Below are 144,179 nucleotides of genomic sequence, written 5' to 3'. Positions count from 1 at the left end.
CACTCCAAATGTGAATAGTTATGCTAACCACTAATCACACAAATATAGGTTCAAATCTGGGCCATTTCTTGAAGTACATTTTGGCTTTGGCTTTCATGGTTTGAAAGCAAACCTTCAATAAAAATACAACAGCAAATCAAACCCTCCAGTCTCCTCTAACCTGGGTCTCTGTTTCGGGGCAGGTGTTTTAGTTTAAAATCCTCAGACAGAAACAATGGCAATAATGTTTTACACAGACAAAAGGATCTTGCTCTCAGAATGGTATTTCCTCATCGAAGCTGCTGGAAACAATTTGGGAAGTGGGACTGTATGCCAACTCCTTCTCTCTCTCTCTCTCTCTCTCTCTCTCTCTCTCTCTCTCTCTCTCTCTCTCTCTCTCTCTCTCTCTCTCTCTCTCTCTCTCTCTCTCTCTCTCTCTCTCTCTCTCTCTCTCTCTCTCTCTCTCTCTCTCTCTCTCTCTCTCTCTCTCTCTTTCTCTTTCTCTTTCTCTTTCTCTTTCTCTTTCTCTTTCTCTTTCTCTTTCTCTTTCTCTTTCTCTTTCTCTCGCCCACACTCTCACTCTCACTCGTTCTCGCTCACTCTCTCTCTCACTCGCTCTCTCTCTCGTTCTCTCTCTTTCAATTCAAATCAAAGGGGGTTTATTGGCATGGGAAACATATGTTTACATTGGCAAAGCAAGTGAAATAGATAATAATAAATAAACAATCAAAAATGAACAGTAAACGTTACACTAAAAAATGTTTCAAAGGAATAAAGACATTTCAAATGTCATATTATGGCTATGTACAGTGTTATATCGCTGTGCAAATAGTTAAAGTACAAAAGGAAAAATAAATAAACATAAAAATGGGTTGTATTTACAATGGTGTTTGTTCTTCACTGGTTGCCCTTTTCCTGTGCCAACAGGTCACAAATATTGCTGCTGTGATGGCACACTGCGGTATTTCAACCCAATAAATATGGGAGATTATAAAAATTGGATTTGATTTCAAATTCTTTGTGGTTCTATGTAATCTGAGGGAAATATGTGTCTCTAATATGGTCATACATTTGGCAGGAGGTTAGGAAGTGCAGCTCAGTTTCCACCTCATTTTGTGGGCAGTGTGTACATAGCCTGTCTTCTCTTGAGAGCCAGGTCTGCCTACGGTGGCCTCTCTCAATAGCAAGGCCATGCTCACTGAGTCTGTACAAAGTCAAAGCTTTCCTTAATTTTGTAATTCACAGTGGTCAGGTATTTACTGTGTACTCTCTGGTTAGGGCCAAATAGCATTCCAGTTAGCGCTGTTTTTTGGTAAATTCTTTCCAATGTGTGAAGTAATTATCTTTTTGTTTTCTCATGATTTGGTTGGGTCTAATTGTGTTGCTGTTGCTGTACTGGGGCTCTATGGAGTCTGTTTGTGTTTGTGAACAGAGCCCCAGGACCAGCTCTAGGACTTTTGTCTAGGTTAATCTCTCTGTAGGTGATGGCTTTGTTATGGAAGGTTTGGGAATCGCTTCCTTTTAGGTGGTTGTAGAATTTAAAGGCTCTTTTCTGAATTTGGATAATTAGCGGTTATCGGACTAATTCTGCTCTGCATGCATTATTTGGTGTTATTTGGTGTTATAACCGCAATCGATAAAAGACAGTACTGTGCAGCCGTCTTCATCGACCTGGCTAAGGCTTTCGACTCTGTCAATCACCGCATTCTTATTGGCAGACTAAATAGCCTTGGTTTCTCAAATGACTGCCTCGCCTGTTTCACCAACTACTTCTCAGATAGAGTTCAATGTGTCAAATCGGAGGGCCTGTTGTCTGGACCTCTGGCAGTCTCTATGGGGGTGCCACAGGGTTCAATTCTCGAGCCGACTCTATTCTCTGTGTATATCAATGATGTCGCTCTTGATGCTGGTGACTCTTAGATCCACCTCTACGCAGGCGACACCATTTTGTATACATCTGGCCCTTCATTGGACACTGTGTTAACAAACCTCCAAACGAGATTCAATGCCATACAACACTCCTTCCGTAGCATCCAACTGCTCTTAAACATTAGTAAAACTAAATGCATGCTCTTCAATCGAACGCTGCTTGCACCCACCCGCCCGACTAGAATCACTGCTCTCGGCGGTTCTGACTTAGAATATGTGGACAACTACAAATATCTAGATGTCTGGTTAGACCGTAAACTCTCCTTCCAGAGTCACATTAAGAATCTCCAATCCAAAGTTAAATCAAGAATCGGCTTCCTATTTCGCAACAAAGCATTCTTCACTCATGCTGCCAAACATGAGTGACTGACTATCCTACCGATCCTTGACTTCGGCAATGTCATTTACAAAATAGCCTCCAACACTCTACTCAGCAAATTGGATGTAGTCTATGTGCCATCCGTTTTGTCACCAAAGCCCCATATACTACCCACCATTGTGACCTGTACGCTCTCGTTGGCTGGCCCTCACTACATATTCGTCGCCAAACCCACTGGCTTCAGGTCATCTATAAATCACTGCTAGGCAAATCCCCGCCTTATCTTAGCTCATTGGTCACCATAGTTTGATCCCCGGGACCACCCATACATAAACATGTATGCACACATGACTGTAAGTCGCTTTGGATAAAAGCGTCTGCTAAATGGCATATTATTATTATTATTATTATTATTATAGCAACACCCCCCCGTAGTATGCGCTCCAGCAGGTATATCTCACTGGTCATCCCCAAAGCCAACACCTCCTTTGGCCGCCATTACTTCCAGATCTCTGCTGCCAATGACTGGAACGAACTGCAAAAATCTCTGAAGCTGGAGACTCTTATCTCCCTCACTAACTTTAAGCATCAGTTTTCAGAGCAGCTTACCGATCACTGCACCTGTACACAGCCCATCTGTAATTAGCCCACCCGACTACCTCATCCCCATATTGTTATTTATTTAGCTAATTTGCACCCCAGTATCTCTATTTGCACATCATCTTCTGCACATCTATCACTCCAGTGTTAATAATAAATTGTAATTATTTTGCACTATGGCCTATTTATTGCCTTACCTCCATAACTTACTACATTTGCACACACTGTATATAGATTTTCTATTGTGTTATTGACTGTACGTTTTGTTTATCCCATATGTAACTCTGTGTTGTTGTTGTTTTTATCGCACTGCTTTGCCTTATCTTGGCCAGGTCGCAGTTGTAAATGAGCACTTGTTCTCAACTGGCTTACCTGGTTAAATAAAGGTTAAATAAAATAAATCTAAATCTAAAATCTAATCAAATCTGATTGGTAAACATACTTAGCAGATGTTATTGTGGGTGTACAGTAGCTCCAACAGGGCAGTAATATCTAACAATTCACAACAATACACACAAATGTAAAAGTAAAAAGAATGGAATTAAGAAATATATACGAGAAATGTCTGAGTCCGGAGAGTATATATATATATATGCATTCGGAAAGTATTCAGACCCCTTGACTTTTTCTACATTTTGTTACATTACAACCTTATTCTAAAATCCTCATCAATCTACACACAATACCCCATAATGACAAAGTGAAAACATGTTTTTAGAAATGTGTGCAAATTTATTAAAAATAAAGTATTTTCAGACCCGTTGCTATGAGACTCGAAATTGAGCTCAGGTGAATCCTGTTTCCATTGATCATCCTTGAGATCTTTCTACAACTTGATTGGAGTCCACCTGTGGTAAATTCAATTGATTGGACATGATTTGGAAAGGCATACACCTGTATTTGTTTTTTGTATTTATTATGGATCCCCATTATACTCTTCCTGGGGTCCAGCAAGGCCCCTACTCCAGCACTACCACATATCTACAGTACCAAATCCATGTGTACGTGTGTGTATAGTACGTATGTAATCGTGTGTGTGTATGCATGTGTCTGTGCCTATGTTTGTGTTTTTTTCCCCTAATTTTACTACTTGCATCAGTTACTTGATGTGGAATAGAGTTCCATGTAGTCATGGCTATATGTAATACTGTGCGCCTCCCATAGTCTGTTCTGGACTTGGGAACTGTGAAGAGACCTCTGGTGGCATGTCTTGTGGGATATGTCTATATAAGGTCCCACGGTTGACAGTGCATGTCAGAGCAAAAACCAAGCCATGAGGTTGAAGGAATTATCCGTAGAGCTCTGAGACAGGATTGTGTCGAGAAACAGATCTGGGGAAGGGTACCCAAAAATGTCTGCAGCATTGAAGGCATCCCCAAGAACACAGTGGCCTCCATCATTATTAAATGGAAGAAGTTTGGAACCACCAAGACTCTTCCTAGAGCTGGCCGCCCGGCCAAACTGAGCAATCGGGGGGAAGGGCCTTGGTCAGGGAGGTGACCAAGAACCTGATGGTCACTCTGACAGAGCTCTAGAGTTCCTCTGTGGAGATGGGAGAACCTTCAAGAAGGACAACCATCTCTGCCGCACTCCACCAATCAGGCCTTTATGGTAGAGTGGCCAGACGGAAGCCACTCCTCAGTAAAAGGCACATGACAGCCCGCTTGGAGTTTGCTAAAAGGCACCTAAAGGACTCTCAGACCATGAGAAACAAGATTCTCTGGTCTGATGAAACCAAGATTGAACTCTTTGGCCTGAATGCCAAGCGTCACGTCTGGAGGAAACCTGGCACCATCTCTACGGTGAAGCATGGTGGTGGCAGCATCATGCTGTGAGGATGTTTTTCAGCGGCAGGGACTGGGAGACTAGTCAGGATCTAAGGAAATTACAGAGAGATCCTTGATGAAAACCTGCTCCAGAGCGCTTAGGACCTCAGACTGGGGCGAAGGTTCACCTTTCAATAGGACAATGACCCTAAGCACAGAGCTAAGACAATGCAGGAGTGGCTTCAGTATAAGTCTCTGAATGTCCTTGAGTGGCCCAGCCAGATCCCAGACTTGAACCTGATCAATGTAGGAACTCCTTCAAGACTGTTGGAAAAGCATTCCAGGTGAAGCTGGTTGAGGGAATGCCAAGAGTGTGCAAAGCTGTCATCAAGGCAAAGGGTGGCTATTTGAAGGAATAAAATATGTTTTGATTTGTTTGGTTACAAATATATTTTGATTTGTTTGGTTACAGAGGGTGGTGCGGCAGACCGCACCACCCTCTGGAGAGCCCTACGTTTGTGGGCAGTGCAGTTGCCGTACCAGGCAGTGATACAGCCCGACAAGAGGCTGTCAATGGTGCATCTCTAAAAGTTTGTCGGTCTTAGGGGCCAAGCCACATTTCTTCAGCCTCCCGAGGTTGAAGAGGCGCTGTTGCGCCTTCTTCACCACACTGTTTGTGTGGGTGGACCATTTCAGATTGTAAGTGATGTGTACGCCAAGGAACTTGAAGCTTTTTACCTTCTCCACTGTGGCCCCGTCGATGTAGATGGGGGTGTGCTCCCTCTGCTGTCTCCTGAAGTCCACGATCAGCTCCTTAGTTTTGTTGACTTTGAGGGAGAGGTTATTTTCCTGGCACCACTCCGCCAGGGCATTCACCTCCTCCCTGTAAGCTGTCTCGTCATTGTTGGTAATCAGGCCTACTACCCTTGTGTTGTTTGCAAACTTGATGATTGAGTTGGAAGCGTGCATGGCCACACAGTCATTGGTGAACAGGGAGTACAGGTGTTGAGGATCAGCGTAGTGGAGGCGTTGTTTTCTACCTTCACCACTTGGGGGTGGCCCGTCAAGAAGTCCGGGACCCAGTTGCACAGGGCGGGGATCAGACCGAGGGCCCCGAGCTTTGTGATGAGCTTGGAGGCTCCTATGGTTTTGAAGACTGAGCTGTAGTAAATTAACTGCATTCTTACATAGGTTTTCCTCTTGTCCAGATGGGATAGGGCAGTGTGCAGTGTGATGGCGATTGCATCGTCTGTGGATCTATTGGGGTGGTGTGCAAATTGAAGTGGGTCTAGGTTGTCAGGTAAGATGGAGGTGATATGATCCTTAACTAGCCTCTCAAAGCACTTCACGATGACAGAAGGGAGTGCTACGGGGCGATAGTCATTTAGTTCAGTTACCTTTGCTTTCTTGGGAACAGGAACAATGGTGGCCATCTTGAAGCAAGTGGGGACAGCAGACTGGGATAAGGAGAGATTGAATATGTCCTTAAACACTCCAGCCAGCTGGTCTGCGAATGCTCTGAGGACGCGGCTAGGGATGTCGTCTGGGCTGGCAGCCTTGCGAGGATTAACACGCTTAAATGTCTTACTCACGATGGCCGCGGGGAACGAGAGCCCACAGTCCTCGGGAACAGCCCACGTTGGTGCCACTGTGTTATCCTCAAAACGGGCGAAGACGGTGTTTAGCATGTCCGGGAGCAAGACGTTGGTGTCCGCGGCGTGATAGGTTTTCCGTTTGTAATGCGTGATTATCTGGAGTCCCTGCCAGATACTTCTCGTGTCTGAGCCGTTGAATTGCGACTCCACTTTGTCTTGGTACTGACGTTTTGCCTTTTTGATTGCCTTACGGAGGGCATAAGTGCACTGTTTGTATTCAACCATATTCCCAGTCACCTTGCTATGGTTAAATGCGGTGGTTCGCGCTTTCAGTTTTTTGCGCGAATGCTGCCATCTATCCACGGTTTTTGGTTTGGGTAGGTTTTAATAGTCACAGTGGGAACAACATCCCCTATACACTTCATGATGAACTCAGTCACCGTGTCAGTGTATACGTCAATATTATTCTCAGAGACAACCCGGAACATATCCCAGTCCGCGTGTTCAAAACAATCTTGAAACATGGTTTCCGATTTGTCAGACCAGCGTTGAATAAACCTTAGCATGGGAACTTCCTGTTTGAGTTTCTGCCTATAGTAAGGGAGGAGCAGAATGGAGTCATTACATTAAAATGTTTAGTCATTTAGCAGACGCTCTTATCCAGAGCGACTTACAGTTAAGTGAGTGCATACATTATTTTTAATTTTTCATACTGGCCCCCCGTGGGAATCGAACCCACAACCTTTGCAAACGCCATGCTCTACCAACTGAGCTACATCCCTGCCGGCCATTCCCTCCCCTACCCTGGGCCAATTGTGCGCCGCCCCATGGGTCTCCCGGTCGCGGCCGGCTACGACAGAGCCTGGATTCGAACCAGGATCTCTAGTGGCACAGCTAGCACTGCGATGCAGTGCCTTAGACCACTGTGCCACTCGGGAGGCCATCTGGGAGGATCTGACTTGCCGAAGGGAGGGTGGGGGAGGGCCTCGTAGCCATCCCGGAAGGGAGAGTAACAATGGTCGAGAGTTACAGGCAATGTGTTGATAGATCTTAGGTAGCTTTGTTGTACGTTGTACACGGAGGATGTTTTTGCTGAATTCTGCATGCAGAGTCTCAATTAAGTGTTTGTCCCATTTTGAGAAGTATTGGTTGGTGAGTGGAACCCAGACCTCACAACTATAAAGGGCAATGTGTTCCATAACTGATTCAAGTATTTTAATCCAGATCCTAATTGGGATGTCGAATTTTATGTTCCTTTGATGGTGTAGAAGGCCCTTCTTGCCTTGTCTCTCAGATCATTCACAACTTTGTGGAAGTTACCTGTGGTGCTGATGTTTAAGGCCGAGGTAGGTATAGTCTTTTGTGTGCTCTAGGGCAACGGTGTCTAGATGGAATTTGTATTTGTGGTCCTGGCAATTGGACCTTTTTTGGAACACAATTTCTTTGTCTTACTGAGATTTAACAGTCAGGGCCCAGGTCTGACAGAATCTGTGCAGAAGATTTAGGTGCTGCTTTAGGCCCTACTTGGATGGGGACAGAAGCACAAGATCATCAGCAAACAGTAGACATTTTACTTCAGATTCTAGTAGGGTGAGGCCGGGGGCTGCAGACTGTTCTAGTGCCCTCGCCAATTTGTTGATATATACTGTACGTTGAAGAGGGTGGGGCTAAAGCTGCATCCCTGTCTCACCCCATGGCCCTATGGAAAGAAATGTGTGTGTTTTTTTTCAGTTTTAACTGTACACTTGTTGTTTGTGTACATGGATTTTATAATGTTGTATGTTTTTCCCCCAACACCGTTGTATAGCAGACCCTCATGCCAAATTGAGGCAAAAGTTTTTTTGAAATCAACAAAGCATGAGAAGACATTGCCTTTGTTTTGGTTTGTTTGTTTGTCAATTAGGGTGTGCAGGATGAATATCTGGTCTGTCGTACGGTAATTTGGTAAAAAGCCAACTTGACATTTGCTCAGTACATTGTTTTCACTAAGTAAATGTACGAGTCTGCTGTTACATATAATGCAGAGGATTTTCCCAAGGTTGCTGTTGACGCATATCCCACGGTAGTTATTGGGGTCAAATTTGTTTCCACTTTTGTGGATTGGGGTCCTTGGTTCCAAATATTGGGGAAGATGCCAGAGCCATGGATGATGTTAAATAGTTTAAGTATAGTCAATTGGAATGTGTGGTCTGTATATTTTATCATTTCATTTAGGATACCATCAACACCACAGGCCTTTTTGGGGTGGAGGGTTTGTATTTTGTCCTGTAGTTCATTCAATGTAATTGGATAATCCAGTGGGTTCTGCTAGTCTTTATTCTAAGATTTGTAATTCATCATGTATACTGAACAAAGATAGAAATGCAACATGCAACAATTTCAAAGATTTTACTGAGTTACAGTTCACATAAGGAAATCAGTCAATTGAAAGAAATTCATTAGGCCCTAATCTATGGATTTCACATGACTGGGAAGGGGTGCAGCCACGGCCCACCCACTGGGTAGCCAGGCCTAGCCAATCAGAACATGTTTTTCTCCACAAAAGGGCTTTATTACAGACAGAAATACTCCTCAGCAGCAGCTACTTATGGTAGAAAGGAACATTCAATTCTCTGGCAACAGCTCTAGTGGACATTCCTGCAGTCAGCATGCCAATTGCACGCTCCCTCAAAACGTTTTATTTAAATGTCTCTTATCCAGAGCGACTTACAAATTGGACTATAACTACAACTCCCTACTACATTGCACAGTTCAGGCTGGATCTGATTTATCTCTAGAGAAACTGTGCGATGTGCGCATTGAGCTCACAGAAAAAAAAAAGAACGAAAAGGAATTCAAATAATTGAACCAACATCGGTCAATTAGTTGTTTAAAAACCGAAAAATAACAAACATGTTGGTTAATCGCCCAGCACTAGTTATGACTATTTTATCCTGGCGCCGACGAAGATAGTGGCCTCGCAACTAGCTCTTAGGAAACTTTGCAGTATTTTGTTTTTTATGTATTATTTTATACATTATTAGCTCAGAAAGTGTTTTTCATCATTACATACAGCCGGGAAAAACTGGATATCAGAGCGACGGTAACTCACCAGCATTACGACCAGGAATACGACTTTCCCGAAGCAGATCCTTTGTTTGCTCTCCCCAGGGCAACTGAACTGATTCCAGTGGCTGACCCAAAATATTGCCGGCGGAGGAGAGGCACTCGGAGCAGCCTGCTGGTTCGACTTAGGAGGCGCACACACCACCCACCGTTTCCAAGTATACTACTCGCTAATATTCAGTCTTTGGTTAAGAAGGTCGACGAACTACGGGCAAGGATTTCTTTCCAGAGAGACATCAAGGCCAGTAACATACTCTGTTTCATGGAAACATGGCTCTCTTGTGATATTCTGTCGAAATCGGTCCAGCCAGATGGGTTCTCAGTTTATTGCGCAGACAGGAATAAATATCTCTCCGGGAAGTAGAAGGGCGGAGTTGTGTGTTTCATGATTAACGACTCATGGTGTAATTGTAGTAACATACAGGAACTCGAGTCCTTCTGTTCACCCGACCTAGAATATCTCACAATCAAATGTCGACCGTATTATCCATGTATTCCAGTTAGTTCTTATTATACAATTTCACTGTAGAACCCCAAGTCCCTCTTAAACTGCCTCAAATAGTTCCTTTGTTCCACCCCCCATACACGCCGAGACCGGCTCAATTGGTGCCTCCAGTGATGCTATCTCTTTCATTGTTACCCAACGCTTAGGTTTACCTCCACTGTAGTCATATCCTTCCATATCCTTGTCTGTACATAATGCCCTGACTCTTTTCTACAACGCCCGGAAATCTGCCTCCTTTATTCTCTGTACCCAACGCACTAGAAGACCAGTTCTTAAGGCCTTTAGCCGTATCCTTATTCTAGTCCTCCTCTGTTCCTCTGGTGATGTAGAGGATAACCCAGGCCCTGCAGCCCCCAGTATCACTCCTACTCCCCAGGAGCTGTCATTTGTTGACTTCTGTAACCGTAAAAGCCTTGGTTTTCTGCACGTTAATATCAGAAGCCTCCTTCCTAAGTTTGAGTTATTCACTGCGTTAGCACCCTCCGCCAACCCTGATGTTCTAGCAGTGTCTGAATCCTGGCTTAGGAAGGCCACCAAAAATTCTGAAATTCCATCCCCAACTACAACATTTTCCGTCTAGATAGAACTGCCAAAGGGGGTGGAGTTGCAATCTACTGTAGAGATCTATCATACTATCCAGGTCTGTGCCCAAACAGTTTGAGCTTCTACTTCTAAAAATCCACCTTTCCAGAAATAAGTCTCTCACTGTTGCCGCTTGCTACAGACCCCCCTCAGCCCCCAGCTGTGCCCTGGATACCATATGTGAATTGATTGCCCCCCATTTATCCTCAGAGTTCGTACTGCTTGGTGACCTAAATTGGGATATGCTTAACACCCCGGCCATCCTACAATCCAAACTAGATGCCCTCAATCTCACACAAATTATCAACGAACCTACCAGGTACAACCCTAAATCCGTAAACATGGGTACCCTCATAGATATCATCCTGACTAATTTACCCTCTAAATACACCTCCGCTGTCTTCAACCAGGATCTCAGCGATCACTGCCTTATTGCCTGCGTCCGTAATGGGTCCGCGGTCAAACGACCACCCCTCATCACTGTCAAACGCTCCCTAAAACACTTTAGCGAGCAGGCCTTCCTAATTGACCTGGCCCAGGTATCCTGGATGGATATAGATCTCATTCCGTCAGTAGAGGATGCCTGGTTGTTCTTTAAAAGAAATGTCCTCTCAATCTTAAATAAACATGCCCCATTCAAAAAATACAGAACTAAGAACAGATATAGCCCCTGGTTCTCCTTAGACTTGACTGCCCTTGACCAGCACAAAAACATCCTGTGGCGTACTGCATTAGCATCAAATAGCCCCCGCGATATGCAACGTTTCAGGGAAGTTAGGAACCAATATACACAAGCAGTTAGGAAAGCAAAGGCTAACTTTTTCAAATAGAAATTTGCATCCTGTAGCACTAACTCCAAAAAGTTTTGGGACACTGTAAAGTCCATGGAGAATAAAGGCACTTCCTCCCAGCTGCCCACTGCACTGAGGCTAGGAAACACTATCACCACCGATAAATCTACAATAATCGAGAATTTCAACAAGCATTGTGGTACGGCTGGCCATGCTTTCCACCTGGCTACCACTACCCGGCCACCAGCTCTGCACCCTCCGCTGCAACTTGCCCATGCCCCCCACCCCCGCTTCTCCTTCACACAAATTCAGACAGCTGATGTTCTGAAAGAGCTGCAAAATCTGGGCTAGACAATCTGGACCCTTTCTTTCTAAAATTAGCCGCCGAAATTGTCGCAACCCCTATTACTAGCCTGTTCAACCTCTCTTTCGTAACGTCTGAGATCCCCAGAGATTGGAAAGCTGCCGCGGTCATCCCCTTCTTCAAAGGGGGTGACACTCTAGATCCAAACTGTTACAGACCTATATCCATCCTTCCCTGCCTTTCGAAAGTTTTTGAAAGCCAAGTTAACAAACAGATCACCGACCATTTCGAATCCCACCGTACCTTCTCCGCTATGCAATCCGGTTTCCGAGCTGGTCATGGGTGCACCTCAGCCACGCTCAAGGTCCTAAACGATATTATAACCGCAATCGATAATAGACAGTACTGTGCAGCCTTCTTCATCGACCTGGCCAAGGCTTTCGACTCTGTCAATCACTGCATTCTTATTGGCAGACTAAATAGCCTTGGTTTCTCAAATGACTGCCTCACCTGGTTCACCAACTACTTCTCAGATAGAGTTCAATGTGTCAAATCGGAGGGCCTGTTGTCTGGACCTCTGGCAGTCTCTATGGAGGTGCCACAGGGTTCAATTCTTGGGCCAACTCTTTTCTCTGTGTATATCAATGATGTCGCTCTTGCTACTGGTGACTCTCAGATCCACCTCTATGCAGACGACACCATTTTGTATACATCTGGCCCTTCATTGGACACTGTGTTAACAAACCTCCAAACGAGCTTCAATGCCATACAACACTCCTTCAGTAGCCTCCAACTGCTCTTAAACACTAGTAAAACTAAATGCATGCTCTTCAAACGAACGCTGCTGGCACCCGCCCACCCGACTAGAATCACTACTCTCGACGGGTCTGACCTAGAGTATGTGGACGACTACAAATACCTAGGTGTCTGGTTAGACTGTAAACTCTCCTTCCAGACTCACATTAAGAATCTCCAATCCAAAGTTAAATCTAGAATCGGCTTCCTATTTCGCAACAAAGCCTCCTTCACTCATGCTGCCAAACATGCCCTCGTAAAACTGACTATCCTACCGATCCTTGACTTCGGCGATGTCATTTACAATATAGCCTCCAACACTCTACTCAGCAAATTGGATGTAGTCTATCACAGTGCCATCCGTTCTGTGTTGCTGTTTTTATCGCACTGCTTTGCTTTATCTTGGCCAGGTCGCAGTTGTAAATGAGAACTTTTTTTAAAAATGATCTCCCAAGAGAATTTTCTTCGGTTATAGTCACGGCCGTGTATATCCCCCCTCAAGCCGATACCACGACGGCCCTAAAATAACTTCACTGGACCTTATGCAAACTGGAAACCACATATCCTGAGGCTGCATTTATTGTAGCCGGGGATTTTAACAAAGTAAATTTGAGGACTAGGCTGCCGAAGTTCTATCAACATATCGACTGTTGTACTTGCGCTGCCAAAATCCTCGACCATTACTATTCGAACTTCCAAAATTGTTATAAGGCCCTCCCCCGCCCTACTTTCAGCAAATCTGACCACGACTCCATTTTGCTTCTCCCTTCCTATAGACAGAAACTCAAACAGGAAGTGCCCGTGCTAAGGACTATTTAACGCTGGTCTGACCAATCGGAATCCACGCTTCAAGATTGTTTTGATCACGCGGACTGGGATATGTTCCAGGTAGCTTCCGAAAATAATTTTGACGAATACACTGAAACGGTGACTGAGTTTATCAGGAAGTGTATAGGTGATGTTGTGCCCACTGTGACTATTAAAACATACCCTAACCAGAAACCATGGATAGATGGCAGCTTTCGCGCAAATCTGAAAGCGCGAACCACCGTATTCAACCATGGCAAGGTGACTGGGAATATGGCAGAATACAAACAGTGTAGCTACTCACTCCGCAAGGCAATTAAACTGGCAAAACATCAGTATAGAGACAAAGTGGAGTCACAATTCAACGGCTCAGACACGAGACGTACAGTGGGGGAAAAAAGTATTTAGTCAGCCACCAATTGTGCAAGTTCTCCCACTTAAAAAGATGAGAGAGGCCTGTAATTTTCATCATAGGTACACGTCAACTATGACAGACAAATTGAGGAAAAAAAATCCAGAAAATCACATTGTAGGATTTTTTATGAATTTATTTGCAAATTATGGTGGAAAATAAGTATTTGGTCACCTACAAACAAGCAAGATTTCTGGCTCTCACAGACCTGTAACTTCTTCTTTAAGAGGCTCCTCTGTCCTCCACTCGTTACCTGTATTAATGGCACCTGTTTGAACTTGTTATCAGTATAAAAGACACCTGTCCACAACCTCAAACAGTCACACTCCAAACTCCACTATGACCAAGACCAAAGAGCTGTCAAAGGACACCAGAAACAAAATTGTAGACCTGCACCAGGCTGGGAAGACTGAATCTGCAATAGGTAAGCAGCTTGGTTTGAAGAAATCAACTGTGGGAGCAATTATTAGGAAATGGAAGACATACAAGACCACTGATAATCTCCCTCGATCTGGGGCTCCACGCAAGATCTCACCCCGTGGGGTCAAAATGATCACAAGAACGGTGAGCAAAAATCCTAGAACCACACAGGGGGACCTAGTGAATGACCTGCAGAGAGCAGGGACCAAAGTAACAAAGCCTACCATCAGTAACACACTACGCCGCCAGGGACTCAAATCCTGCAGTGCCAGACGTGTCCCCCTGCTTAAGCCAGTACATGTCCAGGCCCATCTGAAGTTTGCTAGAGTGCATTTGGATGATCCAGAAGAGGATTGGGAGAATGTCATATGGTCAGATGAAACCAAAATAGAACTTTTTGGTAAAAACTCAACTCGTCGTGTTTGGAGGACAAAGAATGCTGAGTTGCATCCAAAGAACACCATACCTACTGTGAAGCATGGGGGTGGAAACATCATGCTTTGGGGCTGTTTTTCTGCAAAGGGACCAGGACGACTGATCCGTGTAAAGGAAAGAATGAATGGGGCCATGTATCGTGAGATTTTGAGTGAAAACCTCCTTCCATCAGCAAGGGCATTGAAGATGAAACGTGGCTGGGTCTTTCAGCATGACAATGATCCCAAACACACCGCCCGGGCAACGGAGTGGCTTCGTAAGAAGCATTTCAAGGTCCTGGAGTGGCCTAGCCAGTCTCCAGATCTCAACCCCATAGAAAATCTTTGGAGGGAGTTGAAAGTCTGTGTTGCCCAGCGACAGCCCCAAAACATCACTGCTCTAGAGGAGATCTGCATGGAGGAATGGGCCAAAATACCAGCAACAGTGTGTGAAAACCTTGTGAAGACTTACAGAAAACGTTTGACCTGTGTCATTGCCAACAAAGGGTATATAACAAAGTATTGAGAAACGTTTGTTATTGACCAAATACTTATTTTCCACCATAATTTGCAAATAAATTCATAAAAGATCCTACAATGTGATTTTCTGGATTTTTTTTCTTCATTTTGTCTGTCATAGTTGACGTGTACCTATGATGAAAATTACAGGCCTCTATCATCTTTTTAAGTGGGAGAACTTGCACAATTGGTGGCTGACTAAATTCTTTTTTTCCCCACTGTATGTTATGAAATTGTTAGATATTACTTGTTAGATATTACTGCACTGTCGGAGCTAGAAGCACAAGCATTTCGCTACACCCGCTACAACATCTGCTAAACATGTGTATGTGACAAATAAAATTAGATTTTATTAGATTTTAACTTGAGACATCTGTGGCAAGGTGTTGTGTGACTAAACTGCACATTTTAAAGTGACCTTATATTGTCCCCAGCACAAGGTGCACCTGTGTAATGATCATTCTGTTTAATCAGCTTCCTGATATGCCACACCTGTCAGGTGGATGGATTATCTTAGCAAAGAAGAAATGCTCACTAACAGGGATGTATACAAACACTTTACATGTTGCGTTTATATTTTTGTTCTGTGCATATGTTTTTGAAGTTTGTTCTTTGTTATAGAGCCAAAAACATTGGAGAAGTGGTTTACCATGCATCTTCATTTCGGATAGATAATTCTTCGTGTTGTTGTTTGTTTAGTGTGTTCCAATTTTCCCAGAAGTGGTTAGATTCTATGGATTCTTCAATTCCATTGAGCTGATTTCTGACATGCTGTTCCTTCTTTTTCCTTAGTTTACTTCTGTATTGTTTTAGTGATTCACCATAGTGAAGGCGTAGGCTCAGGTTCTCTGTATCTCTGTGTTTTTGGTTGGATAGGTTTCTCATTTTCTTTCTAATGTTTTTGCATTCTTCATCAAACCATTTGTCATTGTTTTTAATATTCTTAGGTTGTCTGCTTGACATTTTTAGATTTGATAGGGAAACTGGTAAAATATATTGTTTAGGCTTTCTGCCAAGTTTACGCCTTCACTATTACAGTGAAATGTTTTTTCTAGGACGTTGTATATAAGGGATTTAATTTATTTTTGCCTAATTGTTTTTGGTAGGTTTTTACACTACTTTCCTTCCATCTATAGTATTTCTTAATATTGTGCAGTTCCTTTGGCTTTGATGTTCATGATTGAGTGTTGCTCTGTTCAAGTAGACTGTGATTTTGCTGTGATCTGATAGGGGTGTTAGTGGGCTGACTGTGAACGCTCTGAGATACTCTGGGTTGAGGTCAGTGATAAAGTAATCCACAGTACTACTGCCAAGGGATGAGCTGTAGCTGTATCTACCATAGGAGTCTCCTCGAAGCCTACCATTGACTATGTACAGACCCAGCGTGCGACAGAGCTGCAGGAGTTGTGACCCATTTTTGTTGGTTGTTTTGTCATAGTTGTGTCATGGACAGTAGAAAACCTAAACAATATATTTGACCTTTCAGCTTCCCTATCAGCATATTCGGAAAGTATTCAGACACCTAAGACTTTTTCCACATTATATTTGTCACGAACAGAAGAGGACCCAAGAGCGCAAGTTCAAATTCAGAGTTCTTTATTCAAGGTTACAGGCGGGAAGAGGAGTCCCAGGGGTGTCAGGGGTCTTTCAGGGTCCTCCTGTGGGTACCTGTGCTCCGGGGGTCACCAAATGTCCGGGGGTGTCCAGTCCAAGTGCTTAGTGTGTGTGTTCCCCAGTGATGGAGCGGCGTATCGGGCTGAGGGTGGTGAAACGTCTGGGCACGCTCATCTGGTGGTCGGAGACCGGAGGGGCTGAAGATCGGAGAGTAGTCGAGGTCCAGAAGGCAGGTTGGGATAGACGGGGCAGTAGAACAAGGAGGCAGTCAAGAAAGGATCGGTATCACAAACAGGAGTCAGAGCGCAGACAGGCAGGTTACTGGTCCGGGTTTGAAGACGATCTGACAGGGCTTGGCTGAAAACCAGGGCTTGATATACTGGGAGAGGTAGTGGGGAAATGCAGTTCAGCTGGCAGAGTAATTAGAACAGAGTGAGGCAAGGTGAGGATGGTGAGTGGGAAATGCAGTGCAGCTGGCCAGGTAACAAGAGCAGAGCAGGGCAGGTGGAGCTAGTTAGGCTGAGTAGAGAGAGGGAGGTGAGCAGAGTGGAAGATAATTGAATGCAATTAATGTTGCTACCAGGGAGAGAGAGTGCTCATGACAGGACCCCCCTCCAAGGGACGGCCCCAGAAGTCCCAAGAACAACATCATGCCGGGAGGGTGGAGGGGAGCAGGCGGCGGGTCAGAACTCCTCCGAGCGGTCCGAGTGAATCTCCTCATCCTCAGAAGGAGCTGGAGGGTCACGGTCGGGGAGACAGGACAGGCACTGAGACAGGAGCAGGGCGGGCCGGACGGCTAGGAACCCCTCTTGGACGGCCCCTACGGATTGCAGGCTGATCAGGATGTAGTCGGTGGAAGTCAGTGATAAGGGTCCGGTCCACTATCCTCCTGGCCGGGATCCAGGTCCTCTCCTCTGGACCATATCCCTCCCAATCAACGAGGTACTGGAGACCCCTACCCCTTCGCCTAGAGCGGAGCAGCCGCCGGACGGTGAAGACAGGACCGCCATCTACGAGGCGCGGAGGAGGTGGCGCCGGAGCTGCAGGGACCAGGGGACTTTCATGGACCGGCTTGACCTTGGAGACGTGGAAGGTGGGGTGGACCCGCATGGAAGCGGGCAACTGAAGTCGGACCGCCGTTGGACTGATGACTTTCTGCACAGGAAAAGGACCAATGAAGCGAGGGGCCAGCTTTCGTGATACAACCCGCAGCGGCAGATCCGGGCAGACAGCCAGACCTTCTGACCAACCCGGTAAGTAGGTGCTGGGGTCCTCCGTCGGTTGGCACCGACGGCGTAGCTGGTTCCAGACTTCAGGAGCACAGTGCGAGCCTGGGCCCAAGTGCGGCGGCAGCGGCGGGCATACGCAAGAGCAGACGGACAGGTGGCATCCGCCTCCTGGCTGGCAAACAGTGGAGGTTGATACCCGTAGACACACTGAAAGGGGGAGAGCCCGGTGGAGGAACTGGTGAGTGAATTATGGGCATATTCCACCCAGAGCAGGTGTTGAGCCCAGGCCCGGGGATTTTGGGAAGCCACACACCTCAGTGCCTTCTCCAGCTCCTGGTTCATGCGTTCAGTCTGGCCGTTTGACTGCGGGTGGAATCCAGACGATAGGCTGGCGGTGGCCCCAAGGAGATGACAGAACTCCTTCCAAAAGGTTGCTGAGAATTGCGGGCCCCGGTCTGACACTATATCCTGGGGTAGGCCATGGATACGAAACACATGTTCCAGGACCACCTGGGAGGTCTCTTTAGCAGAGGGTAGTTTGGGAAGGGGGCACGAAGTGGGTCATCTTACTAAAGCGGTCAACAATGGTAAGGATGACTGTGTGTCCGTCAGAGGGCGGAAGGCCCGTAACAAAGTCCAGTGAAACGTGGGACCAGGGCCTCTTGGGTATGAGTAGGGGTTGCAGCAACCCAGCAGGAGGCTGGTTGGGAGTCTTGTTTCGGTTACAAGTGGGACAAGCTCGGATGAATTCTCGGACATCCCGTCTCATCCCCGCCACCAGAACCGCTGGCGGACCAGATGAAGGGTGCGAGTGATGCCGGGGTGACAGGCCAGACGGGATTCGTGCCCCCACTGAATCACAGGTGACCTGAGATTTGCTGGAACAAACAGACGGTTGGGGGCGCTGGTGCTTGGACCTGGCTGGTCCCGAAGAGCCTCCATGACCTGCTTCTCGATCTCCCAGGTGAGGGCCGCTACGACCAAGTGGCTGGGAAGAATGGGAGCTGTCATGGCGGTGGTCTCGTCCTTCTGAAACATCCGGGAAAGAGCATCAGGTTTGATGTTGCGAGATCCCGGGCGGTAGGAGAGCGTGAAATTGAAGCGCGTAAAGAACAGAGACCACCGCTGTTGACGGGAGTTCAGCCTCCTGGCTGTTTGGATATACTCCAGGTTCTTGTGGTCTGTCCACACTACGAATGGTTCCTTTGACCCCTCTAACCAGTGCCGCCATTCTTCAAGGGCGAGCTTGACAGCCAACAGCTCGCGGTTCCCAATGTCGTAGTTGCATTCGGCAGGGGGTTAGCCGACGGGAGTAGAAGGCACAGGGGTGCATCTTGCCATCCTCAGCTGCTCTTTGAGAAAGCACTGCACCCACTCCCACGTCCGAAGCATCTACCTCCACCACAAACTGCCTTGCTGCATCTGGCATCTGGAGGATGGGAGCAGAAGTGAAACATGTCTTGAGGATATTGAAGGCCTTATCAGCAGCTGATGTCCATTGGTACGGTTGTTTAGTGCTGGTTAGCGCCGTGAGGGGTGCAGCCACTGTGCTATAGTTTCTGATGAATCTCCTATAAAAGTTGGCAAAGCCCAGGAACTGTTGCAACTTCTTCCGAGACTCAGGAACTGGCCAGGAAGTGACAGCCGACACCTTCGTGAGATCCATCTGAATGCTGCCCTCGGTCACCACATACCCCAGGAATGAAACGGTCTTGGCATGGAACTCGCACTTCTCTGCCTTCACGAAAAGAGAGTTCTCCAGCAGGCGGCGCAGGACCAACCGGACGTGGTGCGTGTGTTCTGACAGAGTCTTTGAGAATATTAAAATATCGTCAAGGTACACAAATACGAACGTATTTAGCATGTCCCTGAGGATATCATTCACTAGGGCTTGAAAAACTGCTGGGGCATTGGTGAGGCCGAAGGGCATGACGAGATATTCATAGTGGCCGGTTGGTGTGTTGAACGCTGTCTTCCATTCGTCTCCCTCCCTCATCCGCACCAGATGGTAGGCATTGCGAAGGTCCAGCTTAGTGAATACAGTGGCTCCCTGCAGCAGTTCGAAGGCAGACGAAAGTAAGGGCAGTGGGTAGCGATTCTTAACCGTGATGTCGTTCAGACCCCGGTAATCTATGCATGGACGAAGAGAACCGTCCTTCTTGCCGACAAAGAAGAATCCCGCTCCTGCGAGGGAAGACGACGGTCTAATTATCCCGGAGGCAAGAGAGTCATTAATGTAGTCCTCCATGGCCTTTCTTTCCGGGGCTGACAGTGAATACAGACGACCCTTGGGAGGTGCTGTGCCAGGCAGGAGATCAATCGCGCAGTCATAGGGTCTGTGTGGGGGTAGAGATGTCGCCTTGGATTTGTTGAACACCTCTTTCAGGCTGTGGTAACAGGCCGGAACATTGGATATGTCGGAGGTAGCGCTAGATCCTTCCCGGTGAACGGGCAGGGTGGCCCCCCTTAAACAGGTCTGGTGACAACTCCTTCCCCACTCACGGACTGTTCCTGTCTCCCAGTCGATGTGGGGGTTGTGCTGACGGAGCCACGGGTATCCAAGAATGAGTGGTTGGCCAGGTGAGTGTAGGAGGTGAAACTGGATGGACTCCTGGTGGTTTCCTGACAGCAGGATTGTCACAGGGGCGGAGATATGAGTGACAGTGCCAAGATGATGCCCATCCAGGGCTCGTGCAGGAATGGGTTGTGTCAGTTGATGATGGTTCACGCCCAGTTGCTGTGCAAGCTCAGGGTCCATGATGTTTGCTTCGGCCCGGAATCCACAAGGGCGGCCAATGTATGAGTCTTGTCAGAAAGCTGAAGGCGGAGATGAAGCAGGGTCTTTCGGATGGAGGGAGACTGAAGGCTTGTTGAGCTCACCCGGATCTCCCCTACACCTGGTGAGCTGCGGCTTTTGCCGGACAAGTAGCGACACGGTGATTCTCGCCACCACAGTAGAGGCAAAGGTTGGAGCTTAGACGGCGCCGACGCTCCTCGGGAGTCAGAGAGGCACGGCCAATCTCCATGGGCTCAGGCTGATTGAGTTGGCTATGGGACTTGACAGGCAGGGGCTGGACAGAAGCGGTATCGACCCGAGTACGGATGGCAGGTTGACTGAGACGGCCCTTCTCCCTCCTCCGGGTCTGTATACGGCGGTCAATGCGAACGGCAAGGTCAATGGCGGCATCAAGCGTTGAGGGCGGGTCATGGGAAACAAGCTCGTCCTTGATATAGTCCGCCAGGCTATGGAGGAAGGCTTGCACCAGTGCCTCTGGGTTAAACGAGCTTTGACTGGCCAGGGTACGAAAGTCAATGGAGAAGTCTGCCACTGTCCGATTGCCCTGACGGATGGTGAGCAGAGCTTGTGACGCTTCGGCTGTTGGCGAGCCTAGGTCAAAGACCTTTAACATCTCCTCCTCAAAGGCACTGAAGGAGGCACAGGCTGGGGTTTGCCGGTCGAATTCCGCCGTTCCCCACAACCGAGCTCGACCGGTGAGATGTGTGATGACATACCCCACCTTGGCTCCCTCTGTTGAGAAAGTCCTGGGCTGTAGTGCAAACTGGATTCGGCAGCTGCTCAAGAATGGTCTTACTTGCTTCTGGTTGCCATCAAAAGCGTTCCGGGTTCCCAATCCTTGGTTCAGGAGCGTGGGGATCTGGTGGCAGCACTGCCGGGCCTGCAGCATTGGGACCTCCAGCGGAGGGATGAAGGAGTATCGGTGGTACAGGAACAAAAGGACCAGGGGGGGTGCAGGTGGAGTAGCCGGGCTTGAGAGTAGTTGCAGGGCTTGGGCTAGCTGTTGTTGCTGCAGTTGGAACTGTTGTTGCTGCTGGTTGAATAGCTGGAGAAGGGAAGCGATGTCGCCAGCCATCCGATTTATGTCTCCCTCAGAGCGTTCCAGTCGCTGTAGGGCAGTCCTCTCTGGCTCTTCCTCCATCGTGGTCAGGGAGTGCGCTGGGTCCATGATGGTCAGATCGTTCTGTCACGAACAGAAGAGGACCCAAGAGCGCAAGTTCAAATTCAGAGTTCTTTATTCAAGGTTACAGGCGGGAAGAGGAGTCCCAGGGGTGTCAGGGGTCTTTCAGGGTCCTCCTGTGGGTACCTGTGCTCCGGGGGTCACCAAATGTCCGGGGGTGTCCAGTCCAAGTGCTTAGTGTGTGTGTTCCCCAGTGATGGAGCGGCGTATCGGGCTGAGGGTGGTGAAACGTCTGGGCACGCTCATCTGGTGGTCGGAGACCGGAGGGGCTGAAGATCGGAGAGTAGTCGAGGTCCAGAAGGCAGGTTGGGATAGACGGGGCAGTAGAACAAGGAGGCAGTCAAGAAAGGATCGGTATCACAAACAGGAGTCAGAGCGCAGACAGGCAGGTTACTGGTCCGGGTTTGAAGACGATCTGACAGGGCTTGGCTGAAAACCAGGGCTTGATATACTGGGAGAGGTAGTGGGGAAATGCAGTTCAGCTGGCAGAGTAATTAGAACAGAGTGAGGCAAGGTGAGGATGGTGAGTGGGAAATGCAGTGCAGCTGGCCAGGTAACAAGAGCAGAGCAGGGCAGGTGGAGCTAGTTAGGCTGAGTAGAGAGAGGGAGGTGAGCAGAGTGGAAGATAATTGAATGCAATTAATGTTGCTACCAGGGAGAGAGAGTGCTCATGACAATATTACGTTAAAGCCTTGTTCTAAAATGGATTAAATTGTATTTTTCCCTCATCAATCTACACACAATACCCCATAATGACGAAGCAAAAACAGGTTTGTAGGAATTTTGGCACATTTATAAAAATAAAAATAAAAATAATACATTTACATAAGTATTCAGACCCTTTACTCAGCACTTTGTTGAAGCACCTTTGGCAGCAATTACAGCCTCGAGTCTTCTTGGGTATGACGCTACAGGCTTGGCACACCTGTATTTGGGGAGTTTCTCCCATTCTTCTCTGCAGATCTTCTCAAGCTCTGTCAGGTTGGATGGGGAGCGTCGCTGCACAGCTATTTTCAGGTCTTTCCAGAGATGTTTGATCTGGTTCAAGTCCGGGCTCTGGCTGGGCCACTCAAGGACATTCAGAGACTTGTCCCGAAGCCACTCCTGCATTGTCTTGGCTGTGTGCTTAGGGTCGTTGCCCTGTTGGAAGGTGAACCTTCGCCCCAGTCTGAGGTCTTGAGCGCTCTGGAGCAGGTTTTCATCATCTTTCCTTCGATCCTGACTAGTCTCCCAGTCCCTGCCACTGAAAAACATCCCCACAGCATGATGCTGCCACCACCATGCTTCACCGTAGGGATGGTGCCAGGTTTCCTGCAGACGTGACGCTTGGCATTCAGGCCAAAGAGTTCAATCTTGGTTTCATCAGACAAGAGAATCTTATTTCCTTTAGGTGCATTTTGGCAAACTCAAAGGGGGCTGTCATGTGTCTTTTACTAAGGAGTGGCTTCCGTCTGGCCACTCCACCATAAAAGCCTGATTGGTGGAGTGCTACAGAGATGGGGGTCCTTCTGGAAGGTTCTCCCATCTCCACAGAGGAACTCTGGAGCTCTGTCAGAGTAACCATCGGCCCTTCTCCCCCGATTGCTCAGTTTGGCCTGGTGGCCAGCTCTAGGAAGAGTCTAGGTGGTTCCAAACTTCTTCCTTTTAAGAATGATGGAGGCCACAGTGACATTTTTTGGTACCCTCCCCCAGATCTGTGCCTCGACACAATTCTGTCTCAGAGCTCTATGGACAATTCCTTCGACCTCATGGCTTGGTTTTTGCTCTGACATGCACTGTCAACTGTGGGACCTTATATAGACAGATGTGTGCCTTTCCAAGTCATGTCCAATCAATTGAATTTATCACAGGTGGACTCCAATCAAGTTGTAGAAACATCTCAAGGATGATCAATGGAAACAGGAAGCACATGAGCTCAATTTCGAGTCTCATAGCAAATGGTCTGAATACTTATGTAAATAAGGTATTTCTGTTTTAAATTTTTAATACATTTGCGAATATTACTAAAAACCTGTTTTTGCTTCGTCATTATTAGGTATTGTGTGTAGATTGATGAGGGAAAAAAAATAAATAATTACAATAAGGCTGTAACGTAACAAAATGTTGAAAAAGTCAAGGGGTCTGAATACTTTCCGAATGCACTGTATTTGGGAGGGAATACTGTCACCTCCAGGTAGGTGTTTGTCCTCATGTGTGCTGAGAGTGTCAGGTTATTGTCCAGTTCTGGCATTTAAGTCGCCACAGACTAGTACATGTCCCTGTGCCTGGAAATGGTTGATCTCCCCATCTTGGATGGAGAAACTGTCTTCGTTAAAGTCTGTCTCTGTCTTTCTGTCTCTCTCTCTCTCTCTCTCTCTCTCTCTCTCTCTCTCTCTCTCTCTCTCTCTCTCTCTCTCTCTCTCTCTCTCTCTCTCTCTCTCTCTCTCGCTCTCTCTCGCTCTTGCTCTCTCTCTCTCTCTACCTCCCCCTTCTATACTCTGCGAGACATAGGAAATCCCAGACAGCATGTTTTTTCTCTCTGCTTGTCCTGGAATTTTTGGAGTTCTCCTTTCTACCTCCATCTTTCTTCACTACTCTCTCCAGATCTCTCCTGTAGAGACTAGAAAGGAAGCACCCCCCCCACTCCACAGGACAATAAAGGACTGGGACTTTGTCCTTCTAGATCTATGTGTCATCACAACCTTCAAAAGCTGCCAGGGTTGTTGGCAGTGGGTGGAGAGGAGGGTGGGAGGGGTGCTGAGTATGTGTGTGTGTGTGTTTGTGTGTTTGTGTGTTTGTGTGTGTGTGTGTGTGTGTGTGTGTGTGAGTGTGTGTGTGTGTGTGTGTGTGTGTGTGTGTGTGTGTGTGTGTGTGTGTGTGTGTGTGTGTGTGTGTGTGTGTGTGTGTGTGTGTGTGTGTGTGTGTGTGTGTGTGTGTGCGCGTGCAGTGGTGGAAAAAGTACCCAATTGTCATACTTGGGTAAAAGTAAAGATACCTTAATAGAAAATTACTCAATAAAAGTCACCCAGTAAAATACTACTTGAGTAAAAGTATAAAAGTATTTGGTTTTAAATATTCTTAAGTATCAAAAGTAAATGTAATTGCTAAAATATACTTAAGTATAAATCATTTCAAATTCCTTACATTAAGCAAACCAGACGCCACCATTCTTGTTTTTTAAATTTACGGAAAGCCAGGGGCACACTCCAACACTCAGACATAATTTACAAACAAAGCATTTGTGTTTAGTGAGTCCGCCAGATCAGAGGCAGTAGGGATGACCAGGGATGTTCTCTTGATATGTGCGCGAATTGGACCAATTTCCTGTCCTGCTAAGCATTCAAAATGTAACGAGTACTTTTGGGTGTCAGGGAAAATGTAAAAAGTACATTATTTCTTTAGGAATGTAGTGAAGTAAATGTAAAAGTTGTCAAAAAGATAAAATGTAAAGTACAAATACCCCCCAAAAATGCTTAAGTAGTACTTTTAAGTATTTTTGCTTCAGTATTTTACGCATGCGTGCATGTGTGTCTCTGTCCGTGTGTCTCTGTCTCTGAGTATACATACAACCTGCATGCTATATCTGCAGACTGCAGGGCTGTGCAGGGTGTGTGTGTGTGTACGTGTTTAGAGAGAGTTAACCAGGCTCTTTTTGACATTATTCAGGGGTAATGAAAGTGGAGCAGTACTTTACATGCATGAGTCTGTCTGGGCTCCACAACCTTAGATTGCTTTCTTTATCAGTCGTCAGGGTTCAGTGAATCAGGAGGGGGGACATAACTGCATATTTCATAAGTACATTTTTTCAATTGATTTCTGCAGAGCACTGGCAAAATGCCTAATGTAGCCCAATTACTTGCTTTCCACCCTGTGTGTGTGTGTGTGTGTGTGTGTGTGTGTGTGTGTGTGTGTGTGTGCGTGTGCACGTGTGTGTGTGTTTAAACTAAGTAGGGACCGGGCACCATAAAAAATAGAATCCATCGAATGGGCTGCCAATGTGAGTGTACCCATAGGAGCAAAGCTAGGTTGAAGATACCCAAGTAATCATTCCATACGGAAGCTTTTGAAAGTGAACAGATTCATGGGACCAGCGCCGTTGCTAACTAGCATTTCTGGTCCCTTAGTTTAGAATTCTTCCTCGTTAATGCTAAGAGTTATGGGATATTAGAATCCTCTTGTCTTAACCTTTGTTATCTTCAACCTCATTGTCTTACGTCAGATGTGTCACTCCTTCGTGACGCTCGTCCCTCAACTGATCTGTCTTGTTGGATGTGGAACTCATTCAAATTTGAATAGTACAGAGCATCCGCCATTCAAAAACGAAGACATAGTTACTTATTTATGATATCACTGCGCTCTCATTAAATCTCTATGAAATATGCGGAATAGCTAGCTAACTTATTACACACGTTGTGACAGTGATTTTATAATAAGCCATTGCAATGTCACCTAGTAGGTTATATTTTTGAATGTTAGACAGCACATTGTAGCTGAACGACTTTTGATCTATCCCATGACTCTTTGTGAGATACGAGGCAGCTCATATAGGCCGAATCGATGCGGTATCTGATGTAAGACAATGCTTCAACCTAGGAGCAAAGCAGGAAGTGAACCCTTCAATCTTTGCTGTGATTTGTTGAGTCAACTCAACTGACATTTTTAAAAAAACATTATATTCCATGAGCCACATCAGTTAGCATAATTTGAATGAAAATTCTACAGTAGCCTACCATGGCAATCGAGCATGAATTTATAGAACATTCTAAATTACCATGGAAATAATTGCATCACAATACCAGGTCAGCCATTGCGAGTGTACCTCCTTCTAACGTCAGATAGCGCGTCAATTCCACCTGCACTAATCTGTTACGTATGGGATAGCTCGAAAGTAGTTCTGCTATTCGAAAATATTATCTAGGCGGCATCATCTGCTGAACCCCATTTCTGCCTCAAACCTTTGTGAATTAATCTAAAACAATAAATATGTCACTGCTTTTTATTGGTATCCAATTGGTAGTTACAGTCTTGTCCCATCGCTGCAACTCCTGTCGAGAGCTGAGCTTCCTCTGAAACACAACCCAACCGAGCTGCACTGCTTCTTGAACAATGCCCACTTCACTCAGAAGCCAGCCACACCAATGCGTCGGAGGAAGGCCCGCCACAGGAGTCACTAGTGCACAATGGGACAAGCACATCCCTGCCGGCCAAACCCTCCCCTAACCTGGACATCTTGTGTGCCACCCTATGGGTCTCCCAGTCACGGCAGAGCCTGGACTTGAACCAGGACTTCTATTGGCACAGCTAGGACTGCGTTGCAGTGCCTTTGACCACTGCGCCACTCGGGAGGCCCAATGTTGATGCTTTTTTGGTGACAACATTTAATAATTTAGCTAGCTAGTTATTCTGCCTATATCATGGAGAGTCATACGAGAGCGTAGTGATATTGTGAAATTTGTAACTATGTTTTAAACATTTTTATGGCAGATACTCAATATTCAAATTTGAATACAAGTTCCACGTCTCACAAGACAAATTGGTTGAGAGACGAGAGAGGAGTGACGCCATCTGACATGAGTCAATGAGTGTACCGATGAGTTTACCAGACAAATTGCAGTGGTTTAGAAGTTCCAAACCCGTTCTTTGGATTCTATTTCTATCCTGGCACATCTTCCCTCGTTTTCCCCTTGCATCTCTATCTTCTCGTCTCTTTCTCCTCTTAATGCCCCTGTTTTGGCTGTTTAAAGTAAAGAGTTTGACTTGGTCAAATGTCTCTCACAGTGGAGGCTGGTGGGAGGAGCTATAGGATGATGGGCTCATTGTAATGACTGGAATGGAATTCATGGAACAGAGTCAAACGTGGTTTCCAGATGTTTGATGTGTTTCATACCATTCCATTTATTCCAGTCCAGCCATTATAATGAGCCCATCTCCCATAGCTCCTCCCACCAGCCTCCACTGTTCTCTCATCATGTCTTGCTGTTCTCTCTCTCTCTCTCTCTCTCTCTCTCTCTCTCTCTCTCTCTCTCTCTCTCTCTCTCTCTCTCTCTCTCTCTCTCTCTCTCTCTCTCTCCCTCTCTCTCTGTGACCCTCCTATTTTTACTGCCTGTCTGTTTCTCTCCCTGTCTTGACTCTGTGTTTTGTTGTCCTTTCATCCCTCCTCATCTCCCCTCATCTCCCCTCGACACACCCACCCCTACTCTATCTTCTGTCTTCTTAATCCTCATCATGCTCTCTCTCTCTCTCTCTCTCTCTCTCTCTCTCTCTCTCTCTCTCTCTCTCTCTCTCTCTCTCTCTCTCTCTCTCTCTCTCTCTCTCTCTCTCTCTCTCTCTCTTTCTCGCTCATCCTCTCTCCCTCTCTCTCCCTGTCTCTCCCCCCTTTCTCACTCTCTCTCTCTCTCTCTCTCTCTCTCTCTCTCTTTCCCTCTGCCCTCTCCTCTCTCTCTCTCTCTCTCTCTCTCTCTCTCTCTCTCTCTCTCTCTCTCTCTCTCTCTCTCTCTCTCTCTCTCTCTCTGTGACCCTCCTATTTTTACTGCCTGTCTGTTTCTCTCCCTGTCTTGACTCTGTGTTTTGTTGTCCTTTCATCCCTCCTCATCTCCCCTCATCTCCCCTCGACACACCCACCCCTACTCTATCTTCTGTCTTCTTAATCCTCATCATGCTCTCTCTCTCTCTCTCTCTCTCTCTCTCTCTCTCTCTCTCTCTCTCTCTCTCTCTCTCTCTCTCTCTTTCTCGCTCATCCTCTCTCCCTCTCTCTCCCTGTCTCTCCCCCCTTTCTCACTCTCTCTCTCTCTCTCTCTCTCTCTCTCTCTCTCTTTCCCTCTGCCCCTCGCTCTCTCTCTCTCTCTCTCTCTCCCTCTCTCTTCCTGTTAAGCTGTATTCCATCACACCAGTGACCTGCAGGCATGTGAAGACAACCGAGGCTCTGCAATCCAACAACCCCCTTTCCTCTCCTCCATCCCTCCCTTTCCCCAGTCACACCCGAGTCATAAGCCACTGCACACTGAGCCACCGTTAACCCCTCAGGCTCTGAGCTCCCCAGCTGTCGCCACGGCAGCAGCACTATCCATAAACAGACAGCTATTGGTGCTCAGCCAGGGTGGCGATGCTATTTATTTGACACAACACACACACACGTGGAAAAAAGTCAAGGGGTCTGAATACTTTCCTAATGTATTCGGAAAGTATTAGGACCCGTTGACTTTTTCCACATTTTGTTACGTTACAATTCTTTTTTAAATCTTCACACAATACCCCATAATGACAATCATAGAAGAAAAAAAAACGGAAAAACCTTATTTACATAAGTATTCAGACCCTTTGCTATGAGACTCGAAATTGAGCTCAGGTGCATCCTGTTTCCATTGATCATCCTTGAGATGTTTCTACAACTTGATTGGAGTCCACCTGTGGTAAATTCAATTGATTGGACATGATTTGGAAAGGCTCACACCTCTCTATATAAGGTCCCACAGTTGACAGTGCATGTCAGAGAAATACCAAGCCATGAGGTCGAAGGAATTGTCCGTAGAGCTCTGAGACAAGATTGTGTCGAGGCACAGATCTGGGGAAGGGAACCAAAAAATGTCTGCAGCATCGAAGGTCACCAAGAACACAGTGGCCTCCATCATTCTTAAATGGAAGAAGTTTGGCCGCCCGGCCAAACTGAGCAATCAGGGGAGAAGGGCCTTGGTTAAGAACCAGATGGTCACTCTGACAGAGCTCCAGAGTTCCTCTGTGGAGATGAGAGAAACTTACAGAAGGACAACTATCTCTGCAGCACTCCATCAATCAAGCCTTTATGGTAGAGTAGCCAGACGGAAGCCACTCCTCAGTAAAAGACACATGACAACCTGCTTGGAGTTTGCCAAAAGGCACCTAAAGCGGCAGGGACAGGGAGACTAGTCAGGATCGAGGGAAAGATGAACGGAGCAAAGTACAGCGAGATCCTTGATGAAAACCTGCTCCAAAGCACACAGGACCTCAGACTGGGGCGAAGGTTCACCTTCCAACAGGACAACGACCTGACAGAGCTTGAGAGGATCTGCAGAGAAGAATGGGAGAAACTCCCCAAATACAGCTGTGCCAAGCTTGTAGCGTCATACCGAAGAAGACTCGAGGCTGTAATCGCTGCCAAAGGTGCTTCAACAAAGTACTGAGTAAATGGTCTGAATACTTATGTAAACATGATATTTCAGTTTTTTATTTTTTATAAATGTGCAGAATTTTCTAAAAAACGGTTTTTGCTTTGTCATTATGGGGTATTGTGTGTAGATTGATGAGGAAAAAAACGATTTAATAAATTTTAGCATAAGGCTGTAACGTAACAAAATGTGGAAAAAATCAACGGGTCTGAATATTTTCCATACACATATACAATGTCATTGGGAGGCTTGCATCGCCCCACCTATCATATCTCCACCCCTTCCCTTGTTTTCTCACTCACTCATTTATTCACTCACCTATCACTCACTCACTCACTCACTCACTCACTCACTCACTCACTCACTCACTCACTCACTCACTCACTCACTCACTCACTCACTCACTCACTCACTCTCTTCCATGGAAGCCTTGTACCCTCCTCCCCTGTTGCCCTGTTGCATCACAGGTCTTCCATTCAAACTCCCCCATATAAACGTATGTAGCTAACACTCAGCAGCCTGTGTGTGAGCCACTGAGGTATAGGGGGGTTCCCATGTTGATGTTGAGGTGAAATGTTACCCAGAATACATTCCTATACAGTGGGACTGAATGTCCAGAGCTGTGCTGTGAAGGGGAGTGAGCTAGGCCTGCCTTGGCTTGGTTTATTTATACAGAGTGGGGGAATGGTGAGTGGGGACTGAACTTGTATACATCCAGTGTGGGTTGGGGTGTAGTAGGGGCACTGCAGAGAGGGTTTGGAATGGGCACAATTCATGTCGTTAGCTTATGGTGATTTGGAGGTTGGGTTAGAGTTAGACACACATGTTGAAATGCATGGGTTGAGTAGAGGTTTGGTTAAGAGAAGAACTAACTCTGCGGTCATAACTAGAATGATTTCCATGTATGATAGACATGCTTGCTATTTTCTATCATTTCAATGTGGAGACCTGGACAAATATTTGTATCATCAGTTATGAGTGATATTTTTGGTATGTTACTGAAAACAGATGCCCTTACATGTAATGCAAAAGGACCATCATCATTTAAAAACCTCTCCTCTCTGTTGTCAGATTGTACGTTTTTTTCTTTGACTATAAACACATTTCTATAAATTAAAATTATCATAATTTAATTAGGTATTATCATAACCGGTTCTGTCAGTAATGTCGTGGACAAAATACAATCCCACAAATCAAATACCAACGCCCATCACTTTTGATCATTTCAACATCTATTGAATGTATAGAGTGGAGATTGAAAGGGCACACTGCTCTCTAACTTTATATGAGTTGGCAGCCTAGCATGTTAGCATGCGTGTTAGCCGAGACACTTTGCATTATTTGAGTTGATTTGTTTTAATGGAATATTTCCACTGCATTGCTAATGTAATGGCTATAATTGATGAGGAGAGAGGGAGAGAGATAGATAGATAGAGAGAGTGAGGGAGGGGGTGGTGGAGAGGGTGGCATAGAGAGAAGTAAATCAGAGTGGGGTGATCTGATGTGTGTGCATGGGGCTCGCCGCTCGCAGAAATGTGTTGGCACCCAACCAGAAAATGGATTCGATTGGATTGGATGTGTGCTCTGCCCCCCAACCCACTCCCCTAGCCCCCTGTCTACTTCAGCTTTCTGGTTGTCCCACGATAAGACAAAGTATTTATATGCCATTTATTGGAGTTAGCATGTGTGTGTGTGTGTGTGTGTGTTAACAGACAGGGGAAGTGGGGGAGTGACAAACTGTCAGTGTTGCCCTGGGGTATATGGCACAGTATAGAATATGAATAGCACAAAATAGGACATGGCATGTGAAGAGCCTGGGGTCTCTGCCATCTGTAGCTTAGGAACAAGCACGCAGGTGACAAGTAGATCCTCTGTCGATATGAGGCGATGTATGGATACTGTTTCATTGGCTCACTATCACAGGGAAAGTTAAATGTAATTTAGCACATCTTCCCTTAGGACATATCTTCCTTTAGGACATATCCCACATCCTGTTGGATCTAAGAGTTGCAACACTTAGCTTGTTCATATGAATTAAACTTGTAATAATTAGGTGGGCAAGCTATTTTCTTAAACCCTTACTTGGCTTTCTGTGGGATGCCTTAAGCTCTGGGGCATTGGCAGGAGATTTCCCTTGCTCAGGCCCTATCTGTCTGTCAGTTGTGTATAATACACATTATCCACCCCAAGACGAATTAAAGGCTTATTCCAGTAAGACACTCCAGGTCTTTAAATCAGGACCAAGCTATAGCTCGCTCGCTATTCTTCCAACGACTTTGTGCCACAGACTGTGTCGCAATGCCAAGAACGCTTTGGCAAGAGTCCTCAGGTTTTTTCTCCATTATTTGAATTGCCTTTAAGCTATAATCAATATTTACGGAGCACTCTCCAACAGAAGGGGCAAGAGGACTAAGCATTTATATCTCCAAAGCTCTAATTGGATTAAACCTCAGTTGGAATGGTGGATCACGTCCATGTTATAGCTCTGGAGGTAGTACAGCAGGTTTGGTCTGAATTCTGACATTGCTCTTCTTGCTTGTCAGTCTGCTCAGAGGCATACATCTTCAGGAAAAGATGGGCTCAAAGTAAATCGATGTGAAGCCAGAGTGGAATACATTTGGACAGGGGCGCAACTTTGGTTTTAGATGTGGAGGGGACAATTATTATTATTATTTATTTTTATTTTTTTATTATTATAATTTTTTATTTTTTTATCCAGTCGGATAAATCCGCATGGTCCTAAAGCACACCGTTGCCTGTTTTGTAACACATTCCAATGATAAAACTGGGGGGGGGACAAAAATGCAATTTCAGAACGTGGGGGGGACGTGTAGTAGATAATATTTTGAGAAAGAGAGGTAGACACACATTTTAATCTGTCGGGGAAGATAGCAGGTGACGATTAGGAAGATTTGGAATGAAGATGGAGAGGATAAAGAACAAGAGGACCGTGTGAGAGAAAGGAAGTGGTGTGGCCACAGTGTGAAAGGCCAAATGCCCATGCGGCTTCTCCATCTGGTCCTCTCGCTGTGTGTGCGTGTCAGTGTGTGTCAGTGTGTATGTGTGTGTGTGTGTTTGTGTCAGGGTCAGTGTTTGTGTGTATGTGCTCAGTCGGACACAGGAACAAAACATCTCTTCATCCCTCAGAGGCACAGTGAATGTATATCACTGTCTACTCCACCAGTGGGCATTGAGGACATTTAGTTGTACGTTTAATGGTCTGTCTGGTTGCATTAACAAGTGCCAGGTAATTCAAAGAGCAGCATGTTCAGGTCAATAAATGGTGGTGAAATGTTGTGAGATTAACCTATTTCATCATGTAATGCAGTGCCATGAAGTATCTTTGGAAGCATGGATTGGTAGAGTGTAAGTGGATGTACAAAACTGAGAGTAAAATTAAACAAAAATTAAACTTACTGAGAGGAAGCATAGAAATATTGCACATAGAAAATATTTACCGCTTATCAGACTTGCTATCAATGAAATTACAGATCTATAACTCGCATTTCTATCTGAAATGGTCATACACAAAATGACACAATAGACCTTACCAGACAGAGAAATAAGAAGTTCACATTACAAGGCACCAGTTTCCCCCAATGACCTGGGTTTAGCAATGTTACGAAGCGATATAATAGTCAGCAGCTACACTTATTCATTGCAGCCTACTGTCCAATCAGGACAAAACAGTGAGGTGCTTCACAAAGAGTCAGACTCATTATGCAACCAACTTCCCAAACCAGGCCAGGCCATGACATAACTAAATTGCTTTGGAGCAATAGCTATTCAAATCGGGCTCATGGGAACATCTCACAGTATTGTTGCTGCTCTATAGAACCTGTTAAGTTATGGCCGTAGAGGTGGGCATGACCCTTTTTGAACTCATTCCAATAACCCACTTGATCCTGAGTTACTCTTGTCACCAGACACTCATAACAGACCATGGCTGTGTCCCAAATGGCACCATATTCCCTAGATAGTGCACTACTTTTGACCAGAGCCCTATGGGTCCAGGTCAAAAGCAGTGCACTATATAGGGAATAGGGTGCCATTTGGGACACACCCCAGCTCTGGTTTAGATTCACTCCTATCCCTTCTCTTCTAAAAACAAAAAAGTGATAGAATGGATCTTGCATTTCACAAATCCCCTCTCAATCCTTGACCTATTTATTAAGCATTAGTTCAGACTATTTTCATACTTCTTATGTAAAAGACAATCTAGAATAGAACATGCAATAATGGTCAACAGTCTATGATTTGGTCGGTGACATGTTTTGCATTGTTTGGCATTACAAATTAAACAAAGCAAATTACATTTTACAATCCATATGGCATCATATGGATGGTAGAGATTTGTTTTCATACAATGACTTTCTCTGAAGCATTAATCCCTATCCATTTAAATCCTATATGTGACCTTAAAGGAACTTTTAACACTCAGTTCACAGCCAAAGAGAAAGTATAAAAACCACAATGTGGTTTATAGAGTAGAGTGAGTTGGCCAACCAACCATTGTCCCTGAGTGAGTTGGCCAACCAACCATTGTCCCTGAGTGAGTTGGCCAACCAACCATTGTCCCTGAGTGAGTTGACCAACCAACCATTGTCCCTGAGTGAGTTGGCCAACCAGCCTCTGTCCCAGGTTTTTTTCCTCTTGGGACCATAGGGAGAGAGAGTGCTCTTTTATAGAGGGCGTTGTAAAGATCTCTGTTCTCCTCCTCCAGCAATTCATTATCTTAAGTGTTCAGCTGCAGCCAGTGTGTCGAGTGGTGGAGTTTTGTTGAGACAGGGTTACTTTACCGTTCGACTTTGTCTTAACGTCTGCTTTTTGCCCTGTCATCTTCTGAGGCAAAATCCTAATGTGAAATCTAACTATAGGCCGAGACCAAAAATATCAAGACCAAAATATAAAATAAAAGTGGTCCCACAATAACCGAAGTACAATTTATAAAGGCTTTAAATAGCATACAAAAAAAGCTTCATTAGCACTACATAAGTGCTTCAGAAATTATCTATAAGCATATGTCATACTCTATAAATGGTGTGTAAATGGTGACATAACAATTCCCACTGTAGGGTGAATTGCCAAATGTGACATAACACACTATGTATGTTTATAAACCATTTATAGAGAATGATTCACTCTTATTAGATGATTTTTTAAGAATTTATGTAGTGCTTATGAAGCCTTTATGTATGCTATATAAAGCCTTTATAAGTTGTACTTCGTTTAAAGTGGGACCGGATTGGTCAGTCTAGTATCGTTTGTCATGGATAAATATGTCAGGATTCACAGGGCATTGGTGCAGACAACTCTGACAGGAATATTTCAACAAGGGAGAACTGTATCCATAATGTGATGGCCCAAATATGGTCCGACAAAACTAAGTGAAGACAGCAGACATCAATTTAGCCTTTAGTTAAGATTTAAAAATAATAATAAGTAGTTTTTCGAAGAGGGGGAATAAAGTTTTCATTTGCTCTATGCAGTAATAATTTTCAATATCCTTTATGGAGCAAAGGTCATGAAAATGAAATTACTGTTAAAATAAAACGGGACTGTTTTCCTTCTACTATGTCTCATATTCAATTATCTACTGTTAAATGGCTTTTATAAGAACCTTTCCAAAGAAAATGTTATCTCAGAGTAAATTGAGGTCCTTATCTTTGCCTCGCCATAATATTGGAATGCAATATATTTTATTACTCATAAAAATTCCAATTAATATGAATATGAATATAGAACTTGTCTTGCTCAGACCAGCTCTCCATGAATTATTTGAAGTTTTAAAATGAGAGAACTTTTCTACATAAGTGTTAGAGTTCAGCATAGATTGCAGTTTTAGGGTTAGGGTAGATTAGGGTTAGTTAACTCTATTAATTAGTATAACCCTTTAATAACCCTAACCGTAGTCTACCCCAAAAGTACACTAGCCTAGCGATAAAGTATATTTTGTTACTTTACTTGATGGCTAAAACTTTGGGTAACACTTTGATGTTCTCTTCGTAATGCTTTATCATGCAAATATACAGTACATACAGTGGGGGGAAAAAGTATTTAGTCAGCCACCAATTGTGCAAGTTCTCCCACTTAAAAAGATGAGAGAGGCCTGTAATTTTCATCATAGGTACACGTCAACTATGACAGACAAAATGAGAAAAAAAAATCCAGAAAATCACATTGTAGTATTTTTAATGAATTTATTAGCAAATTATGGTGGAAAATAAGTATTTGGTCAATAACAAAAGTTTCTCAATACTTTGTTATATACCCTTTGTTGGCAATGACACAGGTCAAACGTTTTTCTGTAAGTCTTCACAAGGTTTTCACACACTGTTGCTGGTATTTTGGCCCATTCCTCCATGCAGATCTCCTCTAGAGCAGTGATGTTTTGGGGCTGTCGCTGGGCAACACAGACTTTCAACTCCCTCCAAAGATTTTCTATGGGGTTGAGATCTGGAGACTGGCTAGGCCACTCCAGGACCTTGAAATGCTTCTTACGAAGCCACTCCTTCATTGCCCGGGTGGTGTGTTTGGATCATTGTCATGCTGAAAGACCCAGCCACGTTTCATCTTCAATGCCCTTGCTGATGGAAGGAGGTTTTCACTCAAAATCTCACGATACATGGCCCCATTCATTCTTTCCTTTACACGGATCAGTCGTCCTGGTCCCTTTGCAGAAAAACAGCCTCAAAGCATGATGTTTCCACCCCCATGCTTCACAGTAGGTATGGTGTTCTTTGGATGCAACTAAGCATTCTTTGTCCTCCAAACACGACGAGTTGAGTTTTTACCAAAAAGTTATATTTTGGTTTCATCTGACCATATGACATTCACCCAATCCTCTTCTGGATCATCCAAATGCACTCTAGCAAACTTCAGACGGGCCTGGACATGTACTGGCTTAAGCAGGGGGACACGTCTGGCACTGCAGGATTTGAGTCCCTGGCGGCGTAGTGTGTTACTGATGGTAGGCTTTGTTACTTTGGTCCCAGCTCTCTGCAGGTCATTCACTAGGTCCCCCCGTGTGGTTCTGGGATTTTTGCTCACCGTTCTTGTGATCATTTTGACCCCACGGGGTGAGATCTTGCATGGAGCCCCAGATCGAGGGAGATTATCAGTGGTCTTGTATGTCTTCCATTTCCTAATAATTGCTCCCACAGTTGATTTCTTCAAACCAAGCTGCTTACCTATTGTAGATTCAGTCTTCCCAGCCTGGTGCAGGTCTACAATTTTGTTTCTGGTGTCCTTTGACAGCTCTTTGGTCTTGGCCATAGTGGAGTTTGGAGTGTAACTGTTTGAGGTTGTGGACAGGTGTCTTTTATACTGATAACAAGTTCAAACAGGTGCCATTAATACAGGTAACGAGTGGAGGACAGAGGAGCCTCTTCAAGAAGAAGATACAGGTCTGTGAGAGCCAGAAATCTTGCTTGTTTGTAGGTGACCAAATACTTATTTTCCACCATAATTTGCAAATAAATTCATAAAAAATCCTACAATGTGATTTTCTGGAGAAAAAAATTCTCAATTTGTCTGTCATAGTTGACATGTACCTATGATGAAAATTACAGGCCTCTCGCATCTTTTTAAGTGGGAGAACTTGCACAATTGGTGGCTGACTAAATACTTTTTTACCCCACTGTACATGCCTCCATCAAAGCCTTGAGGACTCAGTCAGGCAGTACCTTGGCCACCTCAGACCTCTCTCTCTGTATGGTCCAGCCTGTGCCTCAGGTCCTGTGTGCCTCAGGTCCTGTGTGCCTCAGGTCCTGTGCCTCAGGTCCTGTGCCTCACGTACTGTGTGCCTCAGGTCCTGTGCCTCAGGTCCTGTGTGCCTCAGGTCCTGTGTGCCTCAGGTCCTGTGTGCCTCAGGTCCTGTGTGCCTCAGGTCCTGTGTGCCTCAGGTCCTGTGTGCCTCAGGTCCTTTGTGCCTCAGGTCCTGTGCCTCAGGTCCTGTGTGCCTCAGGTCCTGTGCCTCATGTCCTGTGCCTCAGGTCCTGTGCCTCAGGTCCTGTGTGCCTCAGGTCCTGTGTGCCTCAGGTCCTGTGTGCCTCAGGTCCTGTGCCTCAGGTCCTGTGTGCCTCAGGTCCTGTGCCTCATGTCCTGTGCTCAGGTCCTGTGCCTCAGGTCCTGTGCCTCAGGTCCTGTGCCTCAGGTCCTGTGTGCCTCAGGTCCTGTGCCTCAGGTCCTGTGCCTCAGACACGTACAGCATGAAGGATAAGAGACCAGCGCTGCTCTTCTCTTCTCTCCACTCAAGCAGCACACTCACTTTGCAGATGAGGTTGGCACGGGCATGCTGCTTTGTATTTCAGCCTAATTTATTACATCTGCGTCAGGCACAGGGTGCATTAGGAATATCAGCCACATGGCTCCGTCCCAGCCACCCAGCCAGCCAGTCAGCCATCACATTGCATGGGCACGAGAGGTGATGGATAGACAGGGGAGGGTTATAGACGAGGGTGGGTCAGGGATGGAGGGTAGGGGGATTGGGGGTGGAGGGGCATGCACGCGCGAGTGTATGTGTGTGTTTACGTGCGTGTTCAACACAATTCAAGACAATAGATTTTCACATACAAACTCTCCCCGAAATTGAGCAGACTGAGGTAGGATTGTGACATAAACAATCTGTGAGAAACCCACATTGTGTAAGTGCTCTCTAAGGGCTGTCAACACAATTAAATGAGCGACTGATGCTGAAATGGAGCCAAAATGGAGCTGACCCCTAAAGAACATGAGGGGGGGGAGACACACGGTTACCAATAGATTACACCGTCACATACTATCACTTCAAATTTGGGAAATGACATACACACACACTCACACTCACACTCACACTCACACTCACACTCACACTCACACTCACACTCACTCACACTCACACTCACACTCACACTCACACTCACACTCACACTCACACTCACACACACACACACACACACTCACACTCACACTCACACACACACGTTTGGGAATAAAAACCCCCGTCTGGAATTGTTACCTCCACAGCAGAGCAGCCGTGATTCCATTTTCATTTCAGATAACTTCACATGAGCCCAGGGTGCAGCGAGCTGAACAGAGGGCACGTCCCAAATGGACCCCTATTCTGTATATAGTGCACTACTTTTGACAAGAGCCCCTTGGGCCCTGGTCAAAAGTAGTGCACAATATTGGCCAATTTGGGACGCATTCAGAGTGTGTGAAGTGAGCGGTGTTTGGAGCTGCAAATTGTTCACAAAGGAATGGACCGGGGAGATTGCTCAAAGAGGATAATGAAAGAAGTGTATATATGGTGTGTGTGTGTGTGTGTGTGTGTGTGTGTGTGTGTGTGTGTGTGTGTGTGTGTGTGCATGTGTGTGTGTGTGTGTGTGGCCTGCATCACGAATATGTGTGTGCCCATGTGTACCCTATGTGTGAGTAAGTGAGCAATTGTGTCTGTTTGCAACCAAAAAAAACATCTTCATTCTGGATAGAAATGTTACATGACAACATAAACATATTAACATTGATTTATAATCAAGTACATAATGCACACAGCTTTGTGTCGTCCTATCAGATTAGATCTGCTTATGAACATTTCTGTTTTTACTGTGGATAAGAAAAGAGCCCAGATTTGACCTCCTTTGATGACAGCCATATGGTCCTGTTAATATACATGCATTTATAGAGAGTAAACATGTCAAGTTATTTCCCCATCTTAAAATACTTGGAATCAAGCCCTAAGCCACACATGGCTTAGACTTTCTCTGTTCCCGTGTGGTGGGAAGTCAACATGCTGATGTCATACATGTAATATTTGAGAAGAGGAGTCAAAATACATAGGAGCATAGGAGAGTCCTCTGTATTGACTTAGAGCCATGTCTCCTGACATAATCACAATTCATCAGAATAGAGCCTTCAGAAGGACCAAATTTACCAACAGACTATTCAGAGGGTTGGTGGGCGTGGCTCAGTGCCATATAGACTGGGGTTATGGTTAATGTCAGTGGTAGGACTCGAGTACATGTACTTTCAAAGGATACATTGGTCCTCATGTCCACCCAAACACTCTAAGGCATATTCATCCCTATATGATGATGTCATTAATCTAACAAAATCATATTACACAATGTTATTACCTGGTTAGATCATGTTCCATGTGTGGGTCGGTAAAGTGAGCAAATTATGAATCAATGGGAGGAGGTGAGGCATGCTGGGAAAAGGAGAGCGAAGTGAGAGATCAGAGAGGACGTAATAGGAAGAGACAAGAACAATGGGAGGATGAACAAGAGGGCAGAACGAGTTTCCAGGAAGTGAGATGAGAGAGGGAGATAGGGAGGGATGAATGAAGGGAAAGAGAGAGAGCACAGGAGAGAGTGAGTGAGAGGAAGTGATGCGTAACTAACAGAGAAGTTATGATGCTATAAGTTAACTGGGCACATGATAGAAGAGGCTTCAGGGAATATTATTGGAAAGTTACCATGGACGGACCTAAAGCGCTCATATGAATCAAATCAAAGTTTATTTGTTGTGTACACAGATTAGCAGATGTTAAAGCAGGTGCAGATAAATGCTTGTGTTCCAGCAGTGCAGTAAATATCTAACAGTACAATACTAATACACAAATAATAATAATTAAAAAAAGAAGAAGAAACATCAGAACGTGCAAGATCGGAACAAGCAATGTCAGAGTCCAGAACATATACAGTACTTGTAATAAGTTTGGACACACCTACTCATTCAAGGGTTTTTCTTTATTTTTACTATTTTCTACATTGTAAAACAATAGTGAAGACATTAAAACTATGAAATAACACATATGGAATCATGTAGTACCCAAAAAAGTATATTTTATATTTGAGATTCTTCAAAGTAGCTACCCTTTGCCTTGATGACAGCTTTGCACACTCTTGGCATTCTCTCAACCAGCTTCATGAGGAATGCTTTACCAATAATCTTGAAGGAGTTCCCACATATGCTGAGCACTTGTTGGCTGCTTTTCCTTCACTCTTCGGTCCAACTCATCCCAAACCATCTCAATTGGGTTGAGGTCGGGTGATTGTGGAGGCCAGGTCATCTGATGCAGCACCATCACTCTCCTTCTTGGTCAAATAGCCCTAACACAGCCTGGAGGTGTGTTTTGGGTCATTGTCCTGTTGAAAAACAAATGATAGTCCCACTAAGTGCAAACTAGATGGGATGGCGTATCGCTGCAGAATGCTGTGGTAGCCATGCTGGTTAGGTATGCCTTGAATTCTAAATAAATCACAGACAATGTCACCAGCAAAGCACCCCCATACCATCACACCTCCTCCTCCACGCTTCACGGTGGGAACCACACATGGGGAGATCATCCGTTCACCTACTCTGTGTCTCACAAAGACACGGCGGTTGGAACCAAAAATCGCAAATTTGGACTCAGGCCAAAGAACAGATTTCCACCGGTCTAATGTCCATTGTCTCTTCTTCTTATTGGTGTCCTTTAGTAGTGGTTTCTTTGCAGCAATTTGACCATGAAGACCCGATTCACGCAGTCTCCTCAGAACAGTTGATGTTGAGATGTGTCTGTTACTTGAACTCTGTGAAGCATTTCTTTGGGCTGCAATCTGAGGTGCAGTTAACTCTAATGAATTCATCCTCTGCAGCAGAGGTAACTGGATCTTCCTTTCCATGAGAGACAGTCTCATCATAGCGCTTGATGGTTTTTGCGACTGCACTTGAAGAAACTTTCAAAGTTCTTGACATTTTTCTGTCACAGTTCCCTCAGCCAGAACCCAAAAGCAGACCAGGACAAGGAGAGTTGAACGAAAGTGAGGGTTTATTCGGATACAAACAAAAGGTGCAGAATATTCCAGGGACAGAGCGGGCGGCGTGGATGAGTAGTTGGGGGTGCAGTGCAAGGTCCAGTGATGGCTCGGCAGCCGCCGACCATCAGGCAGAGGTGGGGTGAAGGTTCCGGACGTGTGACTGCAGGTGAAACAAAAACGGAGGTAAGGACACAAAAACTCAACAAAGTACAAAACAACAAAAACTCACGCTAGATACTCTAACTGATACGCAGATACACCTACTGTTCATGGCTAACGATCCGGCAGGAACTGGATGTTGGGCCAGAGCCTAAGAAAGGTGCTGATTAGGCCCAGGTGTGCAGATTGCTAATGGGAAGCAGGTGCGGAAACCAGAGCGCTCCCCGGAGCGTTCCCGAACCCTCGGGAAACTGGAGATTACGACCAGGACCCGACTCAGACAGCCGGGATCGTTACAGTACCCCCCTCCGACGAACGCCACCGGGCGGACTCCCGGAGCGCCAGGATGGAGGCGGTAAAGTCCCTGATGAGATCCGCATCTAGGACCTGTCGCCGCGGAATCCAACTCCTCTCTTCAGGACCATACCCCTCCCAGTCCACGAGATACTGGAAACCCCGGCCCCGCCGTCTGGAATCCATAATGCGACGCACCGTGTAGGCAGGACCACCTCCGATCATCCGAGGAGGAGGAGGAGGAGGCGGAGGAGGCAACAGAGGACTGAGGAAGACAGGCTTGAGGCAGGAGACATGAAAGGTGGGATGGACTCTGAGCGTCCTCGGTAGTTTGAGTCGCACTGCCACTGGATTGATCACCTTCTCCACCACAAACGGACCAATAAACTTCGGTAACAACTTCCTAGACTCAGTCCGTAACGGAAGATCCCGTGTGGCCAACCAAACCCTATCTCCGATGGTATAGGTGGGAGCGGGGGTCCGGCGACGATTCGCCTGGAGCTGATACCGGTCCGAACCTCTAAGGAGTGCCTTTCTGGCCCGATGCCAGGTCCGGTGGCAACGACGAATATGGGCCTGAACAGAAGGCACAGAGAGCTCCTTCTCCTGAGAAGGGAACAGGGGAGGTTGGTAGCCATACAGGCACTGGAAGGGAGACATCCCAGTGGCAGATGTAGGGGAGAGTATTGTGGGCATACTCAACCCAAGGCAACTGAGAGGCCCAGGAGGTGGGGTTGGAAGAGACCAGACAGCGTAGCGTGGATTCCATCTTCTGGTTGGCTCTCTCCGCCTGACCATTGGATTGGGGGTGAAAACCAGATGTGAGACTGACTGTAGCTCCAATGGCCAAACAGAAGGACTTCCAGACAGCAGAGGTAAACTGAGGGCCACGGTCGGAAACGATATCACTGGGCAAACCGTGGACCCTGAAAACCTCCCTGACCAGGATCTCGGACGTCTCCGAGGCAGAGGGAAGCTTGGCAATAGGCACAAAGTGGGCGAACTTGCTGAACCTGTCCACGATAGTCAGAACGACCGTGTTCCCCTCAGAAGCGGGCAACCCCGTGACGAAGTCCAGGGCCAGATGCGACCATGGACGCCGGGGAATAGGAAGGGGGTGAAGTAGTCCAGAGCTGGGCCGATTGGTACTCTTATTCTGCGCACACACTGGACAGGCAGCAACAAAACCCCGAGTATCCTCGGCCATGGCAGGCCACCAAAAACGTCTGCGAAGAAACGCCATTGTCCGAGCCACGCCAGGGTGACAAGCCATCTTACTGGCGTGGGACCATTTGAGAACAGCAGGACGAACCGACTCAGGCACAAACAACCGACCGGGTGGACCGTTACCGGGACCGGGCTGAGTCCGAAGGGCCGCCAGCACCTCCTCCTCAATCCTCCACATAACTGCTCCCACGACGCAGTTCCGGGGGAGAATTGTCTCGGTCTTGGACCCACTCTCCTCCGTCTTGGAGAACATCCGGGACAAGGCGTCCGCCTTGCCGTTCTTAGATCCAGGTCGGAACGTCAGGACAAACTTGAATCGTCCGAAAAACAACGCCCACCTGGCCTGACGGGGAGTTGAGACGTTTAGCCGATTGCACGTAAGCAAGATTCTTGTGGTCAGTCCAGACAATAAACGGTTGCTCCGCCCCTCCAACCAGTGGCGCCACTCCTCCAAGGCAAGTTTCACCGCGAGAAGCTCCCGGTTACCCACATCGTAATTCCTCTCCGCAGGCGAAAGGCGACGAGAGTAGTAGGCGCAGGGATGGAGTTTACTGTCCGTGGAGCATCGCTGCGACAGGATGGCGCCAACTCCCACATCAGACGCGTCCACTTCAACGACGAACTGACGGGCCGTGTCCGGTTGAGAGAGAATCGGTGCGTTGGTGAATCGCCTCTTCAAATCCAGAAACGCTCGATCCGCCTCCGGATTCCACTTGAAGGTCCTGATGCTGGAAGTCAAGGCAGTTAATGGAGCGGCCACACGGCTGTAATCCCGGATGAATCTGCGGTAGAAATTCGCAAACCCCAAAAATCTCTGGAGCTGCAATCTCGTACCGGGCTGGACCCATTCCAGAACCGCTCTAACCTTCTCCTGGTCCATCCTAATCTCACCCCTGGAGATGATGTACCCGAGAAAGGATGTCGTGTGGGCGTGAAACTCGCACTTCTCGGCCTTCACGAACAGGCGATTCTCCAATAATCGCTGCAGAACCTGCCGGACATGCTGGACGTGGTCGGAAGGTTCCTTCGAGAAGATCAGAATGTCATCCAGGTAAACAAACACGAAGAGACCGATCATATCTCTCAGGACGTCGTTCACCATACTCTGGAATACCGCTGGAGCATTGGTCAGTCCAAACGGCATCACCTGATACTCGAAGTGCCCCATCGGTGTATTGAAACCCGTCAACCACTCGTCCCCCTCTCTGATCCGGACCAGGTGATACGCATTGCGTAGGTCTAACTTGGTGAACACCGTAGCACCCTGTAAAGAGTCGAAGGCAGAACTCATCAAGGGCAGGGGATACTTGTTCTTGACCGTGATGTCATTCAACCCCCCGATAATCAATACATGGTCGAAGAGAGCCATCCTTCTTACCCACAAAGAAGAATCCTGCCCCCAGGGGTGATGACGAGGGACGAACGAGACCAGCAGCTAGGGACTCCTTGATGTAGGTCTCCAACGCCTCACGTTCAGGTCGGGAGATACTGTATAACCTTCCCTTGGGGTAGACAGCTCCAGGAACCAGGTTGATGGCACAATCATATGGTCGGTGGGGGGGGAGTGACAGAGCCTTCTGCTTACTGAAAACCTCCCCCAAATCGTGATATGTCTCGGGAACCAGGGACAAATCTGGAGGTTTAGCCTCAATCACCTGACTGGTAACCGAATGAGGGCAGGCAGTCTTGAGACAGTTAGCATGACAATCCAGGCTCCAACTCGTTACCTTGCCCGTCACCCAATCGAACGTGGGATTGTGTTCCTTCAGCCAGGGGTATCCAAGGACCAGAGGAACATGGGAAGACGGCAGAATGAAAAATGAAATCATCTCAGAATGATTCCCTGACAACCGCATCATAACCGGTTCAGTCCTCATCGTGATACGTGCCAGACTACTGCCGTTCAGAGTGGTCGCTTCAATGGCTTCCGGCAATTGCTCCTTGGAAAGCCCCAGCTGTTCCACCAACTTCGGCATCAAGAAAGCTTCCACCGGCACCTGAATCGATAAAAGCGTTAAGCGCTAAGCTCTGATTCCTGTTCACAAGGGTAGCCGGGAAGCGGGGTCTGACAGAGGTACTGAGAGGTTGAAACTGGCTCGCTAAAAGTCCTCCCAACTTTAGCGAGCCGGGCAGTTTGACGACCGCAGGGAGCAAGTGGAGATGTAGTGTCCCGAGCGACCACAGTAGAGGCAGCAGTTGGTCCTACGTCTATGTTGACGCTCCTCCTTGGTTAACCCGTGCCGCCCCACTTGCATGGGTTCAGAATCGGGAGAGAGGACCTCTCCACTAATCCTTTGTGGAGGAAAATGATCGACGTGTTCTGGACCACCACCCGACCCGACTGGGAACTGAGAAGCTGATCGATTGGATGGACCCCATTGCTTCTCCCTCCTTCGCTCACGGACTCGATTATCCACCCGAATAGACAAGGCTACCAAGCTGTCCAGGTCACTAGGCTCGGATAGGAGATCAACTCATCCTTGAGCTGCTCCGACAGACCCTGGTAAAGGCCGCTTGCAAAGACTCCTCGTTCCACCCACTCTCCACAGCCAACGTCTTGAACTCGATCACGAAGTCGGCCACGCTGCGAAGTTCCTTGGTGAAGAGAAAACAGGCGCCTAGCTGCGTCCCTCCCTCGGACGGAATGGTCGAAGAGCTTCCTCATCTCGGCCGTGAACCCCTGGTATGAAGCCATGCAGGGATCCTGTCGTTCCCAAACGGCTGAAGCCCACTCCAGCGCTCGACCACGCAGCAACTCAATCACAAAGGCTATCCTAGCCTTGTCTGTGGCATAAGAGTAGGGCTGTAGATCGAACACTAATCCACACTGCATAAGGAAGGAACGGCATCCTCCCAGCTCCCCCTCATATTTATCCGGCGTCGGAACCTTGGGCTCACGGAAGGACACAACTTCAGAAGCGGCAGGCGAGATGGGTGAAACCGGTAGTGGATCCTCCACCGGACACTGGCGTTGGTTCTGGACCTCCATCAGGCCGGTAGAAAGGTTCCGAACTGACAACGCGATCTCCTGTAGTACCGTGCTATGATGGCCCAACATCTTCTCCTGCTGGGTAATGGCATGGCGAACGGAGTCCAGGTCCGCTGGGTTCATAATTGGCCGGATCGTTCTGTCACAGTTCCCTCAGCCAGAACCCAAAAGCAGACCAGGACAAGGAGAGTTGAACGAAAGTGAGGGTTTATTCGGATACAAACAAAAGGTGCAGAATATTCCAGGGACAGAGCGGGCGGCGTGGATGAGTAGTTGGGGGTGCAGTGCAAGGTCCAGTGATGGCTCGGCAGCCGCCGACCATCAGGCAGAGGTGGGGTGAAGGTTCCGGACGTGTGACTGCAGGTGAAACAAAAACGGAGGTAAGGACACAAAAACTCAACAAAGTACAAAACAACAAAAACTCACGCTAGATACTCTAACTGATACGCAGATACACCTACTGTTCATGGCTAACGATCCGGCAGGAACTGGATGTTGGGCCAGAGCCTAAGAAAGGTGCTGATTAGGCCCAGGTGTGCAGATTGCTAATGGGAAGCAGGTGCGGAAACCAGAGCGCTCCCCGGAGCGTTCCCGAACCCTCGGGAAACTGGAGATTACGACCAGGACCCGACTCAGACAGCCGGGATCGTTACATTTTCGGATTTACTGACCTTCATGTCTTAAAGTAATAATGGACTGTTGTTTCTCTTTGCTTATTTGAGCATATTTGATAGGGCTATCTTCTGTATACCACCCCTACCTTGTTAAAACACAACTGATTGGTTCAAACGCATTAAGAAGGAAATACATTCTACAAATTCTACAACTTTAACTTTTAGCAAGGCACACCTGTTAATTGAAATGCATTCCAGGTGACTACCTCATGAAGCTGGTTGAGAGAATGCCAAGAGTGTGCAAAACTGTCATCAAGGAAAAGGGTGGCTACTTTGAAGAATCTCAAATATAAAATATATTTTGATTTGTTTAACACTTTTTTGGTTACTACGTGAGTCCGTATGTGTTATTTCATAGTTTTGATGTCTTCACTATTATTCTACAAAAACCCTTGAATGAGTAGGTGTGTCCAAACTTTTGACTGGTACTGTATATGATGTAGTAAGTGAAATCATTCAGTATTGTATGGGTCCCTAGCCCTAACCCTAACCCTAACCTCATATCCACATCCTGGTTCAAACCTAACCCTTAACCCTCAACCCTAACCCTAGCCCTAGCTTCATGTCCACAACCTGGTTCAATCCTAACCCTCGCCTCAAACCTAACCATAACCTAAATCCGAAACCTAACCCTAGCTTCATGTCTAACCCCCCCTTCATGTCTAAACCCTTCAGAAATGGACATTTTTCGAATATTTCATTCAAGGAAAATACTACCACCAGAGTGGACCCAAATAAAATCCACCTTTTTTCGAAAGGTTACAGGTCTATTTGACCCAAATGAGAATTACCATTTGCTCACTGACTGACTGAGGGAAGAGGCGGGAAGAAAAGGTTAGGCTTCCGCCACATATTAAGTAGCACTAGCACGAGCCTGACCTTTCTAGCATCGATTCCCACCCAAATACCAGCAGAGTTATTGTAGCCATGGAGATGGAGATAGGGGCGAGTCATGGATCAGTGCACACGACCTCGCTGGCTTTCACTTACCGTAATGAGCCGCATTAATGTGGAGGTTCCACACACACACACACACACACACACACACACTCTCTCATGCGTTGTTGAAATCTGATATTTCTTACATCTAAGCCAGAATCAGTCTGTGACTCACACTCTGCCTTCCCCTTTACCCATATCTAGGTTAGACTGACTGGAATTGTGGGTACGAATGACTCATCGCTGGCCTGAAGGTCAACTGACCAAAACTATGGTGGAGATGTCGACTACATCATGACATTATGAGCACAGTGATCATCGACCTATAGGAAAGAGTTACATAATGGCTACTTCCCAACTGGTACCCTATTCCCTACCTAGTGAACTACAATTGACCAGAGCCCTATGATGCCTCACCACTAAATATCATCATCCAGGTCAGTTCTAATGGCTTTGAGTGGAAATGTAAGTATGATTTATTTCAGGGGAGAATATGAAAACAACAAAATACATCATCCTATGCTGAGAAGGATAGAGGGGTAAATAGCTTCTAAATCATTTACATGACTGTAATATACAACATTAGTTGGCACTAATCCACTTTTGAAGTCAGGATAATGACATGTTGTTGGTGGAAGCTTAAACAGGCCAATTAAAAACAGACTATTTTGAAAAGCAATCGAAAGGAGACTTGGTGACTTATTTTTTAAAATGTTTTATTCAAAGCCCATATTACGGGAGTTCTTGAAATATAGACTGATAGCTACGCCATCGGTTGTTTGTTTTATCGCATTGTTATACTTCAGTGAAGTAACGGTCTAAGAAGTGATCAGGCATTCTACACAGCAGCCATATTGTTTTGTTATCACTTCTGTGTCCCAAATAGCACTCTATTCCCTGTATAGTGCACTACTTTTGACCAGAGCCCTATGCCTTGGGCAAAAGTAGTGCACTAAATAGGGAATAGGGTGCCATTTGGGACGCAGATCCCGTCTTGTTGATGGGCATGCAGAAGACTCCCAGACACATTCATATAAATCCCCTCGGCAAAGCTAATCTGCTTGGCCTGCTCTCTGTGTCTATCATGTTTATCGGCTGTAGTACATCTCTTGGACTTTGTCTTTGTTTGCAGAGCTCTTTATATGCCTGGGTATGTTATAGGATTCAAACACAAGTTCTCACACTTTTAAAAGATGAAGAAAGCTATAAAATACATGTATTATTCATAGGATATATTTATTGTTATTGTCTTAGTTTGCTATCAACTGACTTTTAGTGAAGTGAGAGAGTGTGATATCATCAAAAGAGTAATGGTGTGACTAAAGGGATTTAAAGTCTAGGTTTGTGTCCCAAATGGCACCCTATTCCATATAGTGCATTACTTTTGAGCAGAGCCCTTTGGGGCACATCTTTATACCACTGGGAAAGCTTGATGCTGCAACTTCTAAGCACTTCAACCCAATAGGGACACCTGATCCTGACATTGAACTATGTCCTGCTCAATGCCCACTCTGATCCTCCTCAACCCAGATTCATTCACAGAATGTCAAGTTTAAACTACTATTTACCTCTTATATCAGTTCTCAAAGACAACTGAAAGCTGACAGTAGAGATACAGTCCAGTATCATTTACTACTGAAAACTCTCTACAGTCTGTGTGCGTCCCAAATGGCAACCTACACTAAAAAAAATTGGGTTGTATGGATGACCCAACTGCTGGGTTGCAGGAATTGGTCACTTAGTTGGGTTCTTTTCTTTAAAAGAACCCAACTGGTTTGGTTGTTAATGCTGGGTTATTGATGCTGGGTCAGAAGACCGGAGGTGTGTCTTAGTAGGGGTGTGGCTTTCAGATAGTTATTTTTGTCCTCCCATGAGAGTAAATGTAATTCCGGTTCATCTGTCTGTTGTATTGTTATCACGTGTTAAGGTTGAACACCGACACTTTTGTAGCTTTAATTTGGCTTGCACAAGTGCATGAGTTCCTCAAGAGCCTATGCATATACCAATGTTAGGATAGTTACCACTGTTACAACATGCAATGTAAATCTTATATTAGAATATGTAATATGCATAAATATTCAAGGAACATTTACATTTGAAGTGTACAAGCGTAACAAGATGAACAAGAATAACATTTACTCTCATGGGGGTCCAAAAATAACTATCTGAAAGCCACATCCCTAATAAGCCACACCTCCTGAAAATAACCTATGGATTGCATAAAAAAAGACCCAGTTGCTGGGTCAACTCAGCATGAAAGGGAATAAAAACCCAAGTTATGGTTTTTTTATATAACCCATGTTTGGGTATTCCAAACAACCCAACTTGTTGGGTTATTCACGCAACCCAACTGGCTGGGTCAAAATAACCCAGTATGTTCTGTCCAATATTTACCCAGTGCTGGGTTACCAAATAACCCAAATTGGGTTGTTTTTAACCCAGCATTTTTTTGTGCGTATAGGTGGGCTCATAGGGCTTTGGTCAAAAGTAGTGCACTACAGTATATAGGGAACAGGGTGACATTTGGGATTCAGCCTCTGTCTGTACAGTGGGTTGAATTTTTTGGCAGAATAACCATAGGGCTGTTACATAACCATCAATCCCTTAGAGACGCAATGCTCACTGACCTTTGTTAATTGTGTGCCTGTGTGGGTGGATGGGTGGGCCTGCGTATATAGCTGGCTGGGTTGGAGGAGAGTGATATGTCTCCCACATACTCTCCTCTCATTCATCATCACCCTCTCCTCCTTCTCCCTTCTCTTCTCTCCCCCAGTTGGAGTGGGGACCTTGTCCAGGAGTGAAAAGAGGAAGGACAGTGTGTGTGTGTGTGTGTGTGTGAGGCTGCTGAGGGGAGAAAGGCTCATAATGATGGCCGTAACGGAGCAAATGGAATGGCATCAAACACCGGGAAACCATGTGTTTGATGTATTTGATTCCATTCCACTCATTCCACTCCAGTCATTACCACGAGCCCATTCTCCCAAATTAAGGTGCCACCAACCTCCTGTGGTGTGTGTGTGCGTTCACGTGCACTGACCGCAGTTACTCACAAAGTGGGATACTCAAGGGAGACTGAATGTTTACCAATAACTGCACCCTACCCTGCCACTCCCAACATCTTATCCCTGTGCCATAGAAAAACAACCAGCACTCTGTGATGCAGCAGGGGATTTCAACTTAATATGAAATCTCCAAACAACAAGTGTCGAAAATAAAGAGATATTAAGTCAAAATGGATTAGGCCTGACCTCCATGAAGCTAAAAGAGTTGATGTATTGTGCTGTAATCTCTGATTTGGACTCTATCTGTATTTTGACTTTTGATTTGTTATTAAGAGTATTGGACCAGCTGTGTATGTGGTTCAGGGACTCTGAAGAGTCCAAGCAGACTCAAATCTCATCCATGTCAGAATTTAGGACCAGTGAGGATTACGATCAGAGCAACACTTGTGGTGTCAGCATCCTCCTATGGGTATGTCCAGTAGTACCCTATTCTCTTTATAGTGCACTACTTTTTACCAGAGCCCTATGGGCGCCATTTGGGGATAGGGCGCCATTTGGGGATAGGGCGCCATTTGGGGATAGGGCGCCATTTGTAATGCAGCCTCTAGCTCTGAACAGACTGGAATACCGTCAGATCGACCGTTAGAACAGTGTCAGTGGAGAAGAAACTATCAGCTCTCTTTCTGCTAAATTAACCCTGTGGTCTGATAGGCCGGGAGCCCCAACACCACTCTGACGGAACGATACAGGTTCAAACAGTAAACTGTTCACACATTATACCTACTATTACACGATACACTAGCCTGGTCCCAGAATTGTTTGTGCTTGGCCGGACAATTACCATAGGAGTTGGCAAAACAGCAGATCTGCAGTTCCAAACAGATCTGGAACCAGGCTAACTACACACTACATATTACTGAACATCTATACTATATGAAGTGTCCTATATCATGAGTATCTATCTATATTCAGCAGGCATGGTACTAAATAAATCATATAATGCTGTAAATACAGCCAAAGTACAGTAGTAGCAGATAGTGTAATTAATCAAAGAAAAGGGTCTGTGTTACATTTCACTAAGCTCAGGAGGTAATGAAACATTCCTTTACTACTAGATTACAGTTTGTCTAATTACAGTATAATTACAATAGATTTACCATTAGGAATAAAAGCGTTGTTTAATAATCATTACCAGGCTTGTAAGAACAAACTAGGCCCATAGCCACTTACCCTGCAGTAACCATACCCCTATCTTCTTTGCACGCTCCTTTGATTAGGCTAGGCCTTTGATTAGTGCATTAAAACTCAGCATTTGGCTGAGTTACAATGCCATGAATAAAGACTGAAAAGACACATTCAGTAGAAGGCAGAGCCAAGAGTGCAGATGCAGCCGAGCAGCAGCACCTGCAGCTTTTCACTTCACTTTAGTATGATGTGCTAGTGTTAATATGCTGTGTAAGTGTTGCACTGAAGAGCCCCAGATTTCAGGTCTGAAGTGAAGAAGAAGAAGAAGAAGAAGAAGAAGAAGAAGAAGAAAGCAGCCTGGCGGGCGGATGGCAGTCGTGAAAACCTAGAGCAGTGGATTGGTTGTGGATGTATAGTGATTTGTTGAGTTTGGATGGGCAAACGTCTTGGAAGTGAAAGGGCTCAGAGAGCTTGGCACAACTTTGATTCCCTGCTACTGTAGTTAAGCTTGAGTGAGAGTCATCCCCACTCCCCACCCAAAGCAATATGCTTTGGCCAATAACAGTCAGGGAAGAAAAAGGGGGGAGGATTCTTGGAGGGATCGGAGCTTGTTTTGTTTTATTTTAACCTTTTACTGCAGTGGGCAAAATCAGGGTCACACAGAGTGATTCCTGGTAGTCTTAAACAAATCTACTTTGAAACAAAAGTATACACCTCACACACATGGTTATGGGCTTAAAAAAAAGAAGACACCCATACCATGTCAGATATAGAGTTGAGATGTATTCAATTTTGAGTTTGCATCCCAATATTACACTTTTTATACATCACAGAAGACTGAAATATAACATAACATAGAAACACTGGATTTTCGTCCGCCCAACAAAAAAATATTTATTAATTATGAAATTATGATAAATATGAATAACATGAGGCCAAATAGGGTGCTTTTGGTCATTGACTGCAGGAAAGGGATACAGAGCCACTGAACACTGTTGCTCATTATAAAAACAAGATTTCAGTCTTGGAGGTGTGTTTCCTGACCTATTTCAATTCCTCAAAATCCCCAGAATGAATCTAGGATAACTCAAGAAATCTATAATTAATTTTTACGTTTTTGACGAGGATGTTTTAGTTGCACAATTTTACATCTAACTAATGTGTTTGGTGCAGTATTTCTCAAGTTACAAAATACGCAACGTGTTGTCTTATGTAAACAAAGTCGGGCTGCTGGGCAGGTCTGTCTCACTCTGCTATTGGATAGAGAGCAGTCACTGCAGCTGTTCACCCCATGTTAGTGGGCAAATGGACATCATCAAATCAACACCCAACCTTAATTTACCCGTTGTGATGCACAGATGTTCCAAACTCCATTTTAGACGAGACTGACTTTATGACCTAAATTATCCTATTTACACTTCGTGGTCAATTTTAACACTAGAATAACTGTTTCTGACTCATATCGATGCCACTTAGGCCGTTTTCAAAGGGATTTGTTGCTTGTTAAAGGCAGTTCCTCTTTAAGGGATATTAACGGATGAGGGAAAGCTGCTTTTAGGATGACCCCTGATCACAACGATGATCTCTGGCTGCCCTGTGAGGGATGTCAGCTTATTTCAGAGGCACAATCCGTCTCGAGTCTCAGTGATTGACATTGGCTGTTACACATTCCTTTGTACATACATAACATACATGTCTGACTGCAACACACAAAAACACAGTAATAATGCATAGGACCAAATGGACTATACAACTATACAACTATACATCCATCCTATGCATCTGTCTACTGAAGAGGAAACAGAAGAGAAAATGAAATGGTTAGTGTTCCTGTTTTTTTGATGATGGTTCTAAATACCACAGAACATTGGAAGTGTTGCTGTGACACACGATGTCATTCCAACTTCTCCTACATGCACGCACACACAAACACATGCACAAGGCTGTTTTACTATCCTTGTGTAAAACCAAAAACACACACGCACACCACAGTGTCATCACAAATTCTGAAATGATGATTCACTCCAGGACCACAGATGTAGCCAGTTGCTGCTCTACATTTCTGATTCCTCTCCTTGCCAATAACATGCCAACCTTGTCTCTTCTTCCTTATTAGGATGGACAGGCAGGCAGGCGTTGGTTCGGAAGATCAGAGGCGCTGGCTGAGAGGGACAAGCAACAGGTTTTTAGTTTATTTCAACGCCATCGGCGGGTGCCAGCGAGAGAAGGAAGGGCTTGGTGGGTCAGACACAGTTTGAATCTGGGGGAGAAAGCTGGCATTTGCTGTGGACTGGAAGCCAAGGAGGAATTGCTCTTTAAACACTGCCTAAGCCTGAAAGAAAACATTAATGAAATGAGGAAGGGAAAGTTATACCGGGACTGATAAATGAGTTCCTGAATTAGGTCAGTTTTGATAGGGATTCATTTCTGCTCCAGGGACGGAAGGAAAAAGGTATCCTTTTGATAGCCTGGTCCCGGATCTGTTTGTGCCAGAGCACTCATTTCCTTAGAGAGAGAGAGAGAGACAGAGAGAGAGAGACAGAGAGAGAAAGGGTGATAGAGAGCGCAAGAGAGAGCACTAATATCCTTAGAGAGAGAGAGAGAGAGAGAGAGAGAGAGAGAGAGAGAGAGAGAGAGAGAGAGAGAGAACGCCCAAAAGAGCCCTTCATCCCACCCCTACCACTTGCATACATGCACACTCGCATGCACACATCCACACACGCACACACACACACTTATTAAATTACCTGTCTGCCTTTATTAGGGGTCCGGTATTTTACATTTATGTGACATGGCAAACAAAACGTTTGCCTTCCAGTGACCGGCTGTCTGCCGTAGGGGCAACAAGATCTCATGGTCTCATTTCAGTATTCAACGTTTGTCAATGGTTAGGTTTAGGCATTCATTCTGACTGGTTAAGATAAAGGTTAAGGTTTGGGGTAGGGTTAATTCAGTTTAGGCATTAATTCCGACTGGTTAAGGTAAGGGTTAAGGTTTGAGATAGGGTTAATTCAGTTTAGGCATTAATTCCGACTGGTTAAGGTAAGGGTTAAGGTTTGAGATAGGGTTAATTCAGTTTAGGCATTAATTCCGACTGGTTAAGGTAAGGGTTAAGGTTTGGGATAGGGTTAATTCAGTTTAGGCATTAATTCTGACTGGTTAAGGTAAGGGTTAAGGTTTGGGATAGGGTTAATTCAGTTTAGGCATTAATTCCGACTGGTTAAGGTAAGGGTTAAGGTTTGGGATAGGGTTAATTCAGTTTAGGCATTAATTCTGACTGGTTAAGGTAAGGGTTAAGGTTTGGGATAGGGTAATTCAGTTTAGACATTAATTCCGGTTAAGGTAAGGTTTAAGGTTTGAGATAGGGTTAATTCAGTTTAGGCATTAATTCCGACTGGTTAAGGTAAGGGTTAAGGTTTGAGATAGGGTTAATTCAGTTTAGGCATTAATTCCGACTGGTTAAGGTAAGGGTTAAGGTTTGGGATAGGGTAATTCAGTTTAGACATTAATTCCGGTTAAGGTAAGGTTTAAGGTTTGAGATAGGGTTAATTCAGTTTAGGCATTAATTCCGACTGGTTAAGGTAAGGGTTAAGGTTTGAGATAGGGTTAATTCAGTTTAGGCATTAATTCCGACTGGTTAAGGTAAGGGTTAAGGTTTGGGATAGGGTTAAAAGAGAGAGAAAAAAGAGTGCTTGGCACTGGGATTGAACCTGCAATCTGTGTTGCCACTCTCGCGCCGCGGTCCGCAAATGTGAGTTGCGGTTGCTTTTTACCTATAGGAAAAACAAATGCTATTTGTTGAATATTAGGAGTACAGTAATACTTCTGTCATTTCTGTCAATCTCAAATTCTCCCCTTATCAAGGAACCCTCTGTTATTTACCCCCCCTTGATGGTTATGATGGGGAGGAAATCTGAGCTGTAAATGTTTAACCTGTAGCCAAGGCTTCATAGCCTATATGGTTGGTTATGGCTGGAATTGGTTACAATCTGCCACAATATCAATGTTGCCAGCTAAGGTATACGAGTGGATAGTTGACCTAGTTGGACAATTAATGGAAGTTAGAGGTAGCCTAAATATTGATTATTTAATAGAACAAAATGCACTGACTATATTATGTGACTTAAATGGCTGCTACTAAACCAAGACAAACATTTTCCAGAGATTTAGTTGACAGATAATAACTAAAACTAACAAAGGATGAAATGACTAAAATGTGACTAAATCTAAAATAGCTGACAAAATTAACACTGGTGGATGGTATTGAAGTCATGTCCCAACGTCCTAGGGACCTGGACAAACGTCTAATACTGAAGTCGATCTGGTATGACCTGGCTGGTAGAGGAGGGGTGTGTGTGTGTGTGTGTGTGTTTGTGTGTAGGACACAGGAAGACATCTGTCTCTGAGATCACATTAACACCACTGCTCTGCCTCCTCCCTCTGCTGCTGGGAAACAAACGGTTGGGAACTGCCATGATGCCGGATGCTCACAGCCCTGGGTTAGTGGTGATCCCTGACATGGCCATGCTGGATTCAATCACTAGGCTCGACAAACATAAAGGAGGACCTGTGACGCTTACCTGAGCTCTCCTTTCTGCCTGCAAAATGGCAAAAATGTGAAAAAGGATCAAACGGTTTTTAATAGGGATGTAACAATTCAGCGATACGCATCGGTCCCCCCATTCAAATCTTTAATTTACTGCAGTGGGCTATATCAGGGTCACACAGAGTATTTCTTGGTATTGTTAAACAAATCTACTTTGAAACAAAAGTATACAACTCACACACATGGTTTAAAAAAAGAAGTCCCTGTATCATGTACAACCTGTACCATGTCAGATATAGAGTTGAAATGTATTCAATTTTTAGTTTGCATCCTAATATTACACGTTATATTCATCACAGAAGACTGAAATATAATAAAAACCCTTGATATAGAAACACTGGCTATTCTGCATTCTAAAAAAAGTGCATTAATCATAAAAATATGAAAAATATGAATAACATTCCACCCATGATGCCACTAGAAGGCGATTTGGTCATTTGACTGCAGGCAAAGGGTGGCTATGATACAAGTGCATCGGTCCGCAGCAGACCCCAAACCGATCTAACTGTAGCACGCATCAGTCAGAAAATCTATTCAAACATTATGAATCACTGGTTCACCTTTTTTGTTGCTCATAGTAAATGTTTTCTACCTTCCGAAAATACCTCTCATCTTTTGTGACAACTGATGCGTCCTCTCCTTCAATGTCGAACTGCATGTAACTGTGTTGACAGTCATTGATCTCCACTGAACAAAAATGTTAACGCAACATGTAAAGTGTTGGTCCAATATTTCATGAGCTGAAATAAAAGATACCAGAAATGTTCCATAAGCACAAAAAGCTTATTTCTCTCAAATTGTTTGCACAAATTTGTTTACATCCCTATTAGTGAGCATTTCTCCTTTGCCAAGATTATCCATCCACCTGACAGGTGTGGCATATCAAGAAGCCAATTAGACAGCATGATCATTACACAGGTGCACTCTGTGCTGGGGACAATAAAAGGCCACTCTAAAATGTGCTGTTTTGTCACACAACACAATGCCACAGATGTCTAGGTTTTGAGGGAGCGTACAATTGGCATGCTGACTGCAGGAATGTCCACCAGAGCTGTTGCCAGATAATTTAATGTTAATTTCTCTACCATAAGCCGCCTCCAACGTCATTTTAGAGAATTTGGCAGTACATCCAACTGGCCTCACAACCACAGACCACATGTAACCATGCCAGCCCAGGACCTCCTCATCCGGCTTCTTCATCTGCGGGATCGTTGTAATACCAGCCACCCAGACAGCTGATGAAACTGTGGGTTTGCACAACCGAATAATTTCTGCAGAAACTGTCAGAAAGCTCACCTGCATGCTCGTCGTACTTACCAGGGTCTTGACCTGACTGCAATTCGGCATCTTAATCAACTGCAGTGGGCAAATGCTCACCTTAGATGGCCACTGGCACGCTGAAGAAGTGTGCTCTTCACGGATGAATACCGGTTTCAACTGTACCAGACAGATGGCACACAGGCCAAAATCAATAGCCTGATTAACTCTATGCGAAGGAGATGTGTTGCGCTGCATGAGGCAAATGGTGGTCACACCAGATACTGACTGGTTTTCTGATCCACGCCCCTACCTGTTTTTTAAAAGGTATCTGTGACCAACAGATGCATATCTATATTCCCAGTCATGTCAAATCCATACATTACGGTCTGATGAATTTTTTTCAATTGACTGATTTCCTTATATGAACTGTAACTCAGGAAAATCTTTGAAATTGTTGCATGTTGCGTTTCTATTTTTGTTCTGTGTACAAGTCATTTTGCATGCCGAATAACCCCTGGCAAATATAAATAGCCTAGTCAAACTGCGCACTCTGCCCAGCTTCGCGCACTGACCAACGCAAGGCCTGTTTCTGATCTTGCACATCTGCGCAGCACCTTTAGCATTCAAATGCTAAAATGGCTTGTGTGATATTAGGCTCTATTAGTTGAGTGACAACCTATGTAATTTGCTAGGTTATTGTTATCTATGCACTGTTGAAAATAGAAGTAAGTCACCGGAGACACAACTCCCATCTGCCTATACCTGCTGAACGGGGCTTACAATAAATATATTTTATTTTGATTGTCCAGGTTCACTATCAACAATAGTTTTGGTAGTTTTGCTTTAAACAATCAATGTATATGGTCATTTTTAGATATACAAGGTAAAGTTAATATATTCATGAGGACAGCAATCACTTTTGTGAGGTGTACTGCATTGCCGAAGTGAGAGGAGAAGAGAGGATCACTCCTAAAAACTTCCAAACAGTCAAAACCATTTGATTTTGAGATGGGGTGAAATCCAAAGTTGTGCTGTATATTCATTGGCTATGTCATAGCTAATTTGTATATGATAAATATTGATGCATTACTAGCTCAAACACTTAATCTGCAAAAATAACTAGTTAATTAGTGGGTGATTTCAGTACCAACGTGGGGGGACAAAAAACAGGCTACATTGACCCCCCTAATCTGATAGTGGCACTGGTGATAGATGCCTAGTCTCCCTTAAGGCTCTGCTCAGGTGCCTACATAATACATACACCATAGACATACATCATTTACACACACACACACACACACACACACACACACACACACACACACACACACACACACACACACACACACACACACACACACACACACACACACACACACACACACACACACACACACACACAGAGAGAGAGAGAGAGAGAGAGAAGTCAGCTCAGACAGATCCAGTTCAGAGGCCCAGCTCATGAGCTCCATCAGCAGTCGATTTTGTCACATCTATTCATTCTCTAATCAAAACGACTCGAACCGAATCGTTTCAAACTAAAACGAATCATCGGAGCCAATGTATCTAGATATGTATCGAATCGTCTTGAAAGGGAAAGTTGCACATCCCTAGTTTCTAAGGTATAGTTGAAATATCCTGTACAAAAACTTTTGTCAGTATAGAAAATGTTATTTATTTGTTCAAACACAACAATCTTTAGACATGGCCCATCAGTTGAATTGGCCTAAATGAGCCCACCTTTTTATATTGCCCTCTAGCATCACCTAATTTGAAGTTGCGTTTCTTCAGTCCAAATAGACCTTAGTGGGGTATGAAGAGTTGAAAATATGAACTCTCTCTGGTCTAATCAGCAAACTGAATACTCTGAGGGACTCTTTAAACAAAACTTTTGTTGAGTTATACACAGAACAACTAACTCTGCTCTTTCTGATTCATTTCAGAATACATTTCTCCAGTCTGAACCCAACTGGTAACAGTGACTCGTGGTGGTTATTGACGTCTTTGAGGTGTTGATTACACGTTTTGATAAAGGTCAATAAGGCCGAGGAGGGAAGTGACTCACTTAGTAACACGTATGAGGCTTCCAGACAGACTCCCCTCCTCCCGAAGCCTTCCAAGCCCAGTCGTGGGCCTAAATGGTGTCTCTGTCTTCCCTGGTTAGTCTATCCACCATCAACATCTGCATGTCTGAATTAGCAACACTCTCTGGGGTGTATTGACCCTAACCAGGGTCAGTTTTCACTGACTGGGCTATTGACCACCACATCAGAAGCACCAACCAAGTCTGTAGAACATTTGTAGCTTGTTTTTGGTCACAGGTCCAGGAATGGCTGAAGGATTGCAATATTTACCTGGAGCTAACCCTGCAGATAGCACTACTGGGTGACCTGAAAAGTCATAGTCAATCGATCAATAATATAATAATACTTTAGCAAAAATGTTTATTTTCAATTTACAATCTGTAGAAACAATGAGAATAGAAGGGTTCAGAACTTTTGTGAAACCTCACAGTACAGTTGAAAAATATATGGCAAATAGAAATCCAATATGGATGGTGTTAAGAGATAGATGGGAGGTGTTGAATGGAGCTGAAGGATGGGACTAATAACAACTAACAACAACTAATAACAACAAGATAACTAATGTAAAGCATACTGTGTCCATAATAAGTAAATAGGTTATAGGTTGAGAGCTTTTGTGAAAGAGCACAGTTAGAAAGATATGGCATATAGAAGCAAACCGGATGGACATCATGAAAATGATCTGAGAGGTTGAGGGTAGAGGAAGTTCAGGAGTAAAAACAAACAAAAGATAATTATTGTAAGATTGACTGTGTCCATAAAATGTATACAGTATGTATAAGCTGGAAGTAGAGGCCTAAGTGTAATTGTTCACTAGTTTACTCAAATTAGGGAAGGGGTGGTGGGGTTGGAAAGTAATAAAGGGAAATATATATATTTTTAAAGGATATGTATACATATGTATGTATATGTATTTATATGTATGTGTGTGTATGTATATGTATATATATATTTAAAAAATGTATATATATGGGGGATTGGAAGTGATGCAGACAATTACATTGATGGAAGTTACAATCTATCTGCAATATTAAAGCTGATCTACCCCCAATAAAAATAAAATAAAAAATAAAAAGTCTGTAGAACATTGACACTTGCATTTTGTGATATTGAAAGTAACTGATATACTGCACTGCCCTCTCTGGTTGAAAGAGAAACTGCTACATTTATATATCTCCCACTTATTGCAACCCAAAGACTCCCATAATACAAATTCCCAGGTGTTATGGCTGATGCTGTTGTAAATTGATGTTGCATTGTCGTGTCCAACAGTCTCCAATGAGATGACAAAAGACAGCCAAGAAGGTAAGAAAAAACTGTTAGAGAACGATGGTGAGAAGAAGACAGAAAGATACAGAGAGAGAATAACAGAGAGATGCTGTGAGAGAGAAAGGACAAGATAGAGTGAAAAGAGTTTGCCAGGCAAGTAGCAGAGCCTGTCCTTCTCCTTGTGTGGGCTGGTGTAAATTGGGTTAGAGTGGCACAGCACAGCGATTGATGAGAGAGGGAAGAGAACAGCCTGGAACAACATTTCTACCACCCACAGCTCCCCAGAGAGAGAGAGAGAGAGAGAGAGAGAGAGAGAGAGAGAGAGAGAGAGAGAGAGAGAGAGAGAGAGAGCGAGAGAGAGAGATGTACTGTATGAAACTTACCACACATATCAAGATGTGAGATGAAGTCTGGCTAGAATGCCTAAACTAACAAGAGCTTAAACAGAGTGAAATAACAACCCTCGTTTGGGCATCTCTTTGCTTGTAGAAATAGATTTAGCTGCTTATCTTTTGATAACAGAATACAAACTTGCATGTTTTTAGTTGGGGATCTGATATGGTATGCTGACTTTGTAAAATGAGTGGCTCTCTCCAGTGGCTGTGGATTAGGATAAACCCAGACACAGACAAACAGGAAGGTTATACTCAGAATGAAAGCTCGTTATTATGGAGAAATGGCTTCTATTTTACAGCAAGGCTAAACGTATTTACATTTGAGCAGGCATTGCACCGTTTGGGGGTTTGTCGAAAGGAGCTGGTGGTGAGTAAAGCGTTGAGGTAATGGTTTAGGATAAAGGTGGGGCTATAGGGTTAGGGGTTGGGATTAGGGCTTGGGGTTAGATACATGTTGGAGATGCTGTGTATATTAGATACATGTTGGAGATGCTGTGTATATTAGATACATGTGGGGTAGGCTTTTCTCTCCCTTTCTTTATGTCTGCCCCCCCCACCAACCAACCACCTACACACACAGCTTTCATTTTGACAAATGAAACTGTTCCAGGGTGATGATTTGATGGAGCTCTTTCTCGTGGGACCCAATACATCACATGCAAACCTTTCTCAATCGGCAGTCTTTGATGTGCTCCAATAAAAACACCAGTTGTATTTTCTTCAGGACATACGTCGGTGGGACCCGACACTGGCTGCCTCCACTCAACGGCTCCATATGTCAAATGGTAGTTAAGATACCACTCTAAGAAATGAGAAACGCTGAGTCGCATTTGTATCTGAACGCTGCAACATATACGCCAGATTACTTTCTACTGAGAACATTTGCTATGAAGTGATTTTATGTCATTTCTCCAGCGTCATGAGGGTTGATATTTTAGTAAAGAGTTGCCATAAAGCAGTAGTGGCATGCTGTGGTTTATTTCCTTCTTCCTAAAATGACACCATCCATCAATGGGATTGACAGTGGATAGACCAATAAAAGCCATAGTTGAAACTACAAATACTACACAAAATATATTATGTTACCTTTGAGCACATTAGTCTCACATCAATAAAGGACATTTTAATAATCCTCATCAGATCTTAATTAGTGCAGTAGCAGGGGGGTCAGCCCTTCCTACTCATCACCAGGCTGTTCGGAGCAGCTGCCACCCTCCCACTCCTCTGCCTGATCAACTGTCACTGTGATTCTGTCACACATAGCAACAGCCTTCCAAATGCCACTCCCCCCACTGCAGTGTAGTCTGATGGCTCGGTCACAAAGTGACAAACATCCTGTTTTGAATATTAGCATCAAACAGATATTCATAATATTCCACGCTTGATTGTCGATGCATATATTTAAATGGGTGTTTTGCTTCGTATTGCTCTCACTGCCTATTGGGTCAAAAAGCACAAAGGTCTATCTCTGTTGTTGAAATAAGCACTTTCCATGAGTGATGATTTTGTGTGTAAAAGGAATAATGTACCCTTGGGTGTCCTCTCTGAGGCTGTCTTGACACTTCTTATTCCCCCCTTTCTCTCTCTCACTCTCTCTCTCCCCCCTTTCTCTATCTCACTCTCTCTCTCTCTCTCTCTCTCTCTCTCTCTCTCTCTCTCTCTCTCTCTCTCTCTCTCTCTCTCTCTCCCTATACAGTGTATCTCTCTCTCCACCCATTTCTTTCTCCCCATCTCAATTCAATTCAATTTAAGGGCTTTATTGGCATGGGAAACATATGTTTACATTGCCAAAGCAAGTGAAATAGATAATAAACAAACGTGAAATAAACAATCAAAAATGAACAGTAAACATTACACTCACAAAAGTTCCAAAATAATAAATGTCATATTATGTCTATATACAGTGTTATAATGATGTGCAAATAGATAAAGTACAAAAAGGAAAATAAATAAACATAAATATAGGTTGTATTTACAATGGTGTTTGTTCTTCACTGGTTGCCCTTTTCTTGTGGCAACAGGTCACAAATCTTGCTGCTGTGATTGCACACTGTGGTATTTCACCCAATAGATATGGGAGTTTATCCAAATTGGATTTGTTTTCAAATTCTTTGTGGGTCTGCGTAATCTGAGGGAAGTATGTGTCTCTAATATGGTCATTCATTTGGCAGGAAGTTAGGAAGTGCAGCTCAGTTTCCACCTCATTTTGTGGGCAGTGTGTAGCCTGTCTTCTCTTGAGAGCCAGGTCCGCCTACGGCGGCCTTTCTCAATAGCAAGGCTATGCTCACTGAGTCTGTACATAGTCAAAGATTTCCTTAATTTTGGGTCAGTCACGGTGGTCAGGTATTCTGCCACTGTGTACTCTCTTTTTAGGACCAAATAGCATTCTAGTTTGCTCAGTTTTTTTGTAAATTCTTTCCAATGTGTCAAGTAATTCTCTTTTTGTTTTCTCATGATTTGGTTGGGTCTAATTGTGTTGCTGACCTATCTCTCTCTCGCTCTCACTCTCTGTCTCTCTCTCCCCATCTCTCTCTCCCATCTCTCCCTCCCCATCTCTCCCTCCCCATCTCTCTCTATATATATATCTCTCTCCATTTCTCTCTCTCCCCATCTCTCTCTCGCTCCATCTCTCTCTCCCTCTCTCACTCTCGCTCCATCTCTCTCTCTCTCATCTCTCTCTCTCCCATCTCTCTCTCTCTCCATCTCTCTCTCACACACTCTATTTCTCTCTCTCCCTCTCTCCATCTCGCTCTCCCTCTCTCTCTCTCCATTACTCTCTCTATCCATCTCTCTCTCTCCATCTCTCTATCCATCTCTCTCTCTTTCACTCTCATCTCTCTCATCTCTCTCTCTCTCCCCAATCTCTCTCTCTCCCCCTCTCTCACTCTCTCTCCATCAATCTCTCTCTCTCTCTCTCTCTCTCTCTCTCTCTCTCTCTCTCTCTCTCTCTCTCTCTCTCTCTCTCCATCTCTCGCTCCATCTCTCTCTCTCAACATCGCTCTCTCTCCAACTCTCTCTCTCGCTCTCTCTCTCCCTCTTTCTCTTGCTCTCTCTCTCTCTCTCCATCTCTCTCTCTCCCTTTCTTTTTCTCTCTGTATCCGGGGGCCTCTCCTTTACACGCTCTGATTGCCTTTCATTGGCAATAGTTCAGAAGTGGGATGCAGGAAAGTTTCTTGATGCCCTGCATGATAAAGACGGATCTGCACATAACATTAGGCAAAGCAGTGTTCTTTTCATTTCATTAAGAGGACGGGTAGAAGATCAGAACAAGAATACCCTCCATAGCCAAAATGGCCCCTGCTTGAGGGAGTACAGTGGGGTCGTAAAAAATGTAGTTTGCTGTAACAAGAACTCAATTGCACAACAAACCACAGTTGGCTTAGATGTAGAGAGAAGAGAAATTGGTTTTTAAAAAGTAGTTAAATGTAGAGAAAGACAATGTGAGAGTGACACAGACAAACATAATGGATGCCAAGATGAGTGTGAGCTAGAAAACAAAAGCAGAGGAACAAAACCACAAAAGAGACAAAGCGGGAGTTGTCAGTTGAGTATAGGAGGAAGCCTGTCCTCTACATTGTGTGGGCTGATGGTACAAACTGTGTTATAGCATAGTGAGTGATGAGAGCAGGAAGAAAACAGTTGAAAAACAACGCGCCAACCACCCACAGCCAAACAGAGAGGAGCAGGGGTTGTTGCAGACTAACCACGCACTTCAAGAAGATGGGAAATGAAGTCAAGTTGCAAAGAGTGATCTAACGATCGAGAAAGAGAGTGAGAAAGGGATAAAGGGAGAGAGAGAGAGAGAGAGAGAGAGAGAGAGAGAGAGAGAGAGAGAGAGAGAGAGAGAGAGAGAGAGAGAGAGAGAGAGAGAGAGAGAGAGAGAGAGAGAGAGAGAGAGACAGACAGACAGGCAGGCAGGCAGGCAGGCAGGCAGGCAGGCAGGCAGGCAGGCAGGCAGGCAGGCAGGCAGGCAGGCAGGCAGGCAGGCAGGCAGGCAGGCAGACAGACAGACAGACAGGCAGACAGACAGACAGACAGACAGACAGACAGACAGACAGACAGACAGACAGACAGACAGACAGACAGACAGACAGACAGACAGACAGACAGACAGACAGACAGACAGACAGACAGACAGACAGACAGAGAGGAGGATTGAGTACAACAATACCAAAGATGCTCTATAAAATGTGTGGTACTATGCTGATTGTAGATTTAGTAACTCTTTACATAATTCATAGGAGCAGTAGAGGAATTAGAGTAATAATCTGTCTTCTCTTCTCTACGTGGGCAGTGGGTGAGAACTGCTATACGGCCAGCCATCGATAATAAACCAAGAGAGCCACTGTTCAGAATAGCATCCTTCCACCCACAGTCACTACAGTGAAATTGTTGATTGCAGTCCAAGACCTCAAATCAACATCCACAAAGCACAGCACGGTCTGTGGATTAGACAAATCATGATAATTTACAGTGAAGTACAGTATAAAGTTTTGCATTGTATTGCTAATGTATTTGGTATGGCGGTCCACAATATGACCAGTCAACAGGGCATTGATGGCGTACACTTGAGCTAAGTGTTCAGCCAGGGAAACTACGTTTGTATCAGAAGAATGCAACCCATTGTTTTGGATTGACGACAAACTTTCCTTTCAGTACACTTTATCATTGGGCCTGCAATCAGGAAAGTGTATGAACAATTATTGTTCAGTTGGTTAGGGCAGGGGGGTCGGGTCCGCGGCCAGATCTCAATATATTTGTAACAAACAATAATTACAACAGATTTGTTTTATTAATATTGCTAGCAACAGATTAAACTAATTTTGGACAAGGGATCCATGGAAAAGGTTTAGGGTGCAATACAATGCAACATTATTCATCCACAAATGATGTTCTTAACCCCTTAAATGCACAACATGGGCCCGAGAGGCTCACAGGGATATTGTTATCCACAGTACTCTCTATCATGCAATCAATTTTTTTCAACCAAATTCTTCTTGTATTACATTTTAGTCATTTAGCAGACGCTCTTATCCAGAGCGACTTACAGTTAGTGAGTGCATAATTTTTTTTATTGTATTATTATTTTTAATCATACTGGCCCCCCGTGGGAATCGAACCCACAACCCTGGCGTTGCAAATGCTACCAACTGGGCTACATCCCTGCTGGCCATTCCCTCCCCTAGCCTGGACGACGCTGGGCCAATTCTGCGCCGCCCCATGGATCTCCCGGTCACGGCCAGCTACGACAGAGCCTGGATACGAACCAGGATCTCTAGTGGCACAGCTAGCACTGCGATGCAGTGCCTTAGACCACTGCGCCACTCGGGAGACCTATTTGTATTCCCCCAAAATGTTGTTTCTTACTTAAAAGCACTGTAATTTAAGCCTAAAACTCTCTACGCCATTGCAAAATGTGTAGAATTGCAAGAAATTAGCTTTAAAACTGCAAAATGTTCTCTATGCCACAAGGCAACATGTGTAGAATTGCAGGAAATATGCTTTCAATTGTGTAGAATTGCCCGAGACTTGAGTCCAGCCATGCACTGTAGAAGTAATAGTAAAACTGCTTGAATGCTATTTTTAGCGCACTCTAAATTAGGAGTTGTGTTCTGATGTTATAAAGGGGTCCTTAATGAATTTGCTGTCACAAAAGGGGACCCCGACACAAATAAGTTTGGGAACCCCTAGGTTTCCCTCTCTTTTTCAAAGTTCCATTGAAATGCAGCATCTTGTTATATCATTGTAATGTTGAGCACCCATCCAAGCTTTCATTGTAGGACCATTATTGTCATTATTATGGGTTTGTGTTGCTAACCTGTGGCGGAGGACAAGAGGGGGCCCATCTCTTGTTATTTGTTGATCACAAGCATTAATTAAGACTAATCTCTTCCCCCGTCTCTCCGAGGCGACAGGAAGCATATTTGTGTCCATGGCAACCCGCTCGATCCAACCCGCTCTCCCGAATCGTGACAGTGTAGATGTGCGGCTCCTCTAGTGTGTGTGTGTGTGTGTGTGTCCTCTACCCACAGACTTGTCCTCATTATTTGTAGAGGAATTATGGGACAAATGGAAATCGAGAAGTAGCATTTACTAGGGGGCTGGTGTTGGCGTGCCCCCTGTAGCTAAAGCACAACGAGATCACAATGTCTCGTACAGTCAGCCCACTTCACATGAGGAGCTGCTCCATTAGGACTGAGAGGACACTGGCGGTGTGTGGCGGATGAGTTGGAGAGCTCGCTGTTACAGTTGTCGAATTGTTGATGGTGACTATCGAAGTTATTACAGACAAACAGCCTCTGATTGTAGACTTTAGGCTTATACAACTGCTAGCAGTGGGGTTGAGGTCAAGCGTACTTGGCACCATGACCAGAATCATATAGGTCTTGACCCAAATAGCACCCAATTTCCTTTAGAGTGCATTACACACTAATCAATTATAGTGCAAAGTAGTGAACTATATAGGGAATAGGGTGCCATTTGTAACACATGCATATCCTTGGTCCATAACCTACATTCACCATTCCTTTATGTTAAGATTGTGGCTATGAATAGCATGCATACAAAACATTTTATCACAATCATTAGCCTTAGCTGCTCTTAGAGGGCCATTTGTTTTCCACTGCTGTCCATTAGAATTTACCAGCTTCTAAAGATAAGCTGCTTTTCAGGCGTGAATCAAAAGGAGATGGAATTAAGCATTAGCGCTAGATGCTCTTAGCAGGGATAGGATTGCTGGTATCAATAAATTGACTGCTTTCTGTGAGAAACCGGTTAGAGATACAGTTGAAGTCAGAGGTTTACATACACCTTAGCCAAATACATTTAAACTCAGTTTTTCACAATTCCTGACATTTAATCCTAGTAAAAATTCCCTGTCTTAGGTCAGTTAGGATCACCACTTTATTTTAAGAATGTGAAATGTCTGAATAATAGTAGAGAGAATGATTTATTTCAGCTTTTATTTATTTCATCACATTCCCAGTGGGTCAGAAGTTTACAAACACTCAATTAGTATTTGGTAGCATTGCCTTTAAATTGTTTAACTTGGGTCAAACGTTTTGGGTAGCCTTCCACAAGCTTCCCACAATAAGTTGGGTGAATTTTGGCTCATTCACCCTGACAGAGCTGGTGTAACTGAGTCAGGTTTGTAGGCCTCCTTGCTCTCACACGCTTTTTTAGTTCTGCCCACAAATGTTCTATAGGATTGAGGTCAGGGCTTTGTGATGGCCACTCCAATACCTTGAATTTGTGGTCCTTAAGCCATTTTGCCACAACTTTGGAAGTATGCTTGGGGTCATTGTCCATTTGGAAGACCCATTTGCGACCAAGCTTTAACTTCCTGACTGATGTCGTGAGATGTTGCTTCAATATATCCACATCATTTTCCTTCCTCATGATGCCATCTATTTTGTGAAGTGCACTAATCCCTCCTGCAGCAAAGCACCCCCAGAGCATGATGCTGCCACCCCCGTGCTTCACGGTTGGGATGGTGTTCTTCGGCTTGCAAGCCCCCCCCCCCCTTTCCTCAAAAACATAACGATGGTCATTATGGCCAAACAGTTCTATTTTTGTTTCATCAGACCAGAGGACATTTCTCCAAAAAGTACAATGTTTGTCTTCATTTGCAGTTGCAAACCGTAGTCTGGCTTTTTTATGGCGGTTTTGGAGCAGTGGCTTCTTCCTTGCTGAGCGGCCTTTCAGGTTATGCCGATATAGGACTCGTTTTTCTGTTGATATAGATACTTTTGTACCTGTTTCCTCCACCATCTTCACAAGGTCCTTTGCTGTTGTTCTGGGATTGATTTGCACTTTTCGCACCAAAGTACGTTCATCTCTAGGAGACAGAACGCGTCTCCATCCTGAGCGGTATGACGGCTGTGTGGTCCCATGGTGTTTATACTTGCGTACTATTGTTGTACAGATGAACGTGGAAATCGCTCCCAAGGATGAACCAGACTTGTGGAGGTCTACAATTTTTTTTCTGAGGTCTTGGCTGATTTCTTTTGATTTTCCCATGATGTCAAGCAAAGAGGCACTGAGTTTGAAGGTAGGCCTTGAAATACATCCACATGTACACCTCCAATTGACTCAAATGATGTCAATTAGCCTATCAGAAACTTCTAAAGCCATGACATAATTTTCTGGAATTTTCCAAGCTGTTTAAAGGCACAGTCAACTTAGTGTAAACTTCTGACCCACTGGAATTGTGATACAGTGAATTACAAGTGAAATAATCTGTTTGTAAATAATTGTTGGAAAAATTACTTGTGTCATGCACAAAGTAGATGTCCTAACCGACGTGCCAAAACGATAGTTTGTTAACAAGAAATGTGTGGAGTGGTTGAAAAACGAGTTTTAATGACTCCAACCTAGGTGTATGTAAACTTCCGACTTCAACTGTAACTAGTTTAGATGGTGGGAATCCATGTACTGTATAAGAGAAGTACCCAGTCCATCAATGTTGTTAGGCACTGACCCCTAGTGGTTAAAGTGAAGTACTGGCCTGAGTGCATGTATTGCTCTTCTCTTCTCTTCTCTTCTCTTCTCTTCTCTTCTCTTCTCTTCTCTTCTCTTCTCTTCTCTTCTCTTCTCTTCTCTTCTCAGTAGGTGGTTATTCATCAAAATATTAAACAATCGGCAACATTTTGTCATACATGGCAGAAGAAATTGAATATAGAGAAATACACAGTAAATCATATTTATACTGAACAAAATATATGGGTTCAAATGTTTTAATGAGTTTCAGTTCACATAAGGAAATCCATCAATTGAAATAAATTCATTAAGCCCTAATCTATGAATTTCACATGACTGGGAATACAGATATGGATCTGTTGGTCACAGATACCTTCAATAAAAAAGGTAGGGGCGTGTATCAGAAAACCAGTCAGTATCTGGTGTGACCACCATTTGCCTCATGCAGCACGACACATCTCCTTCGCATAGAGTTGATCAGGCTGTTGATTGTGGCCTGTGGAATGTTGTCCCACTCCTCTTCAATGGCTGTGCGAAGTTGCTGGATATTGGAGGGAACTGGAACACGCTGTAGTACACGTCGATCCAGACCATCCCAAACATGCTCAATGGGTGACATAGCCTCCTGTAGCTCAGTTGGTAGAGCATGGCACTTGCAACGCCAGGGTTGTCGATTCCCATGGGGGGCCAATTTGAAAAATGTATGCACTCACTAACTGTAAGTCGCTCTGGAAAAGAGCATCTGCTAAATGACTAAAATGTAAAATGTGTCTGGTGAGTATGCAGGCCATTGAAGAACTGGGACATTTTCAGCTTCCAGGAATTGTGTACAGATCCTTGTGACATGGGTTTGTGCATTATCATGCTGAAACATAAGGTGATGGTGGCGGATGAATGGCACAACAATGGTCCTCAGGATCTCGTCACGGTATATCTGTGCATTCAAATTGCCATCGATAAAATGCAATTGTGTTCATTGTCTGTAGTTTATGCCTGCCCATACCAAAACCCCACCACAACCATGGGGCACTCTGTTCACAACGTTGACTTCAGCAAACCACTCGCCCACACAACGCTATATACGGGGTCTGCGGTTGTGAGGCCGGTTGGATGTATTGCCAAATTTTCTAAAACGCGGCTTATGGTAAAGAAATTAATATTCAATTATCTAGCAACAGCTCTGGTGGACATTCCTGCAGTCAGATTGCCAGTTGCACGCTCCCTCAAAACTTGAGACATCTGTGGCATTGTGTTGTGTGACAAAACAGCACATTTTAGAGTGGCCTTTTATTGTCTCCAGCACAAGGTGCACCTGTGTAATGATCATGCTGTTTAATCAGCTTCTTGATATGCCACACCTTTCAGGTGGATGGATGATCTTGGCAAAGGAGAAATGCTCACTAACAGGGACGTAAACAAATTTGTGCACAAAATTTGAGAGAAATAAGCTTTTTGTGTGTATGGGACATTTTGGGAATCTTTATTTCAGCTCATGAAACATGGGACCAACACTTTACATGTTGTGTTTATATTTTTGTTCAGTGTATTTTCAAACACGTTGCCACACATGCTCTTTAAACTTACTCTAATACAGAGGGATAGGCTAGATAACAATTCAATTGCTTTTTTGGCATCTTGCAGGTTGATAGCTGATATGGTCTCTTTCTGACTAGGCTCTCTTAATCCAAGCAGAATAACTAGGAAATAAACAAACTTAACAATAGTATACAAACATCTGGATCAAGTCTTTGTGGATTGTCACATAATTCACTACTGATGGTTGTGTTCTTGTTAAGTATGACTACTAGTAAATACATTTGATACCAAGGATAGTGTCATGAAATCTTTCTTTTTAGGATGTACAGTACCAGTCAAATGTTTGGACACACCTACTCATTCCAGGGTTTTTCTTTATTTTTACTATTTTCTACACTATAGAATAATAGTGAAGACATCAAAACTATGAAATAACACATATGGAATCATGTAGTAACCAAAAAAGTGTTAAACAAATCTAAATATATTTCATATTTGAGATTCTTCAAAGTAGCCACCCTTTGCCTTGACGACAGCTTTGCACACACTTGGCATTCTCTCAACCAGCTTCATGAGGTAGTCACCTGGAATGCATTTAAATTAACAGCTGTGCCTTGTTAAAAGTTAATTTGTGAAATTTGAATTTCTTTCCTTCTTAATGTGTTTGAGCCAATCAGTTGTGTTGTGACAAGGCAGGGGTGAAATATACAGAAGATAGCCCTATAAGCTCAAATAAGCAAAGAGAAATGACAGTCTAAGGTCAATTAATCTAGACATTTTCAAGAACTTTGAAAGTTTCTTCAAGTGCAGTCGCAAAAACCATCAAGCGCTATGATGAAACTGGCTCTCGTGAGGACCACCACAGGAAAGGAAGACCCAGAGTTACCTCTGCTGCAGAGGATAAGTTCATTACAGTTACCAGCCCAAATAAATGCTTCTCAGAGTTCAAGTAACAGACACATCTCAACATCAACTGTTCAAAGGAGACTGTGTGAATCAGGCCTTCATGGTCGAATTGCTGCAAAGAAACTACTACTAAAGGACACCAATAAGAAGAAGAGACTTGCTTGGGCCAAGAAAAATGAGCAATGGACATTAGACCGGTGGAAATCTGTCCTTTGGTCTGATGAGTCCAAATTTGAGATTTTTGGTTACAACCGCCATGTCTTTGTGAGACACAGAGTAGGTGAACAGATTATCTCTGCATGTGTGGTTCCCACCGTGACGCATGGAGGAAGAGGTGTGATGGTGCTTTGCTGGTGACACTGTCTGTGATTTATTTAGAATTTAAGGCACACTTAACCAGCATGGCTACCACAGCATTCTGCAGTGATACGCCATTCCATCTGGTTTGCGCATAGTGGGACTATCATTTGTTTTTCAACAGGACAATGACCCAACACACCTCCAGGCTGTGTAAGTGCTATTTGACCAAGAAGTAGATTGATGGGGTGCTGCATCAGATGACCTGGCCTCCACAATCACCCGACCTCAACCCAATTGAGATGGATTGGGATGAGTTGGACCGCAGAGTGAAGGAAAAGCAGCCAAAAAGTGCTCAGCATATGTGGGAACTCCTTCAAGACTGTTGGAAAAGCATTCCAGGTGAAGCTGGTTGAGAGAATGCCAAGTGTGCAAAGCTGTCATCAAGGCAAAGGGTAGCTACTTTGAAGAATCTCAAATATAAAATATATATTGATTTGTTTAACACTTTTTTGGTTACTACATGATTCCATATGTGTTATTTCATAGTTTTGATGTCTTCACTATTATTCTACAATGTAGAAAATAGTAAAAATAAAGAAAAACCCTTGAATGATTAGGTGTGTCCAAACTTGACTGTGTATCATACAGTACTGCATTATCAATACACATATATGTGAAACTTGTTCCACAATTACATTACTTCAATTGACAACAAATGGCTTGATTCAACAATAACCTGCTAAATAATTTCTATTGACTGTGTAAAAAAATACCTTGGGTTTTTTTGGCACATTTTTCAGTCTGTTGAAGACAATGACACATATCACCTTAAGATGTCTTTCTCAAGTGTCTGATTCTCATTTAACATTCTTACATTGATTTCACATACAATACTATTTTTTACATATATCATAATTCCTAAATGTATATACCTAAATGGTACAGTATGTTCATAAAGCTTTGGCTGAACATAATTCCATGATGACTATTATAATTCTACAACAAGGAAATTGGCAATTTGCAGACAATACCCAGACAACAGAGTCACAGAACCACATTGGGCCCTTTGCAGCACTGACCAAACCACAGAACCAAGCGCGTATAGCATATAGGCTAATTATCTTGGATAGATATTGTCTGGAGAGTTGGAAATGCTACAGTATGGTTGGTCACGGCAGCGTGTCTTCACAGCGTCACTGAGGAGCAAAGACGTATGTCTGGTCGGTCATTGGCAGGGCAGTGGTAGCTAGCTAGAGCACTGGCAGAGCATTGGCAGAATATTGATAGCTAGATAGGCTATGCTGCAGTCTGGCCCAGTCTGGTTGTGTGGCCCAACCAACCCAGGGCTCCAATTTCCCCTCTGAGGATCAATAAAGTGAATTCATTCATTTATCCATCCATCCAGTCATACGTTCACCTGTCCATCTACCCATCCATGTATCTATCTAGCTATCCATCCATCCACCCATCCATCCATCCATCCACCCCTCCACCCAATCATTCACATGATAGTGACCCTCTCTGGTGAGACGTGTGCTGCTGCCCCAACAGGGTCCTGGCGGTACTGGCTGCTCTCAGCTCCCCGTTTGATCCTGTGGAGCCTCCGTCCCACACAGGGGATCAGCAGGAACACCTTCCCCAGGATGACACACATGGGCAGGGCCAGGGCCACCACGAAGTTAGGAGGCAGGTAGAAACGGTAAGCATCCTCCTCAAAGGCCCGCTTCCAGCCAAACAGCAGAGCATGGAACGTAGCGATGAGCAGAGCGATGTAGCCCAGCGTCGACTAGGGAGAGAGAGAGAGAGAGAGAGAGAGAGAGAGAGAGAGAGAGAGAGAGAGAGAGAGAAGAAAAAAAGAGAGAGAAAGAAGAGAGAGAGAAACAGTAAGAACATGATTACAAACAACATGAAGAAGACTACTCAGAAAACAAACTGTTTGACCCAGAGTTGACAGCTTGTTATTATTTCTTAGTCAGTATTATTGATCAGAGGCCTTTCCATAAGAATGTTCATCATCCTCGGCATCACCATCATCCCATCACCATCTTCATCGTCATAATCTTCCTCCTCCTCCTCATCATCACCATCATTATCATCATCAAAAGTGTCTGTCTGAGTACCTGAATAAAGCTGAACTCCCTCCAGTTGAGAGCGCTGTTGACAGAAGGAATGGAGGTGACGGCCAGGAGAGAAAGGAGTCCCAGGCTCATGATACCAAAGGACAGGTACATCTCTACTCTCCACACCTCCTCCTCATTCCACGAGTTCTCCACGTTAGCATGGACCTGCAGAGAGGAGAACACAAACACACATGCATGCAGTACACACATATATCAATACAAAAAAGACACACAAGCATAGTGTATTCACAAATAAACACCCATTTAACATGAAATAAACGGTCACTCCCGCCCTCAGCAACCACACGCACGCACACACACACACACACACATGCACACCTGAGCAGAAAATTACACAGACATAACTCATAAATCACAAAGGTTAAATATCATCCCCCCAAAAATGCCACTGCCTGATTTATCTAAATTAGGAAGACCTAGTTTTCAGTCTAAATTTGGCAGTGTTAATTGATTAACAAAAGCCTCTACAGTACCTACAGTCCACTGGCTGAGTCAGTTGTGTGTGTGTATAAATAAAATAGAACAGCATGCGGCACATCAAGAAATATCAATACAACTGCAGGAGCACCTCAGAGGCCATATGGGGCTAACAGGCCTGAAATAGAGGACAGGCTGACAGGGTGGGTGACCTGGATTCACACACCCACCACACACACACACACACACACACACACACACACACACACACACACACACACACACACACACACACACACACACAGCTAGAGGTGTGTTTGAGAAGCAACACACAGCGAGAGATGTGCTTGAGAGCGCAGCTGATGCTGTGGCCTGGATCGACAGACACACAGACACACACACACACATCTAGAAGGGTTTCTGTGTGTGAGAGTGAAGGATGCTGGGAGGGGGTTCAGTAAGAGACAGATGAAGGTCAGAGGAGGACGTGAATGAAGAAACTGAGGTTAAACTGGTGGAGATGCAGATATACCGCCCTACAGTACGCCACACAGATCAGTGGATAAATGTTGCAGGTACATTTTGGAAATGTTACATATACTGCAATATGTAATGAAAGAATGGCGGCGGAGGAGATGGCTGCCGTTTTACGGGCTCCTAACCAATTGTGCTATTGTGGGTGTTTCTTCGCATTATTTGTAACTTATTTTGTACATAATGTTTCTGCCACCATCTCTTATGATCGAAAAGAGTTTCTGGATATCAGGACAGCGATTACTCACCTCGTACTGGACAAAGATTTTTTCTTTAACGAGTCGGACACAAAGGATTTTCTTCAGACACCCGACAAGGCCCAAATCCCCGTCATTCGGGATATCGGGGACGTAGGTCGGGGTGCCTTGTAAGGATCCGACGGCGAGTGGGTAATCTGCCTCTACCATCAGTCCTATTAGCCAACGTACAATCATTGGATAACAAAATAGACAAACTACGATCACGGATATCCTACCAACGGGACATTCAAAACTGTAATATCTTATGTTTCACAAAGTCGTGGCTACATTGATATACGCTGCATCGGCAAGATAGAACACCTGCCTCCGGTAAGACAAGGGGTGGCGGTCTGTGTATATTTGTAAACAACAGCTGGTGCACGAAATCTAATATTAAGGAAGTCGCAAGGTTTTGCTCGCCTGAGGTAGAGTGCTCTCATGATAAGCTGTAGACCACACTATTTACCAAGAGAGTTTTCATCTATATTTTTCGTAGCTGTCTATTTACCACCACAAACCGATGCTGGCGCTAAGACCTCACTCAACGAGCTGTATAGGGCCATAAGCAAAAAGGAAAACGCTCATTCAGATGCAGCGCTCCTAGTGGCCGGGGACTTTAATGCAGGGAAACTTAAATCCGTTTTATCTAATTTCTACCAGCATGTTAAATGTGCAACCAGAGGGAAAAAAAACTCTAGACCACCTTTACTCCACACACAGAGACATGTACAAAGCTCTCCCTCGCCCTCCATTTGTCAAATCTGACCATAACTCTATCCTCCTGATTCCTGCTTACAAACAAAAACTAAGATGACGCAGATGCTAAGCTACGGGACTGTTTTGCTAGCACAGACTGGAATATGTTCCGGGATTCTTCCGATGGCATTGAGGAGTACACCACATCAGTTAAGTGCATCGATGACGTCATCTCCACAGTGACCGTACGTACATACCCCAACCAGAAGCCATGGATTACGGGCAATATCCGCACTGAGTTTAAGGGTAGAGCTGCCAATTTCAAGGAGCGGGACTCTAACCCGGACACTTATAAGAAATCCCGCTATGCCCTCCGACAAACCATCATCAGGCAAAGCGTCAATACAGGACTAAGATTGAATCGTACTACACCAGCTCCGACGCTCGTTGGATGTGTCAGGGCTTGCAAACTATTATAGACTACAAAGGGAAGCACAGCCGCAAGCTGCCCAGTGACACAAGCCTACCAGACGAGCTAAATTACTTCTATGCTCGCTTCAAGGCAAGCAACATGTTTCTAGCAGACCACCATAGTCCCTGTGCCCAAGAACACTAAGGTAACCTGCCTAAATGACTACCGAACCGTAATACTCACGTCTGTAGCCATGACGTGCTTTGAAAGGCTGGTCATAGCTCACATTAACACCATTATCCCAGAAACCCTAGACCCACTCCAATTTGCATACCGCCCCAACAGATCCACAGATTATGCAATCGCTACTGCACTCCACACTGCCCTTTCTCACCTGGAAAAAAGGAACACCTACGTGAGAATGCTATTCATTGACTATATCTCAGCGTTCAACACCATAGTGCCCTCAAAGCTCATCACTAAGCTAAGGACCCTGGGACTAAACACCTCCTTCTGCAACTGGATCCTGGACTTCCTGACGGCCGCCCCCAGGTGGTAAGGGTAGGTAACAACACATCTGCCACGCTGATCCTCAACACGGGGGCCCCTCAGGGGTGCGTGCTCAGTCCCCTCCTGTACTCCCTGTTCACCCATGACTGCATGGCCAGGCACGACTCCAACACCATCATTAAGTTTGCCGACGACACAACAGTGGTAGGCCTGATCACCGACAACGATGAGACAGCCTATAGGGAGGAAGTCAGAGATCTGGCCGTGTGGTGCCAGGATAACAACCTCTCCCTCAACGTGATCAAGACAAAGGAGATGATTGTGGACTACAGGAAAAAGAAGAGGACCGAGCACGCCCCCATTCTCATTGACGGGGCTGTAGTGGAGCAGGTTGAGAGCTTCAAGTTCCTTGGTGTCCACATCACCAACAAACAATCATGGTCCAAACACACCAAGACAGTCGTGAAGAGGGCACGACAAAGCCTATTCCTCCTCAGGAGACTGAAAGGATTTGGCATGGGTCCTCAGATCATCAAAAAGTTATACAGCTGCACCATCGAGAGCATCCTGACTGGTTGCATCACTGCCTGGTATGGCAACTGCTCGGCCTCCGACCACAAGGCACCTGCCATCCAGGACCGCTATACCAGGTGGTGTCAGAGGAAGGCCCTAAAAATTATCAAAGACTCCAGCCACCCTAGTCATAGACTGTTCTCTCTGCTACCGCACGGCAAGCTGTACCGGAGCACCAAGTCTAGGTCCAAAAGGCTTCTTAACAGCTTCTACCCCCAAGCGATAAGATTCCTGAACAGCTAATAAAGTGGCTACCCGGACTATTTGCATTGTGTCCCCCCCCTTTTACGCTGCTGCTACTCTCTGTTTATTATGTATGGTTAGTCACTTTAACTCTACCTACCACCTACTCTCCCGAGTGGCGCAGTGGTCTAAGGCGCTAGCTGTGCCACTAGAGATCCTGGTTCGAATCCAGGCTCTGTTGTAGCCGGCCGCGACCGGGAGACCCATGGGGCGGCGCACAATTGGTCCAGGGTAGGGGAGGGAATGGCCGGCAGGGATGTAGAGCATGGCGTTTGATACGCCAGGGTTGTGGGTTCGATTACCACGGGGGGTACCGGTACCCCCTATATATAGCCTTGCTGTTTTACTACTACTCTTTAATTATTTGTTAGTTTTAGTTTTTAGTTACCTATTTTTTACTTAACGCTTTTTTTCTTTAAACTGCATTGTTGGTTAAGGGCTTGTAAGTAAGCGTTTCACTGTAAGGTCTACACCTGTTGTATTCGGCGCATGTGGCAAATAAATGTTGATTTGATTTGATTTTATGTATGTTGTTCACAATACCCAATTTGAATGAGAACATAGCTTATAGGTTCATTTATATGAACACCATCAGGAAAAGATGCATTACAATTAGTTTGTGAAGAAGAAGTTGTGTACTATATGGCAACCGAATGATCTACAGTATGTGCATGTTGTTTGTCCCTCTGTGCTCTTCCCAGTGCAGCTAGCTGGCTGGCTGTCGTAAGTGTTGTTTATGGCCATGCCTCAGGAGCCACAGCACAAATAGATGAGTCACTCTGAGGCCAAACATCCAATCACTTCAATGTAGGTCACTCTCAAGACTAGAATTATAGAGGAGAATATAACTGCATAACAGTTACAGTGTTGCTGCACTGTTGCTGATTCACAATTCCAAAGTGAACTTAAATCTGATAAAACATCTACAGACCTCTATTACATAAACAACAGCATTTATGAAGGGAGTCTTTGACTTGACACAAACACATACAGTATATATATATATTTATACTCCGGACTCTGACATTGCGTATCCTAATATTTATATATTTCTTAATTCTATTATTTTACTTTTAGATTTGTGTGTATTGTTGTGTATTGTTAGATATTACTGCACTGTTGGAGCTAGGAACACAAGCATTTCACTACACCCGCAATAACATCTGCTAAATATGTGTATGCGACCAATAAGATTTGATTTGATTTGATACACACACACCCTCCCTCTCCCCTTCCACCCTCCCTTTCTCTCTCTCTCCCTTCCTCCCTCCCTCCCTTCCTCTGTCCATCACCCACCTGTTGGTAGGCCATGTTGAGGAGCAGGTATCTCTCTGATCTCCTCATGGGTAGACAGAGGCTGTAGAGAACGTGGACACAGCCTAGGAAGAAGCTCAGCAGCCCCAGCTGTTTCCTGCTCTGTAGCCAGCCCTCCAGCCAGTGAGGGAACCTCCTGTACTTAGTCCTATAGTACAGCTGGTGGACCGCGGCTAGCTGGCCCGCCAGGTAGACTAGAGCGAGTAGTGTTATGGCCACCGTGGGCAGAGTCCTATTCACCATCTCTATAGGGATCTTATAGAAGTCACTCTGTTTGCTCTTCACATACGGGTGGATGATGTCCCGGACGAATGAATAGGCGAAGAAGAAGATGGAGAGAGCCACAGTGGCTAGCACGGGGCCTTTCCAGTCAGGGAAGAGGCGCAGGGGCATGTTCTCAATCTCTCTGGAGGAGGAGAGGGCTCCCATGTCCACTGGGGTGAAGTTGAGCTGTCTGGTCAGCTCCATGATCTGCTGTCTGCCCTCCACAGAGTTACTGCAGATGTACACCTAGAGGAATGGGTAATCAAACAATAATAAATCAAGGTAGTCAATCAGTCAGTCAATCAATCTATGTTGACACGGTCAATGTGCAATGTATGTATTGTGAATGTGATGTTGTAATGTGTAGAGTACATTTTTTTTAAACAGCCTCGATGAAGTCTTATCTTATCAATCAAACACTCCTTTATAAAGGCTTTTTTTACACTGCCATAGGCATGAAATAACAAATAATTGGCAGACATAATAATGTAAAAGGAAAACATGGATGTGGTTGATTCTATCCCTTGTGACTGACACAAACACAATCTGATTCCCTGGTTCATAATATCGAGCTTGTTTTTTCATTGTCCCAATTGTGTTAATAGAATTTACTGTGTGTGTGTGTGTGACCAGAATGGTTTTATTTGAAGAAGGCTGGCAGCGTAAAACGTTCTTCTCAGCTGTAGTGTCTCACTATAATCCTTGCATAATATTTGGAGGAATTAGTCCCCCAGGCAAGCACAGACCGGACTGTTAATGCTTTAACCAGCTCAGTAGTTTGCCTTACACTCCTTCTAGTGAGATATCATAGGAATAAAGATGAGGGTGCAGTGACTTTATCCTGAGATGCGATATGTCATAATCATGTTCCCCGCATATGACATCATCATGCCGTAGGGGGTGGGTCTGTATTGAGGAGAATGTCAGTGCACCTCTTTGAAAGGTCAGTCAATCAGATTGTGTCAACAACAATGGTTTGTAACAACTGACATTGAACAACTGAGAATGATGCAGAGGGAGGGAGTTGCTGCCCAAAAGAGCACAACAAACGAGTGTTAGGACAATGGATGCTTAGAGGTTATTTTATGGATGCTTGAGGCTATCAGCAGCCATTCAGCTGATCCTGTTGCAGAGTCTGATGCTTGAAAAAGAAAAGGAGAGTCACACTCTAGGGGCTCAGATGCAATAATTTAATAAACTAATAGCCAACGTTTTGACAGACAAGCTATCTTCATCAGGGTATAATGACAAACACTGCGGGTCACTAGTTTATATAGTGTCAAAGGACACACACAGGTGTCTGTAATCATGGCTGGGTGTAGCCAGATATCATTGGTTAATTCACAGATAAACAGAATATACAAAAAACATGTATAGATAGCATACGATCATAGATTCAACTTGGCTACATAGGCCCACAAACATTTACAATGAATAGCAAAATCACAAGAATGGCTTCAAATCAAAGTCTACGTTGAGACCGAAGGGAGCAAGGGTCTTTAAATTAAAGATCCAGGCAGCCTCTCGTTTTAACAATAAGTTGTCGAGGTCAGAGTCTGATGCTGCCATTTAATTTCTCTGTAGACATTTTGTTGCCTAACATGGTTCCAGATCTGTTTGTGCTGTCTTGCCAGATCGGCACCACAGCAGAAACAGATCTGGAACCATGCTAGACGAACAGGTCAACATCTATACTGCCTTGGCTGCCAACACTGTTATTTCAGCAGATTCAGCTCTGGGACTCACTTTAATAGACTGAGTGGTTTGTTACCTGCAACAAGTCTGTATCAGGGGAGACATTCTATTTATGTTAAAAGACTCATTTAGTCATGTCGCTTTGCGTGGTTTATGCAATACAATATTTTAAAGTAAAAAACGAATGACTAACTGTGCAATGAGTTAAACAGTGGGACCGGGTTTAAGAGTGTTTGATCCTGAATTAATTCTGAATAAGTAAATCCTGAAATAAACCTTGGTGTGTCCCAAATGGCACCCTATTCCCTAAATAGTTTACTACTTTTGAGCAGAGCCCTTTGTGACGCAGGGTGCCATTTGGGACACAGGGAGCCATTTGGGACACAGTCCTCTTCTTCCATCTTACCTGCCTGCTGGCATCTTTGGGTCCAGACTGCATAGCCCAGGCTGATATGACATTAAAGCCCTTCACCACTGTAGAGTCTGGGAGCAGGGAGGCCAGGTACTCAGCGTTGGACTCAGGGTACTGGTTCACACGGCGGTTGTTGCTCACGTCCACCAGAACCTTAGAAGAAGAAGAAGAAGAAGAAGAAGAAGAAGAATGGAAAACTTATGTAAATGTGATATTTCCGTTCTTTTTTTTTTTTATACATTTGTAAAAATGTCTAAAAACCTGTTTTTGCTTTGTCATTATGGAGCACTGTGTGTAGATTGATGAGGAAAAAAACAACTCAATCCCCCAACACACACACACACACACACACACACACACACATACACACCTTCCCTGCCAGCAGATGTTTGAGGTCCCAGAGAACAGAATAATGCTCCCTGCGGATAGCGAGGAAAACCACTGCAGCTTTACCCACAGCGTCTTCATGGTGGGTCACATCAACAACATGAGGGAAGAACTCAGCGGCCCGTTTGGGTTGGCGGCTCCCCACCACCACGTGGAAGCCACAGCGGAGCAGACGGATGGTCAGGCACTTGGAGAAGTCACCTGAGCCCAGGATGGCCACAACAGGCTTGGGGAGGGGGCCGTGGGGAGGAGGGTCCCTGGGGCCGTTCTTCATCACCCCGTTGGGGAGGAACAGGGAGGGGGTGGTGGGGTGGGCTGTGTGGGTGTAAGCCGGGCTGCTGCAGCCACTGCCCAGCATGGAGATGGTGTCCATCCTCAGGCTCCAGACCTCTCCTGTCCTCTAGGAGGACGTCTCAGGTTCTAGGATGGTGGAATATGGTTAGTTAGTTATGTACAGTACTTGATTTGAGCATAAAGACAGATGGTGTCTGGCTATAACTTTACATTATAAGAATAAAAATACACTGAACATTCACACTGTAGTACATTGCCTCCAAATGTGTGAACTGCGGTTTGCTTGCTCTCTGACCAGAACAGAGTAAGTACCCTTGGTAACATCTATCCACCCAGCTGCCTGGTTCCCTAGCCTATTTTTCAAGAAGGCATTCCTCCTTTTTACTTGGCAGGATGCAGCAACAGCTTGTTAGGCCAAGCACAGTCACACTGGAGACATTCATTGCAGAGCTTTATTAGTTTGGGATGCTGATTGCTCCTTTGGTGGTCTGGATGTTTTAATACTGGGAACACATTATGATGATGCAAAGCTGGGGGACCTTCATTGGTTTATATTAAATGATCTAACTGCCTGCAATTTGTAGAATAAATCAAATCGATTAGATAAATCAGGGTGGAATCTAATATATGTGGGTGATGTACTGTATGTCAAACCAGCCAAAATGTCTAATTCATATTCAAATAATATTAACCTACTAGATTACCTACTACAACATGATAGTAAATTAGTATAGTAGGCTATAGGTTGCTATCAGGTTATAAAAATATGTCACCAATGTAATCTTATCACCTAGAGATCATATTATTTAAATTATCTAACCTATGACATATTTTGAGAAATACAGTATAATCTGCACATTCAATATTTTTGAAGGGCACTGGCATGTCACAATATGTCCTTTGGTGACTTTGAAATATCTTCGCGTAAAATGCGCGATTTAACCTGTAGAGCTATTATCACAAACAATTTACAATATGCTACAAATAATTCATTGTAAACCATGCATTCCTAATGTTGAAGCGAATGTTCTAGGAGAGAAAAATAATCCCGCCAATCGAGGTTTAGACATTATGACTCATCTCATCCAGAATACAGATTGCTGCTAGTGCAGACTAACCAGGCTCCACATCGCAGAGGAATTATTTAGCTTCAGACTCCATTATACAATGTAATACATTATTACGCTCTACAAATATACCATACTATAGCTCACTGGTGTATGTACATAGGCTGCGTGTCAAGTGTGTGTAAATGTGTGCGTCAATCGCAAGGTTACAGCCATACCTTTCATGGAGGTGGTAAGGACACAACTGCACGAATAACACGCATCCAGCCAGCTGATCGCCACAGGTCTGTCTGTCGGTCTCCCCTCCCTCTCTCTGGGAGGTGGATCTGGCTGTGGCTGTGCTTCGGCTCTGCAGCGCTGTCATGCATACAGACACGGAGCGGATGCCTCTCTCGCAGGCAGAGCACGTTCCAGCGACGAGCATCATACCACGCATAAAGGGGAGGTAGCGCAGCGCACTAATGCAACGCAGGTAGAGCTGTAACTGAAGTTTACACTATGTCCTCAAAACGAGGTGTCTCCTTCAGTTAGGGACACAGGTCATATATCCTTTTAGGATTTCAGTATTGGAGTAGTATCATTCATTTGCAAAAGCTAAATCCCATGTGAGGTTGAATCTTGATGAGAAAAAAAAAGTACTAGTTGAGCATCCTCAGATTAAACAGTTTCATACAAAAACGGGCCAAGTACTCGTTAGAATAGGATAAAGTAATGTTTTTCAACATTACTCACGTTTTTATACATTAGAAATGATCAAGAATACATAAGCATATGTGATGGTGAAATTACAGATGAGGAACTTCTGGATGCAATTAAAGACTTTAAATCCGGGAAAACTCCAGGGTTGGATGGCATACCAGTCGAGGTATACCAAACCTTTTTTTATATACTAAGAGGACCGTTATTAGCATGTTTTAACCACTCCTATGTAAATGGTAGATTATCTGACACTCAAGAAGAAGGTCTGATCTCATTATTACTGAAACAGGATACAAGTGGAAAATATAAAGATCCAGTCCATTAAAAAAATTGGAGGCCCCTTACACTTCAGTGTTGTGATGCAAAAATTCTAGCAAAATATATAGCGCATAGAATTAAAAAGGTATTGTCGGATATTATTCATTCTAATCAGACAGGTTTTTTACATGGAAGATACATTGGAGATAATATAAGGCAAGTATTGGAAACAATAGAACACTATGGAACATATGGGAAACCAGGCCTGCTATTCATAGCAGACTTCGAAAAGGCATTTGATAAAGTACGACTGGGGTTTATATATAAATGCCTGGAGCATTTCAATTTTGGAGAATCTCTTATAAAATGGGTCAAAATCATGTATAGTAACCCTAGGTGTAAAATAGTAAATAATGGCTATTTCTCAGAAAGTTTTAAACTGTCAAGAGGAGTGAAACAAGGTTGTCCACTATCGGCATATCTATTTATTGTGGCCATTGAGATGTTAGCTATTAAAATCAGATCCAATAATAATATCAGAGGATTAGAAATCCAGGGCTTAAAAACAAAGGTGTCATTGTACGCTGATGATTCATGTTTTATTTTAAATCCACAACTAGAATCCCTCCACAGCCTCATAGAGGATCTAGGTACATTCTCTAACCTCTCTGGATTACAACCAAATTATGACAAATGTACTATATTATGTATTGGATCACTAAAAAATACAATTTTTATATTACCATGTAGTATACCAATAAAATGGTCTGATGGTGATGTGGATATACTCGGAATACATATCCCAAAGGAAATAAATGATCTCACTTCAATACATTTTAATAGAAAGTTAGCAAAAATAGATAAGATCTTGCTACCATGGAAAGGTAAATACCTGTCAATTTGTGGAAAAATCACCCTGATTAACTCTTTAGTATTATCCCAGTTTACCTATTTGCTTATGGTCTTGCCTACGCCTAGCGAACAGTTTTTTAAATTATATGAGAAAAAAATATTCAATTTTATTTGGAACAGCAAGCCAGACAAAATTAAAAGGGCCTATTTATATAATGAATATGAATTCGGAGGACTGAAATTATTAAATATTAAAGCATTAGACCTATCACTAAAAGCTTCAGTCAAACAAAAGTTATACTTAAATCCGAACTGGTTCTCAAGCAAATTAGTAAGATTGTCTCAACCAATGTTCAAGAATGGCCTTTTTCCCTTTATTCAGATTACAACCACTCATTTTCAGTTATTTGAAAAGGAAATAATCTCCCAAATATCACTATTCCTAAAACAAGCCATAGAAAGTTGGTTGCAATTTCAATTTAATCCTCCAGAAACGACAGAACAAATAATGCAACAAATATTGTGGTTAAATTCAAATATACTAATTGAAAAAAAACTTTATTTTTTGACAGAATGTTTAAAAAAGGTATAATCTTCGTAAATGATATCATCGGTAGGACTGGTGTAGTTATGTCGCACATGCAGCTAACAAAAACATACGGAAATGTCTGCTCTACCCAAAATTACAACCAAATAATTGCAGCCTTACCGCAAAAGTGGAAAGTGGAAGGGGGAACTTGTCTGTCGGCCTTGCATTAAAGAACATAATTGGTTAAGGAAAACTGTGATAAATAAAAAAGTATATCAGTTTCACTTAAGGACCAAAGGATTGACAGCCGTCCCATATAGATTGCAAAATAGTTGGGAAGAGACTTTTTGACGTACCGATCCCATGGCATAGTGTTTATGAACTGACACGCAAAACGACACCGGATTAAAACATTTGAATCTTGCAATTTAAATTATTATATAAAATTATTGCTACCAATAGAATGTTATTTATATGGGGGATACAATCTTCCCAGCTCTGCAGATTTTGCTGTGAAGAGACAGAATAATTAGATCATTTGTTTTGGTTCTGTCCATTTGTAGCTTGTTTTTGGACACAGGTCCAGGAATGGCTAAAGGATTGCAATATTTACCTGGAGCTAACCTTGCAGATAGCATTACTGGGTAATCTGAAAAGTCATAGTCAATCGATCAATAATATAATAATACTTTGAGCAAAATTGTTTATTATTAATTCACAATCTGTAGAAGCAATGAGAATAGAAAGGTTCAGAACTTTTGTAAAACATCACAGTACGGTTGAAATATATATGGCAAATAGAAATCCTATATGGATGGTGTCAAGAGATAGATGGGAGGTATTGAATGGAGTTGAAGGATGGGACTAATAACAAATAACAACAAATAATAACAAGATAACTAATAATGTAAGCATACTGTGTCCATAATAAGTATATAGGTTGTATGTTGGGAGCTTTTGGGAAAGAGCACAATTAGAAAGATATGGCATATACAGTGGGGAGAACAAGTATTTGATACACTGCAGATTTTGCAGGTTTTCCTACTTACAAAGCATGTAGAGGTCTGTAATTTTTATCATAGGTACACTTCAACTGTGAGAGACGGACTCTAAAACAAAAATCCAGAAAATCACATTGTATGATTTTTAAGTAATTAATTTGCATTTTATTGCATGACATAAGTATTTGATACGTCAGAAAAGCAGAACTTAATATTTGGTACAGAAACCTTTGTTTGCAATTACAGAGATCATACGTTTCCTGTAGGTCTTGACCAGGTTTGCACACAGTGCAGCAGGGATTTTGGCCCACTCCTCCATACAGACCTTCTCCAGATCCTTCAGGTTTCGGGGCTGTCGCTGGGCAATACAGACTTTCAGCTCCCTCCAAAGATTTTCTATTGGGTTCAGGTCTGGAGACTGGCTAGGCCACTCCAGGACCTTGAGATGCTTGAGCCACTCCTTAGTTGCCCTGGCTGTGTGTTTCGGGTCGTTGTCATGCTGGAAGACCCAGCCACGACCCATCTTCAATGCTCTTACTGAGGGAAGGAGGTTGTTGGCCAAGATCTCGCGATACATGGCCCCATCCATCCTCCCCTCAATACGGTGCAGTCGTCCTGTCCCCTTTGCAGAAAAGCATCCCCAAAGAATGATGTTTCCACCTCCATGCTTCACGGTTGGGATGGTGTTCTTGGGGTTGTACTTATCCTTCTTCTTCCTCGAAACACGGCGAGTGGAGTTTAGACCAAAAAGCTATATTTTTGTCTCATCAGACCACATGACCTTCTCCCATTCCTCCTCTGGATCATCCAGATAGTCATTGGCAAACTTCAGACGGGCCTGGACATGCGCTGGCTTGAGCAGGGGGACCTTGCGTGCGCTGCAGGATTTTAATCTATGACGGCGTAGTGTGTTACTAATGGTTTTCTTTGAGACTGTGGTCCCAGCTCTCTTCAGGTCATTGACCAGGTCCTGCTGTGTAGTTCTGGGCAGATCCCTCACCTTCCTCATGATCACTGATGCCCCACGAGGTGAGATCTTGCATGGAGCCCCAGACCGAGGGTGATTGACCGTCATCTTGAACTTCTTCCATTTTCTAATAATTGCGCCAACAGTTGTTGCCTTCTCACCAAGCTGCTTGCCTATTGTCCTGTAGCCCATCCCAGCCTTGTGCAGGTCTACAATTTTATCCCTGATGTTCTTACACAGCTCTCTGGTCTTGGCCATTGTGGAGAGGTTGGAGTCTGTTTGATTGAGTGTGTGGACAGGTGTCTTTTATACAGGTAACGAGTTCAAACAGGTGCAGTTAATACAGGTAATGAGTGGAGAACAGGAGAGCTTCTTAAAGAAAAACTAACAGGTCTGTGAGAGCCGGAATTCTTACTGGTTGGTAGGTGATCAAATACTTATGTCATGCAATAAAATGCAAATTAATTACTTAAAAATCATACAATGTGATTGTTTGGATTTTTGTTTTAGATTCCGTCTCTCACAGTTGAAGTGTACCTATGATAAAAATTACAGACCTCTACATGCTTTGTAAGTAGGAAAACCTGCAAAATCGGCAGTGTATCAAATACTTGTTCTCCCCACTGTAGAAGCAAACCGGATGGACATCATGAAAATGATCGGAGAGGTTGAGAGTAGAAGAAGTTCAGGAGCAAAAACAAATAAAATAGAATTATTGTAAAATTGACTGTGTCCATAAGGTGTAGATAGTAAGAAAAGTTGAAAAGTAATAAAGAGGAGTATATATATATAAAAAACATGGGAGATTGGAAGTGATGCAGACAATTACATTGATGGAAGTTACAATCTATCTGCAATATTAAGCTGATCTACCCCCCAAAAAGATAAAAAGAAATAAAAAAAGAAAGTATGACTTACATATTTATTATCTCTCTAACATCTTTATCATGTTTCTCCAAAATCATAGGATAAAGAGGAACAGAATAACTTGGAATGAGGAAGTGCACAGACCAAGAATTATAAACAAGAGTCCCTGTACAGCTAGAGACATTAATCAGAGTTGACTCAAACAATTCACTCTTTGACCTTTGACTCTAGTACTCAGTTAGACAAAGAACCCCTATAGTATTTATTTTAATTTTTTATAGATATAAAAAAATGTTGCATGTCAATAGTGAACTGTTGTCATGAAAGGGCAAGCAGTTGAACTCTCATCATGTTCAAATCTTTGTTCCAGAGTGATACTGAGGGTAGTTCCTCTACCTTCAACTGCATTTTGGAATATTTCAGCACTTTTTGCTGCTGTCTTAATTGTAGTTGAAAACAAGCACAAAGTAAGCTTTGAAATCATTAATAGAAATTATCATAGACCTACATAACTAGGTAGGCCTCCTGTAGCTCAGTTGGTAGAGCATTGCGCTTGCAACGCCAGGGTTGTGGGTTCGATTCCAACGGGGGGCCAGTATGAAAAATGTATGCACCCACTAACTGTAAGTCGCTCTGGATAAGAGCGTCTGCTAAATGACAAAAATGTAAATGTAATAAATCTGAATGATGATGATGATGCTCTCATTGGTTGCTTCCCAAATGGCACCCTATTCCTTATACAGTGCACTACATTTTACATTGTCTACAGTTTGACATTAAATAACATTACTATGCACTAACTACTTACTTATAGAACTTTTGTCTAAGAGGAGCAGGCTTTGGTTTCTCCATGTTTCCCTGACTGGGTGCAAACATGCCACAAGATGGTCCTTCGTTTTTCTTTAACCTTCAACTGAGCTGAGCTTTCTCAGTAGCCTTGTCTGATCCTGCAATATCTCAGTGAAACAAAACATGAGCGCAGAAGTCAGTCTGCTTAACCAGGCTACGCTCTCAGGACATCAATTCAGTAAACACACTGTGTATAGACTACAGAGTCTGTCACCTCTATAATCAGGAAGTGAAACAGATATCTGTATAATATGCAGAAGAGTGGAACTGTGCAGTGGCCACTTTATGTTGTCCATCAACCAGCACCGATTCTCCTTGAGTTCCAGAGACCAAGCTTCCGGTCTTATCCCATAATTGAAACAATTTATCAATCGTCACTGCTGTGTCATTTTTCAGTCACTCCCCTTCCCCTTGGGGGGCGGGGGCTCTCCCATCCTCGACGAATCTGCCCCAGCCTCCGGTCCAGGCAAGGCAGCAGCAGCACGGCCTTGACCAATAGGACGGTGGCTGGGAGGAGCGAGGCCAGGATGAAGGATGGAGGGGTGTACCACACGTAGTGCTTAGGCTCCACCCACTTCCTCCACCCGTAGACCAGAGCATGGGCCATACACAGGACCAGGGCCGCATATCCCAGACTCCTCTGCAGGATGGAAGGACCAGAAGATAGGTAAACAATAAGGAGGCCTGTCAACAGCTACTAAGTTCCACAAGTACTGCCAAGCAGACAGACTGCCAGTGAAATTCAGGGTCATTGACACAAATAGAGATAAATACAGAAGAAGTCGGAAGTTTACATACACCTTAGCCAAATACATTTAAACTAAGTTTTTCACAATTCCTGACATTTAATCCTAGTAAAAATTCCCTGTCTTAGGTCAGTTAGGATCACCACTTTATTTTAAGAATGTGAAATGTCTGAATAATAGTAGAGAGAATTATTTATTTCAGCTTTTATTTCTTTCATCACATTCCCAGTGGGTCAGAAGTTTACATACACTCAATTAGTATATGGTAGCATTGCCTTTAAATTGTTTAACTTGGGTCAAACATTTTGGGTAGCCTTCCACAAGCTTCCCACAATAAGTTGGGTGAATTTTGACCCCTTCCTCCTGACAGAGCTGGTGTAACTGAGTCAGGTTTGTAGGCCTCCTTGCTCGCACACGCTTTTTCAGTTCTGCCTACACATTTTCTATAGGACTGAGGTCAGGGCTTTGTGATGGCCACTCCAATACCTTGACTTTGTTGTCCTTAAGCCATTTTGCCTCAACTTTGGAAGTATGCTTGGGGTCATTGTCCATTTGGAAGACGCATTTGCGACCAAGCTTTAACTTCCTGACTGATGTCTTGGGATGTTGCTTCAATATATCCACATAATTTTCCTTCCTCATGATGCCATCTATTTTGTGAAGTCCACCAGTCCCTCCTGCAGCAAAGCACCCCCACAGCATGATGCTGCCACCCCCGTGCTTCACGGTTGGGATGGTGTTCTTCGGCTTGCAAGGTACCACCTTTTTCCTCCAAACATAACGATGGTCATTATGGCCAAACAGTTCTATTTTAGTTTCATCAGACCAGAGGACATTTCTCCAAAATGTACGATCTTTGTCCCCATGTGCAGTTGCAAACCATAGTCTGGCTTTTGTATGGCGGTTTTGGAGCAGTGGCTTCTTCCTTGCTGAGCGGCCTTTCAGGTTATGTCGATATAGGACTCGTTTTACTGTGGATATAGATACTTTTGTACCTGTTTCCTCCACCATCTTCACAAGGTCCTTTGCTGTTGTTCTGGGATTGATTTGCACTTTTTGCACCAAAGTACGTTAATCTCTAGGAGACAGAACGCGTCTCCTTCCTGAGCGGTATGACGGCTGCGTGGTCCCATGGTGTTTATACTTGCGTACTATTGTTTATACAGATGAGCGTGGTACCTTCATGCGTTTGGAAATTGCTCCCAAGGATGAACCAGACTTGTGGAGGTCTACAATTTTTTTTCTGAGGTCTTGGCTGATTTCTTTTGATTTTCCCATGATGTCAAGCAAAGAGGCACTGAGTTTGAAGGTAGGCCTTGAAATACATCCACATGTACACCTCCAATTGACTCAAATGATGTCAATTAGCCTATCAGAAGCTTCTAAAGCCATGACATCATTTCCTGGAATTTTCCAAGCTGTTTAAAGGCACAGTCAACTTAAATTGTGATACAGTGAATTATAAGTGAAATAATCTGTCTGTAAACAATTGTTGGAAAAATTACTTGTGTCATGCACAAAGTAGATGTCCTAACCGACTTGCCAAAACGATAGTTTGTTAACAATAAATGTGTGGAGTGGTTGAAAAACAAGTTTTAATGACTCCAACCTAAGTGTTTGTAAACTTCCGACTTCAACTGTAGATGCTGGAGAGGAAACACTGACCACTTAAATCATCGAGAGACACGCAGACAGACAGGTGAATGGAAGGACATACGGACAGTCAGACAGAAAATAATATTTTTTCAGGGTCAGATAGATACCTGCACCCAGGTGAACTCTCTCCAGTTGAGGGCATCAGAAATGGAGGGAAGAGAGGAGATAGCTAATAAAGCCAGCAGACCCAGACCCATGATACCCAGGGAGACATAGATCTCCATACGCCACACGTCATCTGCCACCCATGAGTCCTCCTGGTTCTGCTGGACCTGATGGAGAGATAGACAATAACAATTATATTATAATATGGTTCGGTTGCAAAATTCCAGTAACTTTCCCAAAATTCCCAGTTTAAAAAAAAATCCTAGTTGGAAGTTTCCCGTAATCTTGGCTATATACATGGTGTACCAGTACCGAGTCGATGTGCATGGGTACGAGGTAATTGAGGTAGATAATGTACATACAGGTAGGGGTAAAGTGACTAGTCAACAGGATAGATAATTAACAGTAGCAGCAGCATATGTGATGAGTCAAAAGAGTTGGTCAATGCAGATGGTCTGGGTAGCTATTTGGTTACCTATTTGACTAACTATTTGGCAGTCTTATGGCTTGGGGGTAGAAGCTGTTCAGGGTCCTGTTGGTTCCAGACTTGGTGCATCGGTAACTCTTGTCGTGCGGTAGCAGAGAGAACAGTCTATGACTTGGGTGGCTTGAGTCTTTGACAATTTTTAGGGCCTTCCTCTGACACCGTATAGCCTGGTTCCTCTCGAGGTTCCTGCCTTTCTAGGGAGTTTTTCCCAGCCACCATACATATGCATTGCTTGCTCTTTGGGGTTTTAGGCTGGGTATCTGTATAAGCACTTTGTTACAACTGCTGATGTAAAAAGGGCCTTATAAAATACATTTGATTGATTGAATATACACCATATTTATCAAATAAGCATTTCACATACACATATCAAAGTCACATCTGACAACAATGCCTGATTGAGAACTGGCGTATTGGGATGGGCAACAGAGTCAATATAAAGTTGGCTTTCAATAATAGCTGTTATTATTCTTCATATTCACATTAGATTCCATACTGAGAAAAGTACACAACGATCAGGTGGTTCTGTTTATGCTGGCCGGCATACAGCACATAACAAAACGCTCCCACCTCAACGCCAACAGAAACCTGGCACCATAATTTGTCACCTAAGAATTGGTTTACCCTGTCATGAAATGATATACCAATATACAACCCTATCTCTCTCTCTTTCGCTCTCTCTCTCCCTATCTCCCTATTTCTCTATTGCACCTGCTGTCTCGACCTCTGAATGCTTGGCTATGAAAAGCCAACTGACATTTACTCCTGAGGTGCTGACCTGTTGCACCCTCTATAACTACTGTGATTATTATTTGACCTTGCTGGTCATCTATGAATGTTTGAACATCTTGAGGAACGATCTAACCTTAAATGGTCATGTACTCTTATAATCTCTACCCAGCACAGCCAGAAGAGGACTGGCCACCCCTTGGAACCTGGTCCCTCTCTAGGTTTCTGCTTAGCTCCTGCCTTTCTAGGGAGTTTTTCCTAGCAACTGTGCTTCTACATCTGCATTGCTTGCTCTTTGGGGTTTTAGGCTGGGTATCTGTATAAGCACTTCGTGACAATTGTTGATATGAAAAGGGCTTTATAAAATACATTTGATTGATTGAGTTTGATTGAATATACACCATATTGATGAAATAAGCAGCCTTCTGTTCATCATAGTATAAAATGCGTATCAACAGTTATACAAAATGTTTTATACAAGCCTGGTCTAGTAGCCATCTACCTGTTGGTAAGCCCAGTTGAGCAGCTTGTATCTGTAGGAGCGTCTCATAGGGTAACAGAGGCTGTAGATAGCATGGAGTGCTGCTAGGAAGAAGGCTAGCAGGCCCAGCTGTTTCCTCATAGACATCCACCTCTCCAACCAGCCTGGGAAACTGCTGTACTTGGTACCTAAGAGAGAGAGAGAGAGAGACACAGACAGACAGACAGACAGACAGACAGACAGACAGACAGACAGACAGACAGAGAGACAGAGAGACAGAGAGACAGAGAGACAGAGAGACAGAGAGAGAGAGAGAGAGAGAGCTGGGAAAGTCATTTTTACATGGTGGATCTACATCTCGTCTGCCTGGCAGAAGAACCTCACGATAGTGTGTGTCATCGTGTCAACAACAACATCCTAGTCAAACAAATGTTCTGGTTTGACACTATGTTGCCACATCCTGGCTGTCTGGCTGTCAGTGGAACCCTAATATAGACTAACTTCAGTACTTTTCATATGATCCATTGACCTTTATTGTAGGGAAACCCAGCCCCAAAAATCCTATGTGTTATCCTATCCTATCTATTTGTGAACCTGATGAAGCTTGCTTCCATTGTGGCTGGCTGCATATTTTCAACCCCCTACAATTGCATTGCACTGAGGAAACCTCAACCTATATTTATACACTGCAAGGCTCCAATTACCCTTATGAGTAGGGGTTAGGGGGGGTAGTAAGGTCAAACTGGAGCATTTATTTGACTAGGGTGTTGGTGTTGACACAATGACACATAATTTCTTGAGGTTCTTCTGCCAGGCAGACAAGAGTAGACCTTCCTGCAGGGAAAAACAACCTCTGGCTAATTCATAACAACTATAAATAGGATTTCATTTATTCTCTAAACTTAAATAAATAAGTAAATAAATCCACTCCAACTGCGCTTATGCAAACTGTGTGTCTCCCTGCACTGATTTCATGTCAGTGTGTGTTTGTGGAAGTATGTGTACAAATGTGCACTCCAATGACATTTCAAATTGTACTGTTTGTGGTAGTAGGCCTAATCGCGCTTTTCCATTGAGGATTCACTTTTTAAATGTTCCGTTTCCATCTATCTAACTTCTCTAACATCCCGTGTGGTTGGTAGAGCACGGCACTTATAACGCCAGGGTTGTGGGTTCGATTCCCATGGGGTACCAGTAAAAACAAAATATGAAAAAGTATGCTAGATGAATGTAAATGCACGTTCTGATATTTCTTTATTATTTTTTCTTTTTCTGGATGATGTGTGTATTGTGTTAAATAAAAATGTATTTCTAGGTATTACTGTACTGTTGGAGCTAGAAACACAAGCATTTAGCTGCACCTGTGATAACATCTGCAATTCTGTGTACACGACCAATAAACTTTGATTTGAAATTTTCAGATGCTATTTACATAAAAATGGCTGTGTGAACTTTAACACCTCACAAACCAACAGTCTTGAATGATGCAGAGGTTGTTGATCCTGCTCGCCACAAGTATTTAGTGTCACACTCCTGATATAATAACACTAGAGCTAACATTAACATAAAACACTGGCGGCCCACTGGTGTGGAGGTAAAGGCGTCAGCATGCTTCAGTTCGGCTGGCGGCTAGCCGAAGTCGGCTAGGCGAACTGAACAAGTGTGCTCGCATACTCCCTTAAAAGACCTTCGCTTGCAAAACGAGAAAAAAGCGGCAATAGTATTGTTTGTCCATTTTGAGAAGCCGTAGCCAGACTATTCCTCAAAACAGTCAGAATGAATCTAAGATAACTCAGAAAATCTGTCATTAATTTGAACGTTTTTGCCGAGGAGATCTTAGTCGCGCAATTTTACATCTACTAAGATGTTTGGTGCAGTATTTGTCAACAACAGAATGTGCATGAAAACGAGTCGTCTCTCGTGGAATGACAACTAAGACGTTATTGAAGAATCTCTACTGTTGACCAATCATCAATGAAGAGGCGTAGACTTCGGCTACCGACATCGGCTACCGACTTCGGCTTGCCTCCAGAAAACATGTTGTGTGCCCGAATATCCGAAAAAAGTCCAAAACGAACAAAAACGTCACAAAATGTCGTCATAATATATGCACAAACTGTTCCAAACTGTTTCGGCTGGGAAGCATGCGGACGCCTTACAGTGGGGAAAAAAAGTATTTAGTCAGCCACCAATTGTGCAAGTTCTCCCACTTAAAAAGATGAGAGGGCCTGTAATTTTCATCATAGGTACACGTCAACTATGACAGACAAATTGAGAAGAAAAAATCCAGAACATCACATTGTAGGATTTTTAATGAATTTATTTGCAAATTATGGTGGAAAATAAGTATTTGGTCACCTACAAACAAGCAAGATTTCTGGCTCTCACAGACCTGTAACTTCTTCTTTAAGAGGCTCCTCTGTCCTCCACTCGTTACCTGTATTAATGGCACCTGTTTGAACTTGTTATCAGTATAAAAGACACCTGTCCACAACCTCAAACAGTCACACTCCAAACTCCACTATGGCCAAGACCAAAGAGCTGTCAAAGGACACCAGAAACAAAATTGTAGACCTGCACCAGGCTGGGAAGACTGAATCTGCAATAGGTAAGCAGCTTGGTTTGAAGAAATCAACTGCGGGAGCAATTATTAGGAAATGGAAGACATACAAGACCACTGATAATCTCCCTCGATCTGGGGCTCCACGGTCTTTCAGCATGACAATGATCCCAAACACACCGCCCGGGCAACGAAGGAGTGGCTTCGTAAGAAGCATTTCAAGGTCCTGGAGTGGCCTAGCCAGTCTCCAGATCTCAACCCCATAGAAAATATTTGGAGGGAGTTGAAAGTCTGTGTTGCCCAGCGATCTGCATGGAGGAATGGGCCAAAATACCAGCAACAGTGTGTGAAAACCTTGTGAAGACTTACAGAAAACATTTGACCTGTGTCATTGCCAACAAAGGGTATATAACAAAGTATTGAGAAACTTTTGTTATTAACCAAATACTTATTTTCCACCATAATTAGCAAATAAATTCATAAAAAATCCTACAATGTGATTTTCTGGATTTTTTTTTGTCATTTTGTCTGTCATAGTTGACGTGTACCTATGATGAAAATTACAGGCCTCTCTCATCTTTTTAAGTGGGAGAACTTGCACAATTGGTGGCTGACTAAATACTTTTTTTCCCCACTGTAAGTCTCAAAGGAAAAGCATCATGTGTAGCACATAGTAATGGGCAAATTTAAGTGTAGGACTTTGAGCATACTTAGGAGTATGTATATGTATGTGCTTGCCTGCATGTGTGTGTGTGTCTGTGTGTGTGTGCATGTGTGTGTGTACCTGCCTCCATACATACAGTATGTGTATGCATGTAGCCTACCTCTGTGCAGCTGTAGCAGGGCAGCCAGTAGCCCAGGCAGATAGACCAGAGCAAGCAGAGATATGGCCGTCCATGGCAGGGTCTTATTCATCACCAGTATAGGGATCTTATAGAAGTCACTCCTGCTCTGAGACACAAAGGGTTGCAGCACATCCCTCATAAAGGTGTACAGGAAGGTCAGCGCCATCAAGATGGCCATCAGTTTGAGGGGTAGGTGCCACTGGGGGAAGAGGGGCATCTCTTCTAAACAGACGCTGGAGGGAAACTCAAACTCCTCCAGGGCGAAGGAGACAAGCAGAGGGCGATGTTTAGGATGTTTAGACCCATTCAACACCAGAGCCTCCTGGTCTTCTGAGTCCTTCGGGAGAGGAGAGAGGAGAGGAGAGGCAACATCACTTTCGAGTGATGCGCACGCATCCCCCGACCAAAAAGCTCTGTAGAAGGATAGCTAACGCTAAAGTCGGAACCTTGACAAACTTAACAGTGAGTGAGTGATGACCATGAAAACATGCAAGACTGATGGCTATAGCTATGTTCAACAAGTATAATATTCTTCTGGCTTTATCTAGCTCCATTTGTGATATTTTACCTTGCTTCGCTGGCTTGCTAGCTTGCTAGGTAATCAATCCTCTGATGACATCTGCGATGTTGTAGTCGATAACCATTTGATTACGTGTTTGTTAACTTTCATGAGCTGCATTTGAAGTTGCATGTGATTGTATCCACTGCTAGGTAAACAAAGAGCTTTCTGATTCTGGGAAATGTGCCGGGAAATGTGTCTATAAGCTTTCTCTTCTATAGCACAGTAATACCACAGCAATGAATGGCCGACATACAACTAACTGACTATATAGTATCTTAAATGCAAACAAACACTTCACATTCTGTCTGAGTCACAACCAGTTGAAATGACTAATAACAGCAACAGGGTAAGCAGGACAACTTTTATTTAAGCAAAGTGCCCCTATTCACACAGCATATTCCCCTCGGCGGCCATTGTGTAGTGCTTTTCCTACTCATCAGAGAGCTTAGCCTGATTCACTGACATGGGCAATGGGTGTGTTTTACCTTGTGAACCAGGTGTGGTTTGTCCACTGGGTCCATTATAGCTAGCTCATGCCATGTGTTTTGGTCCTCCACCACAGTGGTCCGTGAATCAGCTTGTCTTTTCTCCATAATTTCAGAGACTGGGCAGACAGGAACAGAGACATCATCATAGATTAAGGCATTTCAACATACTGGAATTACATGTCTGGAAACACCTGAAACACCCTTGGTAGTTCCTCTTAATTGTAGTGTATACGCTGACTAAGTAAGACATTCTGTATTGATAGTCAGAGTTTGGCTAGTACTCCTATAGAGTTGACTGTGTGGTCTTGCTGATCAATTAAACATTATTAAAAACAAGAAACTACATTTTAAGTGAGAATAGGCATTGGTCTGAAGCCAAAAAATTAATGGAATTCACATGAGCACCACAATGCCTATTCCACCCATGCTCTACCAAGGTTTTCCAGCACATAGCTTTGACCTACTACACTAGCTATGTTGGTATTCTCCTTCAAACTATGTATAGGCAGGTTGCTTAGGATTCAAACCTCAAACAGCAAGTCAAATAAGCAAGCAATGATTCTGATGTTGTCATTTTAACCTGGTGCAGAGTGTGGAGCACCCCGACTACAATTTACTTGTGGATGGCAATTTCAGATTGTCTGTAAACACACAGAACATTTATTTGACACCGTGTTGATCACTCAGCACACATTTGGATTATAAATGTCAAGACAGCAGGAGAGGGAGTTTATGCCGGAGCTTGAATTTATTTGACACGTGCTGTCAGTCTGGTAAGCATGCACAACTGAGGTTCTGTTTACATGTGCGTTTTGGTTTCAACCATTTACTATATGCGGTTCAACATAGCTAATTTACTGTTTCTTAACAAAGCAATTTGTTTTCTCAGCTATGGTTTGTGTTGTGGTCTTGGATGTTCTTAGTCGAGGAAATGTAGCATAGCTAACTGCAGTGTTTGTCCTGTCTGAAATCTGGCAACCTTGTCTTAACGTTACTGTCATTTGGTCTGTGCAATGCAAATGAACGTGATCAGCGTGGCAGTTTCCTAATGTTTGGTGGTTTTAAACTTAACAAAACTAATGTTAACTAACTATTTATTTTTATTTAACCTTTATTTAACCAGGTAAGCCAGTTGAGTTTATTTGTGCATATTTTTTTGTGCTCCGATTATACGCAAGTGTCTAGATCAGCAGTTTACACATGATGACTTCAGCCTTATGTGAGAAGTACCTTACTTGGCAAAATATAGATAGATAGCTTTCCTCGCTTGTTGGTTAGCTACCTAGCCAACGTTAGCTCTCATGTGATTGGTATAACATTATGTTAGCTAGCTAGCTAGCTAATCAAAACAAAATCACATTCATTGGCTAGCTACCTTTATTTGCCTGTTCGTTAGCTAGCCAGCTTTCAGCTGACTGATGTTAGCTAGCTACAGAGGCTAGCTGCTGGACTTTGTACACGCAAGCTAACATTAGCTAGGTAACGTTAGCAAGTTAGCTACCTAGCTAATCTCTGTTTGCATTTATTGATTAACCTCAGCTTGAATACCACCATGTAGCTAGCTATATACAGTAGCCTAGGTTTGTTCGCATACACTTCTTATGACTGGCATCATGGGGCAAGCAGCTGTGTTGTTGTCGAGCGACGACGGCTAAAAAATATGTTAGCATTGTCAGAAATCCTACACATCGTAGCACATCGTTGTTTCTTAACGGATGGAAATGTGCACGTGAGAGGGATAAATTATACATTTTATAAAAAACTGTTGCACCTACAAATTTAGTCAATCCGGCATTTTTTAAATCCAATGGTCACTTTATGGACGCTATAGTCTAGTTTTAATCCGACCTCTAGAATTTGAGCTAGGTAGGTTCAAGAAATACTCTTAAAACTCAATTGCTAAAAAAATCTGGTATGTGGTTCTCGGTAATTGACGGACGGCTGATGACGATAGGCGGGGAGTGTGTTATGTACCTCCAATCACGTTGAGTTTTCATCGAGATTGGTGTCATATTGGCTTAGATATGATGATAGGGAGATTTTAATTTAACACCAAGCTTCAACCAATGCCTATAATAGACGTGACTATCGTGAATATCATGGGTTGCATGTTTCGTCACAATATTCGTTTGAACGTTCGTTTTGAACCGATTGATGCCCGACTGAGCATTCTACACAATGCATCGTCAATGAGTGCCCTTACAAAAACATATTGCAGTTTTTAAACTGCAGTAAAAGTCTGTAACTGCAGTCGGCTGTGGTATTTTGGATGCAGTAAGAATAACTGCAATGTACTGCAGTGGAACTGCAGTTATACTGCACTCTAACTGCAGTTACACTACAAAATTACTACAGTAAAAAAAACAGTGTTATTTTGGATGTAGTATTTGCAGCATACTGCAGTGATACTGCACTCTGACTGCAATCTTTACAGTTGCTTGGAAATACAATGATATTCAAAAGGAGGCAAATAATTAGTAGGAAAACCTTTTGTAAATTTTGATGTCACCAAATTGACTTTAGATGCAGTATTGACTAACTTTGCTAGCTAATGACAACATTGCCATCTGTCTAAAGTATATTCGAATACATGATAATGCTGGCAAAGTAGTTTCCTACTACATATTTGACTACTTTTGCAATGTCATCGTATTTCCAGGCACTATAGTGTAATTTAGACAAAACAGTAGTTACCTCCATCCAGAATGACTGACTGGGTTTATAACCACTTTAGGGCACCACTATGACGACGCCGATAGAGGGCGGCTTGGGAACGTTCATAAGAATGGTTTGACGCGACCGAGTGACAGAGATTAAATCTATGAATAATTAGCCTGTTCCAATCCGAATCTCATGGGTTTCATTCACAGGACGGAATGTGAAGAACTCGAGATCTGAGAGCAGAATCCACATGACTTCCATTCCCACGGCATTAAACCGAAACCATTAATCCCCGAGGATAAAAAAAAAAAACAAGATTGTCAAAAGGTAACAGAAGAACATAATTGTGACAGAAATAGAATAGGAAGAAAAACAGTATTAAGTTTGTAGCCTAGTACAGTGCAGTGTAGCCTACTAAGTAGCAAGCAAATATGGAAATGTGATACCTGTAGAAATGTTTTATTTGTTTACTTGAAGATTTCGATGTTGTAACTTTAAAAAGTGTCTATAAAATAATTACCAAAGCACATATGCTCAAACAGCATTAGTAGAGCAAACAATGGCATAAATGTGGACAAACTGTCAACCTACTGTATGTGTGTCATGTCAGTGACTTACTGGATGTTTAGGTCATCTGTACAAATATGTATCCGGCCGATGGACGGGTCCAAGCAGATTAAAGTTGTGTGGGAAAAATGGAAACTGCGCGCTGCGTGAACAAATTTCAACACGCGTGGAGGACACGGGGATCATTTACATTATGAACAGAAGTATCCAGTCCACGACTAGCTCGCGGCTCGGGCTACATCTATTTAAATGTTCCACAACCTACGCGTCTTCAAAATGAAGCGGACGTGGGGTATTGAGCGTTCTATAGTGAAAGGACGGCATCAAAGGAGGGGGTCTGGCAAATTCTGTCCACGGATTGGAAGTTGGATTTGGAAGGGGCGTGTTCTATTACACACCTCTGGGCAAGGATAGGTAAGTGCGCCGGTGAGGCGGAGTGAATGCGACATTTCGGGGCGGGTCTTGGATGCAATTCACAGCCCAAAATATTGAATGGTGTGTCCACGTCAACGATACAGGAAGGTTTGCCTATAGCCTACTGTGGACTACACTACCCTTTTTTTCAATTTCTGGGAAAACATGAGCAACGAACACATACAGACCCCTCTAGGGATCAAATTAAAGTTATATTCTATTCTAAAGAATGAGTTAACCAATGTAAAAAATTGATGTTATTTGCAACCACAAAAAAGTGAATGTCCTATTTATCCTCTTACAACAACTTTTAAGAACTTTTTTCTCTCCTTTCTGGAGAGTCTCCAATTAATTATTGAACCCTGAACATGCAAGTGCCTGGAATGTATGGCCGTAATGTATGTTCAATTTCACAAGTTTGCAGTGAATGCTTTCATTTCAATGACCCGTAGATGTCTCTCTAGTCTTGCCCTTTGTGGCTCTGTGGACGGTCTCTGCTCTGTAGAATGATGGATCTTTTTTCTAAAGTTAATTGAGTTTAGGCTGCTTCCTTTCCTCTAAACTCACATGACCATCCTGTGATTTTCTATCCGTCTCCCAAAATAGGCCTCAGAACTTTGTTGTTGGGGATGTGAATGTGTTAGTTGGATACTGCTTAAAAAATATTACTTTTCACAAGATGCATTTGACAGGGTGGATCCTTGCAGTGGCTCTAGTTTTTGCGACCTCAAATCTCAAGATCACATCCGCGGGACCTCTCCATGCGCAATGCAAAGTAGAATGGTAAGCTACGGTTTGACCATTATTAGGCTATGACTATATGTCTGTGTTTTGACCACATGGTGCGTGCTGTTTTTATTGTGGTTCTGGTTGTTTTTATTGTTGTTGTTCACTGTTGCTGTTTTATGGTCTGACCCATATCAATACAAACATATGATCTCATGGACTAAATCCAAAGTGCATGCCCCTCATGATGACTAATAATTTATTATAGCTCTTTGCACAAAATGGCTCCAAATAAACATAAATAGCTTTACATGGTGCTGATTTATCACAACCACTTGTGAATTTAATTAGCAGTTCTATGATAGGCCCAGTTGAACACTACCCTCTGTATCCATAAGATGGCGCCAGTGCCATTTTACCTGAAATGACTGTGGCGGATACTGGTATTGAAGTAGCCTCGGAGGCCCAGGATTCTCAACTACAAGCTGTGGAAAGATGGCGGACAAGACTAAGAATTGAGCCCTGTCATCTATGTATTTCTATGTTCTGCGTCCGACTGCAGGTACTTTGGGATCCCCTGTAGACAGGTCTATGAAGGTCTGGTCACTCAGATCAAGCAGTGGAGGACCATGTCCAGTTGTGCCTTGGGGGGCCAGAGGTGCCTCTACAAGGTATGGTGTGTGTGTGTGTGTGTGTGTGTGTGTGTGTTTCTATTTGTATAATTACTTGTGTGTGTTTAGGGTTACAAAGGGAGGGTATATTACTGGTAACTTTCAAAGTTTACCAGTAAACTACCAGAATTTTTAGAAACATTCAAGGATTTTATGGAATTTTCAAAACATGTCAAATATATAAAATCATGAATTGAGATTATTTTAATATAAAACATTGAGTGACAAAGCTGTAAAACATTATCCTAAACCTAAATATAATCAATCAACTTAGTGAATACCGTTGGTGTTTAATGTAAGGGTTCCAGCATTAACATTTTTACTCAACTTTATTTACTCTGTCAATATGTGATTGTTGTAAATGTTTTGGTGCCAAACTGTTGGCAGTTGTGAAAAAAGTACATTGTTGGAAAAGTTAATTGGAAATGATGTCATTGTTGATTAGATGCTTTTTTAATTAATTAAGCTGTTTTCTCTTGAATTCATATTTTTTATGAATAGATATTTTTAGTTATTTAAGTATAAATTACCAAAGTTACCATAGATTGTCATACATTACCTGTTAATTACCAAAATTAGAGAAAATTCCAGTAACTTTGGTAAATTACTGGTAGTTTTACAACCCTATGGGTGTTGCATATTTCTTTGTCTCTCTGTCTCTGTCTCTGTCTCTGTCTCTGTCTCTGTCTCTGTCTCTGTCTCTGTCTATCTCTATCTCTATCTCTATCTCTATCTCTATCTCTTTCTTTTTCTCGCTGCTCCCCAGCTCCAGGCAGCCTCTATACACTTCATAGCAGCCAAACACACCACACCGTTTAAGAAGTCTGTCGATGACCTCACGTTCCGTCTGGTCTCCTTTGAGTTCTTCACCCACTGTCACGTCTCGGTAAGAGGGATATTCTCTGATCCTGTTGTCACTTCTATACATCCATATGACATATAAGGACAATAATATCATGTGTAGGCCTTTTTAGGATCATATCTTTTTCGTGGATTATCTGCAGCTAACACTACAGTAACTTGTCTCAGGTCTAAAACACTTATTCTAACCAGAACCATTCTTTCTCTGCAGGCCATGTCTGTCTCAGAGAGCTGGTACGCCATTAGAGATCATGGCACAAACTACTGCAACCTCTATAATCTCATGGAAGGTGAGATGGATACCTCTAATACATATATTGGATAATCTGCACATTAATTATAAAATGTTGTCACTAATCGTTCTCCTTGTAATTCAAACAGGAAGTGGCCTTACAGACACCCCTGGATACAAAGAGATAACAAGTGACTTCCTGTGTACCCAGCGATCCTCTGCTGACTGCATTGTGTACTGACACCATGTTGCATGGCAACAGCTTGCTCGCCATCAGATAGTTCCTCATCATTTGATAGTGTTAGCAGCACTGCATTTTATACACTCGCTGCTTTTGTTTCTTTCAAGGTCTTCTTTTTTATTTGATCCATTTATTATTATGCTGTATCTTTTTCTCCTTGTTCCTTTTTACATTTTGATTAAAATCATTGTTATTGTACAGTAACTGTCCACCTTGTAATGAAACATCAAGTCAAAACTTTCAAGTAAGGAGTAGTGAGGTAAAAGTTTGATCTGTAAGGTCCATCCTGCTGTCTCAACCCGGTAGAAAACGTAGTTGTAAATATAGCTCTCCTTTCATTCTATACCTCTGAGGTGAGTCGTGGTCTGAGGAGGGGCATCGTTCTTTTTGACACCTAAACCAGTTTTCCTCTTAAAAGCAATGGTGCCGGAGTTAAAAAAAACACAGTGAGGTATGTGAATTGCAGGGCAGGTTTTTATTAGCACAGCAATATGGTCAGCTGGGCTTTGCCATCCATCACAGCGAAGGCTTTTCAGATCACTGCAAGAAGACACTTTACCACGGACATCAATGTCTATGGCTGCATCCCAAATGTCAACGTATTCCCTATATAGTGCACTAGTTTTGACATAGGCCCATAGGGTGCACTTTATAGGGATAGGGTGCCATTTGGGAGTTAGACAATCTCTACAGTGCCTTGCAAAGGTATTCATCCCCCTTGGCGGTTTTCCTATTTTGTTGCATTACAACCTGTAATTTAAATTGATTTTTATTTGGATTTCATGTAATGGACAAACACAAAATATTCCAAATTGGTGAAGTGAAATGAAAAAAAATAACTTATTTCAAAAAATTATACTAAATAAATAACAGAAAAGTGGTGCGTGCATATGTATTCACCCCCTTTGCTAGGAAGTCCCTAAATAAGATCTGGTGCAACCAATTACCTTCAGAAGTCACATAATTAGTTAAATAAAGTCCACCTGTGTGCAATCTAAGTGTCACATGACCTGTCACATGATCTCAGTATATATACACCTGTTCTGAAAGGCCCCAGAGTCTGCAACACCACTAAGCAAGGGGCACCACCAAGCAAGCGGCACCATGAAGACCAAGGAGCTCTCCAAAGAGGTTAGCGACAAAGTTGTGGAGAAGTACAGATCAGGGTTGGGTTATAAAAAAATATCAGAAGCTTTGAACATACAACGGAGCACCATTAAATCCATTATTAAAAAATTGAAAGAATATGGCACCACAACAAACCTGCCAAGAGAGGACCGCCCACCAAAACTCACGGACCAGGCAAGGAGGGCATTAATCAGAGAGGCAACAAAGAGACCAAAGATAACCCTGAAGGAGCAGCAAAGCTCCACAGCAGAGATTGGAGTATCTGTCCATAGGACCACTTTAAGCCGTACACTCCACAGAGCTAGGCTTTACGGAAGAGTGGCCAGAAAAAAGCCACTGCTTAAAGAAAAAAATAAGCAAACATGTTTGGTGTTCGCTAAAAGGCATGTGGGAGACTCCCCAAACATATGGAAGAAGGTACTCTGGTCAGATGAGACTAAAATTGAGCTTTTTGGCCATCAAGGAAAACGCTATGTCTGGCGCAAACCCAACACCTCTCATCACCCCGAGAACACCATCCCAGCAGGGACTGGGAAACTGGTCAGAATTGAAGGAATGATGGATGGCGCTAAATACAGGGAAATTCTTGAGGGAAACCTGTTTCAGTCTTCCAGAGATTTGAGACTGGGACGGAGGTTCACCTTCCAGCAGGACAATGACCCTAAGCATACTGTTAAAGCAACACTCGAGTGGTTTAAGGGGAAACATTTAAATGTCTTGGAATGGCCTAGTCAAAGCCCAGACCTCAATCTAATTCTCTGGTATGACTTAAAGATTGCTGTACACCAGCGGAACCCATCCAACTTGAAGGAGCTGGAGCAGTTTTGCCTTGAAGAATGGGCAAAAATCCCAGTGGCTAGATGTGCCAAGCTTAGAGACATACCCCAAGAGACTTCCAGCTGTAATTGCTGCAAAAGGTGGCTCTACAAAGTGTTGACTTTGGGGGGGTGAATAGTTATGCACACTCAAGTTTTCTGTTTTTTTGTCTTATTTCTTGTTTGTTTCATCAAAAAAAATATTTTGTATCTTCAAAGTGCTAGGCATGATGTGTAAATCAAATGATACAAATCCCCCAAAAATCAATTTTAATTCCAGGTTGTAAGGAAACAAAATAGGAAAAATGCCAAGGGGGTGAATACTTTCGCAAGCCACTGTATGCCTTAGTTTAGCCAGATAGCTTTCCTCTCTTGCCAATAGGTGGCAGTGTCTGCAAGTGCCTTTGTCTTGTTGCGGTTATCTGCAAAAATTGACTTTTATTATCATTAAACCACAGCAATTCCAATATTTCAAAGCAAAGGTGTATGCATTTCACTATGGATAGAGAAAGTGGACTAGGAAGAGAGCAGGCATTGCATAAAGACTATTGCTTTGATTCTTCATTTTTACAGCACGTATAGGAAGCACCTAGCTTCACAGGTTAAGGGCATAGATTTCCCTGCTTTCTGAAGAAGTGTAACATAACAGAATGAAATGTGCCCAAAGAGATCAACACATTTTTTAATTCTGATAGTAAGTAGACTATTATTTTCTGTGAATGTGCTATCCAATATAATGATTGATTTGAAATAGCTCTTCAACTAACACTTACACTACAGTAATATCAGGGCTTAAATTGGGAAGGTTGTCGTGGACCTGACTTCAAAATGGGTAAGCTCTGAGAGATCATTTTTAATTGACAGTTTTATGTCCATCTGACAGTTAGCATTGGCTCCATCCTCTCCTCCATCCAAATGTGGATGAATGCTGTTCCACTTCATTCCATCCAGTCCAATTTAACAGCTGTTTATTTAACATGTATGTTGCAACACATGTAAATAGTGTTTGTTTTAGGTGTGTAAAGTTACAGATATTTTGAAAGCATGGCTAAACTCTCATACACTATGTTTTTTTTGGAAAAAGGATGTACTACGACTTCTTCCTTGTGGCATCAGTATTTTGGAGTGCATATGAGCCTATGCTGTGTGCATGTCTCCATGCGTAGGTCGGTGTATGTGCCCTTACCTCCCTTTCAACAGGTGCTTTATATGGTTAGACAGGACAGGCCCATGACAGTGCATCCTCTTTCTTGCCCACATAACACAAACAGTGTTGAATTCCCTCTTATTAAAACTGAAATGACCAAAAAATCATAGCCTGGAATCTAAACTGATATGCTCAGTTTCACCATTAAAACGGAGCATCAGTTTGGATTCCAGGCTATCAAAATCCTCCCCAAACCAATTAGTGTGTCTAGGGGCCCCAGGGCCATCAGGGGCCTTATAGCACCAGGCAGAGATCTGAGACAGGGACTATGTCCGAAATGGCACCCTATTCCCTATATAGTGCACTAATTTTGACGAGAGCCCTATGGGCCATGATCAAAAGTAGTGCACTACATAGGGAATAGGGTGCCATTTGGAAGGAAGCCATGACAAGGTCCAGAGTGGCAGGGGGACGGGCTGTGTATTGAACGATATTGAGAAACACAACAATACCATCTATAAATCACCATGGAGAGTATGAGAGCTACACTGGGAATAGGATCTCAAGGACAAAACTGGCTGTCCCCTCTAGCCGGAAGGGAACCAACCTTGTAAAAAGTGTACAAGGCAGTGTTATTGTTGTGGACTGTAGCCCGCAGACTACCTTGCCTTAATGGTTAAACAGTTTTTTTGGTGTAATTCACAATTTATGCATAATGTTTTACAGTATATGAAGAAAACTAGGTTTCTTTCACAAACCGTTGGCTCAAAATAAGAAAGGACCTAACATGAATTGAACAAAATGAAACAAGCTAATAGTAATTAGCTAATGTGTCTCCCTGTATTATAAAAACAGAGATCTCTATCTCCACCACACTGAGTGTAGGCTAGTTCTCTGTGAGGAGATGCCGGAGGGGATCCATCACTCCGGTTCCACCACTCTCATTATCTGTGACAGAACATGAGCTCAGTGGAGGAGAGGAGAATGGAGCTGGTATGGTTCTAGAGTGGGAGGGTTCTGTTACATTTGACCATGTGACCCAGTCACTTGCACTAAGGATCACCCTGCCTCAGATCACCACATTCACACTGTGACGGCTTCTCTGTGTGTGTGTGTGTTAATCCCCCCTTGAGATCCATCTGAGTTGGTGTGGATGTATTCTATGATATCACCCCCCCAAACGTCTCCTTTACAAAATGACTTTTTTCTTTTGATGCCCTTATAGCAGCAGTGCAAATGATATGTGAGCAGAGAGGCACGTAGCGTGGTGTATGTTCTTTAACACGGTGCAGACAGAGGGAACTCCCCTGGGGGTATAGCAACAGAAAGCTGCCTGACAGTCTTTAAGCTGTCACCTCCAGCTAGCTAACTCCACTTGGCTTTTTTCCACTGGGTGTGTTTGTCACACACACACACACACACACACACACACACACACACACACACACACACACACACACACACACACACACACACACACACACACACACACACACACACACACACCCCAGTGGAGGCTGCTGAGGGGAGAACGGCTCATAATAATGGCTGGAACGGCGCAAATGGAATGGCATCAAACACATGGAAAACATGTGTTTGATGTATTTGATACCATTCCACTCATTCTGCTCCAGCCATTAACATGAGCCCGTCCTCCCCAATTAAGGTGCCACCAACCTCCTGTGACACACACCCACACACACACATACACACACACCAACTGTCTTCTTATAATTCTGAACTAATGTATAGTTCTGTCTATGAATTTGAGTGGTAACATTCCTCCAACCCCATCCCTCAGGTTTTTACCTAAATAGTGGTGGGGTGCCAGCTTTGTTATTGATTGAACTGCAGATCTATTTTAAAAATACCTACAGTATGTATTATATATACAGTAACAGTTTGTCTCAAAGGCTAACAGTTTTACATACAATTTGTTGTCCTTCCAAAGAAGAAAAATAAAGCAATAAATTCCCTAGAAAATGTATATTAATCAATCATTAAGAAAGTTTATATAAATTAAGTTATATTGGTCTTCTAGTTTTTCAACTATGATTCCTTTATTTGTGGCTCTCAACACCTGTTAACCTTGTACATTTTATTTCATTCAGCCTGTTCATAAAGCCACTGACCCCTTTTCAATGACTCAATGTTTCCCTATTAGAAGTGTTTGTATAAAATCCAATTTCATCTAAACATTTAGATCTAATTAAATCCAATCATTTAGATCTAGTCATTGATTTATGTCTTGTTTAATGTGGCCAAAATAATAATGAATGTGTTATAGCCATGGCTACACTGCAAAGATCATACCAGTTCCACATTAAAATGCAGAACAGCATTCCAGAACCCTGAGTGTTCCATGTCTGTCTGTAGTGTCCCATCGGTCATTTAGGACTGGGATCGCCTCGCCAGTGATTTCTCCTTTCCCCATCCGTGGTAACTTTAATGAAATACCTCTTTCACATGATTTCATTTAGCCAGTACGCTAATGGCTAGGGAAGTAATAATTACATTCAAATATTAATCCGGGCCCGGAGGACAGTGATGAATCATACACACGCCCTGTTGTCCAACATGGCCTCACCGTCGTCCTTTTATCTCCTTCTGTCTGACTAGACAGATTAGAATGACAAATAATTGTAATTCCTTATTAAATCGAGGAGGGCTGGGCTGAGGCGGAGATTTGAAAAACACAATTGGAGGGGGTGTGGCAGGGGAGGGGTGTATGTGTGTGTGCGCGTGTGTGTACGTGTGTATGTCTATTCTTTGGGAAAAACCCAAATGGGGGCCTTACTCTGTGGGGGCTGTAGTGGACCCAACAGCACAACTTCAAAAACAACAATCCCACAGCCACCTTACATAGCTGGGCTGGGGCTGTATCAAGCATCTCGGAGTAGGAAGGCTGATCTAGGATCAGGTCCTTTCTGTCCATGTCATCTTATTGATTTTGATCTAAAAGGAAAAACTGATCCTAAATCAGCACTTCTACTTTGAGATGTTTGATACATACGGCCCCTGGGCTTATCAGCTTCTATGATCTCAGCTACAAGTTGTAGTAAACTTTCCTCCTCCAGACAAGCCGGGAGCCTGGGAGACAGCCACGTTGAGGACTCATTACTGTAGGCCAGCATTACCCAGGAGACAATGCATCACTCCTCCCCAACACCACGACCAGTGCTCCAAACACCCGCCTGTCAGTCGCCATCGGCGATAGCGCTGTCAGAACCCCCCCCTCTCCCGCCCCCTTCTGTCTGGTCGATAACTGTCCATGCGAATTTAAGGCTGATAAAAACTATTATGACTACTGGTGGTTGTGTCTTCCATTTAACTCACAATTAACTCTGTGTTGTTTACCACAGCTTAGGGATCAATACCTTCCAGAGGGTTGCTAGACTTGAGGGTGCTGTTGACACCTAATTACCAATATGTGAGTATGATTATTGTCCTGTAAACAGTCTGTTGTGGTTTGTTTGTGTGGGCGGACCTGACTGCACACAGGAGGTTCTTCTGAATCACTTCAACTGGGAGGAAATGGTTTGTTACTATGGCCAGGGCCAGGTCCAGGGCCAGGTCCAGGGCCAGGTGTGAGTTGGCAAAAGACTACTCAGAGTACTCATGGTCATCTTTTTCCAATTTACTCAGATTTACTGGATCACTTCTACTGACTCACAAAAAATATGTTTTATTATCACATACACTGGATGGGTGCAGTGAAATGTGTTGTTTTACAGGGTCAGCCATAGTAGTATGGCATCACTGGAGCAAATTAGAGTTAAGTGCCTTGCTCAAGGGCACATCAACAGATTTTTCACCTTGTCAGATCAGGTATTCCAACCAGCAACTTTTTGGTTACTGGCTCAACGCTCTAATCACTAGGCTACCTACCGCACAAGTATTATGGTGTGCTACTAATGCATTTATAATGTGTTAATTAGGTCAGAATTAATGTACGTTGCATAAAGTGATTCTAGATAATAATGACTTATAAGCCTTAGAAAAGTATGATATAAGGTATGATAATGTTAGATAAGTCTAATAATCTTGGTTGTGCTGATTTTGTAGGATCTGAGCTGCAGGATAGGGTAGGTTTGAGAGGGCTGCTGCTCTATCCTTCCTCTCCTCAGCTCTGTTTAAATACACACACCCTTGGCTTCTGTTGCCATGTGGTCCAACAGCCATCCTTCAGTTTCCCCTCGCAGACCCAGCGCTATCAGTCATCTGCCACCCGTGGGCCTGAATTCCCTAACACCCTAACACGCATAAGTTTGGGCTGGGAGATCACTCACAAGGAGTTTGGAAATGATTGCATCTCTGTGATTTCTTTGTGGAGGGGTTGAGGAGGTGGTGGGCTGGGTGGAGGGATGGATGGATCGGAGAAGAGGTGAAGGGGTGGAGAGTTGAAGGGGGGATGAGTCGAATGGTTAAACCTAGGTGAAGGCTGGACGCTCCTCCAGGGAGAGAGAGAAAGAGAGGGAGAGTGAGAAGGAGGTATTGGAAGGTACGGACAGAGGGAGAGAGGAATAGAAGGGATGTATTGTTGCTGTCTCACGGAGGTGTGGGTCTAGTTCATCACTCTGGACCCTTGGTGATAGAGGGGCCTTGTTCAAGCCTCCATTTTAAATCTGTGGGTCAGATGTACAGGTCCGCCTGTGTCCCCTGTCCTCTGGGGTCCTGATGGTCAGAACACAGGTGACAGGAAAGGAGATTGCTCTTTGGTTCCTTTTTAAAAACACCTTACTCGACCTCCGCCCCACACACACACTCCTGATCCCTATGAATGTGTATAGGATGGATCTCTCACTTTGTCAATGGCTTGTGTTGCATTTTGAATGCTGGGTTCTTATAATCAAATGAGTCAGAGACTAAACAAATGTATTCAGCTTTGCAGGAAACAAACGCAACCCAAACAGGATGGACAAAGCCTTTATCTATGTGTCTATGTGGTGTATTATAGTCCTTCTGAGTATTGTCAGGGTGAACAGGATATTCTAAACCCCCAGCAGGAAGCAGCATGGTGAGTGACCTCATCAGTAAGTCACTAATTGCTGTGATTTTCTCTGGTTTGATAGGACGTCTGCCTCACCCACACAGAGCTGGTCCTGGCCCATTAATCACACATGAATACCTGTCACTGCGAGAGGCTGCGCTCGTCCAACAACCCTCTGACAGCCAAGGTCCTGACGACCAGAGAAAATGAGCAAGGGGAGAGAGAACTGGGGAAGAAATGCCACCCTATTCATTACACTCTTAGATAAAAGGGTTCCAAAAGGGTTCTGCGGTTGTCCCCATAGGATAACCCTTTTTGGTTCCAGATAGAGCCCTTTTTGGTTCCAGGTAGAACTCTTTTGGGTTCCATGTGGAAACTTCTGTGTAAAGGTTTCTACATGGAACTCAAAAAGGTTCTACCTGGAACCAAAAGGGTTATTCAAAGGGTTATCCTTTGGGGACAGCCGAAGAACCCTTTTAGGTTCTAGAAGACTGTATATGTACACTACTTTTGACCAGAGCACCATGGGCACATAGGGCTCTGGTCAAAAGTAGTGCACTGTGTAGAGAATAGGGTGCCATTTTGGACGCAACCATGGAAAGGTAAAACGGAGGGTTATGGGTAACAAGAGTCACAAGGGCAAAGCAATTTGAACTCCTTGAAATGTAGTTTTGATGTCTATAAGTAAGGTCACCAGTGTATGGAGCGTTCATAAAGATAACAGATTTCAGGTTTGACTGCTCTTGGTTTTTATTATATTTGGCAGCCTCAAATAATCTAGCATCATATTTTATCTTGCAGGTCATTCCTGCATTGGGAAATAGTCATTTGTAGTAACCTCTTCATATCTCCATGCCCCTAACCTCACCCCAACCTCATCTAAAGAGTGTCTCACTCTGCCTATACGATCCCCCTAACATCACCCCCATCAACCCTATGAAGACTGCCTATACCAGGGGTGAGTTATGAAGTCTATCACACATGGTAAATATTACCTCTGCCCACCCCCTCCAACACCCCATAAGCCCTCCAGACAAATGCTAGCTTAGCGAGACTATCAGGGCTTTAAATGTTGGCCATAAAGAAAAAGAAGATGAAGGGAGAGAGAGGTGGAAGAGAAGGAGGAGGTGGAGGGCGAGTGGGAGGGAGTTGAAATGAAAATATGGAATATTATGGTGGAGAGGTGGCGATTCCTCAGGCCAAACACACACACACACACACACGTATAGATAGACCTGAGCGAGAGCGAGAAATGGGGTCTGTATGTTCCGATTTACGACTTGTCCGTTAAGTTGGGGGTTTCAAATTGGGCGGTGGTCAGAGAGTGATGAGCGCATGACATTTATTGGAGCCGGGGGACCTGGGTAAACTGTCAGTGAAGAGGGCGGCGCCACCCGGCGCCATGCGCGGCACTCGGCTGTTGAAGGTTATGTTGAAGTCTATGTCATTAAGAAGACAGACCCACTGTCAGGAAACATATCCTCCCCGGGTTTCCCCTCTCCTCTCCTTCTCACCAGGCAGAAACTGGCAGAAATCTATCAGCCGTCGGGGAGAGAAATCCTTTTATTAAGAAATAAAAGGGAGAAGTGGTCTACCCACCACAGTGTCATCCATTTTGGCAGCTCTGTCTCTGTAATAACTCTGTCTCTGAGGCCGCCTGCTGCCCAGCCCGGGTGCACATAGAGAGATATTACAGTTATCCTGGAAGCATGTGGGTCTGTCTCAGGAGAGAAAGAGGGTGTTTTTTTACAGTACAAAGCTCAAACCTTGGCGCTGCTTTAAAAGTCTCACAAATAATGATGTTGTCTGGTTGGTTATTTATAAGAATTGTCAAAATGGATGAAGTCTATTTTCTTTCAGGTGAAAGAAAAGACAACTATGTCTTTAGCTCAGCTAGCCATGTGACAAACATTTTACATGTCATTGGAGTCCCCTGAGCTTGATGACAGCATATCATAGAACCCCCTAAGTACTTCCTCTGACCAATCAGATGTCCTGTTTGTTTAACATGAAGCAATGTCCCAGCGAATGAGAGCAGGGCCATCAGAGATAAGATGATCACATTAATTATTCAATATAGAAAAGCCAATTTTCTCTCAGATCTGACCTTTACCCGGTGAATTGCCTCTGCCCATGTGTGTGCGTGTGTTTGTGTGTGTGTGTGTGTGTATGTACACTCTGATTACGTCCTCGTTGCCACTGTGTGAATAGCCTTTAATGTCCCCATTGCCAACTCACACCTCTCCACCCACTCTGTTTATTAAAATACACCCATGTTTAAGTGAGCAAATAGAACCAGGATATTAGAATATTATGGCAAGGGTTGGGAAGTGTAAATATCAAGGTTATTGCTTTGATAATGCATAGGGGTTGTGTGTTATATCCTCAATGGCCAACATAATATTAGTCAAGTGAGTTTTCCATTTGGGTTGAAAATGGGTTGAGTACATTGGAATAACAGAAGACCTCCACAAACACACTTTATGAGAAAACATAAAGGATGCACACTAGTATATTGCATTCTGTCAGATCAAATTAGTGTGTCAAAAGTGTTGAAATTGGCACAAAAAAAGAAAGGACATTTTATACTCTGCTTTGTAGTGATGTCCCTTTGAGATAGAGAGAGAGAGAGAGAGAGAGAGAGATAGAGAGACAGAGACAGAGGGAGAGAGACAGAGAGAGGGGGGTAATAGAGAAAGTGGAATGGAGAGAGAGAAACAGAGAGAGAAAATGAGGATTAAAAAAGAGAAACACTGCAGCATCGATTGAATGGGTGGCGATGGCCACCGTATGAAGCGCCCTAGTGCTCGGTCCCATAGCTGAGTCACAGGGGCGATTTGTCACCTTAAAGCTCATTAATCACTGAATCGAGTGTTGAGGGGAGCTGTACTGTGCTGTGTGGTGACTGGGGACTAAGCAAGCAGGGTCAGCCCATCCATCCAGGACCCGTGTTGGAGCACCCAGGGACCTGCAAGATCAGGATCAAGGCTGGGAGAGGAGCTGCATGGGCTGGGTTGGGGCTGGGTTTGGTTGAGCTGGGGCTGAGGCTGGGCTGAGGCTGGGATCAAACTGCCAGCTCAAACCAGATCCTAAGGTACCTGTCACTTTTCCACTATGTGATATTTTGCGTAGTCGGCAAGATATGGGCCTCTGAGTGGGCAGTTGTAAAGTAGGGGTCCATTTTATATGCTTTTTTGTATGCACTCTGCCTGCTCAACCCAGATCCTAAAGAACCTGTCAATGACCACCTTCTGACACATGTACTGTACTGTATTGCACTGTACATGCAATGCCACATTTTCCCTATGGGCAGCTAGCTACTGTATCCACAAAAGCACTCCTCTATTTAATATGGTCCCCTTTCTCTGTATTATTCTGTCTAAATGGCAGTAGAGAACACCACCAGCAGAGTGGTCCCACTGGTCTCATCTGAAAACTACACTGGAGCTTTATTGGGGTAAGGAGGTATGGAGCCAGAGCAAGGGGCTGTCACTAGCAGGGGCTGTAAGACATACAGTAGATGTGGTTGGTCTTTCTCTTTACTACCTACACTATATATACAAATATATTTGGACACCCCTTCAAATTAGTGGATTCTGCTATTTCAGCCACAACCGTGGCCAGGCCTAATCGCCCAACATCAGTGCCCGACCTCACTAATGCTCTTGTGGCTGAATATAAGCAAGTCCCCACAGCAATGTTCCAACATCTAGTGGAAAGCCTTCCCAGAAGAGTGGAGGTTGTTATTACAGGAAAGGGGGGACCAACTCCATATTAATGCCCATGATTTTGGAATGAGATGTATTCGACGAGCAGGTGTCCACATACTTTTGGACATGTGGTGTATCTATTTAATGGACTTGCATTTTTTAAACAGTGTCCAGAGAGCATAAAGGCAATGTGAAGTGCGTCACTGGGTTTTGAGTGAGTGACACAAGTGGGAGAAAGACAACGACTCTAGGTCGACGGTATCACAGCCCTCCATCTCTCTCCAAAGAGTGAATGTTATCTAAAAGGAGGAGTGCAGGCGAGGGGCCAACAAAGATCTCACTGTATCAGATCTCTGACTCCATAGAAGAGTTGCTCTTTGGGGCTATAGAAAGATATCAACACACTGTAGTGTCTCTGTATGAGAGTAGCAAACAGCTAACCTTAGTATACAATCAGGTCGGGCCATCTTTGAGTCTTTGGTTAGCCCTGTAAGAGGACAAAGTGGGGACACTGGGGGCGCAGAGTGTGTGACAGGTCTCTGTCAGAGATGAAAAGAGCACGGCCTCAAAGACATACAGTGGAAGGGAAAGAGCCAGGGTCTAGATATGATATGAATGGCATTGTAGGGATTGAGTGGGTGTATGACAAGTGTTGCCTTTTCAATGTGTGTGTGAGAGAGAGCAGGCTTGTGTGGTGGCTTTTTGAAAGCATGGTGTCTGGTACCTTAGAAATCAAATCAAATAAAATGGTGTTGGTCGCATACACATATTTAGCAGATGTTGTTGCGGTTGTAGCGAATGCTTGTGTTTCTAGCTCCAACAGTGCAGTAATATCTAACCATTCACAACAATACACACATATCTAAAAGTAAAAGAATGGAATTAATAAATATATAAATATTAGGACGAGCAATTTCGGAGTCCGGAGTATAAATATGCATGTGATGTACAATACGTACCATAGAATAGCATATATATAGCAATTGTTGAATAGGATGTCATTGACTAGAATACAGTATATACTGTACATATGAAATGAGTAGAACAGTATGTAAACATTATTCAAGTGACCAGTGTTCCATTATTAAAGTGACCAGTGATTCCATGTCTATGTAAATAGGGCAGCAGCCTCTAAGGTGCAGGGTTGAGTAACCGGGTGGTAGCCGGTTAGTGACTAAGTTCAGGGCAGTGTACTGAGTGGAGGCCGGCTAGTGATGGCTATTTAACAGTCTGATGGCCTTGAGATAGAAGCTGTTTTTCAGTCTCTCGGTCCCAGCTTTGATGCAACTGTACTGACCTCGCCTTCTGGATGATAGCGGGGTGAACAGGCTGTGGCTCGGGCGGTTGATGTCCTTGATGAGCTTTTTGGCCTTCCTGTGACATCGGGTGCTGTAGGTGTCCTGGAGGGCAGGCAGTGTGCCCCCCGGTGATGCGTTGGAATCTTGGAATCCTGTCTTTAGCAGAATGTTGTAAATCACACACATATTCACAGATGTCTGGGCTCCCCCATCCCTTAGTGTCTCTCACACACATTCACTCCCCTGTATGCTGTTAATAAACCTTGTCATATGTAAACAAATCTTCTTCTATGTGCAGGCCTTTTCTGGGATTGCCAAAGTTAATTTCCACCTCTATGGAAGAAGCCAATCAACATCTTGGTCAGTCTGTCCTCCAAAGAAGATGACCTTGCTGTAAACACGGATCCTGTGTGTCCCTGTTCTGTCTGGATCAGCTAGCTAAATAACTATTTTTTTTACTTTTCTGTTTTGATAACCTCAGGGAGAGAGGAGAGGACATCCCGTAACCTCCACAGGGCCGGAGATGGCTCCATGCTATCCACCTCTCTCGGTAAGATTTATCACACCGTAAACCATTTTCCTTCTGAGATTGACTCGGCTCACCTTTGTGGCATCAGGCTGTTTTTTTACGGACACCATTCAGGTCTAATTGATGGCTTACCATCTCTTTTCCCCCTTGTCACAGAGGGTTTATAGGGTCTGTAAAACAGGAGACACAGTGACACAAATGGGATGCAGTGCAAACTTCCGTCAGACAGACAGGGAGGGACGCTAGACACAATAGCTCATATGACAGCCCCGACGATTCAAATCTATGTCCTTTGTTGTGTTTTCATTCTTCTTCTTTTTTACACCATTTTTCCAAGAAATCCACAGGCACTTTCTGTGTGGTTAAAGCTCTTGGTTGAACTAAATCTTCTTCTTCTTCTTCTTCTTCTTCTTCTTCTTCTTCTTCTTCTTCTTCTTCTTCTTCTTCTTCTTCTTCTTCTTCTTCTTCTTCTTCTTCTTCTTTTCTCACTCCAAAACCCTGGACACAGGGCATAGCTTCATTACTCCCTCCTCTCTATCTCTGATCAATAATGCACACAGCTACTGATTGCATGTTTGTCTGGAGGTATTTGTTTAGAATAATGGGTTTGCCCCCACTGACTCAGTTCTGTAAACAACTTGACCATCGCCAAACTTTATAAAGATAATATGCCATTTAGCAGACGCTTTTATCCAAAGCAACTTACAGTCATGTGCACATACATTTTTTACATATGGGTGGTCCCAGGGATCGAACCCACTACCCTGGCATTACAAGCGCCATGCTCTACCAATTGAGCTACAGAGGACCATTGAGCTACAGAGACCCTATTGTCTGATAAGAGAACTAAAATATTAGATCTGCTCCCATGGTGCCAGCTAATCACACTCCACACTAATCACACTAACCAAACAGCGTTTTATATTCACTTTGACTTTATCTGAAGATTATTGTGTAATTTCTCTTAACGATGTGACATAATTATCACTATTGTATGAGAAACGTGTGTATTTCCAACATCAACACTTTTACATAGAAATTAACTGTTTCCCTTTACCTTATTTTTCTATTAAAATCACCACCATTTCTCTGCCAGTGTGGGGGCTACAGAGGAAAGAGGGAAAAGATGCCTCGTTGGGGTTCAGTTTAGTAAACTGTGAACAAGGCCCAGACTGAGAGACCCAGGCCAGTGAGACCAGAGGCATCCATCATCAGTGTTTGTGGTCCATGTCTTTTAATGAACTGTCTGTGAATCTGCTTTGTCTTCTAAAAGGGATTGGGTCTAATTGTGGTTCAAATTAAAGACCCTAATGAAACCAGCTCCACAGCCCATTCATCACCACTAACAAGGGAACTGTACAACGCTTAGTACAGAGAGACATTGGTTGCATCCCAAATGGCACCTATTCCCATATGGAATTCCGACTTAGGAATTTATGCCTTTCCTATGCAATTCTCAGTTGTTGGTATTCAGACTCAGTCTACCTTCATTCACCTGCTGAAAACCCTCCCACTTGCTGGCCAACAGATTTTCTCGTGGAGTTTTCATTGAATAGGGTTTTCAGTACATTTATCTTAAGCCATCCCTTTAAATACAGTGTGCTTTTCATATAGTTAGAATTTTGTCTACAGACTCACTAGAATATATCGAGGGAACAGGTTCAGAATATTAGGGATCAATGAAAGAAAGCCATCTACACTGAACAAAAATATAAACGCAACATGCAACAATTTCAAAGAGTTTACTGAGTTTCAGTTCATACAAGGTAATCAGTCAACTGAAATAAATTCATCAAGCCCTTATCTATGGATTTCACACGACTGGGAATACAGTCGTGTGAAATCCTTTTAAAAAATGTAGGGGCGTGAATCAGAAAACCAGTCAATATCTGGTGTGACCACCATTTGCCTCATGCAGCGCGACACATCTCCTTTGCATAGAGTTGATCAGGCTGTTGATTGTGGCCTGTGGAATGTTGTCCCACTCCTTCAATGGCTGTGCAAAGTTGCTAGATATTGGCGGGAACTGGAATACGTTGTTGTACAAGTCAATCCAGAGAATCCCAAACATGCTCAATGGGTGACATGTCTGGTGAGTATGCAGGCCAAGGAAGAAATTTGACATTTTCAGCTTCCAGGAATTGTGTACAGATCATTGCAACATTGGGCCGTGCATTATCATGCTGAACCATGAGGTGATGGCGGCAGATGAATGGCACTACAATGGCTTCAGGATCTCATCGTGGTATCTCTGTGCATTCAAATTGCCATCAATAAAATGCAATTGTGTTCATTGTCCGTAGATTATGCCTGCCAATACCATAACCCCACAGTCACCATGGGGCACTCCGTTCACAGTGTTGACATCAGCAAACCCCACACGACGCCATTCAGTTGAAACCGGGATTCATCCGTGAAGAGCACACTTCTCCAGCATGCCAGTGGCCATCGAAGGTGTTTGTTTTTACTCCTGAACTTCCTCTACCCTCAACCTCTCCGATCATTTTCATGATGTCCATCTGGTTTGCTTCTATATACCATATCTTTCTAACTGTGCTCTTTCACAGAAGTCCTCAACCTATACTTATTATGGGCACAGTATGCTTTACATTAGTTATCTTGTTGTTATTAGTTGTTGTTAGTTGTTATTAGTCCCATCCTTCAACTCCATTCAACACCATCCATATAGGATTTCTATTTGCCATATATTTTTCAACTGTACTGTGATGTCTTAGAAAAGTTCTTAACCCTTCTATTCTCATTGTTTCTACAGAGTGTAAATTGAAAATGAACATTTTTGCTAAAAGTAAATATTGCAATCCTTTAGCCATTCCTGAACCTGTGTCCAAAAACAAGCTACAAATGGACAGTACCAAACCAAATGATCTAATGATTCTGTTTCTTCGCAGCAAAATCTGCAGAGCTGGGAAGGTTGTATCCCCCATATAAATAACATTCTATTGGTAGAAAAATTCTAAGTTTTGAATCCGGCGTCGTTTTACGTATCAGTTCATAAAACTGTGCCATGGAATCAGTACGTCAAAAATCTCTTCCCAACTATTTTGCAATCTACGTATATGGGACGGCTGTCAATCCTTTGGTCCTTAAATGAAACTGGTATACTTTTTTACATATCACAATTTTTTTTAACCAATTATGTTCTTTAATGCAGGGCCGACAGACAAGTTCCTTACTATATTCAAAACAAGATTAATTTATATTTACAATTCCTTTACCCAAACGGATTACTAATTTACCTAGCTCTTATCAATAGCTCTTATCAAGTTATAAATTACAGTGCATGGAGAATGGTGTTATTTCTATCTAAAAAAAATTAAGTACATGCTTTTTCCACTTGGAACCGGAAGGTTCGCTGGACCTTATTCATAGTTTCCTTGCGCATAAAGGTGGTGGAATTATTAGGGAATTAAGTGAATGTCAGAACACGGCGTATCTATAAATATACCTCCGCCACACATTAATTTACTCGATCTCCTCCCCAAACGAATAGCGGGTGAATAGCATGCTATTCTCATGCTTAAGTTGGTCAGAATACGCATAGAGAGAAAAGTGCATAAAAATATAATTATGTTCCATTTAGGAGCGCTTAACTCTGGTTTGAATCGGGCCCATAGAGCTCTGGTCAAAAGTAGTGCACTATGTAGGGTATAGAGGGAATAGGGTGCCATTTGGGACTTATTCAGATAGAGGAGAGGAAGAGAAATAGGAGGAAAAAAGGAAAAGAGAGAAAAGATTTCTGCTGCGAATTCAAGCTTTCTATGGCCGAAAAAATGTATTTTTTGGCTTTAGCCTAATGGGTAGTCATTATTTGTCAATGATTTCTGATCATATCTACCCTTCATTGACTTTGCCTGGGGAAGTACAGCACAGTCGGACGAAGTTAAGACTAACTACACACAGGGCTGCCTGTGTCACAAAGGGACATACAAAACACTGCTAACAGAGACAGAGACACAATCACTCACATACACAATCTCTTTCTCTCTCTCTCTCTCTCTCTCTCTCTCTCTCTCTCTCTCTCTCTCTCTCTCTGCAGACACACGCACACGCACGCACGCACGCACACACACACACACACACACACACACACACACACACACACACACACACACACACACACACACACACACACACTGAGAATCAAGTCATCTTTTTTCCTCATGGGTCTCTCTAAGAAAAACAGAGAAAGGAGGCTTCTGATGACAGGGGAAGTGGCGACGATGGGGGCCAGAATGTGCTGGAGGATACGAGCCTGCGAGGTGCAGGGGAGGGGGGACTTGAGTGCTTCAGTGAGACAGATTTGATAGCTGTCGTTGCAGTGGCTGTGGCTCCAGCTCCAGACCCTGACAGTTGGGACGGATGACTCTGCTGTGAAACGTCCAGGAGAAAGTGGTTTAAGAGGCGCCCCTGGATGACAGACACCTCCCTAATGGGACCAGCCAATGAGATTAGACTTTATTGTCTGTATGAAGCCCAGGCTGTAATTCAGTTTGAAAAGAACAGAGGGCCTTGCCGTCACCCTGGGAAAGTTCACACTCGGCAATCTGGACCAATAACACGCTAGACCAGCAGGAAGGAAGGGGATGAGAAAAATAATAACTATACGAGGGTAAACCTTTTCTCAGGAAAATGGGCTAGGGCTTAGGGTGTTGTTGCAGGGAGGTAGACAAAGGTTGGGAAGCATCCTGTGCTTAAAAGTAATTTGTGTGGTTTGGAGAGACTGGTGTGTGGATATATGACAAACCTTCGTTTTCAAATGAACGCTATTATCTTTATGGAACCACCGACATATGTCAGACTACTATGTCCTGAAGAACACCCCCCTATTCAATATAAGTAGTCAATATATAGGAAACAGAGTGCCATTTGGGATAGGGCCCTGGTCAAAAGTAGTGCACTACGTAGGGAACAAGGTGCCTATGAGCTGGTTTTGGAGGGAAACACGGTGAGTGTAGAGACATAAACAACCACAAGAGGGAGTGTACAGCAAACAGCTGTTTATTGTACATTGCACGTAAGGACACTGTAATCTAAAATACAAATATATGATCAAAGCTTTCAAGAAACAAAACCCACACGATACATTATAGCAGCTAATAAACTTGTATGTAAACCTGCTGTAGAGGTCTTATTGTACACCAGGACCTGTAGGCTACGACAAAGCATTCATCACCTTTCAGACATTACTGTTGATGTTGACAGTGTTGATAACTGATGCTGACTGGTTCATAGTCGCCTCTCATTCGATGCCTTTGTCTTTCAGTATTTTCCTCACTGTCTTCAGGTAGTCTGGGTCTGGATAGCTGTCACTGAATTATCAGAAATACAAATTAATATCTATCACAAAAAGAAATTGTGTATATAGATAAAGAGTTAATATAGATGAAACACTGGGTCAGACAGGTTACATAGACAGACATAATAGCGAGTATTAAAACAATTAATAATTTAGGGCTTGATTCAATCTGTATCGCCAAAGTTCAGTGTTATAACATGATTTAAATGTAAAAGTAATTTCCGATTGAGACGACATATGGAGGGTTTACTGTGAATGCAGTCTCCGCTAACATAGGAACTTTGCCTTCTTCTATTGCTCTGTAGAACACACATCCAGCACTTACCTGTCTTTTCCTGCCTCAGGGGTTGTTTTATGGGGTATATCTGCCCATGTGACCATATTCTCTCCATTCTCATTGGTTGCTACAGTAAAGACCAGTCTCTGGTAGAAGGCCTTATCCAATAGCCTCAGGATCCTCCTTCCATCGCGGTTGTCGGGCAAATACGCCAATGTCCTCATTCCCAAAAACGTCTGCCCTGGATTGGGATGCTTGTCCTGTAAAATCAGAATATCTGAGTTAATCCCAAATAATAATGGATCTGTGAACTGGCAGCAGGACAGGACCTATCCACTAAGCGACATAAGCGACCGCTTAGGGCCGTGCGTGCGCCTGCTAGGGGACCCCTAACCCAAAAAACGTGTAGTAATCATGGTCGAATTACCGACTGGGCACGCAGGTCACGTGCCCAGGGGCCCTGACTTCTATGGGGCCCACACTCTCACTCAGATATCAACATATTAACATGGTTTTTGTCAGGGATGACTTAAGCCCTGTGAGCAAAACATTTTAGTGTCCCTCCTCGTGACAATTCTGCACATTTTGCCATGGGACGGAGAGAATATTTAGCAATTTTATAACTCATTTTATGGAATTTTACTCATTTTGGCATGGGGCGGAGGCATAAATATTCAGTTTTATGGGTAATTTCCTGCAAATCTACACATTTTGCCATAGGTTGGAGGCAAATGTTTGCCGTTTTTGGCTCTGACTAGCAAATAGCTGGCATGAATGACTGTTCTTCCAGTCTAAAATCTGAGATACATTTCTATGTACGCTCCTGTCTGTTTGATGTTTTCCCTATTTATCAGTGGTAAAGTTAAAGCCGGGTAACCGTCGCTCTGGATAAGAGCGTCTGCTAAATGACGTAAATGTAAATGTAAATGTAACCGGTCGTGTTTGTTCCTTTCCATTATAAACTAACATGAATTCAACGTGAAATCAAGGTTAAAAGTTGGGTGAAAAAAATACAAAATTCCCTTATATTGATGACTTTTTGCAAATCTAATCAGTTTTCCACATTGATTCAACATCATCACATTGACTTTTTTTTGTTGAAATGACATGGAAAGAACACTGATTCAACCAGTTTTTGCCCAGTGGGGTGCACCTGTTCTGAATACGTTCAAAGATATTTGATTTCCTTCATGCTAGTTGCTCACTTGTAGTGATTGCATTACACCATCCATTCTGTGCTTCCTCCGCTGTGGTATGCAACATCTCAATTAGACTAGTGACTAGCCTAACCTGATTTACCTTATCATCACATCAACAGGACAGAATGTCACCAGACTCTCTATAAGCACCTGTAGAATGTGATTCTCTTTTCTCAGAACACTCAGAAGTGAAACACACTTAGAATATATGGAGTAAAATACACTTCAAATACACTTCAAACTTGAACTTGAATTTGAACTATATGATATGATAGCCTGAGTGCCAGTTTGTTTGTGCTATCATGCCAACTCCTCCTGTCACTCATTGTCATGTTTGGCTTGACAAAGACAGCAATGGAGTTGGCAAGAGTACAAACAGATCTGGGACCAGGCTATATGATGTATGCTATTCTGTATAATAACTACATGCTAAGTACTGAAGCCTTTTTTTTTTTAACACTAACTAACTTACTGTTTGTATTCCATCTGCAAAAACATAATTGATCTGTATGGTGTTGTCCCCTGGGTATCCAGGGAGGTCTCTGTGTAGAATGACCCATGTCATCTGCCCCTCTGGCTGGCTGCCCTCGGACACCTCAGCATAGCTCCCCTTCACGTCCCCATTAGCTGGGGGCAGACACACACAACCAGGTAGGTTCATTCTTAAGCATTAGAGAGGCAAAGAAAGGGATATGAGAGAGAGAGAGAGAGAGAGAGAGAGAGAGAGAGAGAGAGAGAGAGAGAGAGAGAGAGAGAGAGAGAGAGAGAGAGAGAGAGAGAGAGAGAGAGAGAGAGAGAAAGAATATCCTGGTAGTATACCTTGGTCTATCAGTGCTGGGGGTCCCTGTCCATCCAGGTACCTGGTGCAGTACATTTTATCTTGTTGAGCACCCATAGCAGGGCTGTGGGGGGAGAGAAATAAGACAATGTACTTTTCAGTAAGAGAGAATTTTAAACTATTTAAATTAAGACATTGTAGTATTTAACTATGAAAACAACCAGCAACGGGGGTATACAGTACAAATAAATAAAGCTACTACTAGTCTGATGGTTGGCCATTGCCAAGATGTATTAAACTTAGTCCCATACACTCACCTGTGTGACTGTCTCCACAGCCTTGTTACTCCTGGGGTTTCTCTTCAAGGGCCCTATGTCCTCCTCTGGTCCTGTAGCTCAGACCACGTTCATTCAGCTCATCCTAATACTAACCATTACGGTCTGGGACTGGTTCTGAGTAACTCTGTCTCCTCTACCAAGCCATCACCTGAGTACTATGCTGCGGTCAAATGTTTTTGACAAAAATGCTGGCAGTCCTGTCGTGTGTGTGTGGGTGGGTGTGGCGGGAGGTACTTTTGACAAAAATTTGCACAGGGTTGAGGTTCTTCCTTGTTCAGCCTCATGACAAAAGGAGGCGTGGCAGAAAGTAGCCATTATCATGTGGTTTACTGTAGGTTCCTTCTTAATCACATTTAGATGGGTTGGTGTTAATGCCTTAAATGCCTTAATCTACAGTAGACTGTAACAAAGGTGAACAATAACAATGTTGCTGAGCTCTTGTGTTCCTTGAATTGTCAACTGAGTCATCACTGAGGCTACACCTTTTCCAATGCCATTTCTCAAAATGTGTTTATTGGTGTTTTAGAGGCATCGACAATATAATTCAGACTGATAAATGAATGGCAATTGAACCAGGAAATGGGACTTTCTATCAGTACAGTGACTTCAAATAGATGTCAATGTAGACCAAAACTCTTTCAGCCCGCTCCAAACTCCCCAGACAGGTGAAGCGGTCAGTCGAGTCATTCATGACACAGGTGTTGTGGGTCACTGGGTGTGACAGACTGGTCCTATTGTGTTTTAGGAGTAAGTGTGATAGGTTACCTGGTCAGTTAGTATCATGCACTGGTTGAAATTACAGTGTTGTTTAAATGTTTCCTTTAAATGTTTGGTGAATGGGGTTATGAGTAACCATCAATGGAGATGTTAACATGTACAGTAGGTCCATAAATGGAGATTGGAGGAGTCACTGAGTGACTGACACAGTATACAGTACTTTCGTTATTAGACATTCTGACACACTATTACAAGATTGTATTGTCTCACACCCAGTGACAGACAAACTGACACCCTGACTAGTGCACACTACTACTCCAATGAATACAGAATGGTGTATATATATATTTTTATGTAGCTTTTTTTTGCCAATGTATTTTTTTTTATATACCTCTGCCTGTAATATTGCATATTTTAAATCTAGATTACAGTACATGTTTTCTTTTGGGCAGTGTTTCGTTCTCGTTTATACTTTTGTGCAAGTGTTGATACAAACAACAACTGGAGTTGTATCCCAAATCCCTGGGCTATAAGTCAAGTCCTATGGGACAGTAATGAGAGGATAGGAGGAATGGTCGAATGATGAAGAGAGATTGGCGTTTTCTCTGCCCTCAGCTACCTTTAAGTCCACAGTGGGAGTGGGAGAGGGGCTCTATAAGACTATAGGACTAGTTCGCTACCGACCTGGATCATCAGGAATAGTTTTGTTGTCTGGGTGGTGATGCTTTTAGCACCTTCAATGTTCCTTAAGGAGATTCCTTTGCACCCACCCTGCTCAGCCTTTTTGGTACTTTCTTTTCTATGTCTACATCTTTTAAATATTCTTTGTCTCCTCTTTCTCTTTCTCTTTCTCTTTCTCCTTCTCACTATCTCTCTTGCTCCTCCCTTTGTTTCAACCTGTCATACTAGTCAGACAGTGCATTCTCCACCATTTTCACTCTTTTGAAAGAGATAGAGGAAAAACAGAAAGAAAGAGAGAATACTGTTCATCAGTGTGGCTGACAAATGATTCATCTTTCTAACAGGTTAAGAGCGGTCGGTCAGTCAGTCAGTTGCCAATTGGAGGGGTCACTATCCATTGATGCGCACTAGGCTACAACGAGAGAGAATGACAGCTACTCTATGGATCTTAATCCTATTTATTGCCTTTCATTTCCAGTGATGTACAGTGGCTTGCGAAAGTATTCCCCCCTTGGAATTTTTCCTATTTTGTTGCCTTACAACCTGGAATTAAAATTGATTTTTTGGGGGTTTGTATCATTTGATTTACACAACATACCTACCACTTTGAAGATGCAATTTTGTTTTTTTTGTGAAGCAAAAAACGGAAAACTTGAGCGTGCATAACTATTCATCCCCCCAAAGTCAATACTTTCAAGAGCCACCTGCAAAACTGCTCAAGCTCCTTCAAGTTGAATGGGTTCCACTGGTGTACAGCAATCTTTAAGTCATACCACAGATTCTCAATTGGATTGAGGTCTGGGCTTTGACTAGGCCATTCCAAGACATTTAAATGTTTCCCCTTAAACCACTTGAGTGTTGCTTTAGCAGTATGCTTAGGGTCATTATCCTGCTGGAAGGTGAACCTCCGTCCCAGTCTCAAATCTCTGGAAGACTGAAACAGGTTTCCCTCAAGAATTTCCCTGTATTTAGCACCATCCATCATTCCTTCAATTCTGACCAGATTCCCAGTCCCTGCCAATGAAAAACATCCCCACAGCATGATGCTGCCACCACCATGCTTTACTGTGGGGATGGTGTTCTCGGGGTGATGAGAGGTGTTGGGTTTGCGCCAGACATAGCGTTTTCCATGATGGCTAAGCTCAATTTTAGTCTCATCTGACCAGAGTACCTTCTTCCATATGTTTTGGGAGTCTCCCACATGGCTTTTGGCGAACACCAATCGTGTTTGCTTATTTTTTTTTCTTTAAGCAATGGCTTTTTTTCTGGCCACTCTTCCGTAAAGCCTATCTCTGTGGAGTGTACTGCTTAAAGTGGTCCTATGGACAGATACTCCAATCTCCGCTGTGGAGCTTTGCAGCTCCTACAGGGTTATCTTTAGTCTCTTTGTTGCCTCTCTGATTAATGCCCTCCTTGCCTGGTCCGTGGTTTTGGTGGGCGGCCCTCTCTTGGCAGGTTTGTTGTGGTGCCATATCAAAACTGTGAAAAAAAGAAAAGAAAAATAACACAAATGGAATCATGTAGTAACCAAAAAAGTGTTAAACAAATCAAAATATATTTTATATTTGAGATTCTTCAAATAGCCACCCTTTGCCTTGGTGACAGCTTTGCACACAAAAAAATAAAAATAAGGCTGTAACGTAACAAAATGTGGAAAAGGTCAAGGGGTCTGAATACTTTCCGAAGGCACTGTATATCTATGTCCCACCCTATCCCCATTATTGTGCAACGCTTTTGACCAGTGCCCATAGGGCTTTGGTTAGAAGTTGTGCTCTATATAGGGAATAAGGTGCCATTTGGGACACAGCCTCAGTGGTTATTGGTGAGCTATAGTCTCTGGGGATCTCCTTCTCATCAATCGAGTTTCCTAGCTACCTACCTTAGGGCTATTCTTACTGTTACTCAGGGTTAGAACATTTTAAGGTCTAGGTGAAAATACATTCTGTTTTGTGGAATATCAAACCCTTTAGTAACCCTGCTTCATAGCCCAGGGGTAAGGGTGATGCTAGTGTACTGTGAAATCACAGATTACAGTAAAACTGCAGTAAAGCTAGAGACACACCTAAATCTGGTATGTAGACAGAATACGTTGTGTTTTCTGGTATGTAGACAGAATACGTTGTGTTTTCTGGTATGTAGACAGAATACGTTGAGAAACACACAAAAACACACAAAAAGACAAATATATACTCATGCATGCGCACCCACGTCATTATGCCAGTGCTGATTCTACACAGGTCTCATTAACATTTGGAAGAAATGAATGCGATTCATGATTAGCGCTACTGAGACTGAGTCTAATCAGCAAGAGAAGACCCTGAAGATACTCAGAGGAGAGAGATGGAAAATTCATGAATTGAGAATCTTTATCTTTTAGCTACACTCTTAGAAAAAAGGATTCCAAAAGGGTTCTTTGGCTGTCCCCATAGGAGAACCCTTTCCACAGAGGGTTCCACATGAAACCCAAAAGGGTTCTACCTGGAACCAAAAAGGGTTCTTCAAAGCGTTCTATTGGGACAGCTGAAGAACCCTTTTAGGTTCTAGATAGCACCGTTTTTCTAAGAGTGTACTTTTGATCTCCATGTTACAATCTCTGCAGCATTTTAAAAGAGTCCAACAACACAGAGAAGAGAACATGCTTGTGTGCATGACACCACAACTGACCTTTCACCGGTACAGTGGCCCTGGGTCCTGCTGACAACCTCTAATCTCTCAGAGAGATGGTTTAATGCCAATTTTTCAGTGCTCTATTTATGGCCACCTAGTGTACTGACTGGCCCGGGAGGCGGGAGCACCAATTTGCTCCTCCAACTCTGACTCAGGATGTGTCTTTATCTTGGATACGTTCCAAATTGCACCCTATTCCTATGTAGTGCACTACTTTTGACCAGGGCCCATAAGGATCTGGTCAAAAGTAGTGCACTATATAGGGAGTATGGTGCCATTTGGGATAAAGACTATATTTGGCTGTGTCTCTCCATAACATCCTAGTGTTCTCTGCTGTCGGCGTTGACAGGCAGGCACCTGGGTTAAACTGAGGGCATGGTTTAGGTTAACCTGTGAGACGTTAAGGCCACTGCTGCCACCAGAGTAGTGGTCTATAAAGGGGAGCAATAAGCTCACATACTAAGATAGCCTATGACACAGGCAATTACTCAAACACACACAGACACAGACAGACACAGACACAAACACACACTCATAACATGCAACTTTAACCCTCAAACTACCGACTGGGAAGAATTAACTTGTTCTCAATAAATCTAAACCATTGTTTCGTGTTTCTGTATCCATATGGACTAAACAATTCAAGTCTTTTGGGTCATTTTGACCCCAGCCAAAAACACGTAATCCTGCCTATAGTAATTTGATAGATAGGACTTTTATTTGAATCTAGGTTTCTCTGAAGACATAATAACAAGTTTGCCATAGTACCAGAGTGTGGAGGGGGGCCAGAGACATAGCTTCCCATGTACTCGCCTAAGATTGTACTTTTCTATACCAGGTATCATAAGACTGTTTACAAAACCTAAATTACCTTGTTTTTGTGCATATACAAATCTGCCAATGGTATACAAAGTCTGCCAATGGTATAAATACTTGATAGAACTGCAAAACAGAACTCAGATACACTCAGATACACTCTGAATCTACACAGAGAGTTGTACTGGTGTGTATTCTCTGTGAAGTACATTCTTAGAAAAAAAAGGTGCTATCTAGAACCTAAAAGGGTTCTTCGGGTGTCCCCAAAGGAAAACCCTATTATAAGTATTTATTTCAATCCAGGTTTCTCTGGGGACATAATATTAAGTTATACATATCCTCAGAGGGTGGAGGGGGACCTGTTGGAGTGATCTTGACCTGATAGACAGATCCCACACACACTCTAACACACACTCTCTAGCACACACACACACTACACACACATTGTAATATTGTAATATTGTTGTATTGTGATATTGTACATTTTATATTGTAGAGGTGTAATAATAGATTAATAATGTAATGATGTCTCGTATGATGTATTGTGTTATTTATGATGTAGGCTGTTGTTGCTTTTTGTTGTTAAGTAATCGTTTTAATCTTGTTTGGATCCCAGGAAGAGTAGCTGCTGCCTTGGCAGCAGATAATGGGGATCCTAATAAATACAGAAATACCAGCAGAGATGGAGCATCATATGTACTCACCTAGGGTTATAACTGGTTATAACTGGTTATAACTGGTTATAACTGGGTATGAAGTGTACAAAATATAAATTACTTTAGATATATGCGTAGTTGCAGTCAAAACAGCTCATAAAAGTATGTCAGTGGTATGAATACTTGTTAGAACTGTAATACAGAAACCAGCTACCCTCTGAATGTACAAATAGTGCTGTATTGGTGTGTATTCTCTGAAAAATGGCGTGTAGACAACACTACAAGAAACATACAAGGTCCAATTCCTCATTAAGCCCTTGGGGGTGTAGAGTTTTTAAGTAAAAGATGCATCGCACTGGAGATGGCGCTCATCCGTATTGCGGCATCTGCAGCTTGAGAAAACGATCAATGGCACAGAACTTAAGATCAGTCATAGCATGATTAGCCTCATGAAAATGTCTGGCACTGGTGAGGTCACTTCTTGCTAAAATCACCAGCGGCCAGACAGTTCATGCTGTGACTGATTTGAAGTTGTATAGTCTACATGCACCAGCAGTGTCCCCCCCCTTCATTATATTATTTTTGCATCTCAGCCTCCTTGGGTTATTCCTTTTCATGGTTTTGAGTGTGAGTGCCTTAATGTCCGGTATATTGACTAAGAACACATCATCTTCACAAAACAAATTAATCTCTTGACCAACACCTGATAACTCTTACGGTTGTGTAAGTGATACAAGGGGAGAAACTGTTCATCTGTTTTAGTTCAGTTGTCTTTGGAAATTGCAGATGGGAGCAGATAGGAGCAGATTTCAGCCAAAAGCACTTTAATCAGCATTCAGAAATGAGTTCTGCTTGAGTCCTGGCTGGTAAGGTCAGAGTGGTGAAAAGTAATTTCCATTAAATGAGAGAGGTTTAGATTATTTAGATTATAGATGAGAGTTAAAAATATCGCTTGACTAAATATCAGCTCTATATTGAGCTATAGCTATCCATGTATTTTGTTATTAATGTGTGTGTGTGTGTGTGTGAGACAGCATACTCATGTGTGTGTGTGACAGCAGGGCCAGCTCTAGCCTTTTGGGGGCCCTAAGCTGCAAACCATTTTTTGGCCCCCCTCTTGATGGTGGACAGAACATTTAAAGTTTTAAAGTTCATTTCCTGCAATTTTACAAATTTGTACATGGGGTGTAGGGAAAATGTGGCCGTTTTAAAGTACATTTTCTGCAATTCTACCCATTTTGCCATGGGGTGGAGAGAAAGTATTGCAATTTTATAAAACATTTCATGCAATTCTACTCATTTTGTCATGGGGCAGAGAGAAGAAATTTGCAGTTTTAAAGCTAATTTCCTGCAATTCTACACATTTTGTAATGACCTATGCCATATTAATATGATACAGTATCTGAGTGAGAATGGGAGAATCTCAGTTGCATATTCCTCGTGTTCTCTCTCCTCTCTCCTCGCCTCCTTCTCTAAAAGGAGGTCAGAGCGGGGAGTGACCTCTGGCTTTCTCATCCAATGGGTTTTGAGAAGGAGGAGAGGAGAAAGGAGAGAGTATGCGAGGAGTATGCAATTGAGATTCTCACAATGACTAACAAAACCAATGAGGGCCCCCTGGAGGTCAGGGCCCATGGGCAAGTGACCTGCGTGCCTGGTCAGTATTCTGCCATGATTACTACAAGTTCAGATAGCTGGCTACACTAACTACCAATCAAAAATTGTTAGCTGACATGGCTAACTGAGTGCCTGTCAGTAACTGACATAACAAGAGAAAAACTGCTGATGCACAAATTTCAAAATTGCACCTGGCATATTATCAACCTGACCAGGCTGCTGGTATTATACTATTCTTACTCTCAATAGTAAGTTGAGACCCCAACTGAGTTCCTAAAAAATTTATATACAGTATATATACAGTATATATGTATTTATTTTTTGGGCGGGGGCCCCCTAGCGGGAGAGTGCCCTAACTGACCGCTTATGTCTCTTATGCCTGAAACCGGCCCTGTGTGTGAGCATACGTGTGTGTGTGTTCTGTCCTATCGAAGCCCCATATGCAGAAGAGTTCCCTGGCCACTCATAGCCTACTGGCTGTGATGTATGAGTATGGAGTAGTGTGGTCAGGCATGCACAGCTAACAAATTGGCTGTATGGGTATTGATCCCTCCACTAAGGCCCAGCCCCAGGGGAGAGGAGGACACTGAAACGCGTGGGAAGGAGCTGAGATCGTGCACCCAGATTAGGACATCACAGTGGTGTGTGAGTGTGCGCCTGGCGGGGGGGGGGGGGTCTGTTTTTGTGTAAGACAAACCTATTTGCTAATGCTGTTTGCTCTTACAACCTAAGGTATTTTAAAAGTCCTCAGCTGTTCAAGAGCTGAATTTAATCTCATGGGTTTGAGAACAACATCAGGGAGCTTTATGAAAGATGAACTCTCGTATCCAGAAACCTATTCTCGCTCTCTCTCTTGGCTCTGACTGTATTGGCTAAGTATGTGAGTGTATAGTGGACGGACCAGAGAAAAGACAGTGAGCAAACAGACTGAGCTAAGGTCAAGTGGGAGTGATCGTTTGAGTCTAGCTATATCGGCTGTTAGAAAAACGATTAACATGGTTGACCAATGTACTGTATGTTATGTGACACATCTATGCACCAAGAGTCCTAGAGAAACTGGTGTATAAAATAATGTTGAAACATTTAAACCAACACTGTATTCTATCTGAGCACCAATATGGTTTTCGTAAAAACGACTCTACAGATGTGGTTATTTTACTACTTACAATGAATATGCTCTTGGCATCTTTCTAGATTTATCCAAAGCATTCAACACAGTTGATCATGAAATATTACTTGCTAAATTACATTATTACGGTTTTCATGATTAGACATAGAAATGGCTATATACTGTAATTATGTTTATGATAGAGAACAATTTGTATATGCAAATAGTTGTGCATCTACCAGGGCAAAGATATCCTGTGGCGTTCCACAGGGTTCGATCCTTGGACCTTTGTTATTCCTAATCTATATCAATGACCTGGCTGCTGTGTCTTCTACCATACTTCCCATTCTTTTTGCTGATGATACTAACTTGATTTATCACAAAATAATTTTGATTCACTAGTCAATGAAGCCAACTCAGGCATGGCCAAGTTTTCAGATTCCTAGGAGTTCTAGTTGATGAAAAGTTGTCCTGGAAAGATCATATTCACTTTGTCTGCAGCAAAGTAGTGAAGTCCGTTGGTATCATCAGAAAGATTAGTGGTTTGGTTCATAAGGCTTGCTTCCTAATACTATACTTCAGCTTAATTTACCCATATCTCATTTACCACAATATTGTCTGGGCCAGTACATACAGAAAGAATGGTGCCGGAGGGGATGGCTGCAGTTTTACAGTCTCCTAACCAATTGTGCTATTTTGTGTGTTTTCTCGCATTGTTTGTAACTTATTTTGTACATAATGTTGATGCTACCGTCTCTTATGACCGAAAAGAGCTTCTGGATATCAGAACAGTGATTACTCACCTCTAATTGGATTAAGATTTTTTCTTTAATGAGTCTGAAGCGAAGAATATAATGCTGCTCCCAGAAAAGGCCCAAATCCCCGTCATTCGCATGAAGAAAATAAGGAAATACAGGGGGCGGAGATCAGGGTGCCTTGTGAGAATTCTGGGTGCCTCTAGCATCCGTTCTATTGGCCAACGTGCAATCAGTGGAGAATAAACTAGGTGAGCTCCATTCAAGACTATCCTACCAACGGGACATTAAAAACTGTAATATCTTATGCTTCACCGAGTCGTGGCTGAACGACGACACGGATAATATACCGTTGGCTGGGTTTTCCGTGCATCGTGAGGACAGAACAGCTACATCCGGTAAGACGACGAGGGGTGGGGGTGTGTGTCTATTTGTCAATAACAGCTGGTGTGTGATGTCTAATATTAAGGTAATCTCGAGGTATTGATAAGCTGTAGATCTCAATCGCACTCCACACTGCCCTTTCCCACCTGGACAAAAGCAACACCTACGTGAGAATGCTGTTAATTGACTACAGCTCAGCGTTCAACACCATAGTGCCCACAAAGCTCATCACTAAGCTAAGGACCCTGGGACTAAACACCTCCCTCTGCAACTGGATCCTGGACTTCCTGACGGGCCTCCCCCAGGTGGTAAGGATAGGCAACAACACATCTGCCACGCTGATCCTCGACACGGGTGCCCCTCAGGGGTGCGTGCTTAGTCCCCTCCTGTACTCCCTGTTCACCCACGACTGCGTGGCCAAGCACGACTCCAACACCATCATTAAGTTTGCTGACGACACAACGGTGGTAGGCCTGATCACCGACAATGATGAGACAGCCTATAGGGAGGAGGTCAGAGACCTGGCAGTGTGGTGCCAGGACAACAACCTCTTCCTCAAAGTGAGCAAGACAAAGGAGATGATCGTGGACTACAGGAAAAGGAGGGCCGAACACGCCCCCATTCACATCGACGGGGCTGTAGTGGAGCAGGTAGAGAGTTTCAAGTTCCTTGGTGTCCACATCACCAACAAACTATCATGTTGCAAACACATCAAGAAAGTCGTGAATATGGCACGACAATGCCTTTTCCCCCTCAGGAGACTGAAAATATTTGGCATGGGTCCCCTGATCCTCAAAACGTTCTACAGCTGCACCATCGAGAGCATCCTGACCAGTTGCATCAGCGCCTGGTATGGCAACTGCTCGGCATCCAACCGTAAGGCGCTACAGAGGGTAGTGCGTACAGCCCAGTACATCACTGGGGCCAAGCTTCCTGCAATCCAGGACCTATATACTAGGCCGTGTCAGAAGAAGGCCCAAAAAATTGTCAAAGACTCTAGTCACCCAAGTCATAGACTGTTCTCTCTGCTACTGCACGGCAAGCGGTACCGGAGCGCCAAGTCTAGGTCCAAAATGTTCCTTAACAGCCTCTACCCCCAAGCCAAAAGACTGCTGAACAATTAATCAAATGGCCACCTGGACTATTTGCATTGACACCCCCCTGCTGCTACTCGCTGTTTATTATCTATGCATAGTCACTTTACCCCTACCTACATTTACAAATTACCTCGGCTAACCTGTACCCCCGCACATTGACTCGGTACCGGTACCCCCTGTATATAGCCTTATTATTGTTATTTTGTTGTGTTATTTTTTACTTTAGTTTATTTAGTAAATATTTTCTTAACTGCATTGTTGGTTAAGGGCTTGTAAGTAAGCATTTCAAGGTATTAGACGCAAGTGACAAATACAATTGTATTTTATTTTATTATATATGCTTCCTACGTACACAAATTACTCATCACACAAAATAAATTTGCAAGACTTGACATCTCCTCTAACTACTTGGCTCCATCTGCCCCTCTGTTTAAGAAACTCAATGTACTGTCTATCTACAACATCAATATACTCCAATTACGCCCCTTCATCTACAAATACACATACCTCCCAGACACCCTACCGAAACCCTTCAAAGGATTCTTCTAAGTTAATTCCCAAAACCATGCATACAACACAAGACACTGCGATAACCTTCAACCTCCCGACTGCCGCACCTCACATATCTCTATCAGATACAGAGGTTTCATACTCTGGAATTCCTATCTTCACATTGCCAAAACATCACTATCCCTCAAGGGGGTCAGCCTGATGAACCAAACTATCCAGTAATTCCCTCCATGTAGCCTAACTCTCACATTCACATGCACACACACAAACACACACATAATCAAACATGATTTTTCTTGTACTGAGTAAATCATGTACATTTATAATTAGTATGCTCTGTGTAACCGATTGAACAAACGTTTTTTGTACTAATATTTGTATGTTGGTTTTGTGATGTGGTTTTCATATAAGCCCTTTTGGGTTTCCAACCTCACCTTCACATTGTTTTTACCAGTTTTTTATCTGTACTGTTTTGTCTTTCACTTGTTTCCTTTGGTGCGAAAAATATACAAAAAATAAAGATACAGTAGGTGTCAGAATTATGGCCACCCGTAAAGATTCTTATAAATAAAATCAGCATTAACATTCTACTTTTTTAAGTTCATCTCAGCTTAAGGAACTGTTTTGTGGCCTTCCATGGCTTCGTGTTTCACTGGGGTATAAAAATGAGGTAACATGCATGTAAAATCCATTTGTCATCCATCACCATGTGAAAAGACAAAGAACTATCAAGCAAAAAGAGACAATTGGTTGTTGACCTTCATAAATCAGGCAATAGGTAGAAAATAATAGCTACAAAAATAAATATACCACTTACCACTATTAGGACAATAATGAATACGTTTAAAACCACTGGAACAGTGGTAAACCTGCCTGGTAGAGGACCAAAGTATATCTTCTCTCCGCTAACAGTGAGGAAGATGGTTCGGGAGGCAAAGAAAAGTCCAAGGAAAAGAGTTGGAGAATTACAGAACTTGGTTTTATCTTGGGGTTAACAAGTCTCCAAATCTACAATTAGATGCCACCTCTATGCCAGTAAGCTATTTGGAAAGGCTGCCAGAAAAAAAACATTTATTGACAGTAACCAACAAATGTAAATGCCTGGGGCTTGCTAAACAACATTGGCACTTGGATTGGAACTAGGTGCGATGGTGATATGAGACGAAAATAGAGGTCTTTGGACACCCACATTAGTAGTGGGTTTGGTGTCAAAAGAAAGATGCATATGCAGAAAAGAACCCCATACCTACTGTAAAATATGGTGGTGGATATTTTATATTATGGGGCTGTTTTGCTTCCACTGGTCCTGGGCGCATTGTTAATGTCAACGGCATCATGAACTCTACCAAGTTCCAGGACATTTTAGCCAAAAACCTGGTTGCCTCTGCCAGGAGGCTGAAACTTGGCCACTTGTGGATCTTCCAGCAAGACAATAACCCCAAGCACACATCAAAATACACAAATAAATGGTTAATTGACCACAAAATCAACATTTCAATTGAAGAGGGCAGTCCATAAGTGCAGGCCAAAGGATATCAAGGATCTGTAAAGATTCTGTATTGAGGAATGGTCTAAGATCTTTCCCAACGTGTTCTCCAATCTCATAAAACATTATAGAAAAAGGTTCAGTGCTGTTATCCTTGCAAGGGTAGGGTACAAAAAGTATTGAAAACAGGGTTGCCAATCATTGTGACACCTATCTTTTAAAAAAATATTACTTCACCAAGCAATTGTATTAGTATAAAATAATATAATTTTCTCATTTTTTGGAACATACAATATAGCTCAGTATTTGTTATTATTTATTTGATTCAGTCTTTTTTGCACATAATTGTGCCAATAATTGTGCCAATAATTTCAGAGGTGACTGTAGGTTTGACCTGATCAGTTTACCCCACCCCAATCATAACCTTCAATATTTGGAAGAAAAGGGGGAAAAAACTGACCTTAGATCAACCATTAGACTTACAGGTAATGTTATCCTAACACTTATTTTTCTCTCTTGTTTTTTACCTGAATTACTTTACAATGATCCATTACTTTGAAACTTGAGTGTCTCGAAAATGTATGCACTGTATTAATTGGATACGTCAAGGAGATAGAGGTTACATTTACCAGAAGGAATTGGTTGTTTCATAAAGCCAATTGCAGTGGATCAGCTGACTACTTCATCAAGGCGCGGACTGGGCCGCAATTAGCACCTAAATGCTGTCAAGCTCCTGTTGTGAGAAATTAGTGGAAAGTGCCAAATAAATGGACAGCACTTCCAGCTCCTGCTCCTTCCGCATCTCAACCGACACCTCACTGCTCCCGGTCCGAGTAGGCATCGTCTGCGGCTGATTTATTGAGTAATTCAAGCTTTCACCAGTGTTGCCTTGTGCTAATTAAATGTTTCGCACTCCGTCCAGAAATGTCACAATTGATCTGTCTTCCGTCCGCGAGCTGCGATTTTATTTCAAGACTTCAGCTGAGAAAGTGGTTGTGAACATGGACAGGTTTCTTCTTCTGCCCATGCCTTCAACCTTTGCATGTCCTGAATAGTGAGTCTCTCTATGTTCAGGTTGTGTAGTTAGTCAATGGTTGTAATTTGTGTGCGTTGTTTAGGAAGCAATGGAACATACAGGTAATCCATCTTCAATAATAACTAGCATTGCAGGCCAGTTCTGATCGTGACATACAGGGAACATTGATTTCACACAGTCACAAAGGAGCCATTTGTTAGTTCACAGCAATAGGTTGAACGGAGCAGTTGACATTGGCTGGAACTAAGCAATGATGAACTCTCTCTCTCTGGTCAATACAATGTCTATCAGTCTACATCACATGTTGTTGATGTTCTTTTAGTTTGAGGCCGATTCAAAGTGACCTTAGTGACCAATAAATGTTTGATTTACAACGTTGATGACTACGTTACAGATTTTCTTAAAGGATTATTGTTTGCTTTCCCTACTGTTATTGTGGCATTGGATAACTTACTATATTTACAACACAATAGCAACACCATTCACACAAAACCCCTATGGTAGATGTTGTAGTTGTTGTTGTTGAATTATCAACACAGGCTATTCTAGAACATAATGAGTAGGTACTTTGGCCAAGGATGAGAATGATCAATTTGAGTATTGTTCTTGTTCTTTTCCCATCTGCCCGCTAACAACAATCCCTACCTACTCTCAACTCATCTTTATCTATGAAAGGACTGACCATGTAGTGAACTATGTTGCAGTCATTTCCATTATTTCTACCCCACTAGATGGTTGTCATGGTAAGACATTGGGGATATTGGGCCAACTTGTGTAAGGGGTTTGATATGCTCTCCTTCAGTGCTGTTCCAGGTAGGGGGATGTAAAAAATAGCAAAAATAAAGTAAAACCCTTGAATAACTAGGTGTGTCCAAACTTTTGACTGGTAGTGTATATGTATGTACAGTGAGGGAAAAAAGTATTTGATCCCCTGCTGATTTTGTACGTTTGCCCACTGACAAAGAAATGATCAGTCTATAATTTTAATGGTAGGTTTATTTGAACAGTGAGAGACAGAATAACAACAACAAAAATCCAGAAAAACGCATGTCAAAAATGTTATAAATTGATTTGCATTTTAATGAGGGAAATAAGTATTTGACCCCCTCTCAATCAGAAAGATTTCTGGCTCCCAGGTGTCTTTTATACAGGTAACGAGCTGAGATTAGGAGAACACTCTTAAAGGGAGTGCTCCTAATCTCAGTTTGTTACCTGTATAAAAGACACCTGTCCACAGAAGCAATCAATCAGATTCCAAGCTCTCCACCATGGCCAAGACGAAAGAGCTCTCCAAGGATGTCAGGGTCAAGATTGTAGACCTACACAAGGCTGGAATGGGCTACAAGACCATCGCCAAGCAGCTTGGTGAGAAGGTGACAACAGTTGGTGCGATTATTCGCAAATGGAAGAAACACAAAATAACTGTCAATCTCCCTCGGCCTGGGGCTCCATGCGAGATCTCACCTCGTGGAGTTGCAATGATCATGAGAACGGTGAGGAATCAGCCCAGAACTACACAGGAGGATCTTGTCAATGATCTCAAGGCAGCTGGGACCATAGTCACCAAGAAAACAATTGGTAACACATTACGCCGTGAAGGACTGAAATCCTGCAGCACCCGCAAGGTCCCCCTGCTCAAGAAAGCACATATACAGGCCCGTCTGAAGTTTGCCAATGAATATCTGAATGATTCAGAGGAGAACTGGGTGAAAGTGTTGTGGTCAGATGAGATCAAAATCGAGCTCTTTGGCATCAACTCAACTCGCCGTGTTTGGAGGAGGGGGAATGCTGCCTATGACCCCAAGAACACCATCCCCACCATCAAACATGGAGGTGGAAACATTATGCTTTGGGGGTGTTTTTCTGCTAAGGGCACAGGACAACTTCACCGCATCAAAGGAACGATGTACGGCGCCATGTACCGTCAAATCTTGGGTGAGAACCTCCTTCCCTCAGCCAGGGCATTGAAAATGGGTCGTGGATGGGTATTCCAGCATGACAATGACGCAAAACACACGGCCAAGGCAACAAAGGAGTGGCTCAAGAAGAAGCACATTAAGGTCCTGGAGTGGCCTAGCCAGTCTCCAGACCTTAATCCCATAGAAAATCTGTGGAGGGAGCTGAAGGTTCGAGTTGCCAAACGTCAGCCTCGAAACCTTAATGACTTGAAGAAGATCTGCAAAGAGGAGTGGGACAAAATCCCTCCTGAGATGTGTGCAAACCTGGTGGAAACGTCTGACCTCTGTGATTGCCAACAAGGGTTTTGCCACCAAGTACTAAGTCATGTTTTGCAGAGGGGTCAAATACTTATTTCCCTCATTAAAATGCAAATCAATTTATAACATTTTTGACATGCGTTTTTCTGGATTTTTTTGTTGTTATTCTGTCTCTCACTGTTCAAATAAACCTACCATTAAAATTATAGACTGATCATGTCTTTGTCAGTGGGCAAACGTACAAAATCAGCAGGGGATCAAATACTTTTTTCCCTCACTGTATATGTATTTATATGTACACTACCAATCAAATGTTTGGACACACCTACTTACTTATTCAAGGGTTTTTCTTTATTATTGCTATTTTTTACATCCCCCTACCTATCAATTGCTTTAAGAAGGAAATAAATTCCACAAATTAACTTTTAAGAAGGCATGTTAATTGAAATGCATTCCAGGTGACTACCTCATGAAGCTGGTTGAGAGAATGCCAAGCGTGTGCAAAGCTGTCATCAAGGCAAAGGGTGGCTATTTGAAGAATCTCAAATATAAAATATATTTTGCTTTGTTTAACACTTTTTTGGTTACTACATGATTCCATATGTGTTATTTCATAGTTTTACATTTGTACATTTTAGTCATTTAGCAGACGCTCTTATCCAGAGCGACTTACATTTAGTGAGTGCATACATTTTCATACTGGCCCCCCGTTTTGATGTCTTCACTATTATTCTACAGTGTAGAAAATAGTAAAAATTAAGAAAAACCCTGGAATGAGTTGGTGTGTCCAAACTTTTGACTGGTACTGTATATACATTATCATTAAAAATATATATATATTTTCCTTTACTACTTTCTTACCCTACCACCCCTTCCCTAATTGGAGTAAACTAGTGAACTACAACGCTTAACTGTTGTTTTTGCGCTTGACATTCTATTGGTATAAACTACACTACAAACCTTAGCATTCCTCCCTCCCCTTAGTTGACAACACACTACAAACAGACTATTTCTTACATGGTCCTTCGAGCCTGATCTCTTAGATACTTTATTTATTTCACCTAATTCTTCTGTGCCAGTCCTCTCCACTGTCCGCTGGTGGTGTCAGAACTGGTTTGTGTTGAGGAACTCAGACATCACGCTGCCATCTCGTTTGCTGTCTGGAAATCCATAGTCCTATATCCACAGGGATATAGCATGCGTGTTTGACAGGCCCATCCCAGAAGAATTGGTGGCAGACAGCCTCAGCATGGACACACACACACACACACAACAACAAAAAAACACGCACGCATGCACACACACACACACATGCACCTGGTTTACATTACATTGACATAGTGTGCATGATTGATGATTACAAATATGTAGAGAAATAAGTTATCAAACTCAATCAAATAAAATATTTCAATTGCATCTATTTAGCTGAGAAAAGCAATGGACAGCTGATTTGGGGGAAAAAACGAACTGGAATTGGAACCTGTGTTCACAATTTCACACTTCTCAAAGAAATTGAGACGAGACCAATGTCAGCATTCACCCATGTAATGTGAAGAGTACTTCTGTACCAGCAGCAAACAGCCACCTGCAAGGAGACATCAGATGGGTAGTGCGTGAGAAAGAGAGAGAAAGAGAGTGAGAAAGAGAGCGAGAGAGAGAGATACAGTAAGAGAGAGGTGGAGAGTGGTGATGGGGACCATGACAAATGTGCTTTTTGCTATCACATCCCCCTGTCCTGATAGATCCACAGCAGCGGCAGAGTGTTTTACACCCTGACAACAAATGGAGATA

General features: G+C 43.5%; 4 protein-coding genes across 4 annotated transcripts; 1 reads left to right on the top strand and 3 right to left on the bottom strand.

Annotated features, from left to right (window-relative positions):
- Positions 1-73,440: 73,440 nt before the first annotated feature.
- On the bottom strand, positions 73,441-84,434 carry LOC121549928 (metalloreductase STEAP2-like). Its single transcript, XM_041861917.1, has 6 exons — positions 84,284-84,434; positions 82,688-83,124; positions 82,312-82,470; positions 79,929-80,456; positions 74,988-75,152; positions 73,441-74,653 (listed from the first exon to the last, which is right to left on the bottom strand). The coding sequence occupies exons 2-6, from the start codon at positions 83,075-83,077 to the stop codon at positions 74,369-74,371; spliced, it is 1,527 nt and encodes a 508-aa protein (XP_041717851.1). The 5' UTR covers positions 83,078-83,124; positions 84,284-84,434; the 3' UTR covers positions 73,441-74,368.
- Positions 84,435-89,919: 5,485 nt separating this feature from the next.
- Positions 89,920-102,248, bottom strand: LOC121549522 (STEAP family member 1B-like). The gene is made up of 6 exons (XM_041861313.1): positions 102,026-102,248; positions 98,744-98,862; positions 97,676-98,033; positions 94,313-94,479; positions 92,597-92,761; positions 89,920-90,727 (listed from the first exon to the last, which is right to left on the bottom strand). The coding sequence occupies exons 2-6, from the start codon at positions 98,849-98,851 to the stop codon at positions 90,473-90,475; spliced, it is 1,053 nt and encodes a 350-aa protein (XP_041717247.1). The 5' UTR covers positions 98,852-98,862; positions 102,026-102,248; the 3' UTR covers positions 89,920-90,472.
- A 724-nt stretch (positions 102,249-102,972) lies between these two features.
- On the top strand, positions 102,973-105,129 carry LOC121549523. Its single transcript, XM_041861315.1, has 5 exons — positions 102,973-103,171; positions 103,677-103,785; positions 104,552-104,671; positions 104,858-104,936; positions 105,028-105,129. Exons 1-5 carry the CDS (start codon positions 103,068-103,070, stop codon positions 105,117-105,119), a joined length of 504 nt encoding a protein of 167 aa, XP_041717249.1. The 5' UTR covers positions 102,973-103,067; the 3' UTR covers positions 105,120-105,129.
- An 18,603-nt stretch (positions 105,130-123,732) lies between these two features.
- On the bottom strand, positions 123,733-126,852 carry dtx3l1 (deltex E3 ubiquitin ligase 3L1). The gene is made up of 5 exons (XM_041861396.2): positions 126,625-126,852; positions 126,349-126,431; positions 126,002-126,156; positions 124,379-124,590; positions 123,733-124,066 (listed from the first exon to the last, which is right to left on the bottom strand). The coding sequence occupies exons 2-5, from the start codon at positions 126,422-126,424 to the stop codon at positions 123,997-123,999; spliced, it is 513 nt and encodes a 170-aa protein (XP_041717330.1). The 5' UTR covers positions 126,425-126,431; positions 126,625-126,852; the 3' UTR covers positions 123,733-123,996.
- Positions 126,853-144,179: the final 17,327 nt, after the last annotated feature.

Source organism: Coregonus clupeaformis, chromosome 34, assembly GCF_020615455.1.
Source record: "Coregonus clupeaformis isolate EN_2021a chromosome 34, ASM2061545v1, whole genome shotgun sequence".
In the NCBI taxonomy this organism is placed as follows: domain Eukaryota; kingdom Metazoa; phylum Chordata; class Actinopteri; order Salmoniformes; family Salmonidae; genus Coregonus; species Coregonus clupeaformis.
This window is presented reverse-complemented; position numbering and strand designations above follow the sequence as displayed.

Bases quoted from the DNA above. Each gene is read 5' to 3' on its own strand.
- LOC121549928 (XM_041861917.1), bottom strand. From the start codon at position 83,077: ATGGACACCATCTCCATGCTGGGCAGTGGCTGCAGCAGCCCGGCTTAC. The intron at 82,471-82,687 runs GTGTGTATGTGT...TCTTCTTCTAAG, and splicing joins AACATCTGCTGGCAGGGAAG to GTTCTGGTGGACGTGAGCAA. The intron at 80,457-82,311 runs GTAAGATGGAAG...CCATTCCTCTAG, and splicing joins CCAAAGATGCCAGCAGGCAG to GTGTACATCTGCAGTAACTC.
- LOC121549522 (XM_041861313.1), bottom strand. From the start codon at position 98,851: ATGGAGAAAAGACAAGCTGATTCACGGACCACTGTGGTGGAGGACCAA. The intron at 92,762-94,312 runs GTAGATGGCTAC...TCTCTCCATCAG, and splicing joins TCAACTGGGCTTACCAACAG to GTCCAGCAGAACCAGGAGGA. The intron at 90,728-92,596 runs GTATCTATCTGA...TCCATCCTGCAG, and splicing joins GAGAGTTCACCTGGGTGCAG to AGGAGTCTGGGATATGCGGC.
- LOC121549523 (XM_041861315.1), top strand. From the start codon at position 103,068: ATGCATTTGACAGGGTGGATCCTTGCAGTGGCTCTAGTTTTTGCGACC. The intron at 103,172-103,676 runs GTAAGCTACGGT...GTCCGACTGCAG, and splicing joins GCGCAATGCAAAGTAGAATG to GTACTTTGGGATCCCCTGTA. The intron at 104,937-105,027 runs GTGAGATGGATA...TAATTCAAACAG, and splicing joins CCTCTATAATCTCATGGAAG to GAAGTGGCCTTACAGACACC.
- dtx3l1 (XM_041861396.2), bottom strand. From the start codon at position 126,424: ATGGGTGCTCAACAAGATAAAATGTACTGCACCAGGTACCTGGATGGA. The intron at 126,157-126,348 runs GTATACTACCAG...GTCTGCCCCCAG, and splicing joins CCCAGCACTGATAGACCAAG to CTAATGGGGACGTGAAGGGG. The intron at 124,067-124,378 runs GTAAGTGCTGGA...CTGATAATTCAG, and splicing joins CCTGAGGCAGGAAAAGACAG to TGACAGCTATCCAGACCCAG.